This window comes from Triturus cristatus, chromosome 10 (assembly GCF_964204655.1).
Source record: "Triturus cristatus chromosome 10, aTriCri1.1, whole genome shotgun sequence".
Lineage (NCBI taxonomy): Eukaryota > Metazoa > Chordata > Amphibia > Caudata > Salamandridae > Triturus > Triturus cristatus.
In genome coordinates, this window is record NC_140593.1 from 1,045,764,306 (window position 1) to 1,045,905,370 (window position 141,065).

Here is a 141,065-nt window from a genome sequence, read left to right on the forward strand (position 1 = left end):
TTGCTTTGTGCCTGGGGGTTATTGCTTGTTCTCGGGAAGTACCTGAGCTCGTCCTGCTGCTCTGTCTCTTCACCGACTTCGTCCAGTCGAGGAAGGGAGGCTCCGGACTCCACCCAGGCTTTCAGGGCTTGTTGCATGTCTTCCTTGGTTTTCAGACCAGTGGTAGCGATCTTCCGTTGTCTGCAAAATTGTTTCAGCTCCTTGTGTGTGTATTCTCCTAACCTCTGTACAAAAAACGTAGCACTCGCGTCGGTTTCAGTGGTGCTCATGGTGGTTTCTTCTGCCGTCTTTGTTTGGTAGTGCGTCAGCTGTTCACTGTACGATCTCTAGATTGCGGGATTGGATCCCGTCGCTTGCCACCAATGTTAGAAGGGCCAGCCTCAGGGAAGGACAGAATATGGACCTGACCACCCTGCGACTCACCTTTCCCGGGAGAGGTAGCCAAGCACTGGCGGGAGACCTCCCTCAGGGCTGGGTCTCGTACCTAGGATCGTACACGCTGATTTAGCACCATGCAACACAGAGACACCACACCGTAGATTCTGAAGCACGTATTCTTTATCTAGAAATATCAGGACCTTTATGATCCGCAGAGGCGTCTGTATAAGTAGAGCAAGGGCTCACAAAGTCTCGGTTGGGGTAGGGGTAGCGGGACAGTCTTAGGATCAGGGTCAATGCAGGTGCCTATCCGGCGCACGGCTCTCAATCCTCGAGCCGGGGGATACGATACGATATTTGGGGTCCAGCCGGACCAGAATGTCTCTGGAGTTGCGACCAAGTCTGCAGGGCTCGAGTAAGGATGTTGGAGGCCGGACAATCTTCAGGGAGCTGCGAGTCGGTCAGCAGGGCTCAGAGTTCTCAAGGTTGCAAGGGGAGCCGCGACCGCGTCAGCAGGGCTCGGATGTTTTTAGGCAGAAGTCCGTCTCTGCCAGGTGGAGCCGCGACGCTGTCTGCAGGGCTCACCGAGGTTCCAAGAGTTCCGTCGGACCTTGGGAGGATGTTCTTTCAGCCGCGACCACGTCAGCAGGGCTCTCTTCGTTCCAGGATTCAACTGCCGAGGGTCCCAGAGTGCCCCTTGTTATAGGTCGACTCCTCTTTGATGTCCGGAGTCCTCACGGGCAGGGGTCTTAGCGCCTGGGGGTCGTTTGTTGGGGGTTCCTGCCACGCGGCCCTTTGATCCTTTCAAGGTGGGGTCGGGAGAGATCCCAGACACGCAGCAGGCATGGAGCCAGCCCTCACGGTGGCCGGAGGAGCGATCGATACTATCTCTTGAGAGGAGGCCAGGTGTGAGTGAAACTACTCCTCCCTCTCCTGCTCACCAGGAGCTCTCTCTCCCCCCAGCCGGCATGGCGCGACGAGGCCTGGGTTGCGCTTGGGTCGAGGGCGGCCATCTGGGGTGCGGGGCCTGGTCACTGGAGGAGGGAGGGTGCCCGGTGTCGGGAAGATGGAGGGAAGGACGGGGGTAGCCCCGGGTTCTGTGGGGGACCAGGTGTGGACTGGCTCGGGTAGGCTGCATTAATCAGGGCCGGGTGGGGTGTAGAGGTCAGTCTAGTGTCGCTACGGGTCTGGATGGGCCCCGCCACGAGGCCGGGTCCAACACTCACCCAGAAGCGAACAGAGCCAAACCCAGGGGAAGGCAGACGCAGACTCACCCAGCAGCGAGCAGAGCCCAACCCAAGGGGAGGCTGGCACAGACTCACCCAGTAGCAAGCAAAGCCAAAACTAGGGGGATGCAGGCGCAGACTCAGCCAGTAGCGAGCAGAGCCCAGCCCAGAGGGAGGCAGGCGCAGACTCACCCAGTAGCAAGCAGAGCCCAACCCAGAGGAAGTCATGCACTGTCTCACCTAGAAGCAAGCAGAGCCCAATTCAGGGGGAAGCTGGCACAGACTCACCCAGTAGCAAGCAGAGCCCAACCCATGGGGAAGCAGGCACAGACTCCCCCAGTAGCAAGCAGAACCCAACCCAGAGGGAGGCAGGCGCTGTCTCATCTAGAAGTGAGCAAAGCCCCACCCAGAGGTAGGTGGGCACAGACTCCCACAGTAGCAAGCAGAGCCCAACCCAGAGGGAGTCAGGCAATGTCTCACCTAGAAGCAAGCAGAGCCCAACTCAGGGGGAAGCTGGCACCAGACTCACCCGGTAGCAAGCAGAGCCCAACCCACGGGGAAGCTGGCACAGACTCACCCAGTAGCAAGCAGAGCTCAACCCAGAGGGAGGCAGGCGCTGACTAACCCAGAAGCGAACAGAGCACAACACAGGGGTATGCTGCACAGACTCACCGAGTAGCGAGCAGAGCCCAACCTAGGGGGAAGCTGGCACAGACTCACCCAGTAGCAAGCAGAGCTCAACCCAGAGGAAGTCAGGTGCTGACTCACCCAGCAGCGAGCAGAGCCCAATCCAAGGGGAGGCTGGCACAGACTCACCCAGTAGCAAGCAAAGCCAAAACTAGGGGGATGCAGGCGCAGATTCACCCAGTAATGAGCAGAGCCCAACCCAGAGGAGGCAGGCGCTGTCTCACCTAGAAGTGAGCAGAGCCCCACCTAGGGAGAGGTGGGCACAGACTCCCCCAGTAGCGAGCAGAGCCCAAATCACGTGGAAGCTGGCACAGACTAACCCAGTAGCAAGCAGAGCCCAACCCAGAGGGAGTCAGGCACTGTCTCACCTAGAAGCAAGCAGAGCCCAACTCAGGGGTAGGCTGCACAGACTCACCGAGTAGCAAGCAGAGCCCAACCCAGGGGGAAGCTGGCACAGACTCACCCAGTAGCAAGCAGAGCTCAACCCAGAGGGAGGCAGGCGCTTACTCACCCAGAAGCGAACAGAGCCAAACCCAGGAGAAGGCAGACGCAGACTCACGGAGCAGCAAGCAGAGCCCAACCCAAGGGGAGGATGGCACAGACTCGCCCAGTAGCAAGCAAAGCCAAAACTAGGGGGATGTAGGCGCAGACTCAGCCAGTAATGAGCAGAGCCCAGCCCAGAGGGAGGCAGGCGCTGTGTAGGACCTGGGGTCACCGGGCCCTAAAGGCGTAGCGTGACTCGAGCGGTTGGGCACCCGAAGGCTTACGTGTGAAGCAACCATACAGCACACACATCCCCTGAAGCAGAAAGCGCACACAATAATTGACCCCACACAGTAGGTTCACTTAAAAATCAATCAAGTTTATCTAGTTCAAATGCAATTCATTAGATTCTCACTGGCAGTATCATTATACATTCAAAGGCATTTCATTACCCTTCAAATTGGCAACATCTGACTACAATAAAACGGCAGATTCAAAAGCATGGCATTATACTTTAAATTGGCAACACCTGACTACAATAAAAAGGGCAGGTTCAAAAGCATGGCATTATACTTTAAACTGGCAATACCTGAACGCAGTGACCAAGACAAGGTTAAACACAGCGCCGCAACTAAACGGCGTTTAAAATCCGACATAGGGGCCTAGCGCTGCACACAGCAGGTCACTAGCGTTTAGCGTCAGGCGGCTAGAACATGGCACTGCAATTAGCAGGGTGATAGTACTTAGAGTCCGGCTGCAGGGACAGAGCACTGCAAATAGTAACTTGATAGCCCCGTGAACCAGGCAGTTCGTGTGGCGTCGTAATCCCTTGGCGCTTTACAGGGTAGGGGGCCCTTTACACGCAGCGCGGTCCCTGGAAGGCAGTCCAGGGTCTAACAGTCTCGGGCAAGGTTAGGGGGCAGTGGAGACTTCACTGGGGATCTCCCCGGGGGAGGGGCGTGCTCCGGGCCTCGTGGGGCCTCCCGCCCGCCTCCCTGGAGATTACCTGCGTCGGATGCCTTCTGCCTCACCAGCGGGGGAGTTCGCGGTGCTCTCTGGCCTCCCGGCGATATCTGGGTCGAGGGCCTTTCTCCTGCGGGCTTCCCCCGCTGAACTGATTGGCGCGGGGAGTGGGGAACCAAGCGCGGGGCTCCCGGACGGGCCAGACGTGGCCGGGGAGCTCCGCAGTGTTCGCTGATGCCTCCCGGGATCTCCTCACGGCGGTAGAGGCCCGCGCCCGCAGCCGCCAATGGCAGTGCGGTCTGCGGGGGGCGCGACCTGATCGTCCAATGGCGCTACGGCGGGGGCGGCGTTTGGCAGTCCGCCCCCGTCAGGTGACCTGAGCGCCTGGCTTCAGGCCTACGCGGCCTTCACTTCTTCTCGGCGGCCTTCCCCGCAATGTGACCACGATACCTCGGCGATGGCAGCAGCGGGGCCCCGGGCTTCTCCGCGGGCCCCGGTGGCGATGGGGGCAGACTTCGTGGCCCCGGGCTGTAGCGGTGAGTGTGCCTCGAATCCCCACGGCAGGGGGGGGGGGCTGAAATTAAGGGGCGACTTCGGCGACCAGCGCCTGGCACAGGACTGACTAGGGGGATCCCAGGCAAGGTCGGGGAGCGCAGGGGTCACAGCGCTAGTACCTGGTTCATCCCCCAGCAGTCCAGCAGTAGTTCTCAGCTTGGAAGTTTCAGCGTTCCGTTTCAGCACTTAAATGCGATATTACGTTTCGCAGTCTTGGTGGCGCAGTTGGTTCTCGCGCCCTTAAAAGTTCTGTTCCTTGGGGGGGTGAGTTGGTGACTAGTTCCCTCCTAGTCAGGCTTGGCAGGTCATTCCGGGGTCTCCCTATCGCTGGGCCAGATCAGTGGGTAGTACAGGATCCCTCACTCACTTAAAGGGCAGTGCCTAAACCCTGTCACCTTCAGAGGCATAAGTCCCTGTCTAGGCCCTACCGCCTAAAACTCCTGCGTGGGTTCCCCAGGACTGCTTTACCCCAACTAACTGGAAAAAGTTCCCTCCCTCTGTTAAGTAGCCCTAGGTCAGGTGACCACCTCCTAAGGCGGCAAAAGTAAAACCCCACCCTTCTTCTAGAAGGTTCCAGCACCTTCCAGGAGCTTCCCCACTCTAGGTATAGGACAAAAAAGGCGGGCTGGTGTCGCAACATTGTTGTGGGGTCCCAGCCAGCTCCTGGCAGCTAGGGTGCTACTAGAAAGGCCACTCCGCAGTAGCAGGGGCCTGTGGCAGCCATCTTAGGGGAAGGGAGCACCTGCACCTTAACACTGATTGGCAATGAAAAGGCGCCCGGAGACCTAAGTCCAACACAAAAATGAGGGTGGAAAAAATGAGGCACGATGAAAAATACAGGGGGAGACCACCCTAGGGCTGACAGGTCTAACACGCTGTCTCACCTAGAAGTGAGCAGAGCCCCACCCAGGGAGAGGTGGGCACAGACTCCTCCAGTAGCGAGCAGAGCCCACCCAGGGGGAGGCTGGTGCTTACTCACCCAGTAGGGAGCAGAGCCCACCCAGAGGGAGGCAGGCGCAGACTCACCCAGTAGCAAGCACAGCCCAACCCAGAGGAAGTCATGCACTGTCTCACCTAGAAGCAAGCAGAGCCCAACTCAGGGGGAAGCTGGCACAGACTCACCCAGTAGCAAGCAGAGCCCCACCCAGGGGGAAGCAGGCACAGACTCCCCCAGTAGCAAGCAGAACTCAACCCAGAGAGAGGCAGCCGCTGACTCACCCAGAAGCAAACAGAGCCCAACACAGGGGTAGGCTGGCACAGACCCACCCAGTAGCGAGCAGAGCCCAAACCAGAGGGAGGCAGGCGCAGACTCACCCAGTAGCAAGCAAAGCCAAAATTAGGGTTGATGCAGGCGCAGACTCACCCAGTAATAAGCAGAGCCCAACCCAGAGGGAGCCAGGCGCTCTCTCACCTAGAAGTGAGCGATTCCCCAACCAGGGGAGGTGGGCACAGACTCTCCCAGCAGAGCCCACCCAGGAGGAGGCAAGCGCAGACTCACCCAGCACCGAGAAAAGCCCAACCCAGTGGGAGGCAGCCGCATAATCGCCCAGCAGTGAGCAGAGCCCAAATCACGTAGAGGAAGGCACAGACTCACCCAGTAGTGAGCAGAGCCCAACCCAGAGGGTGTCAGGCACTGTCTCACCTAGAAGCAAGCAAAGCCCAACTCAGGGGGAAGCTGGCACAGACTCACCCAGTAGCAAGCAGAGCCCAACCCAGGGGGAAGCTGGCACAGACTCACCCAGTAGCAAGCAGAACTCAACCCAGAGGGAGGCAGGCGCAGACTCACCCAGAAGCAAGCAGAGCCCAACCCAGAGGAAGTTATGCACTGCCTCACCTAGAAGCAAGCAGAGCCCAACTCAGGGGGGAAGCTGGCACAGACTCATCCAGCAGCGAGGAGAACCCAACCCAGGGGGAGGCTGGCGCAGACTCACCCAGTAGCAAGCAAAGCCAAAACCAGGGGGATGCAGGCGCAGATTCACCCAGTAATAAGCAGAGCCCAACCCAGAGGGAGGCAGGCGCAGATTCACCCAGTAATAAGCAGAGCCCAACCTAGAGGGAGGCAGGCGCTGTCTCACCTAGAAGTGAGCAAAGCCCCACCCAGAGGTAGGTGGGCACAGACTCCCACAGTAGCAAGCAGAGCCCAACCCAGACGGAGGCAGACGCATAATCGCACTGCAGTGAGCAGAGCCCAAATCACGTAGAGGAAGGCACAGACTCACCCAGTAGTGAGCAGAGCCCAACCCAGGGGGAAGCTGGCACAGACTCACCCAGTATCAAGCAGAGCCCAACCCAGAGGAAGTCATGCACTGTCTCACCTAGAAGCAAGCAGAGCCCAACTCAGGGGGAATCTGGCACAGACTCACCCAGTAGCAAGCAGAACCCAACCCAGGGGGAAGCTGGCACAGACTGACCCAGTAGCAAGCAGAGCTCAACCCAGAGGGAGGCAGGCGCAGACTCACCCAGTAGCAAGCAGAGCTCTAACTAGGGGGATGCAGGCACTGTCTCACCTAGAAGCAAGCAAAGCACAACTCAGGGGGAAGCTGGCACAGACTCACCCAGTAGCAAACAGAGCCCAACCCAGGGGGAAGCTGGCACAGACTCACCCAGTAGCAAGCAGAGCTCAACCCAGAGGGAGGCAGGCGCTGACTCACCCAGAAGCGAACAGAGCCAAACCCAGGGGAAGGCAGGCGCAGACTCACCCAGCAGCGAGCAGAGCCCAACCCAGAGGGAGGCAGGCGCTTATTCACCCAGTAGCGAGCAGAGCCCACCCAGAGGGAGGCAGGCGCAGACTCACCCAGTAGCAAGCAGAGCCCAACCCAGAGGAAGTCATGCACTGTCTCACCTAGAAGCAAGCAGAGCCCAACTCAGGGAAAGCTGGCACAGACTCATCCAGTAGCAAGCAGAGCCCAACCCAGGGTGAAGCTGGCACAGACTCACCCAGTAGAAAGCAGAACTCAACCCAGAGGGAGGCAGGCGCAGACTCACCCAGTAGCAAGCAGAGCCCAACCCAGGGGGAAGCTGGCACAGACTCACCCAGTAGCAAGCAGAGCCCAACCCAGAGGGAGGCAGGCGCTTACTCACTCAGAAGCGAACAGAGCCAAACCCAGGGGAAGGCAGGCGCAGGCTCGCCCAGCAGCAAGCAGAGCCCAACCCAGAGGAAGTCATGCACTGTCTCACCTAGAAGCAAGCAGAGCCCAACTCAGGGGGAATCTGGCACAGACTCACACAGTAGCAAGCAGAGCCCAACCCAGGGGGAAGCTGGCACAGACTCACCCAGTAGCAAGCAGAACTCAACCCAGAGGGAGGCAGGCGCAGACTCACCAAGTAGCAAGTAGAGCCCAACCCAGAGGAAGTCATGCACTGTCTCACCTAGAAGCAAGCAGAGCCCAACTCAGGGGGGAAGCTGGCACAGACTCACCCAGTAGCAAGCAGAGCCCAACCCAGAGCGAGTCAGGCAATGTCTCACCTAGAAGCGAGCAGAGCCCAACTCAGGGGGAAGCTGGCACCAGACTCACCCGGTAGCAAGCAGAGCCCAACCCAGGGGAAGCTGGCACAGACTCACCCAGTAGCAAGCAGAGCTCAACCCAGAGGGAGGAAGGCGCTGACTCATCCAGAAGCGAACAGAGCCCAACACAGGTGTAGGCTGCCCAGACTCACCGAGTAGCGAGCAGAGCCCAACCTAGGGGGAAGCTGGCACAGACTCACCCAGTAGCAGGCAGAGCTCAACCCAGAGGAAGGCAGATGCTGACTCACCCAGAAGCGAACAGAGCCAAACCCAGGGGAAGGCAGACGCAGACTCACCCAGCAGCGAGCAGAGCCCAATCCAAGGGGAGGCTGGCACAGACTCACCCAGTAGCAAGCAAAGCCAAAACTAGGGGGATGCAGGCGCAGATTCACCCAGTAATGAGCAGAGCCCAACCCAGAGGAGGCAGGCGCTGTCTCACCTAGCAGAGCCCAACTCAGGGGGAAGCTGGCACAGACTCACCCAGTAGCAAGCAGAGCCCAACCCAGGGGGGAAGCTGGCACAGACTCACCCAGTAGCAAGCAGAACTCAACCCAGAGGGAGGCAGGCGCAGACTCACCCAGTAGCAAGCAAAGCCAAAACTAGGGGAATGCAGGCGCAGACTCACCCAGTAGCAAGCAGAGCCCAACCCAGAGCAAGTCATGCACTGTCTCACCTAGAAGCAAGCAGAGCCCAACTCAGGGGGAAGCTGGCACAGACTCACCCAGTAGCAAGCAGAGCTCAACCCAGAGGGAGGCAGGCGCTGACGCACCCAGAAGCGAACAGAGCCCAACACAGAGGGAGTCAGGCACTGTCTCTCCTAGAAGCAAGCAAAGCACAACTCAGGGGGAAGCTGGCACAGACTCACCCAGTAGCAAGCAGAGCCCAACCCAGGGGGAAGCTGGCACAGACTTACCCAGTAGCAAGCAGAGCTCAACCCAGAGGGAGGCAGGCGCTGACTCACCCAGAAGCGAACAGAGCCAAACCCAGGGGAAGGCAGGCGCAGACTCACCCAGCAGCGAGCAGAGCCCAACCCAGAGGGAGGCAGGCGCTTATTCACCCAGTAGCGAGCAGAGCCCACCCAGAGGGAGGCAGGCGCAGACTCACCCAGTAGCAAGCAAAGCCAAAACCAGGGGGATATAGGCGCAGATTCACCCAGTAATAAGCAGAGCCCAACCCAGAGGGAGGAGGGTGCTCTCTCACCTAGAAGTGAGCAAAGCCCCACCCAGGGGTAGGTGGGCACAGACTCCCACAGTAGCAAGCAGAGCCCAACCCAGAGGGAGTCAGGCAAAGTCTCACCTAGAAGCAAGCAGAGCCCAACTCAGGAAGAAGCTGGCACCAGACTCACCCGGTAGCAAGCAGAGCCCAACCCAGGGGGAAGCTGGCACAGACTCACCCAGTATCAAGCAGAGCTCAACCCAGAGGAAGGCAGATGCTGACTCACCCAGAAGCGAACAGAGCCAAACCCAGGGGAAGGCAGACGCAGACTCACCCAGCAGAGAGCAGAGCCCAATCCAAGGGGAGGCTGGCACAGACTCACCCAGTAGCAAGCAGAGCTCAACCCAGAGGAAGGCAGGCGCTGACTCACCCAGAAGCGAACAGAGCAAAACCCAGGGGAAGGCAGGCACAGACTCACCCAGTAGCAAGCAGAGCTCAACCCAGAGGGAGGCAGGCGCTGACTCACCCAGAAACAAACAGAGCCAAACCCAGGGGAAGGCAGGCACAGACTCACCCAGCAGCGAGCAGAGCCCAACCCAGAGGGAGGCAGGTGCTTACTCACCCAGTAGCGAGCAGAACCCACCCAGAGGGAGGCAGGCGCAGACTCACCTAGAAGCAAGCAGAGCCCAACTCAGGGGGAAGCTGGCACAGACTCACCCAGTAGCAAGCAGAGCCCAACCCAGGGGGAAGCTGGCAAAGACTCACCCAGTAGCAAGCAGAACTCAACCTAGAGGGAGGCAGGCGCAGACTCACCCAGTAGCAAGCAAAGCCAAAACTAGGGGGATGCAGGCGCAGACTCACCCAGTAGCAAGCAGAGCCCAACCCAGAGCAAGTCATGCACTGTCTCACCTAGAAGCAAGCAGAGCCCAACTCAGGGGAAAGCTGGCACAGACTCACCCAGTAGCAAGCAGAGCTCAACCCAGAGGGAGGCAGGCGCTGACTCACCCAGAATCGAACAGAGCCCAACACAGGGGTAGGCTGCACAGACTCACCGAGTAGCAAGCAGAGCCCAACCCAGGGGGAAGGTGGCACAGACTCACCCAGTAGCAAGCAGAGCTCAACCCAGAGGAAGGCAGGTGCTGACTCACCCAGAAGCGAACAGAGTCAAACCCAGGGGAAGGCAGATGCAGACTCACCCACCAGCGAGCAGAGCCCAACCCAGAGCAAGTCATGCACGTCTCACCTAGAAGCAAGCAGAGCCCAACTCTGGGGGAAGCTGGCACAGACTCACCCAGTAGCGAGCAGAGCCCAACCCAGGGGGAAGCTGGCACAGACTCACCCAGTAGCAAGCAGAGCTCAAACCAGAGGGAGGCAGGTGCTGACTCACCCAGAAGCGAACAGAGCCAAACCCAGGGGAAGGCAGGCACAGACTCATCCAGCAGCGAGGAGAACCCAACCCAGGGGGAGGCTGGCGCAGACTCACCCAGTAGCAAGCAAAGCCAAAACCAGGGGGATATAGGCGCAGATTCACCCAGTAATAAGCAGAGCCCAACCCAGAGGGAGGAGGGTGCTCTCTCACCTAGAAGTGAGCAAAGCCCCACCCAGGGGTAGGTGGGCACAGACTCCCACAGTAGCAAGCAGAGCCCAACCCAGAGGGAGTCAGGCAATGTCTCACCTAGAAGCAAGCAGAGCCCAACTCAGGAAGAAGCTGGCACGAGACTCACCCGGTAGCAAGCAGAATCCAACCCAGCGGGAAGCTGGCACAGACTCACCCAGTAGAAAGCAGAGCTCAACCCAGAGGGAGGCTGTTAGACCCGTCAGCCCTAGGGTGGTCTCCCCCTGTATTTTTCATCGTGCTTCATTTTTTCCACCCTCATTTTTGTATTGGACTTAGGTCTCCGGGCGCCTTTTCATTGCCAATCAGTGTTAAGGTGCAGGTGCTCCCTTCCCCTAAGATGGCTGCCACAGGCCCCTGCTACTGCGGAGTGGCGTTTCTAGTAGCACCCTAGCTGCCAGGAGCTGGCTGGGACCCCACAACAATGTTGCGACACCAGCCCGCCTTTTTTGTCCTATACCTAGAGTGGGGAAGCTCCTGGAATGTGCTGGAACCTTCTAGAAGAAGGGTGGGGTTTTACTTTTGCCGCCGTAGGAGGTGGTCACCTGACCTAGGGCTACTTAACAGAGGGAGGGAACTTTTTCTAGTTAGTTGGGGTAAAGCAGACCTGGGGAACCCACGCAGGAGTTTTGGGCGGTAGGGCCTAGACAGGGACTTATGCCTCTGAAGGTGACAGGGTTTAGGCACTGCCCTTTAAGTGAGTGAGGGATCCTGTACTACCCACTGATCTGGCCCAGCGATAGGGAGACCCCGGAATGACCTGCCAAGCTTGACTAGGAGGGAACTAGTCACCAACTCACCTCCCCCCCCCCCCCCTAGGAACAGAACTTTTAAGGGCGCGAGAACCAACTGCGCCACCAAGACTGCGAAACGTAAGACTGAAGTAAATTGCTGAAACTGACTGCTGCAACTCCCAAGCTGAGAACTACTGCTGGACTGCTGGGGGATCAACCAGGTACTAGCGCTGTGACCCCATGCGCTCCCCGACCTTGCCTGGGATCCCCCTAGTCAGTCCTGTGCCAGGCGCTGGTCGCCGAAGTCGCCCCTTAATTTCAGCCCCCCCTGCCGTGGGGATTCGAGGCGCACTCACCGCTGCGGCCCGGGGCCGGGAAACTGCCCCCCCCCTGTCGTCACCGGGGCCCGCGGAGAAGCCCGGGGCCCCGCCGCTGCCGTCGCAGCCGAGGTATCGTGGTCCGAAGGCAGCCGAGAAGCAGCGAAGGCCGCGTAGGCCTGAAGCCCCGCACTAGCATCACCTGACGGGGGCGGACTGCCAAGCCCCGCCCCTGCCGTAATCCCATTGGTGGACTGGGCCGCGCCCCCGCAGACCGCACTGCCATTGGCGGTTGCGGGCGTGACCCGGAAGCAAGGCCGGAATCCCTAGAAGTGCCTGTGATGCCAGCGGAGCTCCCCGGTCACGTCTGACCAGACGGGGAGCCCCACGTTGTGTCCCCCGCTCCCCGCACCGCTCCACTAGGCGGGAGAAGCCCGCGAACAAGGCCCTCGGCCCGGAGATCGCCGGGCGGCCTCGACGTCAGCTGGAGGTCCCTCGCCGGGGAGAGCGCTGCAGCGCGAGGCACAGAGGAGGAGGAGGTCCCCTCCCACCAGAGAACCCGTCGCCAGGGCCGCGTGAAGGCCGAAGCTCAAGGTAACCCCTGGGGGAGGCGGGCGGAAGGCCGTGAGGAGGCCCAGAGTTCGCCCCCCCCCCTGGGGAGAGTCCGCAATTAGGCCCAGTGAACCACGGCCCTCCCCGGATCCGGGATTTCCCTCACCGACGCCCCTCGCCCTCTGAAGGGCTTTAGGAGAAGATACTTTGGGGCCCAAGGCCCCCGCCCTAGACTGAGCGCCCCGCTTGCTGCCCGATGTACTTGCCGGTAGCGCTGTGTGTCCCTACGCCATACTAGGCCCTGGGCAGCACTACCAGAGACTGCTACATGCTGCGCAATGTTAGGTGCCATGTTTTAGGGGCAGCACTAGGTCTTAGAGCCTGGTTCACTGTGCTTTCAAAGTCCTAAATTGCAGTGCCCTGTTTATGCAACCTGATTTTTAGGCGCTATAAGTTGTTGTGCGCAGCATTGTATCCCTAGAACCTGATGTTTTCTGGTAGTCCGGTGGGGTCAGGTTAAAGTTTAATGAGTTGCCTTTGAACTGAAATGCCTCTGCATGTATAATGATACTGCCAGTGAGAATCTAATGAATTGCATTTGAACTAGATAAACCTGATTGATTTTTAAGTGAACATACTGTGTGGCATCAGTTATTGCGTGCGCTTCCTGCTTCAGGGGATGTGTGTGCTGTATGGTTGCTTCACACGTAAGCCTTTGGGTGCCCAACCGCTCGAGTCACGTTACCCCCTCAGGGCCCGGTGACCCCAGGTCCTACATTGGTGGCAGCGGTGGGATAAGGACCTGTGACCATACAGCACCCTCCAGGGAAGCGGAGGGCGCCGCAATTAGACCCCTATTGTGGTTAAGCTCTGCAACTGTTGATTACTGCATTGATTGAATTCTACTGTCCAGACTGAGGGTGTAGAATCCCAGTAGACGGAAACTGTCCCCCACATCCTAGGATTTTTTTTTTTCTTCCTTAGTATCTAGGTCCCCGCCTGTCATGATGGAGTTCCGGTTAGCCGACCTCGAGGGGTACACTGTGAGGCAACTGAGGGAATTCGGGCAGGAGATGGGGGTGCCTGGGGTGCGGAAGGTCAAAGGACCGGAACTCCGCACCGCATTAAGGGCATGGGTAGAAGCCCACCCAGAGGGAAGAGGGGATGAGGGACAGGAGGGGCAGGATGCCCCTCAGGAGGAGAGCGCGCAGGAGGTACTAGACCTGATCAATGGGGATGTGTCCGAAAATGGGCCACCAGGGAGACGTTCTGGGGCCAGCAGTAGGGCAGGGTCCAGGAGGAGCGCGTCTCCAGAGGAGTATGAGGACAGGAGGGAGGAGAAGCGGTTGAAGTGGGAGCTAGCCAAGTTAGAGCAGGAAAGAGAAAACAAGAGATGGGCAATGGAAGAAAAGAAGCTGGCGCACGAGCTTCAGCTTAAAGAGTTGGAGCTGCGCGCTCTCCAGTTGAATGCGTCCAATAGGGACAATGGTGGCAGCGTACCAAAGACTCCCCAGGAGTCAAAATTCTATTTGCCCAAAGACGTGATTGCCAGTTACACGAGGGGGGATGACATCGCCAAGTGGCTGGAGGCATACGAGGTGGCCTTGACAGCCCATGGGGTACCTGAGAGTAGCTGGGGGGGTGGCCTGTATCGCTACATACCTCCCGATGTCAGGGACACCCTTTTGTATTTAGCAAAGGCAGATCAGGTCAGGTATGCCCCCATGAAGGAAGCCCTGCTTAAGAAATTTGGCCTCAACCCCGAAAGGTATCGGCAGAAGTTCCGTGGCAGCCATAAGCTGTCCACGCAAACGTGGGTGGATTTTTTTGATTACGCCCGTAAGGCGCTAGATGGTTGGGTGCGTGGCAGCGAAGCACAGGATTACGAGGGCTTGTACAATCTTTTTTTACGGGAGCACCTCTTGGATAAGTGCTTTCCAGAGCTGTGCCAACATCTGGTGGACCGCAAGATAACGGACCCCCGTGAGCTTGCGGAGGAGGCAGATATTTGGGTGAGCACCCGGGTGTCTCACAAGGGCCCCGGGGGAGATGGCTCGAAAGGCGGACAGGGTTTCCCCCAGAAGAGAGAGGGGGGAGATAAAAAGGTGGAGTTCTCAAAAGGCCCCCAAAATAAGTTTGGGAAAGGAGTAGGAACCCCACCCCCGTCCAATTCCCCAAAACCCACTTACCCTGACAGGAGTCAGCAGCCAAGGATTGTGAGGTGCTACGAATGTGGGGAGATTGGACACTACAAGGGAGATCCCAAGTGTCGCAAGCGACCCCCAGCCCCAACGGGCGGGAAGAGCCCCGGGGTAAGTAGTGTAGCGCTTGGGGTGGAGCTGCCCTTAGATAGGGAAGGGGAGTGGACAGGCCTGGCCCTGGTTTCACTCGGGGATAGAGAGATGGTTCCCGTAGTGTCCCTACCCCCGAATACTGCTAAATACCAGCAGAAGGTGAGAATTAACGGGGAGGGGGTGGAGGCTCTGAGGGACACAGGGGCCAGCATGACCACTGTCGTGAGGCGGCTGGTGTCCCCAGAGCAAGTAATCCCAGAGGAGTTCCATCCGGCCGTATTGGCTGACGGCAGTGTGAGTCACTATCCAGTGGCTCAAGTTCCCTTTGAGTGGGGAGGAGTCAAAGGCCTACTGAGAGTTGCGGTGAGCCCTGCCTTACCTGTGGGATGTTTGCTAGGGAACGACCTGGAGCACACTGAGTGGAGAGAAGTAGAATTTCGAGCTCATACAGAGATGCTGGGGTTACCAGGGTGGACTTGCGTAAGCACGCGGTCCATGGCTGCCCGGCATGGAACTCACCCTGGGTTGGAGCCTGGAATCATGGCCCAACCCAAAGCCAAACATGGAAGGAAGAAGGTGGTGGAGGACATGCCCCGTGAGATGGATGGGGAGGCCGCAGAGGTGCCCCCGGAGTCCGCGGAGGTAGATGTCGTTCCTGTGGAGGACTTGCCGACCCTTGCCGACTGGCATGTGGAAGGAGGACCTACCCGGGAGGAGTTTTGTCAGGCACAAAGGACGTGCCCCACTCTTGAAGGCATGCGGCGGCAGGCCGAAGCCCAAGTGGCCAGTCAGGAACTGGGAGGTTATCATGTGTATTGGGAGGATGGTCTCCTATACAGTGAGCCCAGGGTGCCGGTACATGGATCTTCGAGGGCCATAGTGGTCCCCCAATGTTACCGGGCCTTCCTGCTGGAGTTAGCGCACGAGATACCCTTAGCCGGACATCTGGGCCAGGACAAAACCTTTGCACGGTTAGTCCCCCATTTTTATTGGCCCAGGATGAGGATTGCCTCGGACACCTTTTGTAAGACCTGCAAGTCTTGTCAGGCCAGTGGCAAGACTGGGACTAAGTTGAAGGTCCCGTTGGAACCGCTCCCCGTGGTCGGGACCCCTTTTGAGAGGGTCGGTATCGATATTGTTGGGCCCTTGGTCCCTCCGACCGCAGCGGGACACCGGTTCATCTTGGTTTTGGTGGACCACGCCACAAGGTACCCAGAGGCTATTCCTCTGAGGACCATCACTGCACCGGTGGTGGCGCGGGCACTGTTGGGGATTTTTACCCGAGTGGGATTCCCCAAGGTCGTGGTGTCGGACAGGGGCACGAATTTCATGTCGGCCTACATGCAGGCCATGTGGAAGGAGTGTGGAGTGACCTATCGGTTCTCCACCCCTTACCACCCCCAGACTAACGGACTTGTAGAGCGCTTCAACAAGACGTTGAAAGGAATGATCCGGAGCCTGCCTGAGGGCTTGAGGCGTAAGTGGGACGTCCTCCTCCCTTGCCTGCTGTTCTCCTACCGTGAGGTGCCGCAGAAGGGAGTCGGGTTCAGCCCTTTCGAGCTGCTCTATGGCCATCCCGTTAGGGGGCTCCTCAGCCTAGTAAAGGAGGGGTGGGAGAAGACTTCACAGAAGCTTCCCCGTGATATTGTCAGCTACATGCTGGCATTCCGCAGCCAGATGGCCAAGCTGTGGAAGGCTGCCTCAGAGAATCTAGAGGCAAGCCGGGCCGTCATGAAGGAGTGGTATGACCGCAACGCTCGGACGGTAGAGTTGGACGCTGGACAGAAGGTGTGGGTCATGGAACCTGGGGAGCTTTGTGCCCTCCAGGACCGGTGGAATGGTCCGTACAAAATTGTGGAGCGACGAGGCCAGACCACCTACGTAGTGGACCTGAAGACCCCCCGTCAGCCCCATCGGGTGCTCCACGTCAACCGCCTGAAGCCGCACCATGAGCGATCGGAGCTTGCTCTCCTCATGGTGACGGATGGGAGCGAGGAGGAAGAGAGTGAAGCTCTTCCTGACCTTCTTGCGGTCCAAGAGAAGGATGGTTCGGTAGAAGGTGTAGTCCTCTCCCCATCCTTGACCCCAGAGCAACAGAGGGACTGTCGCCATGTCCTGGGACAGTTCGCCTCGTTGTTCTCTCTCACGCCTGGAATCACTCATCTGTGTACCCATGATGTGGACACAGGGGACAGCCCCCCGGTGAAGAACAAGTCTTACCGGCTCTCTGACCGAGTGAAGGATAGCATCCAGCGTGAGGTGGCAAAGATGCTGGAGCTGGGGGTGATAGAACCTTCCAGCAGCCCGTGGGCTAGTCCAGTGGTGTTGGTGCCTAAAGCGGCCCCACCGGGTACGACGCCAGAACTTCGGTTCTGTGTGGACTACCGGGGGTTGAACTCTGTCACGAAGACGGATGCTCACCCCATCCCACGTGCAGACGAGCTGGTGGACCGGCTGGGAGCAGCCCGGTACCTCAGCACCATTGACCTGACATCCGGATATTGGCAGATTGCCATGGCCAATGGAGCAAGGGAGAAAACAGCATTCTCCACCCCCGAGGGCCACTACCAGTTCCGAGTGATGCCCTTTGGGCTCAAAAATGCTCCGGCCACATTCCAGCTGTTAGTGAATCAGGTACTATCTGGCCTGGAGTCCTTCTCAGCGGCATATCTGGATGACATAGCTGTCTTCAGTAGCACCTGGGAGGACCATCTGCAACACCTCCAGGAGGTATTGCAGGCGCTGCAACGCGCTGGCTTAACCATTAAAGCCAGCAAGTGCCAGATTGGACAGGGATCTGTCGTGTACCTGGGACACCTGGTGGGCGGAGGTAAGGTGCAACCCCTCCAGGCCAAAATAGAGACCATCATGGCCTGGGAGCCCCCCAAGACCCAAACTGCGGTCCGAGCTTTCCTCGACCTCACTGGGTATTACCGCCGGTTTGTCAAGGGATATGGCACCATCGTAGCCCCCTTGACAGAATTGACGTCCAAGAAACAACCTCGCAAGGTCATATGGACAGCTGCTTGCCAGGAGGCATTTGAAACGCTGAAACAAGCGACGTGTACCGCTCCAGTACTCGCCACCCCAGATTTCAGTAAAGAGTTCATTGTACAGACGGACGCCTCAGAGCACGGCATAGGTGCGGTGCACTCGCAACTCAACACAGAAGGCCAAGATCAACCTGTGGCCTTCATCTCCAGAAGACTCCTCCCTCGGGAACAGCGATGGAGCACCATTGAGCGGGAAGCCTTCGCGGTGGTCTGGGCTCTGAAGAAGTTGAGGCCATACCTCTTTGGATCTCACTTCCTGATTCAGACGGACCACCGCCCCCTTCGCTGGCTCATGCAGATGAGAGGCGAAAACCCCAAGTTGCTGAGGTGGTCCATTTCCCTACAGGGGATGGACTTTCGGGTGGAACATCGGCCCGGAGTTGACCACGCCAATGCTGACGGTCTCTCCCGGTTTTTCCACCTTAGCGATGAGAACTCCCTACAGGTTGGGTAGCTCTCCCCTCTTTCGGCTGGGGGGGACGCGTGTTAGACCTGTCAGCCCTAGGGTGGTCTCCCCCTGTATTTTTCATCGTGCCTCATTTTTTCCACCCTCATTTTTGTGTTGGACTTAGGTCTCCGGGCGCCTTTTCATTGCCAATCAGTGTTAAGGTGCAGGTGCTTCCTTCCCCTAAGATGGCTGCCACAGGCCCCTGCTACTGCGGAGTGGCCTTTCTAGTAGCACCCTAGCTGCCAGGAGCTGGCTGGGACCCCACAACAATGTTGCGACACCAGCCCGCCTTTTTTGTCCTATACCTAGAGTGGGGAAGCTCCTGGAATGTGCTGGAACCTTCTAGAAGAAGGGTGGGGTTTTACTTTTGCCGCCGTAGGAGGTGGTCACCTGACCTAGGGCTACTTAACAGAGGGAGGGAACTTTTTCTAGTTAGTTGGGGTAAAGCAGACCTGGGGAACCCACGCAGGAGTTTTGGGCGGTAGGGCCTAGACAGGGACTTATGCCTCTGAAGGTGACAGGGTTTAGGCACTGCCCTTTAAGTGAGTGAGGGATCCTGTACTACCCACTGATCTGGCCCAGCGATAGGGAGACCCCGGAATGACCTGCCAAGCCTGACTAGGAGGGAACTAGTCACCAACTCACCCCCCCCCCCCCCCAAGGAACAGAACTTTTAAGAGCGCGAGAACCAACTGCGCCACCAAGACTGCGAAACATAAGACTGAAGTAAATTGCTGAAACTGACTGCTGCAACTCCCAAGCTGAGAACTACTGCTGGACTGCTGGGGGATCAACCAGGTGCTAGCGCTGTGACCCCTGCGCTCCCCGACCTTGCCTGGGATCCCCCTAGTCAGTCCTGTGCCAGGCGCTGGTCGCCGAAGTCGCCCCTTAATTTCAGCCCCCCCTGCCGTGGGGATTCGAGGCGCACTCACCGCTGCGGCCCGGGGCCGGGAAACTGCCCCCCCCTGTCGTCACCGGGGCCCGCGGAGAAGCCCGGGGCCCCGCCGCTGCCGTCGCAGCCGAGGTATCGTGGTCCGAAGGCAGCCGAGAAGCAGCGAAGGCCGCGTAGGCCTGAAGCCCCACACTAGCATCACCTGACGGGGGCGGACTGCCAAGCGCCGCCCCTGCCGTAATCCCATTGGTGGACTGGGCCGCGCCCCCGCAGACCGCACTGCCATTGGCGGCTGCGGGCGCGACCCGGAAGCAAGGCCGGAATCCCTAGAAGAGCCCGTGACGCCAGCTGAGCTCCCCGGTCACGTCTGACCAGACGGGAAGCCCCGCGTTGTGTCCCCCGCTCCCCGCACCGCTCCACTAGGCGGCAGAAGCCCGCGAACAAGGCCCTCGGCCCGGAGATCGCCGGGCGGCCTCGACGTCAGCTGAAGGTCCCTCGCCGGGGAGAGCGCTGCAGCGCGAGGCACAGAGGAGGAGGAGGTCCCCTCCCACCAGAGAACCCGTCGCCCGGGCCGCGTGAAGGCCGAAGCTCAAGGTAACCCCTGGGGGAGGCGGGCGGAAGGCCGTGAGGAGGCCCAGAGTTCGCCCCTCCCCCTGGGGAGAGTCCGCAATTAGGCCCAGTGAACCACGGCCCTCCCCGGATCCGGGATTTCCCTCACCGACGCCCCTCGCCCTCTGAAGGGCTTTAGGAGAAGATACTTTGGGGCCCAAGGCCCCCGCCCTAGACTGAGCGCCCCGCTTGCTGCCCGATGTACTTGCCGGTAGCGCTGTGTGTCCCTACGCCATACTAGGCCCTGGGCAGCACTACCAGAGACTGCTACATGCTGCGCAATGTTAGGTGCCATGTTTTAGGGGCAGCACTAGGTCTTAGAGCCTGGTTCACTGTGCTTTCAAAGTGCTAAATTGCAGTGCCCTGTTTATGCAACCTGATTTTTAGGCGCTATAAGTTGTTGTGCGCAGCATTGTATCCCTAGAACCTGATGTTTTCTGGTAGTCCGGTGGGGTCAGGTTAAAGTTTAATGAGTTGCCTTTGAACTGAAATGCCTCTGCATGTATAATGATACTGCCAGTGAGAATCTAATGAATTGCATTTAAACTAGATAAACCTGATTGATTTTTAAGTGAACATACTGTGTGGCGTCAGTTATTGCGTGCGCTTCCTGCTTCAGGGGATGTGTGTGCTGTATGGTTGCTTCACACGTAAGCCTTTGGGTGCCCAACCGCTCGAGTCACGTTACCCCCTCAGGGCCCGGTGACCCCAGGTCCTACAGAGGCAGGGGCTGACTCACCCAGAAGCGAACAGAGCCCAACACAGGGGTAGGCTGCACAGACTCACCGAGTAGCGAGCAGAGCCCAACCCAGGGGGAAGCTGGCACAGACTCACCCAGTAGCAAGCAGAGCTCAAACCAGAGGGAGGCAGGTGCTGACTCACCCAGAAGCGAACAGAGCCAAACCCAGGGGAAGGCCGGAACAGACTCACCCAGTAATGAGCAGAGCCCAACCCAGAGGGAGGCAGGCGCTTACTCATCCAGTAGCGAGCAGAGCCCACCCAGAGGGAGGCAGGCGCAGACTCACCCAGTAGCAAGCAGAGCCCAACCCAGAGCAAGTCATGCACTGTCTCACCTAGAAGCAAGCAGAGCCCAACTCAGGGGGAAGCTGGCACAGACTCACCCAGTAGCAAGCAGAGCCCGACCCAGGGGGAAGCTGGCACAGACTCACCCAGTAGCAAGCAGAGCTCAACCCAGAGGGAGGCAGGCGCTGACTCACCCAGAAGCGAACAGAGCCCAACACAGGGGTAGGCTGCACAGACTCACCGAGTAGCGAGCAGAGCCCAACCCAGGGGGAAGCTGGCACAGACTCACCCAGTAGCAAGCAGAGCTCAACCCAGACGAAGGCAGGTGCTGACTCACCCAGAAGCGAACAGAGTCAAACCAAGGGGAAGGCAGACGCAGACTCACCCACCAGCGAGCAGAGCCCAACCCAAGGGGAGGCTGGCACAGACTCACCCAGTAGCAAGCAAAGCCAAAACTAGGGGGATGCAGGCGCAGATTCACCCAGTAATGAGCAGAGCCCTACCCAGAGGAGGCAGGCGCTTTCTCACCTAGAAGTGAGCAGAGCCCCACCCAGGGAGAGGTGGGCACAGACTCCCTGTTGGAAAGGCGTTCGCCGGAAGGGGGTTCGATACACGTCCTGCCCACCCCTTTGACCCACCTCTCCCAAGTAAGCCGAACCAGGCGCGCGCACACCCTGAACTGCACTGTGAACAGAGGGACACCACACGTATTCTTTGTAGGACGATAAGTTCTTTTATCGATGATTTCAGGGATCTTTATGACCCAAAGGCAAATAGTACAGCAGTGGCACAACGTACCACAAATCAGTCGTGGGGAATGGGGGTAGCGGGACAGTCTTTCAAGATAGTGTCACTGCGAAATACCCTGCGGAAGCTCACAATCCTCGAGCCGGAGGGTGTCGTGTCTCGGGGCGATCTCTTCCCGAGTCGTCCTCAAGGGGAGCGCCGCGAGTCTCTCAGCAGGCACAGGTGGTCGGAGTTCAGGAGCCGCGATTCCGTCAGCAGGGCTCAGATGGTTCAATAGCTGGGGGCCGCGAGTCACTCAGCAGGCCTAGGTGGTTCAGTGTTCGGGAGCCGCGACCTCGTCCGCAGGGCTCAGATGGTTCAATAGCAAGAGGCCGCGAGTCACTCAGCAGGCCCAGGTGACTTCAGCGTTTCAGGAGCCGCGACAGCGTCTGCAGGCTCAGATGGTTCCAGGTCTTCTCTGTCCTTGTTTCTCCGGCACCCCTTGTTATACTCCGCTGGTTCTTTGAAGTCCGGAGCGCTCGCAGAGGGGGGACTGGGGTGACGGAGGGGGTTCGGCGGGATTTCCTGCCGCTCACTTCTTTGGTCTTTTCAGGTGGGCCTGGGAGGGACCCCAGACGCTCGGTAGGGGAGGCGCCTGCTCCCCAGGGGCCTGGTGGCCGATTGAGTCCTCCCGGGGAAGGCGACCCGAGGTGTGACTGGGCTGGCGCCTCTGGGTCTGTGTTGGGGGCTCCCGCTTCCTTGGTTGGACATGCGTGGTAGGGTGGTGAGTTGGTCAGGCCTCTGGCCGGCCCGCGGATCGGGGGTGGCTGGGGCGGCCGGAGTCGGGGATGTCGTGTCTTGAGGGTGGTTGCAGGTTGGCTGGATGATGGAGAGGGCCACGCCGTGAGGCCGGTCTCACACGCGTCCTCCCCAGCTGAAAGGCGGGGAGAACTACCCATCCACTGGGGGGTTCTCCTCGCCGAAGCGGAAGAACCGGGACAGGCCGTCGGCGTTGGCATGATCCGTCCCGGGGCGATGTTCGACAGTGAAATCCATCCCTTGGAGCAGTGTTACTCATAGTACGGCCCGCGGGCCGCTGGCGGCCCGCCCGGCCTTCATTGGCGGCCCGCGGACCGTGTTCGATCTTACACTATATGCTGGTATGCCCTTCCTTGGAGTAAACAAGGAAGATGGCCGCAGGAGCAAACGTTGTGAATACGCTTGAATACGTATTCACAATGTTTCCTCCTGCGGCCATCTTCCCTGTTTACTGCTTGCCTGTGATTTGCCTGCCTGCCTGCCTCTGACGTCACACCTGGACCCGGCGCGAAGCTCAGGCCCTTTAAAAGTCAGCTGTAACTAGCGCTAGTTACAGCTGACTTTTAAAGGCCCTTTGGTGAGCTTCCTGTTGACGACGTCGTCCTTCCAGCCCGGGGAACCTTCGCAGCAGCCTGGTGTCGTCCTTCCAGCCCGCAGCCCCGGAGAACCTTCGCAGCAGCCTGGTGTCGTCCTTCCAGCGCGCAGCCCCGGAGAACCTTCGCAGCAGCCTGGTGTCCGGAAAAGCGTCTCTTCGCCTAAACAGGTATGTTTTTTTTTTTGTGACCTCCTCTGATCCTACACTCTTCTCCCTTTCCCTTCGGTTTCCCTTCACTTCCTTTTGCAAAAATCTGCGGCTTAGACACACATTTTTTTCAAAGCCTGTTCTTGATCTCGTGTCTCGCTCTGCTCTACTGTCTGCTTCTCTTTCTAGCCTTCTTTGCGTCTCCCTCCTCTTTTCTCTTCTTGATTCTACAGCTTTTTTCGCCCGTTTTCACTATGTCTCCTATATTTTCTTTCCGACCTCTCTCTCTTTTTCCGTTCCATTTCTATCCACCACACGTGCTGTGAGTTAGAGCCCCCCTGTTGTAGCATTATATAGCGATGTTAGGCACAGCCCTGTCGGTCCTCTCTGAATGTAAAGATGTGTGCATAAATGTGATAAATACGCTGCCAACGCGACCTCCATTTAGCCCCCATGTTAATAAATCAAACATTATAATGATTGGACATGAGAAGCGCTTTGTATCTCTGTTAAGAAAAAAACTTCAATCATCCACTTTAATTGATTATCATTGTATAATCCATCAGGAAGCATTATGCGCCAAAATAAAACAAGGGCAACTAAATGAGGTTATGAAGCAAGTCGTTAAAATTGTTAATTATATTCGAGCAAAAGCACTCAACCACAGACTTTTTAAATCATTGCTGAGGGATGCGGAAAGTGAATATGCAGATCTGTTGTTGCATACTGAGGTTAGGTGGTTGAGCAAAGGTAGAGTGCTAGAAAGATTTATTAGTTTGCTTCCTGAAATTGAACAATTTGTAATCAGCCGAGGGCAGTCCTTCCCAGAATTATATGACTTGCAATGGCTCACACCATGCTCCATTTTCTGTGTGACATCTTCTCACATTTCAACACACTCAATCTGGCACTCCAAGGTAGACAGAAACTTGTGTCCTCAATGATGAGTGCCATATACTCCTTCGAAAGTAAACTCGAGCTGTTCCGAGAGCAGATGAACGATGGTGATCTCACACACTTTCCTAAGTTGCAGGCTTTAACACAGAGGGTTGAAAAAGCTCAGGATATGTTGTTCAGTCTCAATCTGTGTACTTATCTGGAGGAAGTGTCTGGGGACATTAAGAGGAGATTTTCTCAGTTCAGAGTTCTCACCCCACTTTTCAGACTTGTAGAAAATCCATGGATGGTTAGTGCAAGGAATCTTGAAGCTGTTGAACTTCTTGGTTTGAAAAGGGCACAAGCTGAGATGGAACTAATTGACATGCAATTCAGCTCTGTGCTCGAGTCCTCTTTCTTGGGGAAGGAACCAGAAGATTTCTGGCAAAGTGTGCCACCTGAGAAATTCCCTCTTCTTTTTACCTTGGCACAGAGAATACTTTGCATGTTTGGCTCCACATTTGTATGCGAGTATTCCTTTTCTACAATGGGTGCTATAAAAAACAAACTAAGAAACAAACTGACTGATGCACATCTGGATCACCTCATGAGACTTGCACTCTCTGAAAAGGTTCCAGAATACAAGAAGTTAATTGCGGACATGAAATGTAAAATTAGTGGATAAACTCTGTGCCTTGGGAAAGACTTTTCCCCATTATGTTTGCCTTTGTACTTGCTGTTCTACTTTCACTAAATGCCTTCAAATAAAAATGTATTATCAAAATGTGCTCTTTGTAGTTGCATCTGATTGTGAAATACAGCATTGCCTAATGTTTTGAAAGGTTTTTTTTTTTTACTCTAGCTCCGCCCCCCACTGATCCCGCCCCCACTGACTCCACCCCTACCAGTGCGGGCCTCGGCCACTAACCACACTGTAATTTTGGCCCCCGACAGAAAGTTTGTGAGTACCCCTGCCTTGGAGGGAGATGGACCATCGTAGTAGCTTGGGGTTCTCCCCCCTCATCCGCATTAGCCATTGCAAGGGCCGGTGGTCCGTCTGTACTCGAAAATGGGTTCCGAACAAGTAGGGCCGCAGTTTCTTGAGGGCCCAGACTATGGCAAAGGCCTCTCGCTCTATAGTACTCCAACGCTGCTCTCTCGGCAGCAGCCTTCGGCTGATGAAAGCTATGGGCTGATCAATGCCCTTGTCGTCGAACTGCGAGAGCACGGCCCCGATGCCATGTTCGGATGCGTCGGTCTGGACCACGAACTCTTGGGAGTAGTCGGGGGCCTTGAGTACGGGGGCGGTGCACATGGCGGTTCTCAAGGCGTCGAACGCCTGCTGGCACTGGGGGGTCCACTGCACCTTCTGCGGAAGCTTTTTGGAGGTCAATTCTGTGAGGGGCCCTGCGATACTACCATAATTTTTAATGAACCTCCGGTAGTACCCCGTAAGGCCCAGGAAGGCCCGAACCTCTGTCTGCGTGGTGGGGGGCTCCCAGGACTTGATGGCATCGCTCTTCGGCTGGAGAGGGGGGACCTGGCCGCTGCCCACCTGATGCCCCAGGTAGACCACGGAGCCTTGTCCGAGCTGGCATTTGCTGGCTTTCACTGTCAGGCCTGCTCGGCGCAGGGCCATTAGTACTTGTCAGAGGTGCTGGAGATGCTCGTGCCATTGAGAGCTGAATACGGCGATGTCGTCAAGGTACGCTGCGCTGAACTCCTCGAGTCCGGCCAGGACCTTGTTCACCAACCGCTGGAACGTGGCTGGGGCGTTTTTCATTCCGAACGGCATGACCCTGAAGCGGTAGTGGCCATCTGGCGTGGAGAAGGCAGAGCGCTCTTTCGCCCCTTCCGTCAGAGCGATCTGCCAGTACCCGCAGGTCAGGTCGAAAGTGCTGAGGAACTGGGCGGCCCCCAGGCGGTCGATGAGCTCGTCGGCTCGGGGAATAGGGTGAGCGTCTGCCCGGGTGACCGCGTTGAGCCCCCGATAGTCTACACAGAATCTTAGTTCGGGGGCGACCCCTGGGGAGGCCGCCTTCGGGACCAGAACCACCGGGCTGGCCCAGGGGCTGTCGGAGGGCTCGATGACCCCTAGGTTGAGCATTTTCTGTACCTCGGTCTTGATGCAGGTGCGGACCCGGTCAGGCACCCGGTAGGCTCGGTGTCTCACAGGCGGGCAGTCGCCGGTGTCCACGTCGTGGACACACCAGTCGGTCACCCTTGGAATGAGGGAGAAAAGGTCTGCGAATTGTCCGAGCAGCTGGCGGCAGTCGTCGGCCTGCTGGGGAGTGAGGGTGGCCGACAGTTTCACACCCTCCACGGAACCGTCCAGTTCTTTCGTGCACAGGAGGTCGGGCAGGGGTTCAGTGTCTTCTTCTGCCCCCTCATCGGTGGCCAGTAGCAAACTCAATTCTGTCCTTACGAAGTGGGGCTTGAGACGGTTTACGTGGAGGACCCGGAGGGGGTTCCGTGGGGACTGTACGTCGACCAGATACGTGACCTGGCTCTTCCGTTCGACCACCTTGAATGGGCCAGTCCATTTGTCTTGTAGGGCGCAGGGTTTCACCGGAACCATGACCCAAACCTGCTGGCCCGGCTGGAACTCGACCAGGGTTGCGTTCTGGTCATACCAGCGCTTCGTTTCTTCTTGGCTGGCCTCGAGGTTAGCCTCTGCAAGTTCTCTAAACTTCCTCGTCTGGTTGCGGAGCGCCAGGATGTAGCGGAACACATCCGGGGGTGTCCCCCGGGGGCTTGTCTCCCAGCCCTCCTTGACCAGGCTCAGGGGCCCTCGAACGGGATGTCCGTACAGCAGTTCGAAGGGGCTGAACCCCAGAGACTTTTGGGGAACCTCCCGGTACGCGAATAGGAGGCAAGGGAGGAGGACGTCCCATTTCCGGCGCAGGGGCTCTTCGAGGCCCAGGATCATTCCCTTCAGAGTTCGGTTGAAGCGTTCCACCAGGCCGTTGCCCTGGGGGTGGTAGGGGGTCGTGAACTTATACGTGACTCCGCACTGCTGCCACAGGGACTTCATGTAGCGGGATATAAAGTTTGTGCCGCGATCACTCACAACCTCGCGGGGAAATCCGACACGGGAGAAGATCCCCATGAGAGCCCGGCCCACCACGGGAGCCGTCACGGTGCGGAGGGGGATGGCCTCGGGGTAGCGGGTGGCATGGTCCACCAGGACAAGGATGAATCTGTGGCCCTGGGCGGTCTTCGGATCCAGGGGTCCCACGATGTCGATGCCGACCCGCTCGAACGGGGTACTCACAACGGGGAACGGTTGTAAGGGAGCCTTGCGTTTTCCGCCACTCTTCCCACTGCCCTGGCACGTGAGGCATGATTTGCAGTGTGCTTCTACATTCGCTCGCATCTTGGGCCAATAGAAGTGGGTAACCAATCGCTGATATGTCTTGTCTTGGCCTAAGTGGCCTGCCAAGGGTACATCGTGGGCCAGGCCCAGGAGGAGGCTCCGGAACCGCAGGGGTACCACCAGTACTCGTGCTGCGCCTAGCTCGGCGGACTTTTGCTCGCTGTAGAGGAGGCCATTGTCCCAATAGACCCAATGGGTTCCGGTTTGGTCACCGGCGACCTGGGCTTCGGCTTGTTGTCTAAGTCCCTCGAGGGAGGGGCAAGTGGTCTGTTCCTGGCAGAACTCTTCGCGGGAGGGCCCCCCTTCGCAGTGCCACTGGGCCAACTCGGGCAGTTCTTCGAGTTCCATCGGGGCCCCTGGGGCGGAAGGTTCCGGTCCTTCCCCTGGGTTAGTGTCTCCTTCTTCCTCGGAAGGAGGGTTGTCTGCTTCTGGTAGGGGGTCCCTGCTCTCGGGGAAAGTGTTCGGTAAGAGGGCTTCACCGCCCTTGGAGGGGGCCACTCGTGCGGTCATGGAGCGCGTGGTAGCGCAGACCCATTCTGGTAGGCCCATCATCTCCAGGTGGGCTCTTCGTTCTACCTGCCCCCACGGGGAACTCTCCAGGTCGTTGCCCAGGAGGCAGTCTACGGGCTGCGAGGTACGGACCGCTACCTTCAGTTCTCCGGAGACCCCTCCCCACTCGAAGGGCACCAGAGCCATCTGGCAGAGGCTCTCAGAATTGTCGGAGGATACGACCGGACAGAGGGCTCCGGCTAGGATCTGGTCTTCGGAAATTAGGCTGCGGTGGACCGCGGTGACACTCGCCCCGGTGTCGCGAAGGCCCTCGACTCGGTGGCCGTTGATGGTCACCCGCTGTCGGTACTTTTCTGTGTTGGCGGGCAAGGGTGTCCCGGGGACCATTTCTCGATCACCAAGGGAGACCAGGGCCATGGCCGCCGGTTCCCATTCCTCGGAGTCTTCCATTTCTTCCCCCAGAGCCACGGAGGCCATCTGCCGGGTCGGGGGGTTGGTCGTGGTGGTTCGCTGATACTGGGGGCACTGGGGGTCATTGGCGTAGTGTCCGGGCTGCTGGCAGCGGAAGCAGGTGATCCTAGCTCGTGGACCTGGTCGTCCTGGGGCTCCGGTGCTGGCTGGAGACTGGGCCGAACCCGCCGCTGGTGGGCTGCTGGGGGGGCTGGCGGAGGACCCCCCGGCAAAGTCTCTTGGTCGGCCGTGGTTCCCTCCGCCCCTCTGGCGGGGGGGACCCTGACTGTGGCGGCCGTAGTCCCCCACGGGGCCCCGGGTGGCCCGGGTGTTCACCCAATGATCAGCCTCAGCGGCCAGCTTCCGAGGGTCGGTGAGTTTACTGTCTAGGAGATGCTGGCGCAGTTCTATAAAGCAATTGGCCGCTAAATGTTCCCAGGCGATCAGATCGAACAGTTCTTCGAAGGTGGAGACCTTGCTGCCCTTGATCCACCCGTCCAAGGCTCGGCTGTAAAAGTTCACGTATTCGACCCACGTGGTGCCCGGTATCTTTTTGCAATCTCGGAACCGTTGTCGGTACATTTCGGGGGTGAGTCCGTACCGGCCCACGAGGGTTTCCTTCATGTGGCTGTAGGAGTTCATGACCGCGGAGGGCAGATCGAGTAGAGTGTCCCTTCCTTCGCTTAAGAACCGGCCCCATAGGCCAGCCCCCCAATCCTTCTGCGGGACTCGGTGAGAGGTCATGGCGACTTCGTAGGCCTTAAACCACTGCTGGATATCATCGTTCTTATAATACTCCTTGACCACATCCTTGGGGATGTGAACTTTGGTTTCCCCGGCGGGAGCGGGCTGTGGATTCCCGGGCGGCTGTGACTTTTCGTGTCTAGCCCGCCACTCAATCTCCTTCAGGCCGCGTTCATGTTCTAGCTGGAGTTTCTTTTCGTCGTGCTCCCTTTGGAGTCTCTTCTCTTCGAGTTCCCCTTGTAGCCGTAACTGCTCGACGGCTAACTTCTTCTCTGCCAGTTTTATCTCTCCCTCGATTTTTAGTTTTGCCAGTTCCAGTTCGTGGTTGCGGCTTCTCTCTCGGTCCGCTAGTTCCTCGGAGGACAGGTTCCCCTCTGGCCCGTTGTTTCTCCCCGGGGTGCTTGTTTGTTCCTGGGTAGAGTCTTCTTCCGTTTGGGTCGGGGGCGCCCCCGTCTCGACCCAGGCTTTCAGTACTTTCTGGAAGTCTTCCTTTGTGCTTAGTCCGGTGGTAGCGATGCCAAGGTCTTTGCAAAACTGTTTGAGTTCTCTATGCGTGTAATAGTCCAATTGTTCCTCTCGGAACGGTGAGCTTATTTCGGTACCTGCGGCACCCAGGGGGGTTTCTCCTTCCATCTCTGTTTGGTAGTGCGTCAGTCGTTCACTGCACGCTCTCTTTCGGTGTCGGCTCGGATCCCGTCGTCTGCCACCAAATGTTGGAAAGGCGTTCGCCGGAAGGGGGTTCGATACACGTCCTGCCCACCCCTTTGACCCACCTCTCCCAAGTAAGCCGAACCAGGCGCGCACACCCTGAACTGCACTGTGAACAGAGGGACACCACACGTATTCTTTGTAGGACGATAAGTTCTTTTATCGATGATTTCAAGGGATCTTTATGACCCAAAAGGCAAATAGTACAGCAGAGGCACAACGTACCACAAGTCAGTCGTGGGGAATGGGGGTAGCGGGACAGTCTTTCAAGATAGTGTCTCTGCGAAATACCCTGCGGAAGCTCACAATCCTCAAGCCGGAGGGTGTCGTGTCTCGGGGCGATCTCTTCCCGAGTCGTCCTCAAGGTGAGCGCCGCGAGTATCTCAGCAGGCACAGGTGGTCGGAGTTCAGGAGCCGCGATTCCGTCAGCAGGGCTCAGATGGTTCAATAGCTGGGGGCCGCGAGTCACTCAGCAGGCCTAGGTGGTTCAGTGTTCGGGAGCCGCGACCTCGTCCGCAGGGCTCAGATGGTTCAATAGCAAGAGGCCGCGAGTCACTCAGCAGGCCCAGGTGACTTCAGCGTTTCAGGAGCCGCGACAGCGTCTGCAGGCTCAGATGGTTCCAGGTCTTCTCTGACCTTGTTTCTCCGGCACCCCTTGTTATACTCCGCTGGTTATTTGAAGTCCGGAGTGCTCGCAGAGGGGGGACTGGGGTGACGGAGGGGGTTCGGCGGGATTTCCTGCCGCTCACTTCTTTGGTCTTTTCAGGTGGGCCTGGGAGGGACACCAGACGCTCGGTAGGGGAGGCGCCTGCTCCCCAGGGGCCTGGTGGCCGATTGAGTCCTCCCGGGGAAGGCGACCCGAGGTGTGACTGGGCTGGTGCCTCTGGGTCTGTGTTGGGGGCTCCCGCTTCCTTGGTTGGACATGCGTGGTAGGGTGGTGAGTTTGTCAGGCCTCTGGCCGGCCCGCGGATCGGGGGTGGCTGGGGCGGCCGGAGTCGGGGATGTCGTGTCTTGAGGGTGGTTGCAGGTTGGCTGGATGATGGAGAGGGCCACGCCGTGAGGCTGGTCTCACACTCCCCCAGTAGCGAGCAGAGCCCAAATCATGTGGAAGCTGGCACACTCACCCAGTAGCGAGCAGAGCCCAACCCAGAGGGAGTCAGGCACTGTCTCACCTAGAAGCAAGCAGAGCCCAACTCAGGGGGAAGCTGGCACCAGACTCACCCAGTAGCAAGCAGAGCCCAACCCAGAGGGAGGCAGGCGCTTACTCACCCAGAAGTGAACAGAGCCAAACCCAGGGGAAGGCAGACACAGACTCACCCAGCAGCGAAAAGAGCCCAACCCAAGGGGAGGCTGGCACAGACTCAGCCTGTAGCAAGCAAAGCCAAAACTAGGGGATGCAGGCGCAGATTCACCCAGTAATGAGCAGAGCCCAACCCAGAGGGAGGCGGGCGCTGTCTCACCTAGAAGTGAGCAGAGCCCCACCCAGGGAGAGGTGGGCACAGACTCCTCCAGTAGCGAGCAGAACCCACCCAGGGGGAGGCTGGCGATGTCTCGCCTAGAAGCAAGCAGAGCCCAACTCAGGGGGAAGCTGGCACCAGACTCACCCAGTAGCAAGAAGAGCCCAACCCAGGGGGAAGCTGGCACAGACTCACCCAGTAGCAAGTAGAGCTCAACCCAGAGGGAGGCAGGCGCTGACTCACCCAGAAGCGAAAAGAGCCCAACACAGGGGCAGGCTGCACAGACTCACCGAGTATCGAGCAGAGCTCAACCCAGAGGGAGGCAGGCGCTGACTGACCAAGAAGCGAACAGAGCCAAACCCAGGGGAAGGCAGGCGCAGACTCACCCAGCAGCGAGCAGAGCCCAACCCAGAGGGAGGCAGGCACTTACTCACCCAGTAGCAAGCAGAGCCCACCCAGAGGGAGGCAGGCGCAGACTCACCCAATAGCAAGCAGAGCCCAACCCAGAGGAAGTCATGCACTGTCTCACCTAGAAGCAAGCAGAGCCCAACTCAGGGGGAAGCTGGCACAGACTCACCCAGTAGCGAGCAGAGCCCAACCGAGAGGGAGTCAGGCACTGTCTCACCTAGAAGCAAGCAGAGTCCAACTCAGGGGGAAGCTGGCACCAGACTCACCCAGTAGCAAGCAGAGCCCAACCCAGAGGGAGGCAGGCGCTTACTCACCCAGAAGTGAACAGAGCCAAACCCAGGGGAAGGCAGACGCAGACTCACCCAGCAGCGAACAGAGCCCAACCCAAGGGGAGGCTGGCACAGACTCACCCAGTAGCAAGCAAAGCCAAAACTAGGGGGATGCAGGCGCAGATTCACCCAGTAATGAGCAGAGCCCAACCCAGAGGGAGGCGGGCGCTGTCTCACCTAGAAGTGAGCAGAGCCCCACCCAGGGAGAGGTGGGCACACACTCCCCCAGTAGCGAGCAGAGCCCACCCAGGGGGAGGCTGGCGCTGTCTCGCCTAGAAGCAAGCAGAGCCCAACTCAGGGGGAAGCTGGCACCAGACTCACCCAGTAGCAAGCAGAGCCCAACCCAGGGGGAAGCTGGCACAGACTCACCCAGTAGCAAGCAGAGCTCAACCCAGAGGGAGGCAGGCGCTGCCTCACCCAGAAGCAAACAGAGCCCAACACAGGGGTAGGCTGCACAGACTCACCGAGTATCGAGCAGAGCTCAACCCAGAGGGAGGCAGGCGCTGACTCACCCAGAAGCGAACAGAGCCAAACCCAGGGGAAGGCAGGCGCAGACTCACCCAGCAGCGAGCAGAGCCCAACCCAGAGGGAGGCAGGCGCTTACTCACCCAGTAGCGAGCAGAGCCCACCCAGAGGGAGGCAGGCGCAGACTCACCCAATAGCAAGCAGAGCCCAACGCAGAGGAAGTCATGCACTGTCTCACCTAGAAGCAAGCAGAGCACAACTCGGGGGGAAGCTGGCACAGACTCACCCAGTAGCAAGCAGAGCCCAACCCAGAGGGAGGCGGGCGCTGTCTCACCTAGAAGTGAGCAGAGCCCCACCCAGGGAGAGGTGGGCACAGACTCCCCCAGTAGCGAGCAGAGCCCACCCAGGGGCAGGCTGGCGCTTACTCACCCAGTAGCGAGCAGAGCCCAAATCACATGGAAGCTGGCACAGACTCACCCAGTAGCAAGCAGAGCCCAACCCAGAGGGAGTCAGGCACTGTCTCACCTAGAAGCAAGCAGAGCCCAACTCAGGGGGAAGCTGGCACCAGACTCACCCAGTAGCAAGCAGAGCCCAACCCAGGGGGAAGCTGGCACAGACTCACCCAGTAGCAAGCAGAGCTCAACCCAGAGGGAGGCAGTCGCAGACTCACCCAGTAGCAAGGAAAGCCAAAACTAGGGGGATGCAGGCGCAGACTCACCCAGTAATAAGCAGAGCCCAACCCAGAGGGAGGCAGGCGCTCTCTCACCTAGAAGTGAGCGATTCCCCAACCAGGGGGAGGTGGGCACAGACTCCCCCAGTAGCGAGCAGAGCCCACCCAGGGGGAGGCTGGTGCAGACTCACCCAGTAGCGAGCAGAGCCCAACCCAGGAGGAGGCAATCTCAGACTCACCCAGCACCGAGAAAAGCCCAACCCAGTGGGAGGCAGCCGCATAATCGCCCTGTAGTGAGCAGAGCCCAAATCACGTAGAGGAAGGCACAGACTCACCCAGTAGTGAGCAGAGCCCAACCCAGAGGGTGTCAGGCACTCTCTCACCTAGAAGCAAGCAAAGCCCAACTCAGGGGGAAGCTGGCACAGACTCACCCAGTAGCAAGCAGAGCCCAACCCAGGGGGGAGCTGGCACAGACTCACCCAGTAGCAAGCACAGTTCAACCAAGAGGGAGGCAGGCACTTACTCACCCAGAAACGAACAGAGCCAAACCCAGGGGAAGGCAGGCGCAGACTCACCCAGCAGCAAGCAGAGCCCAACCCAGAGTAAGTCATGCACTGTCTCACCTAGAAGCAAGCAGAGCCCAAATCAGGGGGAATCTGGCACAGACTCACCCAGTAGCAAGCAGAGCCCAACCCAGGTGGAAGCTGGCACAGACTCACCCAGTAGCAAGCAGAACTCAACCCAGAGGGAGGCAGGCGCAGACTCACCCAGTAGCAAGCAGAGCCCCACCCAGAGGAAGTCATGCACTGTCTCATCTAGAAGCAAGCAGAGCCCAACTCAGGGGGGAAGCTGGCACAGACTCACCCAGTAGCGAGCAGAGCCCAACCCAGGGGGAAGCTGGCGCAGACTCACCCAATAGCAAGCTGAGCCCAACGCAGAGGAAGTCATGCACTGTCTCACCTAGAAGCAAGCAGAGCACAACTCAGGGGGAAGCTGGCACAGACTCACCCAGTAGCAAGCAGAGCCCAACCCAGAGGGAGGCGGGCGCTGTCTCACCTAGAAGTGAGCAGAGCCCCACCCAGGGAGAGGTGGGCACAGACTCCCCCAGTAGCGAGCAGAGCCCACCCAGGGGCAGGCTGGCGCTTACTCACCCAGTAGCGAGCAGAGCCCAAATCACATGGAAGCTGGCACAGTCTCACCCAGTAGCAAGCAGAGCCCAACCCAGAGGGAGTCAGGCACTGTCTCACCTAGAAGCAAGCAGAGCCCAACTCAGGGGGAAGCTGGCACCAGACTCACCCAGTAGCAAGCAGAGCCCAACCCAGGGGGAAGCTGGCACAGACTCACCCAGTAGCACGCAGAGCTCAACCCAGAGGGAGGCAGTCGCAGACTCACCCAGTAGCAAGGAAAGCCAAAACTAGGGGGATGCAGGCGCAGACTCACCCAGTAATAATCAGAGCCCAACCCAGAGGGAGGCAGGCGCTCTCTCACCTAGAAGTGAGCGATTCCCCAACCAGGGGGAGGTGGGCACAGACTCCCCCAGTAGCGAGCAGAGCCCACCCAGGGGGAGGCTGGTGCAGACTCACCCAGTAGCGAGCAGAGCCCAACCCAGGAGGAGGCAATCGCAGACTCACCCAGCACCGAGAAAAGCCCAACCCAGTGGGAGGCAGCCGCATAATCGCCCAGTAGTGAGCAGAGCCCAAATCACGTAGAGGAAGGCACAGACTCACCCAGTAGTGAGCAGAGCCCAACCCAGAGGGTGTCAGGCACTCTCTCACCTAGAAGCAAGCAAAGCACAACTCAGGGGGAAGCTGGCACAGACTCACCCAGTAGCAAGCAGAGCCCAACCCAGGGGGAAGCTGGCACAGACTCACCCAGTAGCAAGCACAGTTCAACCCAGAGGGAGGCAGGCACTTACTCACCCAGAAACGAACAGAGCCAAACCCAGGGGAAGGCAGGCGCAGACTCACCCAGCAGCAAGCAGAGCCCAACCCAGAGTAAGTCATGCACTGTCTCACCTAGAAGCAAGCAGAGCCCAAATCAGGGGGAATCTGGCACAGACTCACCCAGTAGCAAGCAGAGCCCAACCCAGGGGGAAGCTGGCACAGACTCACCCAGTAGCAAGCAGAACTCAACCCAGAGGGAGGCAGGCGCAGACTCACCCAGTAGCAAGCAGAGCCCAACCCAGAGGAAGTCATGCACTGTCTCACCTAGAAGCAAGCAGAGCCCAACTCAGGGGGGAAGCTGGCACAGACTCACCCAGTAGCGAGCAGAGCCCAACCCAGGGGGAAGCTGGCACAGACTCACCCAGTAGCAAGCAGAGCTCGAACCAGAGGGAGGCAGGTGCTGACTCACCCAGAAGCGAACAGAGCCAAACCCAGGAGAAGGCAGGCACAGACTCATCCAGCAGCGAGGAGAACCCAACCCAAGGGGAGGCTGGCACAGACTCACCCAGTAGCAAGCAAAGCCAAAACTAGGGGGATGCAGGCGCAGATTCACCCAGTAATGAGCAGAGCCCAATCCAGAGGAGGCAGGCACTGTCTCACCTAGAAGTGAGCAGAGCCCCACCCAGGGAGAGGTGGGCACAGACTCCCCCAGTAGCGAGCAGAGCCCAAATCACGTAGAAGCTGGCACAGACTCACCCAGTAGCAAGCAGAGCCCAACCCAGAGGGAGACAGGGACTGTCTCACCTGGAAGCAAGCAGAGCCCAACTCAGGGGGAAGCTGGCACCAGACTCACCCAGTAACCAGCAGAGCCCAACCCAGGGGAAGGCAGGCACAGACTCATCCAGCAGCGAGGAGAACCCAACACAGGGGTAGGCTGCACAGACTCACCGAGTAGAGAGCAGAGCCCAACCCAGGGGGAAGCTGGCAAAGACTCACCCAGTAGCAAGCAGAGCTCAACCCAGAGGGAGACAGGCGCTTACTCACCCAGAAGCGAACAGAGCCAAACCCAGGGGAAGGCAGACGCAGACTCACCCAGCAGCGAGCGGAGCCCAACCCAAGGGGAGGCTGGCACAGACTCACCCAGTAGCAAGCAAAGCCAAAACTAGGGGGATGCAGGCGCAGACTCAGCCAGTAATGAGCAGAGCCCAGCCCAGAGGGAGGCAGGCACTGTCTCACCTAGAAGTGAGCAGAGCCCCACCCAGGGAGAGGTGGGCACAGACTCCTCAAGTAGCGAGCAGAGCCCACCCAGGGGGAGGCTGGCGCTTACTCACCCAGTAGCGAGCAGAGCCCACCCAGAGGGAGGCAGGCGCAGACTCACCCAGTAGCAAGCAGAGCCCAACCTAGAGGCAGTCATGCACTGTCTCACCTAGAAGCAAGCAGAGCCCAACTCAGGGGGAAGCTGGCACAGACTCACCCAGTAGCAAGCAGAGCCAAACCCAGGGGAAGGCAGGCGCAGACTCGCCAAGCAGCGAGCAGAGCCCAACCCAAGGGGAGGATGGCGCAGACTCACCCAGTAGCAAGCAAAGCCAAAACTAGGGGGATGCAGGTGCAGACTCACCCAGTAATGAGTAGAGCCCAACCCAGAGGGAGGCAGGCGCTTACTCACCCAGTAGAGAGCAGAGCCCACCCAGTGGGAGGCAGGCGCAGACTCACCCAGTAGCAAGCAGAGCCTAACCCAGAGGAAGTCATGCACTGTCTCACCTAGAAGCAAGCAGAGCCCAGCTCAGGGGGAAGCTGGCACAGACTCACCCAGTAGCAAGCAGAGCCCAAACCAGGGGGAAGCTGGCACAGACTCACCCAGTAGCAAGTAGAACTCAACCCAGAGGGGGCAGGCGCTGACTCACCCAGAAGCAAACAGAGCCCTACACAGGGGTAGGCTGGCACAGACTCACCCAGTAGCAAGTAGAGCTCAAACCAGAGGGAGACAGGTGCTGACTCACCCAGAAGCTAACAGAGCCAAACCCAGGGGTAGGCTGGGGCAGACTCACCCAGTAATAAGCAGAGCCCAACCCAGAGGGAGGCAGGCGCTCTCTCACCTAGAAGTGAGCGATTCCCCAACCAGGGGGAGGTGGGCACAGACTCCCCCAGTAGCGAGCAGAGCCCACCCATGGGGAGGCTGGTGCAGACTCACCCAGTAGCGAGCAGAGCCCGACCCAGGGGGAGGCAAGCGCAGACTCACCCAGCACCAAGAAAAGCCCAAGCCAGTGGGAGGCAGGCGCATAATCGCCCAGCAGTGAGCAGAACCCAAATCACGTGGAGACTGGCACAGACTCACCCAGTAGCAAGCAGAGCCCAACACAAGGGGAAGCTCGCACAGACTCACCCAGTATCAAGTAGAACTCAACCCAGAGGGAGGCAGGCGCTGACTCACCCAAAAGCAAGCAGAGCCCAACTCAGGGGAAAGCTGGCACCAGACTCACACGGTAGCAAGCAGAGCCCAACCCAGGGGGAAGCTGGCACAGACTCACCCAGTAGCAGGTAGAGCTCAAACCAGAGGGAGGCAGGTGCTGACTCACCCAGAAGCTAACAGAGCCAAACCCAGGGGTAGACTGGGGCAGACTCACCCAGTAATAAGCAGAGCCCAACCCAGAGGGAGGCAGGCGCTCTCTCACCTAGAAGTGAGCGATTCCCCAACCAGGGGGAGGTGGGCACAGACTCCCCCAGTAGCGAGCAGAGCCCACCCATGGGGAGGCTGGCACAGACTCACCCAGTAGCAAGCAAAGCCAAAACTAGGGGGATGCAGGCGCAGACTCACCCAGTAATCGGCAGAGCACAACCCAGAGGGAGGCAGGCGCTTACTCACCCAGTAGCGAGCAGAGCCCATTTAGAGGGAGGCAGGCGCTGTCTCACCTAGAAGTAAGCGATTCCTCAAACAGGGGGAGGTGGGCACAGACTCACGCAGTAGCGAGCAGAGCCCACCCAGGGGGAGGCTGGTGCAGAATCACCCAGTAGCGAGCAGAGACCAACCCAGGAGGAGGCAAGTGCAGACTCACCCAGCACCAAGAAAAGCCCAACCCAGTGGGAGGCAGGCGCATAATCGCCCAGCAGTGAGCAGAGCCCAAACCACGTAGAGGAAGGCACAGACTCACCCAGTAGTGAGCAGAGCCCAACCCAGAGGGTGTCAGGCACTGTCTCACCTAGAAGCAAGCAAAGCACAACTCAGGGGGAAGCTGGCACAGACTCACCCAGTAGCAAGCAGAGCCCAACCCAGGGGGAAGCTGGCACAGACTCACCCAGTAGCAAGCAGAGCTCAACCCAGAGGGAGGCAGGCGCTGACTCACCCAGAAACGAGCAGAGCCAAACCCAGGGGAAGGCAGGCGCAGACTCACCCAGCAGCGAGCAGAGCCCAATCCAGAGGGTGGCAGGTGCTTACTCACCCAGTAGCGAGCAGAACCCACCCAGAGGGAGGCAGGCGCAGACTCACCCAGTAGCAAGCAGAGCCCAACTCAGAGGAAGTCATGCACTGTCTCACCTAGAAGCAAGCAGAGCCCAACTCAGGGGGAAGCTGGCACAGACTCACCCAGTAGCAAGCAGAGCCCAACCCAGGGGGAAGCTGGCACAGACTCACCCAGTAGCAAGCAGAGCTCAACCCAGAGGGAGGCAGGCGCTGACTCACCCAGAAACGAACAGAGCCAAACCCAGGGGAAGGCAGGTGCTGACTCACCCAGAAGCGAACAGAGCCAAACCCAGGGGAAGGCAGGCACAGACTCACCCAGTAATGAGCAGAGCCCAACCCAGAGGGAGGCAGGCGCAGACTCACCCAGTAGCAAGCAGAGCCCAATTCAGAGCAAGTCATGCACTGTCTCACCTAGAAGCAAGCAGAGCCCAACTCAGGGGGAAGCTGGCACAGACTCACCCAGTAGCGAGCAGAGCCCAACCCAGGGGGAAGCTGGCACAGACTCACCCAGTAGCAAGCAGAGCTCAAACCAGAGGGAGGCAGGTTAGACTCACCCAGAAGCGAACAGAGCCAAACCCAGGGGAAGGCAGGCACAGACTCATCCAGCAGCGAGGAGAACCCAACCCAGGGGGAGGCTGGCGCAGACTCCCCCAGTAGCAAGCAAAGCCAAAACCAGGGGGATGCAGGCGCAGATTCACCCAGTAATAAGCAGAGCCCAACCCAGAGGGAGGCAGGTGCTCTCTCACGTAGAAGTGAGCAAAGCCCCACCCAGGGGTAGGTGGGCACAGACTCCCACAGTAGCAAGCAGAGCCCAACCCAGAGGGAGTCAGGCAATGTCTCACCTAGAAGCAAGCAGAGCCCAACTCAGGAAGAAGCTGGCACCAGACTCACCCGGTAGCAAGCAGAGCCCAACCTAGGGGAAAGCTGGCACAGACTCACCCAGTAGCAAGCAGAGCTCACCTTGGTTCTGGTTTTTCTGCCTCACCCTGGTTCTGACCCATTTGTCTGCCTTCTTTCCCAATTCTTGGGGAGAGGTCAGATCAGAGTCTACCAGGTACTGATGTAACAACTGGTTCTGGCAATTATTAAAGATCTGTTCTCTCATTATAAGATTATACAATCCCTTAAAATCAGTTACTCTACTACCCACCAGCCAACCTTCTAGAGCCTTGGTTGCACAATCAACAAAGTCAGTCCAATCCTGAGTATGTGCTTTTTGGGTGTCTCTGAACTTCAACCTGTACTGTTCAGTGGTTAAGCCAAACCCATCTATCAAAGCACTCTTCAGGGCTTCATAATCATTAGCATCCTCTTCTTTAACAGTGAGGAGCTTGTCTCTCCCTTTGTCTGAATAGGAGAGCCACAAGATTGCTGCCCACTGTTTCTGGGGGACCTGTTGAACTTTACAGGCCCTCTCCATAGCAGTTATCCATTTGTGGATATCATCCCCACTATGGTAGGGAGGAACAACCTTGGACAGGTTCCTATGATCTGGCATGTAATCTCTGCCTCTAGGGACACTGTTTCTGCCACCAGGGGCATCTAACCCCTCCTTCTTTGAAGCTCTTTGGAGCTCGAAGGCTTCTCTATCTAAGGCCAATTGCTTGGTTCTGAGGGCAAGCCTAGCTTCCTCATACTGGAGCATCTTGAACCTTCTGTCAGAGGAGGTCTCCCTGGGAAAGTTGGAGTTCCTCCGTGGAATAGATTCTCTTCCAGAGTGATATGACCTGTCAGAGTCCCTTGAGAGGGACCTAGGCCTGTCTCCCACTTTGTCAGCTCTCTTAGGGAGATTTCCTCTATTCTCTTCAGACCCATCTGGGTCTGGCCCTTCACCCACAGAGTCCAGGTCATCTTGATTTTCATCATCAGACCCAGAGACTATGTGTGACCCACCCCCTGATCCAGACCCACTAGCTCCTAGAGCTTGTCTCAGGTCATCTGCTACTAGCAGATCTATCAGGTGTTGTGATGAGGGACTCCTGCCCACCCTCAGATTTCTTGCAAAGCATAAGGCCTTCAGCTCAGTGTAAGCTATATCTTTGTACTGAAATGGGATGGACCCACTGGCTCCATCCTGGTGAGGCATACTAGTGTTGTGCAGTGTTGTACTACCTACACTAGTTGTGGCCTACTAAACCTAGCTTGAGCTGTAGCAAGGGTGTGCTTGTCCCTTCACAAACAGCTCTAAGTTCAGTAGAACTTATTGATACTAGCTTGACTTTATATGTACCTTGAGTACCTTAAGTGGTTTTCAGTTAGTAATTCAAATAGAGATTTTCTGGTAAAACAATGGCAAGCTGGAATCCCACACGCTGCCCACCAATGTGAGAAGTTGGCCTGGCATATGCTGGTCACTAGTTATAGTGGCCACCTTGCACCAGTCCAATTCGACTCTTGGTAGATAGGTTTAAAGACAACCTTTTAAAGAAAGCTATCCTAGTGGTAGCTGTGGAGAGCAGCCTTCAGGCTAAGTCTCTGAGGAATGTAAAGCAGCTTGTTTTACCTTATAATCTCTTGAATTACCAAATGAAAAGACACCACACAGGTATATATATCAAATATATATGTATTTATTTCTAAATATACTCTACTAATCTCTTTATGAGATTAGAGCCAGGTAAACATTCAAAAGATCAACAGTTCTCAATAAATTAAGCACAAATATGGCTGTAGCCCTAGGGGCGTACCAGACCATATACTAAAATAGTGGTATAACAAACTCGACTTGCAAAAGTAAGAGGCCTAGGGCCTTGGGAATCGCTGGGGCTTCACTGCTGCAGTGTTTACAGGTAAGTAATCAGCCCACAGGAGACGCGTGCAGTGTCTAAACACGCACGCGGGTTTCAATGCGTTTCAATGGCAAATGTCGCGGTTTCTATTTTACAGTTCTAGGGCACTTCGGAATGGACAACAAGCAAACAACTTACAGGGTAAGTACTTCGATAGCCAATGCGCACTTGGGCACCGTAATGCCAGAGTTACCTCACCCAGGGAAGCCGGGTGCATACGTGTCCTTTGGTGTCGGGTCGCGATGCTGCTTTCAATGGGAATCGTTGAAGTCTTGCTGCTTGTGTCGTCGGGTGAAGTGTCCGTGGAAATCCAACGATGGATTGGAGTTGCAGGTGACCTAGAAATTGAGGGGACAGAGTTCAGAGTAACTTGCCAGTGACCGGTGGCCTTCAGGATAGATGACCACAACTGTCGAGTCTCTTCACGTCGCTGATGATGTTTTGTCTCTTCGCCCACGTGGTCCAGGAGAGATCGAGGAAGACCAGCAGCTGGATTTGGAGGGTCCCACGACGTCTGCAGCTGATGGCGGTGTCAGCACTCGGATCGGAGCCAACAAATCTTGGCGACTGCAAGTCTCGTGTGGAATGAAGATCTTGGATGGTTCAGACCAGCAAGGTCCAATGGACTTACCCAGCAAGGGTAAGTGAGGGCAGGCCCAGAGCAACCAGGCGAGCCCTTGGAGCAGTTCAGAAAGCCTTCGGGAGGGCTACTAGCCAACGGGCAAGCAACCGCGAAGACGCCTTTGCAGGGAAACTTCAGGAGCAGCCCACGGTCACTCGGGACAAGGTAGGCCGCTGATCTTGGGTTCCAGACCTGCTAGGGACTTGGACATTAAGTGGTCCAAAGCACAAGTTTGTAGTTCGTCGTTCAGGGCTTGCACTCGAAATCAGTGCACGGTTCCCTGGTATTGCTGTACCTCGTCACTCGTGGGGTCCAGATGCCACAGCTCCGCTGGGGACTCAAAATGGCTGACGAGAGGTCAGGAAATCAGCTTCAGGAGACGCAGGGACTTCGGGCTCCGGCGGGAGCGGTAAAGTTTGCAACCGTTGTTCAGTCCTTAAGGTGCCTGCCAAGCAGGGGAGTCACTCCTTGACTCCAAGGGAGATCCTTCGGTCTTCTAAAGGTAGTAGAAAGTTGAAGGCCAGGATTCTTCTTCGTGGAGCGTCGTCCAGGTGTAATCTAAATTGCATTGGCAATGTGTGGTATCTTATACTGATGAGATGGGAGGGACTAGCTCTATGGCCACTCCTCTAGGAGGGCCAGGGTAGTGGGTGGTTACACCCACTTCCCTTTGTCCAGTTTCACGCCTGGACAGGGGCAGGCAGCCCCTGAACCGGTTTGAGCTGGCATATGCACAGAGGAGCCTACTGCTCCCCCAGTGCAGGACTTCAAAGCACTCTAAGAGTGCACCCACCCAGCTCCAATACACTAAATCCTGTCTGGGAGGTGGTGACACCTCCCTGTGACAGGAAACCCTTTGTTGAGCGCCCTCCACTGCGAGTTTCGGTCAGCAGCAGGAGAGCAGCCCGGTGTCTGTGCTGGTGGCATCCATTTTGTGATGCCAGGGCTCTAGATGATTTCTACCGTGTAGTACAGGGTGTACATGTCGTCCCCTCTAGAAGGGTGGGATCCTACTCCCACACCAGTTACTGGTGTGGGTGTAGGATTCCAAGTTGTTTGACACCAAACACGACATGTTTTGATGCAGTCATTCCAAAGTTAGCATTTACCGCGAGGTTATAATGCACTTAAGAGTATATGGTTTAACCGCATCCACAAACAGCAGCAGAGAATAGACTCTGCCAGCTGCAGAGGGGCCCTGCTCAGGCAGAAGCACCCCCTCACATAGTAAACCAAGCACCCTGCCCTTGGGATTGATAGGGCCTACCATAGGGGTGACTGATAGGTTTATATGTGTGTGTATGGTGAGATATAGGAACCTATACCTCAGTGAGGAGTGCTAACACTACCTCACACAGGCTGCAGTAGCAGGCCTGTGGTGTCAGATTGTGAGTGCTTCCCAGGGGTGGCATAATACATGCTGCAGCCCCTGGTAGGCCTGTGAAGTACCAATGCCCTCGGTACCTAAGGTACCATATACTAGGGGCTGATAAGGTACCACAGTATCCAATCACTAGTGCATCTAATATGCACACCAAGTTGTTTAGAGAGATCAGGTAGACTGGGGCCCTGATTAGCAGGGACCCAGCCAGACTATAGCCAGAAACCAGTGTATACATCAGAAAAAAAGTGGAGGCAACACAAGTGCAGATCCTACTCTCCTACAGTGAGTCAGCGCCTGCCTCCCTCTTGGTTGAGCTCTGCTTGCTACTGGGTGAGTCTGTGCCAGCTTCCCCCTGGGTTGGGCTCTGCTTGCTACTGGGTGAGTCTGTGCCAGCTTCCCCCTGAGTTGGGCTCTGCTTGCTACTGGGTGAGTCTGTGCCAGCTTCCCCCTGAGTTCGGCTTTGCTTGCTTCTAGGTGAGACAGTGCCTGACACCCTCTGGGTTGGGCTCTGCTCACTACTGGGTGGGTCTGTGCCTTCCTCTACGTGATTTGGGCTCTGCTCACTGCTGGGCGATTATGCGCCTGCCTCCCACTGGGTTGGGCTTTTCTCGGTGCTGGGTGAGTCTGCACTTGCCTCCTCCTGGGTTGGTCTCTGCTCGCTACTGGGTGATTCTGCACCAGCCTCCCCCTGGGTGGGGTCTGCTCGCTACTAGGGGAGTCTGTGCCCACCTCCCCCTGTTTGGGGAATCTCTCACTTCTAGGTGAGTAAGCGCCTGCCTCCCTCTGGGTTGTGCTCTGCTCATTACTGGGTGAGTCTGCGCCTGCATCCCCCTAGTTTTGGCTTTGCTTGCTACTGGGTGAGTCTGTGCCAGCCTCCCCTTAGGTTGGGCTCTGTTCGCTGCTGGGTGAGTCAGCGACTGCCTCCCTCTGGGTTGAGCTCTGCTTGCTACTGGGTGAGTCTGTGCCAGCTTCCCCCTGGGATGGGCTCTGCTTGCTTCTAGGTGAGACAGTGCCTGACTCCCTCTGGGTTGGGCTCTGCTTGCTACTGTGGGAGTCTGTGCCCACCTACCCCTGGGTGGGGCTTTGCTCACTTCCAGGTGAGGCAGCGCCTGCCTCCCCCTGGCTTGGGCTCTGCTTGCTACTGGGTGAGTCTGTACCAGCTTCCCTCTGGGTTGGGCTCTGCTCACTACTGGGTGAGTCTGTGCCAGCCTCCACGTGATTTGGGTTCTACTCACTGCTGGGCGATTATGCGGCTGCCTCCCACTGGGTTGGGCTTTTCTCGGTGCTGGGTGAGTCTGCGCTTGCCTCCTCCTGGGTTGGGCTCTGCTCGCTACTGGGTGAGTCTGCACCAGCCTCCCCCTGGGTGGGCTCTGCTCGCTACTGGGGGAGTCTGTGCCCACCTCCCCCTGGTTGGGGAATCGCTCACTTCTAGGTGAGAGAGCGCCTGCCTCCCTCTGGGTTGGGCTCTGCTTATTACTGGTTGAGTCTGCGCCTGCATCCCCCTAGTTTTGGCTTTGCTTGCTACTGGGTGAGTCTGCGCCTGCCTCCCTCTGGGTTGGGCTCTGTGCGCTACTGGGTGAGTAAGCGCCTGCCTCTCTCTGGTTTGGGCTCTGCTCATTACTGGGTGAGTCTGCGCCTGCATCCCCCTAGTTTTGGCTTTGCTTGCTACTGGGTGAGTCTGCGCCTGCCTCCCTCTGGGTGGGCTCTGCTTGCTACTGGGTGAGTAAGCGCCAGCCTCCCCCTGGGTGGGCTCTGCTCGCTACTGGGGGAGTCTGTGCCCACCTCTCCCTGGGTGGGGCTCTGCTCACTTCTATGTGAGACAGCGCCTGCCTCCCTCTGGGCTGGGCTCTGCTCATTACTGGCTGAGTCTGCGCCTGCATCCCCCTAGTTTTGGCTTTGCTTGCTACTGGGTGAGTCTGTGCCAGCCACCCCCATTGTGTTGGGCTCTGTTCGCTTCTGGGTGAATCAGCGCCTGCCTCCCTCTGGGTTGAGCTCTGCTTGCTACTGGGTGAGTCTCTGCCAGCTTCCCCCTGGGTTGGGCTCTGCTTGCTACTGGGTGAGTCTGGTGCCAGCTTCCCCCTGAGTTGGGCTCTGCTTGCTTCTAGGTGAGACAGTGCCTGACTCCCTCTGGGTTGGGCTCTGCTTGCTACTGTGGGAGTCTGTGCCCACCTACCCCTGGGTGGGGCTTTGCTCACTTCTAGGTGAGGCAGCGCCTGCCTCCCCCTGGCTTGGGCTCTGCTTGCTACTGGGTGAGTCTGTGCCAGCTTCCCTCTGGGTTGGGCTCTGCTCACTACTGGGTGAGTCTGTGCCAGCCTCCACGTGATTTGGGTTCTGCTCACTGCTGGGCGATTATGCGCCTGCCTCCCACTGGCTTGGGCTTTTCTTGGTGCTGGGTGAGTCTGCGCTTGCCTCCTCCTGGGTTGGGCTCTGCTCGCTACTGGGTGAGTCTGCCCCAGCCTCCCCATGGGTGGGCTCTGCTCGCTTCTGGGTGAGTCAGCACCTGCCTCCCTCTGGTTTGAGCTCTGCTTGCTACTGGGTGAGTCTGTGCCAGCCTACCCCTGTGTTGGGCTCTGTTTGCTTCTGGGTGAGTTTGCGCCTGCCTCCCTCTGGGTTAAGTTCTACTTGCTACTGGGTGAGTCTGTGCCAGCTTCCCCCTGGGATGGGCTCTGCTTGCTTCTAGGTGAGACAGTGCCTGACTCCCTCTGGGTTGGGCTCTGCTTGCTACTGTGGGAGTCTGTGCCCACCTACCCCTGGGTGGGGCTTTGCTCACTTCTAGGTGAGGCAGCGCCTGCCTCCCCCTGGCTTGGGCTCTGCTTGCTACTGGGTGAGTCTGTACCAGCTTCCCTCTGGGTTGGGCTCTGCTCACTACTGGGTGAGTCTGTGCCAGCCTCCACGTGATTTGGGTTCTGCTCACTGCTGGGCGATTATGCGGCTGCCTCCCACTGGGTTGGGCTTTTCTCGGTGCTGGGTGAGTCTGCGCTTGCCTCCTCCTGGGTTGGGCTCTGCTCGCTACTGGGTGAGTCTGCACCAGCCTCCCCCTGGGTGGGCTCTGCTCGCTACTGGGGGAGTCTGTGCCCACCTCCCCCTGGTTGGGGAATCGCTCACTTCTAGGTGAGAGAGCGCCTGCCTCCCTCTGGGTTGGGCTCTGCTTATTACTGGTTGAGTCTGCGCCTGCATCCCCCTAGTTTTGGCTTTGCTTGCTACTGGGTGAGTCTGCGCCTGCCTCCCTCTGGGTTGGGCTCTGTGCGCTACTGGGTGAGTAAGCGCCTGCCTCTCTCTGGTTTGGGCTCTGCTCATTACTGGGTGAGTCTGCGCCTGCATCCCCCTAGTTTTGGCTTTGCTTGCTACTGGGTGAGTCTGCGCCTGCCTCCCTCTGGGTGGGCTCTGCTTGCTACTGGGTGAGTAAGCGCCAGCCTCCCCCTGGGTGGGCTCTGCTCGCTACTGGGGGAGTCTGTGGCCACCTCTCCCTGGGTGGGGCTCTGCTCACTTCTATGTGAGACAGCGCCTGCCTCCCTCTGGGCTGGGCTCTGCTCATTACTAGCTGAGTCTGCGCCTGCATCCCCCTAGTTTTGGCTTTGCCTGCTACTGGGTGAGTCTGTGCCAGCCTCCCCCTGTGTTGGGCTCTGTTCGCTTCTGGGTGAGTCAGCGCCTGCCTCCCTCTGGGTTGAGCTCTGCTTGCTACTGGGTGAGTCTCTGCCAGCTTCCCCCTGGGTTGGGCTCTGCTTGCTACTGGGTGAGTCTGGTGCCAGCTTCCCCCTGAGTTGGGCTCTGCTTGCTTCTAGGTGAGACAGTGCCTGACTCCCTCTGGGTTGGGCTCTGTTTGCTACTGTGGGAGTCTGTGCCCACCTACCCCTGGGTGGGGCTTTGCTCACTTCTAGGTGAGGCAGCGCCTGCCTCCCCCTGGCTTGGGCTCTGCTTGCTACTGGGTGAGTCTGTGCCAGCTTCCCTCTGGGTTGGGCTCTGCTCACTACTGGGTGAGTCTGTGCCAGCCTCCACGTGATTTGGGTTCTGCTCACTGCTGGGCGATTATGCGCCTGCCTCCCACTGGCTTGGGCTTTTCTTGGTGCTGGGTGAGTCTGCGCTTGCCTCCTCCTGGGTTGGGCTCTGCTCGCTACTGGGTGAGTCTGCCCCAGCCTCCCCATGGGTGGGCTCTGCTCGCTTCTGGGTGAGTCAGCACCTGCCTCCCTCTGGTTTGAGCTCTGCTTGCTACTGGGTGAGTCTGTGCCAGCCTACCCCTGTGTTGGGCTCTGTTTGCTTCTGGGTGAGTTAGCGCCTGCCTCCCTCTGGGTTAAGTTCTACTTGCTACTGGGTGAGTCTGTGCCAGCTTCCCCCTGAGCTGGGCTCTGCTTGCTTCTAAGTGAGACAGTGCATGCTCACTACTGGGTGAGTCTGTGCCAGCTTCCACGTGATTTGGGTTCTGCTCACTGCTGGGCGATTATGCGCCTGCCTCCCACTGGGTTGCGCTCTGCTTGCTACTGGGTGAGTCTGCGTCTGCCTCCCTCTGGGTGGGCTCGGCTCGCTACTGGGTGAGTAAGCGCCTGCCTCCCTCTGGGTTGGGCTCTGCTCAGTACTGGGTGAGTCTGCGCCTGTGTTGGAGCCGGCCTCGTGGCGTGGTCTTGTTCCCTCTCGCCAAGCCGCACGAGGTCTCCTGCACCTCGGGGCTCCTCCATTTTGGATTGTACGTGACTCTGCGCGCCAGCCTACGTGACCCCGCTCAACCCGGCCTCGGCCCCAGCAAGCCCCGACATCCAGGTACCACCAACTGGCCAGGGGGTACCACGTGGACACTTCCCCACTCCCGGTGGAGGGCAGTATCGATGGGACCCCCAACCGTCCTCCCACACCTAGGTGCGATCGCCCCACAGCTCTCCTGGGCCTGGCACCTCTCCCGCTGGACGTCTGGCCTCTCCCAGCCCGGCCTCTCCGCCCCCCCGGGCGCATGGGTCCGGACATCAAAGGGCTCCAGACCTATATCTGGAGCGACCCTGCAACAGGACAGCAGTTGTATCCCGGAGTCGAGAGCCCTGCTGATTGAATCGCGGCCGACCCAACGGAGAAGAACTCTTGCTTGAAACTCTACCACGAGCCCTGCTGACTGCGTCGCGGCTCCACCTTATTGAGGTCACGAAGCCTCACGGAACATCGGAGCCTTGCTGACGCTGTCGCGGCCCAACCTCGCTGAAACCTCCCTCGGAGCCCTGCTGACGTCGTCGCGGCTCGAGCTGAACCAAGACACCGTAAGAGCCCTGCTGACCTGGTCGCGGCTCGAACTCCACGGACTGAACACCAGAGCCCTGCTGACGCCATCGCGGCTCGACCCCTCCGAGATCCGGAGGCCCTCCAGCGTGGGGATAAGAACTGGGCCCCAGGTACCCTCGTACCAAGCTGCTGCTAAAGACTGTCCCGCTACCCCGTCCCTACCAAAGACTTTGAGACTCTTGTGGATCCCTCGATCCCCCCCTTTGTAAATATTGATAATCGTAACTTCATAAGTACTGATAAAGAACTGCTCGTCTTGCTCAATCCCCTTGAGTCCTGTGTGGTGGTGTTACTGTGCTAGTACGTTATAGGAGACGGACCTCTCCCCGGAGGCTTCTCAGCAGCGCTCGGCTACTTCGTGCAGTGTGGGGGCCCCTCTGGGTGGTCTCTCCTACCCCCCGAGGCCCGCCTTCCAACAGCCTGCATCCCCCTAGTTTTGGCTTTGCTTGTTACTGGGTGAGTCTGCGCCAGCCTCCCCTTGGGTTGGGCTCTGCTCGCTGCTTGGTGAGTCTGCGCCTGCCTTCCCCTGGGTTTGGCTCTGTTCGCTTCTGGGTGAGTCAGCGCCTGCCTCCCTCTGGGTTGAGCTCTGCTTGCTACTGGGTGAGTCTGTGCGAGCTTCCCCCTGAGTTGGGCTCTGCTTGCTACTGGGTGAGTCTGTGCCAGCTTCCCCCTGAGTTGGGCTTTGCTTGCTTCTAGGTGAGACAGTGCCTGACACCCTCTGGGTTGGGCTCTGCTCACTACTGGGTGAGTCTGTGCCTTCCTCTACGTGATTTGGGCTCTGCTCACTGCTGGGCGATTATGCAGCTGCCTCCCACTGGGTTGGGCTTTTCTCGGTGCTGGGTGAGTCTGCACTTGCCTCCTCCTGGGTTGGGCTCTGCTTGCTACTAGGCGAGTCTGCACCAGCCTCCCCCTGGGTGGGCTCTGCTCGCTACTGGGGGAGTCTGTGCCCACCTCCCCCTGTTTGGGGAATCGCTCCCTTCTAGGTGAGACAGCGCCTGCCTCCATCTGGATTGGGCTCTGCTTATTACTGGGTCAGTCTGCGCTTGCATCCCCCTCGTTTTGGCTTTGCTTGCTAGTGGGTGAGTCTGCGCCTGCCTCCCTCTGGGTTGGGCTCTGCTCACTGCTGGGCGATTATGCGGCTGCCTCCCACTGGGTTGGGCTTTTCTCGGTGCTGGGTGAGTCTGCGCTTGCCTCCTCCTGGGTTGGGCTCTGCTCGCTACTGGGTGAGTCTGCACCAGCCTCTCCCTGGGTGGGCTCTGCTCGCTACTGGGGGAGTCTGTGCCCACCTCCCCCTTGTTGGGGAATCGCTCACTTCTAGGTGAGAGAGCGCCTGCCTCCCTCTGGGTTGGACTCTGCTTATTACTGGGTGAGTCTGCGCCTGCATCCCCCTAGTTTTGGCTTTGCTTGCTACTGGGTGAGTCTGCGCCTGCCTCCCTCTGGGTGGGCTCTGCTTGCTACTGGGTGAGTAAGCGCCAGCCTCCCCCTGGGTGGGCTCTGCTCGCTACTGGGGGAGTCTGTGCCCACCTCTCCCTGGGTGGGGCTCTGCTCACTTCTAGGTGAGACAGCTCCTGCCTCCCTCTGGGCTGGGCTCTGCTCATTACTGGCTGAGTCTGCGCCTGCATCCCCCTAGTTTTGGCTTTGCTTGGTACTGGGTGAGTCTGTGCCAGCCTCCCCCTGGGTTGGGCTCTGCTCGGTACTGGGTGGGTCTGTGCTGCCTACCCCAGTGTTGGGCTCTGTTCGCTTCTGGGTGAGTCAGCGCCTGCCTCCCTCTGGGTTGAGCTCTGCTTGCTACTGGGTGAGTCTGTGCCAGCTTCCCCCTGGGTTGGGCTCTGCTTGCTACTGGGCGAGTCTGGTGCCAGCTTCCCCCTGAGTTGGGCTCTGCTTGCTTCCAGGTGAGACAGTGCCTGACTCCCTCTGGGTTGGGCTCTGCTTGCTACTGGGTGAGTCTGTGCCAGCTTCCACGTGATTTGGGCTCTGCTCGCTACTGGGAGAGTCTGTGCCCACCTACTTCTGGGTGGGGCTTTGCTCACTTCTAGGTGAGACAGCGCCTGCCTCCCTCTGGGTTGGGCTCTGCTTATTACTGGGTGAATCTGCGCCTGCATCCCCCTGGTTTGGGCTTTGCTTGCTACTGGGTGAGTCTGCGCCAGCCTCCCCCTGGGTTGTGTTCTCCTCTCTGCTGGATGAGTCTGTGCCTGCCTTCCCATGGGTTTGGCTCTGCTCGCTTCTGGGTGAGTCAGCACCTGCCTCCCTCTGGTTCGAGCTCTGCTTGCTACTGGGTGAGTCTGTGCCAGCTTAACCCCTGAGTTGGGCTCTGCTTGCTTCTAGGTGAGACAGTGCATGACTTCCTCTGGGTTGGGCTCTGCTTGCTGTTGGGTGAGTCTGCGCCTGCCTCCTGAAGTACTGGGAATTTAAAGCCCAGCGGTGCAGGGGAACACACCCTAAGACTTCGGGTTCTTCCTGTTTCAGACCTACAGAAACACAGAGTCTTCCTGGTGAAGTCAAAGATCGATTTATTGGCTGCAGACCAATTACAGGGGTCCGAGAAGTACAACACAATGTATGTTCTCAGGAGACTGCTTAAAGTTACAGAAACGGCTTCTCCTTAAATACAAAATATCATGCTTCAGGCACACATTCCTCGTTTTACGATATGGTCATCTTACATGTATTCATTACAAACGAAAAGGCAGAGTCATGATGACCATCCCACATTCCAGTTAAACCAGCCCACAATTATTTACCCAGCGAGGCTCAGATCCCGCATCAGATATCAACAGGCCCCAATAAACGCGGGCATCTCCTGTTTGGGAAACAAGCCATAAAGCAGCAAGAGTCAGGTGTGAAAGAGATTAGCCGGAGGCTCGTGTTCATGAAGAGGCTTTATGGTGTGTCAAACCCTGATGCTAATCACAGGTGGCCGTAGGACGGGGAGCTCGTGGGACCGGACTGACCTGGGGCAGCGGAGCCAAGCTGCCCAGGTCACAGAGAAGTCAAATAGAAAGCATATGTGTTCTAAAAGGCCCGTATTTGTTCGTAATGTGTAGCCTATGTGAGGGCAACCATAAGATGGCCACCGCTCCAAGATGGAACCCACGAAGTTAATGTAAAATCGTATATAAAGTGCATTTATCGCTAAAACGTTATACAAAGCACTTGTACATACTGCATTGGCCATTCGCGGTTCGCTAATACCGGGATAGACAGGGGTAGGGCCCTGCCTCCCATGCGGTCCCAAATTCTAAAGTACCACAGACCCTCCTTTTGCCCTTACATAGGCAATAACTACACTCACATCAATCCGAGTCTAGGTCAATATTCACGAAGTCATGGAGATGTTGCTGTAGCATCATCCTATTACTTAGTTCGTCCCTCGATACAGGTTTCCCTGTACATAAGGTAGCACAGAGGCCACATATCGCAGGAGCACACTGTATGCACAGACAGAACAGGAAAAGGATGGCTAAGATCATTCCAATGACCATTAGAATCTCCCAACCCCAGGCAGATATCAGTTCCCAGAACCACCCCATCAGTGACCAATCTCCTTTATCCACGTGTATGGATTCGGATATTTTATGCAATTTGGAGATGGCCTGATAAACTGTTGGAGCGTTATCTGGTATGAAAATGCAACAGCTAGATTGGATAACCTTGCATACCCCACCGCGGTCTGGAAGTATGACGTCTAGAACCATACGGTTCTGCAAAGTCATGAGGCGATCCGCTTGGAGCTCAGCTGTCAAATTACCAAGGGCACCAGCCGTAACATTAACGGTGGATTCAACCACGCGAGTCAGTTGGCTCAGGTTCCTACTATTGACCATAGGTCCCCAAAACGGCAGGAAACCCAAAAAGAAGTCTCCTGCTTCCTGACCGGCAGTATCATCCTTACTAATCACATCTCTCACAACTCTGGTCTTGTGATAATCAGAGGCAGCAGTAAATGTCGGCGGTAGCAAATTTGCAATATAACATGTGCCCGAGAAATCAGGAGGCAACCATGTATATGCTCGGTCATTGCAGACAAAATATGTACCCTTGGCAGCCAAAAACGCAGGGGAAAACTGCGATGGAAAAGTGTACGTTTCAGTACAGTCACTTCTCCCCAGTTGAGCTCTTGGATTCTGACCATTACCTTGTAAACAGAACCGACCTATGTGGGGTACAACCCAGATTGAGGATGAGATTTTCCGCTGCCTTTCACCCAGACTAATGCTATACCCCGTCGCGTTCCAACCTACATAAGCTCTCAATTCATCCTTGGGAATAGATGAGTATGCGTCGATATCTCTGCTCATATCGGCAACTCCTTTCATTAAGGCTTTATTATTTGTGCTAGGTCTGATGGAACGCGGTTGTCGCGGGGAGTAGGCATCTAATGCAAAAAGAAACATGGTCTGGAATGCCCACGACGATCCATTGTAACTAAACTGCAGCACTAGATAAGGAATACCCTTGTTAATGGTATGTGGCATTAACCCACACACCCAGCAATTGGTTGTATTCATGACTAGTTGGTGCTGGTGCAGGAGCTGAATAAACGAGTTGTTTACAAACTCTGATCGTCTAGCTTGTTCGTGTTCAGGCAGAGGGTGGAAAGAGTGCAAGGAGGCAGTAGGAGGAGGTATAGGCTGTACAGTGGGTGCAATGGGCTCTTGAGAGGAGAAGAATACAAATCCTACAGTAAACACCATCGTACTACATAATATAAATAAACACAATAATATAAAACGTTTGCTCTTCATTATTTTACATATTTTCGTTTTAAAGTTCATTTCCTCAGCGAGTCTCTCCATCTTGAAAAACTCCATCCTCTAATCGTGCCGCTCGCGGCGGGTGAGTATCTTCTGCTAAGGAGTACGCCTGTCAGTCCAGGGAACGCCCTAGACCAACCAGAACCGTTGACCTAACGTCTTCGGCCTGTACTCCAAAGTCTTGGCACCGCGACCCTGCGGCTGAACCCGGATGGTGGTTCGAAAAATAAAAATCAACAAGTTCTTCAGATGGGAGAGCTATGATATCAAAAATAATAAGGGAAGGGAATTTTTATTTGTCCATAGGCCTTGGTCTCAGGTTGTAGCGATTTCTGCCAGACACCGTCTGGTCTAGAAACAAGAGTTCAGGCTCTGTGGTGTCCAATCGAATTGACGGTGGCACAGCTTCTTGCAAAATATCGTCACTCTCTTGTACTGAAGTTGTGCCTCTTACGCGTGCATGATACAAAACGGGGTACAGTGTCGGTTTCAGAATCAGCGATACCCTCCTGGACCCACTGGTCATATGGTAGAGGCAAAGGGATCCTCTTGCAGTGGGCGCCGTGAATCCAATTCTTCTTCCCTTTTACTCGAACCGCTGACCTTGTCGACAGAAGTACGAGGTGAGGGCCAATCCAACGGGGCTCATCGTTGCTCTTTCACTGGAAGTTCTTTACAAGGACCCACGTGCCAGGGTCGATAGGGTGTCCTGGAGCTTCAGAGGCCTGGGGGAGAGTATCATGCACCTGTTGGTGTAAAACACGCAATTTAGCCGTCAATTCATACAGATAATCAAGCAGTACTGGATGTTCGATTTCGCTGAATTTCGTCGGTCTTGGCACACCCCATACATTGGCCGGGCGGCCAAAAACCACCTCATATGGACTAAGTCCCACTCGTGAATGCACAGTCATTCTGGTGGATAGGAGTGCTAAAGGCAGAGTGTCAGGCCATTTAAGACCGGTGCTCGCCTGGATCTTGGCTACTTTGAGCTTTAGAGTGCCATTGTAGCACTCTACTAATCCAGCTGATTGGGGGTGATTTGCAGCGTGAAACTTTTGCTTTATCCCTAATCCCTCACACACATTCTTCATCACTCGCCCCACAAATTCACTCCCATTATCACTCCACACCATTCTTGGCATTCCAAACCTAGGGAAAAAATTATTTCACAAGGGCTTTGGCTGTGGATAAAGCAGTGTTGTCCTTTAGGGGATATGCCTCTATCCATTTTGAAAATGCGCAAACAACAACTAGTACATATTTCAAGTTGTTGCACCTCTCCATGTGGATAAAATCTAGCTGCAAAACCTCAAAAGAATATGATGGAGGCGCAAAATGACCAGCTGGAGTTGGGGTTTTCCTACCAGGGTTGTATTTCAAACATACCATACAATTCTTGGCCACATTCTCCGCACACTTGGGAATTCCAGCATTCTGCCATACTGGAGCCAACAACTTACAGATTCCTTTCATACTGATATGTGCCATTCCATGTGCCATAGTAACCACTGGAAGCACATATGCATCAGGTAACAACCATCGCCGATGTTCTGACAAATCAACCCAACAACCATTCTCATCCAATTTACCCGTACTTTCTCTCCACTTGCTCAACTCTTTTTCTGTGGCTTCAGCTTGAAGGGACTTCACACTCTCTATCGTGTCTTCACACATTCCAACATCACTAACCCATCTTGCAGGGCCTGCAACATACATTCGAGTCTTCACATCTTTTGCTGTTTCTTTTGCGATTTCGTCAGTAAATGCATTACCACGACCAACATCATCAGTGACTTTCTTGTGCGCACTGCATTTCATAATCGCAACTTGTAACGGTAGGGTCAGTGACTCAAGGAGATCATTCACCAACTTGCCATTCTGAATTTTAGCTCCATGCGAAGTCAGGAACCCACGTTCTTTCCACAATCACCCAAAACTATGAGCCACGCCAAAGGCGTACTGGCTGTCAGTATATATGTTTACTTTCATTCCTTCAGACAACACGCATGCTCTTGTAAGGGCAATTAATTCTGCCGCTTGAGCCGAATTATGCGGCACACGTGCAGTTTCGACAATCGTGTGCAAAGTCGTGATGGCATATGCAGCAGTCGTATCACCATTCGGAAGCTTGAAGCACGAACCATCCACCCATAAAGTACCATCACACTCAGTCAGGGGAGTGTCTTTAAGATCCACTCTCCCTTTCGTCTCTTCTTCTGTTCTGAACAGACAATCATGTTGCTCAATCTCATCTATGTCTGCTGGAATCGGCAATAATGTAGCTGGATTCAATGTGTTGCATCTTTTTATGTGTATATGATTTGCTAACAGTGTCAATTCATATCCTGACAATCGAGCACTAGTTAAGTGCTGGGTCTTGGTCCTGTTTAACAATGTGTCCACAGCATGTGGAACCATTACAATCAATGTATTATCCATCACCAGTCCAGCAGACTGTCGGATAGACATAGCTTCTGCAGCTGTAGCTCTCAGACAACTTGGCAATGCCCTAGCTACCGGGTCCAAGGTTGACGAAAAATATGCGCATGGACACGGTCTGTCACCAAAAGGCTGTGTTAATACTGATAATGCGCAACCATCTTTCTCATGAACATACAATGTAAAAGGCTTACTGTAGTCAGGGGTACCCAACACAGGAGCTGAACATAATGCATTACGCAATTCCCAAAAACTTTTCTGACACTCCTCAGACCATGGGATAGGATTCGGTGTGTCTTTACATGTTAGTGCTAACAAAGGTTTTGCCAGCAAGGAAAAATTCGGTATTCAGTGCCTACAGTATGAAGGGATGCCCAAGAAAGCACGCACTTCTCTCTGTGTTCTTGGCACACTCAATTGTGCAATGGCTTGAATTCTTTTTGGGGTCAGTTTCCTTCCCTCCTTCGATAAGAGATGACCTAAGTAGGTCACTTCTTGTCGACAATATTGCAGCTTTGAGTGAGACACTTTGTGATGGAAGGCAGACAAATGACGCAACAATGACAATGTAGCTTCTTTGCAAATCTTTTCAGTATCCGCGGCGATTAGCAAATCGTCAACGTACTGAATGAGGATAGCGCCACTAGGTAAAACAAGTGCATCAAGCTGCGCTTTTAAAGCTTGACTGTATATTGATGGACTTTCACAATAGCCCTGTGGAGCGCGTTTAAAGCGGAAGCTTCGACCTCCTAAACTGAAGCCAAAAATGTCCCTGCTCTCTTCTGCAATTGGGATGCTAAAGAAAGCATTCTTTAAATCGATCACTGAAAACCATGCAGCGGAGGCTGGAATCATAGTTAACAAGGCAGTTATATCAGGCACAACTGGAAACTGTGGCACAACAATCTTATTTACCTCTCTAAAATCAATTACAAATCTGTAAACAGGTGGCTGTGAAGGGTCCGTTCGTTTTAAGACAGGTAAAACAGGACTATTGCAAACGCTGCCTCTTGTCTCTTCAATTACACCCTTTTTAATCAAATCACTGACAATTGCTAACAACGCTTTCTGACCTTCATTGGAGATCTTATACTGGGGAATACGTGGCAATCTGACATTGGCTTTTAAAGTGACCACGTATGGCGGTATTTCCAAGAGACCCACATCATTGGGACCAGTAGCCCAAAGGACATCCGGAAGGGATGACAATTCGGGCGGCATTGCATTCTTAGACAAATACATCGGGGAAATCACTTCCTTACCTAATGTAAGTTGTGCTCCTGAGGGAGAACAATATAGTGTTGCATGCAATCTTTTTAACAAATCTAATCCTAACAGATTTTCACCACAACCTGTCGTTAGGATGAGGGGTGCTTTTAGCTCGCAAGGTCCAACAGAAAGTGGCATAGGACTAGAAATCGGGTTTCTAACTGGGGCGCCAGAAAAACCTACTGAAACATTCATTTCGCCAGACAAAGGCGCGCCAGGGAGTTTTGAATGCATGATTGAACTCTTTGCAGCACCAGTGTCCAGCAGAAAGGGCTCTGTTACATCCGCTGTAGTCACTTTAACATACGGTCCACTCTGATCCACTGGTACTGAACCAACTCCCTCTCTCTGTCTATGGCTGTCCTAGTAGTCATTACCTTCCACATTGTCGTCCTCTGCATAATATTCATTATTATAGTACTGAGCTGTATTACCAGTCACGTTGGCTTGCTGATCAAAGCTATTTATCGTATTTTGAGGCGGAAGAGGACGCGCGTTCTGGGGAACATTTCCACGCCCTCTACCTCTAGGAGCTTGCTGACCACCTCTACCTCTTGCGCCATACGCATTACTAGTACGCTGCATTAATTTAGGACAGCTATACTTGAAATGACCTTCCTCTCTGCAATATGAACATTGATTGGGACCTAGAGGGATACGTGGTTGATAATACCCATTCATTTGTTGGTTATTCTGAAACTGTTGGGGTTGCTGATAAATACCTTGGGTTTGCCTATAATTATTCTGTCCTCCACGTGGCGGGTAAGCCTGCTGTAAAAGGACCTTCGTTTTCAGTTCTTTCATTTTCTTGTCTGTTCTATCTTTTTCATCTGTATCTCTATTTTCGTAATACTGTGCAGTAGCCAGTATTTGCGCTGAAGAGGAAACGGCCCAAGAACTTTCTGAATGTTTTAATTTCTTACACAACTCGGGGAGTAGATTCTGCACAAATGTATCCACAAATAACCGTTGGCCACCTTCAGTACTCATGTCTTGACCACTGTGGTCGATAAACGTTTCTTCAAACCTTGTAAAGAAATCGGACACTGTCTCATCTTTCTTCTGCTTACATGCGGATAGTTTATCCCAATTCACGCGCATCGCGGGCATTAAAGTTTTCATGTATGTAATAATTCTACCAGGGAGGTCTGCTACTAATGGGTCAGGCTTCGCACCACCAACTTGGCCAGCGTCTGCAGCAATAATATTAGCCCATGTGCCCCCTAGTTCTGCAGCATGATCCGTATTACGGATGGATCCCCATAAAGGCTGTGGAACAACATTCCCGAACAACATATCTATGTCAGCTAGATTCATGACACACGATTCTGCAGTTTGTGATAACTCCTTATAATATCCTGCAGGGTTTTTACGGGGGTCAGGCAATGTCTGTTTAAGCGCTAACACCTCTGAACGTTTCCATGGGACATGTACCCAAACACGCTGAAAATGTGCTGGAGCAGCAGCAATATTTCGAGCGGCATCAGCCGCAACCGCTTCCTTCCATACCGGAGGCACTTCTCTCATAGGGTATTGTCGCGCTTTTCTCTTTTTCCCCACAGGGAATTTCTGTTCGAACAATGATTGCTGACAATCACCATTCCTGAAGGACAGTAAAGTCGCAACCGCTCTATCTACATCGGGACCCACAATTGTACCTGTTTCAAAATCAAACAGCACTCGACACAACTCCTGCGGGTTTGGGTTTGAACCATGATCCTCCAATTTCTCACAGAGGAATTCACACATTTTGTCAAACACATACCTCTGTTTTGGGGCATCCCATTGGTGAAAAACGTTAAGAACTGATTCCACATTATAGAGTGAAGGGAAACCAATCCACCTACGCGCCAGATGATCTAACAACTCTTTCTCGTCAGGACCAGGCAGCTGACTACGCAATTGCCTACGTTGTAAACCAGGGGTCATACTAGATGACCCAAAGAGAGGCGACATTAAACTAGTAACTACATTAGCTAGACGTTGTCGTGCTGAAGGAGAAGTTGAGGCGAAAACGGGGGGATAGACAGAGGGAAGAAAAGCGGAGTCAGATACAGGTACCTGGGTAGTGTAAGAAAGAGCGCCAGGGGAGGCAGCTGATGTGCTAGGCAAAGTCGCAGGAAGCGCGGGGGCAACAGGTAACAAAACTGGCGGCCCTTGAGAGGGCTGCACTGCAGGGATAGGAGCCAGCTGAGGAGGAGCTGGCGGCTGTGGTTGCGGCATATGTACTGGAGGCTGTACATTTACGAGCTGTGGGGGCGCTGTGGCATTTTGCGCATACGGGGGTGGCGAACTTAGCAAATGGGACATCAGGGAATCCTTTTCTATCTCTTTTGTTTCATCTTGCACAAGGGGTGACAAAACAGGGTAACATTTATCGATCCCTAGTTTGCGCTGTCTATGTAACTGCTCATTCATTTGTAGGGGTGGGCGGAATTTGCGGAATTAACCTCCGCAAATTATCGCGAGAATGCAGAAAATCTCCGCAAACACGCCGGAAATATCGCGAGGATGCGGAAGTTTTTTGCCGCCTGTTCGCGGTATTTTTTGCGGGTCGCCAACTTACCCATGCGGTCGCTCACGGGCGCGGCCATCTTGTTTTCACTTGTCCCGCCCTCTGGCGTTGTTTACTTCCTGTTCCGGGTCGCGCAATGCATGTTCGCGGTCGATATTTCCTGTTCGCGATCGCTTTTACTTGATCGCGTTGCTTTTTGCTTGCTCAGGGAGAAAATATCGCGCGAACTTGCGCACGTGGTCGCAACTGGCGCGGCTATCTTGTTTTCCACTCTATTGCATGGTTCTGGGGCCTGATTTTCAATCCTCCCTAAATCTTTTCAATCCTTTGTTTATAGCCACTTTTTTTGGATCTTTATTACTTATTATTTCTCTAACTATTTTCCTGCCTCTATATTTTTGGTTTTTGTGTACTTTTTTTTTGTTTTTTAGCTACTTTTTCTCTTTGTATTGCCTGCTATTTATTTCCTTTACTCCTTTATTTATTTTACCTTTTCTTTCCCGCCCCGTCCCCAGAACCATGTCCAAGGGCAGGGCTGTTCGCCGGCGCAGCCAGAGCCGCGACCGCCTTCCTTGCGGAAGGCGGCGCCCACAAGGGGTGCATGCACGGGCCTTATTTGGGGAGGCGGAGTTGGCTGCACTAATTTTCTTTGTGCAGCGCCACCTCCCCTCAACCCTGGCAGCAGGTGGCAGGCCTGGGTCCGGGTACGGCCTCCGGGAGCGTCGGCAGCGGTGGGGGAAGGTGCGCCGGGCAGTGTCGCGCATCTCTGGGGTCCGGCGCACCCAGGCACAGCTGACGCACCGGTGGTCCGACATCCTGGACCGTGAGCAGGACCTGCTGGACCTGCTAGGAGTGGAGGTCCCGGGGCTTGGTGAGTACCTATTTAATTATTACAACTTTGTGTCTGTTCTTCTGCTCTATGTTATATATTGCGAATATCTTTTTTTCCTTCCAACCAGATAGAATGTTGCTGCTTGCAATACATTCCAGGTTAATAACGTTTAAAAGTCTTCTGTGATTATGACACAGGTGCTCTTCTGCGCTACTACTAATCTTACTTGTTTGTAGCTTTGCGTTTGCGCTTGCTTAGCGTGATTCTTTACGAGTTTATTTTAGAGAAATTAAGTTACGTAATGCTACAGTGACTCACGTCCACTCCTTACTTTGTCCTGTCACTAATAGATAGGGGCGGATTGATACATAGGTTTAGGTACTTTGTATGAGCTTCTAATTGGTTAGTGGTATGCGTGATGCCCCCCTCACTCAGTTACGTGACGTGCTGCTAGTACGCCAGTCTTTAGAACCTTTCTAGTTTGTTCAATGAGTGGAGGTAGGCTTTGCAGTTACTTAGCAGTAGCAGATCAGCATCAATCAAACCAAAATTGTGTATATACAAAAAATGTAGTCATGTTCATGTGTCCTCCATGATTGGATCATACACATTGTTGAGGAATACAGTCGAAATGCATACTTAATGTACAATTGGCATGCCTGGAATAGGTGGGCTAGGTTGGGTGGTACGTTGTACTAATACTTAGGCTTACTTGTAACTTAGTTTTCTGGAATCAGAATGGAAGAATGGATTACTGTTGATAAATAGTAACTTAAGTAGTCGAACTGCGAATCCCCCGATATTACATGTTGACCAGATGAGATCGGTCAATGTAGTTATTGCAATTGTTTACATAAGTGTTTTTTGACCGTTGTTGAAAAATATTGTATTTGCTTAAGTTGACACCATCCATCAATGTTTGTCTCTTTCTTATATCTTTCCTGTTCATCAGCACCCAGGGGCAGACGGGCAGGGACTGGGCAGTCGGCGGGACAGGAACACCACGAGGAGGACACCGCTGAGGGCTCCTCTGCTGGCCCCAGTAAGTCTTCTTGTTTTTAATAATATTTCTTATTCCATAACTTTTACTGCCCCATTTCTCCCGAACTATAGTGTGTTTCCAAATGCTATTTTTTTACCACCAATTATCCTTCGATCTGTACGGTTTCAAAAAGCTTATCCCTGCCTCCGCTATGATGACTGAGTACTACTACATACTATCAGTCTGTCTGTCTGTACTGTAGTAGCTAGTCTTGCCCAGTGCCACTCTTTGTGAAAGGTTGTAATATAAAACTCATATTCACCAGTAGCTCGTACAATCCGTTGGGTCGTTGTCTTGTACTACTTTTTACTCTTGTTGATGTTTAGGCTTTGAAAATTCACAGCAACAGCCCTACCAGATTTCTTAATATTTTGATATGATACCCTATAGGACATACAACTGTTGTAGGGATCTTGCACATACATTTGCACCAGAAAATAGGATGTTGGTGATGGTAGGTTGGACCTTCCTTGCACACCTCAATCAGAAATTCCGCACCCACCACAATTCCACTGCTTGACTATAGTACTGTCTTGTCATACCTATTAGGTCTCGGAACCCTCCCCCCAAGATAACCAACAAGTAGACAACCCAGAACATTAACACACCCAACCTCTGTCGTGGAAGCAATTCACATGCACACCCTTACTTTAATTTGCTCAATCGTGTAAGTTAGTCCACTCCACACCAAATACCACAAAGTCTATGTAAGTTTAAAATTGTTATTTCAATTTGAGAAGGTCTGTACCCTGTTTTCTTAGCAGCACCAACCGGCAAATCAATAACATTAAAACAATATACATTGTTACACTTATACAGTTGGGAATTAAATCATGATAACTGAAGTGGTGGAAGGCAGCACCACCATCCCATAGCAATTTAGTTTATATACATTTATAAATGAAGATGTGAGTGAAGGGACCCCTCACCTCAGAAGAACCTAGTACTGGTAGTTGGTGCATCGTTCAGAAGCTCTGGTTCGTAGAAGCGAATCTTGCATCTGTAATGCGAAAAAAGGAAATGGTGTGCGTTAGTATATTGCAACTTGCAAGCATTTCTCAGCCGTGCCAAAAAGTGTAGCATCTATGGATAAGCAATATGGACTAACAGTAACAGTAGTACACCAGTTCTTCCTAAAAAAGTGGCTTGTTAATGTTTGTTGACCGCCTGTACGCAGCGCGTAGACTAGACAGTAGCAGTGTGAGGCAGGTCATGTGGGCTCAAAGGTGTCTTAAGAAGCTGCAAGGTAAAGGTAACGTCACATGTGCATGGCTAGGGCTAATCAAGCAAATGCTACAATGATCATATAACTTAGTGTCTACTCTACTACTACCTGATTTGTACTAGTGATTTATGTTAGTATTAACTCATTTTTCAACCTTGCTACTGATCAATAGGGGGGAGGTGTATATGTTGCCTAATAAATGTGTAATGTTTTCTAGGCGCACTACCGACCACCATTGCTGGGGCCAGCGAAGGCGACGCAGAGGGCGAGGATGCGGCAGTTGCAGATAGCAACGGAGGGGGAGTGGCAGCACCAGTGGCAGGCGGTGGTAAGTTAGATTCATAATCTTTAACTATTGTTGAACTTGACAGCACACTCACTGCAAAGGTGTACTGTATGTATATGTATACTGTAAAGTTGTGAATTAGGGCCCCATTAGGATGGTGGGCGTATTGCCCCCGCCGGGCTGGCTGGAATTCACTGCCGTCACAGCAGGGGCAAACCTCCCGCCATCCCTGTAGAAAATATTCAGACATGTCTAGGCGGAATAGGGTTCAATATGGCGGTGGTGTCTCTCTCACCACACCGGCAGCCATATAATCTGCATTTTGGAATGCCTTTGCGTGGCGGCATTACCGTCCGCCACGGAAAGGCATGCACACATTGCAGAGTATGCTTGGGGGCCCCCATGGAGGGTACATACCGATGCTATGGTACCCCCCCGACTTTCAAAGCAAAACGTGACAGTCTCCGTGCGAGGCCCGTCATGTTGTGCTTGGAAAAGCAGCACAACATTTTAGCATTGCTTTCAGCAAAGCCAACCAGAATTTAAATTTAAAATAACAGGGTGCGCCCGCCACTGTGCCGGGCGCATCATCCTAATTAATTGTCCCCACGGGACCCCCACCCTTTTTAGCAGTCGGATGGCGGGCGGACAAAGTCCGCCCGCTATCCGATGTCGTAAGTAAGTATGAGTTCTTGGGGACGTTTGAAGAGTGAACTAGAAGACTAGAATTCCCTTTAATTGGTATAGGACTAGGAGCCAGAGTATTGAGTAACCAATGGCCTCATCTATCTGATTTCAACTCCGCTTTGAAAGTTTTATGGAGAAGAGCACCTGGTGCACTGTTCAACTAAAAAGTGTAAGACAGGTGGAAGGAAGAAGGACGGGCGACATTTAAAATGTTATGTACTACTGTGCTTTATTTTATAGTGCTACTCTACCATGCCACTATGTGTATAAATAATTACCTTGTCCTACTGTTTTATTAAGACTATATTTTACAATTGTCTTGTTTTTTTCTTTTTGATACACAGCTACTCCGAAAATCAACCGGAAGGAGTTGGCCGCCAAGGCACGGCGCCGGAAGCTGGAGGCAATCCAGCAGGAATACCGGCGGCTGGTGGTCCTAGCCGAGGAGGAGGAGGAGAGTGCAGCAGCAATTCAAGCCTCCTCCAGTGCCCCGGGCCCCAGCCACCGCCCTCCAGCGGTACGGCGCCACCGTCTGGCGGCTGCCCGCCGCCACCGTGCCATCTCCGGTGCCCCCCCCCCACTGTGGCTGCAACTGCCGCGGCCTTAGACGCCGCGTCGCCCATTTAGAGGACCAGATTCGTGTCCTCCTCCAGTCCCGCCCTACCAGTTAGTCCCTGTCACTGCCCCTTTTTTAATTCCTGTTCGTTCTTCACTCGTTTGGGCGTTCTCTATTTCTATGGACAGTCGTTGGGGTTAGGGAGGTGGGTGGGTTAGCTTTTGTGGGTTTAGTTTATTTGTTAGGGTCAATTAAATATATTTTTCTATGTTACATGCAATGTTGTTAATGTTTTGTAGGTGGGGTAACTGTTTTACATCACACTGTTTCTTTGCTGGTGCATGGCCGCCCATAGCGTGTGTTTGATTTCAATAATTTGCTGACTGTATAAGACACAAACAGATAGATGCGACACACCTCACTCATTGACTGGTCCTACTATGCATTCTTTGGAGTGGTGTTTGAAACTGACATCATTGACAACATGTCCATTATTGATTCTGCCTCCCCCAAACTTCTCTCTTACCGGTGCTTGATGTTTATGTCCAACTGTGGCACAGCACTGGCTGCATGGTGAAGATGGTTTCCTTTTTCATACATGCCATGATTGGGGTGGTGGTGGTAGTATAGTAGTAGTAGTATACACTGGCAGGGTGGCAGCATTTCCAAAAAAAGAAAAGGAGATAGTCAATCGCCTTTGAGAGACTGTTAGAGGAGTAGTTGAATGAAGTACATCACAGAATTTACCGAGCAACAATTATATGCTCAAATATTTGACAAAAAAACTGAATGCTGGTTATTATGAGGATAGCCTACTAGACAGAGTTACAAACTATAGTTTTGTCGACTTGGCTATGCCTACAGTCTAACAGTTAGTGCTGTATATGAGGAATGACAACAAACAAATCCAATCAATGCCGGCAATTCATGCTGAGGTATATGTTCCTTTGTTAAATAAAATAACCTGTGAAATATCCTACTCATGGGTGGGCAAGCAGAAGAAGATCATCGCTCTGCATTGAAATTGAAGTAGTGTTGCTTTCACCACATCCGCCCCAGCAAGTGTGTGATTAAGTATTGGTGTACATTTAATTTAGTTACACCTCGACAATAAGTCACACAGCCCGGGGGAAGAGGGTTAGGGTCCGTTGATTGGATGGGAAGGGGGATTTTGGGAAAGGTTTGACATAGAAAAACAGTATGCATACATAGACAAACAAACGACAATCATTGAAGACTACCATACCATATCCATTCCATATGTTAAGGTATAAAAAAGGAAATGCATGCATGATGAGACCCGGATTACATACACTTCTATTTCTTGTTCTGTTCCGGCCTTAATACTTTAACAGATAGCAAATAGAAATTTTAAATATTGGTAGTGAAGAATCGTAAACACAGAGCAAACGTAATGATGATTGATAATAACAACTCCAAGAACACACTGTTGTAAAGAATGTATACAAGATATTAATCAAATTATTTAAAAGAAGTGAAAAGTGGATACTGTTACTGTCTTATCCTGGTCAAAAATGTGGACTGGTTTTTTGCATCTCGGCATTCCTCTTGCTCCTCTCGTCCATCAATCTTGGGTGTGTCGCCTCACCACTCGCCACTGCCCGGCTGGAATAAAAAGGTGATTGATTGGTAAGGTAATTAATATGCATTGTAATGTTTTACAAAGTTTTGGACAAGGCCCGGCCGGTAATTTTAGATTGAAAACCAAAGGGGATATTCAGAAAGAAAGTGAAAACAAATGCACAAGTGATGGTGTAGTGCAACAAGAACACTTTCCGAGGTGGCATGTATGCATATGCATCATCTCTACTGTAGTCTGTTTCCAGCATAGACCTTCAACAGTAACAGGAGAGATCAGGCCCACAGTGCTTACCATTAGCACATCCTACGTTAACACTTTAGAGTCCTTTTTTTTTTTCTCTCAAAGAGTTGGACAAACGCAAAGCACATTATCCATTCCAGACATAGCATTTTACAGTTAAAGTTAGTAAAATCAATGCACTGCAGTCATCCCACCGCTACACTCTATTCAACTTCTACACAGACATTTGGGTGTGCTGTGGTTGTGGTTCACTTGTTTACCTTTAGGCTTTTCCGTTTTATGCCACTCATGAAACATCCTCCTGACTTCATCATCAGCTCTGATACTTCTACTGACTGAAGATCGGCCTGCAGTACAAGTGTAATTTTTATAACACAACAAGAGTAGAAATATAAATATTACTGACTTGAGTCATTCTTTATTGTGTACAGAAAGATAGATTAACACTAGTACACTTTGACATCACTTTGTGCACAACAAACAACGCAAACACAAAGACCAATAGCTCAGAGTCAGGTGTCCAATGCATGCCATTAATTATCATCATTTATTACCTGTTACTTCTCATCTTAAGTTAACGGGCCGTCTCTTTCGCCATCATCATGACGGACGGTGCTGTTAAGTCACAGTCATTTGCATTGCGCAGATTGAGTGAGTCCCCTTCCTGTATTGAATTAAAAGCAATGTATCACCAAGATGCAGGAGAAGTACACATTTCTTGTTTGCCAGAAGAGGAAAATTAGTAATTACTAGTGTGTTCTGTAGAAAGTTGATTAGTGGCAGTGCACAATTACATCAATTCATGCGCAACACACCACAAAATCTACATCATTCAGTCTGCTATTCTGCGGCCAATGCATGGCATCAATCATTACCTGTTGCATCTCATCTCGTTAACGCTGCAGGCCGTCTCTTTCGCCATCATCATGATGGACGGTGCTGTTAAGTCACAGTCATTTGCATTGCGCAGATTGAGTGAGTCCCCTTCCTGTATTGAATTAAAAGCAATGTATCACCAAGATGCAGGAGAAGTACACATTTCTTGTTTGCCAGAAGAGGCAAATTAGTAATTACTAGTGTGTTCTGTAGAAAGTTGATTAGTGGCAGTGCACAATTACATCAATTCATGCGCAACACACCACAAAATCTACATCATTCAGTCTGCTATTCTGCGGCCAATGCATGGCATCAATCATTACCTGTTGCATCTCATCTCGTTAACGCTGCAGGCCGTCTCTTTCGCCATCATCATGATGGACGGTGCTGTTAAGTCACAGTCATTTGCATTGCGCAGATTGAGTGAGTCCCCTTCCTGTATTGAATTAAAAGCAATGTATCACCAAGATGCAGGAGAAGTACACATTTCTTGTTTGCCAGAAGAGGAAAATGAGTGTGTTCTGTAGAATGTTGATTAGTGGCAGTGCACAATTACATCAATTCATTCATGCGCAACACACACAACAAAATCTACATCACTCAGTCTGCTTTTCTGCGGACAATGCATGGCATCAATCATTACCTGTTGCATCTTATTTTCAGTTAATGGCCAGTCTCTCTCGGCTCTGAAGGAGGATAGCTATAGAAGTCATCAGATTCATGGTCCACTTGTTTTGGAAGGACGAGGAAAGTTTGAATTTGTTGTTACCATCATCCAATCATCATTCATGAGGGAAATGGAATTGACCAGGAGATGCAGTATGATTGAGCGGAGGAGCTGGATTCTGAGGACTGTAGTGTCAAATGGCAGACACCTGAAACTTGTATCTTAAATTAGAAGATTAGAAGACGGTGATAATGCATTGGTTGCGATTCACAAGTTTATAACCGGAACAACAGACACAAACAAAGGGGGAAAAAAGGGAGGAAGACAGTAAGTGCGAGCCTAATTGTCAGGGAAGTATAGCTCGTCCTCAAACTCTGGGGGATCTTCCAGTAGTAGGTAATCATCTGACACAATACTTCCGTCACCTGAGCCGCTGTCCTCATCTTCCTCTGTTGATTCATGCATTGTGTAATTCGGTGGTATGAAGTGCTGATTCATTTTGATCATTGTTAACCTCTCCACGTTTTTGGGAGATAGACTGGTCCTTCTCAAGGTTACAATGGAACCTGCAGCACTGAAAACACGTTCGGAAGAGACACTTGCGACAGGGCAAGCCAGATAGCTTATCGCCAGCCTGCTGAGCTGTGGCCATTCAGACCTTTTCCTATGCCAATACTGCACTGGGTTTTGATCAACGTACACCTCTGTTGGGTCGTCCAGATAGGCCTGGACCATCCGCTCAATGTTCAGGGTTGCTGCTGGTAAGCTTTTGTGCTGTTTTTTCTGTGCATCAGCACTGTGCTTAAGGCCCATCTTTACATACCAATCTGATAATGATTGTACTCGGCCGAATGATCCAGTTATTGTTTTTGTAGTCGATGGTGATGGTGAGTGTTGCGATTGTGAGCCAACCGCACTGCCCTCAGCCGACGAAGTTGCACTTGATTCTGCATGGCCTGCTTCAGTATCAGTACTTGTTGTGGGTTGATGTGGCGGGCTTTTAATTAGCAGCCCTTCGTTTTCAAACTTGATGGCTGCTTCAGCTATACAACTTTTGTAGCGGGCAACATCAGTGTCGGAAAAAGAACGGAATAGTCCTAATTTTGCACGTGGATCCAGAATTGTGGCACAAATGTAATGTTCTTGTGACAAAATTTTATTTTGTATCCTTACATTTTCTGATAAGCGCCTGGATAAGCTCTCCACCAAGTCATGGGCTTGCCTTCTGTCCTCTACACCTTTGTAGGATTCAGACACATTATTCAGCTCATGCTCTAGCATTTGCAACAATGGGATAGCTTGGCCCATTGTACAGTCCTCCTTGCTGACTTCACGTGTGAAGACCTCAAAAGGAGACAGCATCTCAGTGAGGCATTGAATTAGGGTCCATTGCTCCCTCCGAAGGGTCATGCCTTTAACACTAGCATCACTGCTTCTGTACCAGACATAATCATTGAGTGACCTGTGCTGTTCGTACAGACGATCAAGCATGTAATACGTTGAGTTCCAACGTGTTGCCACCTCCTGGATGAGTGCCTTGACTGGCATCCTACGGTCACGTTGGATGATCCTCAGCTGCTTCCGAGCTTTAAAAGAATGGCTGAAATGAGTGCATATTCTTCGGCAGATGGACAGTAAATTGCTTACTATGGGTTCTTTTTTCAGAAAGTCTTGCACTATAATGTTTATGCAGTGTGCCAAATACGGAACCCTGAAATAGGAACCAAGTTCCATGGCCTTAAGTACATTACTGCCATTGTCTGTGGCAACAAAACCAATACCAAGCCCTCTGGGCTGCAGCCATTCCAAAACCTTGGTGCGAAACTCTTCTAAAATGTTTTCAGCCGTATGAGATTTCTCCATGGCGAACATGGCTACAGTTGCATGTTTCCGAGTACCTTCAAAAATCGCAGCTGTGTCAACAACACCTCGTGCAGATAGTTGATCTTTAACCCCCACAAAAGAGATCCAGTGTGCAGTGATACACATGTAATCTGTGGCTTGGCAACTGGTCCACATGTCTGTTGTCAGGTGGATATTGTGCACAGCACTTTTCTGCAAAGCTTGTCCAACCAATTCCAGCACATCATGATGTAGTGCCGGAACAGCAATTCTTGCGAAATAGGACCGGCTTGGAACTTTCCATTTCGGGCAGATGGCAGACACAAATTCAAGGAAACCCACCCCTTCCACAAATGAAAAAGGAAGAAGGTCCAGCGCTAACATTTTAGCCAGCTTCGCATTGTACAATCGTGCCGTTGGGTGGTTGCGTTGGAACTGCCCCTCCAACCTAAACATGCTGTCAATGGTAGGCTGGCTTACTTTCCTTAGTGGTGCCATCATTAACCCACTAAGGCTCAACGACACAGATTGTCTAATTGAGGTACTCGCCGGTCACCTTGGTGTCTCACCCACACTCTGAGTATGGCTCTTACTGCGGTGCCACTCTGATGTTACTGAGGAGGATGTGGGCGTTACCACTGCAGTGACTGCACTACTGGAGACAAGGCTAGAAATGCCTCCCTGTTCTTCACCTGCCACCACAATAATATCGCTCCCTGATTCCTGACCAACTTCAAAGGGTTTAGTTTTCCTACTTTCTTTTAACTTAAGTAGGTGATCCTCCCACACAATAGTGTGGTGTATTCTGAGATGACTTGCTTGTCCTCCGGTACCATAGTTTGTACCAAGCTTACCACGCCGAACACCTTGCCGACAAATTGCGCATATAGCAACGTTCTCCTCCTTGGCGCTAACAGAAAAGAAGTCCCAAACTGGGGAGGAGAACTTTCTGGCACTGCTGGATGTGCCACTTTCAACACCAGATGAACTTGAGGGGGTGCTTGAAAATATGTGACCCTGTCCACCTACACTGTGACTTTTACTACCACTTCCTACTGGGGTGGTTGAGCTGGATGTAGGCCCCTGGCGGGCCTTGGAAAATATGGCAGCTGGAGGTAGTGGTGGTGTAACCTGTGTTGGTGAGATCCGTGCTACATCCCGCTCAGTAGCAGCCTTTCTGGATAGGGTTAGAATGTCGGTCTCCAATCCCTTTGGGGCGGGAGTAATGTGCGTGATGACTGGCTCGTCTTCATCAACATCATCACCCCCCTCTTCTACATCTACCTCCATAACTCTAAGTTTTTCTGGGACCTTCCTTTTCAGAAGCAATGTCTTATGGCGTACTTCACTCTCAGACCGAGCTGGTGGGACCCAAGTGTCATCACGATCATCAGAAGCGGGGCTTGAAGAAGAAGATGATGGACTAAGCCTCCTTTTCCTTGCTGCTGGTCTGGAAGACAATAGATGTTCTGAAACAGTGGTTTGACTTCGCTCCGCTTTGTCTGCAGGAAGCTCGATTTCCTGAAATGCCCCTACGTCAGGAGCAACAACTACTATGGTGGGCTGTTGTGGCGGCTGCTGCTGCTGTTCTGGTTGCGGCAGCTGCTGCTGCTGTTCTGGTTGCGGCGGCTGCTGCTGCTGTTCTGGTTGCGCCGGCTGCTGCTGCTGTTCTTGTTGCGGCGGCTGCTGCTGCTGTTCTTGTTGCGGCGGCTGCTGCTGTTCTTGTTGCGGCGGCTGCTGCTGCTGTTCTTGTTGCGGCGGCTGCTGCTGCTGTTCTTGTTGCGGCGGCTGCACACTGATCTGCTGAGTTTGCGCCTGCGTTGAACTTGATTGTGTACTACTTTGCGGTAATGACATTTCTTCAACATCGCTGCCCGTTAGAGTAGACTGGCTACCTCTGCAACAGTAAAGCCCTTGGGCCTAGGTTGGTGGGGTTGCTGGACCGCTGTGCTGCTCCCAGCTTGGTTCCCGGACAACGCTTTGGTGCCAAAAAAAACCTTGGCCGGCACACCACCAGTCGTGGTTAATGGCACTTCCTTTTTCTGTTCCTTCTTCTCACCAGCAACTTTCTTGGTACTGGACCTGGTACCTTTCTTTGGGGCCATCTTATTCCGACGTCAGGCAGGAGGCAGATGCACAACAAGTTCTGGTCACACGTGGGCGTGATGCGCAGCAGGACTTCTGTCTGGCTGGCAGTACAACGGGTAGCCAGGTGATGCCGATGACACCTCCTACTCTGTCTTTTGTGCACCTAAAAGCAAAGAAGACAGGAGAAGAACATCAGTGAAATGTTGCATTTGTTTTTGTGGTTCAGTTACTTAGTACTGTACTAGTGCAAACAAAAGATAGTCTAGCCATTTAGGAATTTTTTTTCACTAGAGCTATGTTATACTACTAGTACTGTGTACAGCCACACTACACTCTCAGGAAGGTGATGTCTAAAAATTCAACAGATCACATAGAAAACACTTGATCAATAAAGCTGTGGCTACCTGCTCTGGTAGCAGTGGATAAAAGCAGGCCTGCTGGCAGACAAGGCCAGGCAAGCTTGCAGGCCTAGGCCTCAAAATGGCCACCAGCCACATGGCGAGCCCCAAAAACATCAGCAAGGCCACCCCAAAAAACACACTTCCCCAACTCAATCCAATGCCATCCATGCCCTAAATGATGTCTAAATTCAAGAGAGCACACAGAAAACAGTAGATTACTAAAGCTGTGGCTACCTGCTCTGGTAGCAGTGGATGAAAGCAGGCCTGCTGGTAGACAAGGCCAGGCAAGCTTGCAGGCCTAGGCCTCAAAATGGCCACCAGCCACATGGCGAGCCCCAACAACATCAGCAAGGCCACCCCAAAAAACACACTTCCCCAACTCAATCCAATGCCATCCATGCCCTAAATGATGTCTAAATTCAACAGAGCACACAGAAAACAGTAGATTACTAAAGCTGTGGCTACCTGCTCTGGTAGCAGTGGATGAAAGCAGGCCTGCTGGCAGACAAGGCCAGGCAAGCTTGCAGGCCTAGGCCTCAAAATGGCCACCAGCCACATGGCGAGCCCCAACAACATCAGCAAGGCCACCCCAAAAAACACACTTCCCCAACTCAATCCAATGCCATCCATGCCCTAAATGATGTCTAAATTCAACAGAGCACACAGAAAACAGTAGATTACTAAAGCTGTGGCTACCTGCTCTGGTAGCAGTGGATGAAAGCAGGCCTGCTGGCAGACAAGGCCAGGCAAGCTTGCAGGCCTAGGCCTCAAAATGGCCACCAGCCCCATGGCGAGCCCCAACAACATCAGCAAGGCCACCCCAAAAAACACACTTCCCCAACTCAATCCAATGCCATCCATGCCCAAAATGATGTCTAAATTCAACAGAGCACACAGAAAACAGTAGATTACTAAAGCTGTGGCTACCTGCTCTGGTAGCAGTGGATGAAAGCAGGCCTGTTGGCAGACAAGGCCAGGCAAGCTTGCAGGCCTAGGCCTCAAAATGGCCACCAGCCACATGGCGAGCCCCAACAACATCAGCAAGGCCACCCCAAAAAACACACTTCCCCAACTCAATCCAATGCCATCCATGCCCTAAATGATGTCTAAATTCAACAGAGCACACAGAAAACAGTAGATTACTAAAGCTGTGGCTACCTGCTCTGGTAGCAGTGGATGAAAGCAGGCCTGCTGGCAGACAAGGCCAGGCAAGCTTGCAGGCCTAGGCCTCAAAATGGCCACCAGCCACATGGCGAGCCCCAACAACATCAGCAAGGCCACCCCAAAATACACACTTCCCCAACTCAATCCAATGCCATCCATGCCCTAAATGATGTCTAAATTCAACAGAGCACACAGAAAACAGTAGATTACTAAAGCTGTGGCTACCTGCTCTGGTAGCAGTGGATGAAAGCAGGCCTGTTGGCAGACAAGGCCAGGCAAGCTTGCAGGCCTAGGCCTCAAAATGGCCACCAGCCACATGGCGAGCCCCAACAACATCAGCAAGGCCACCCCAAAAAACACACTTCCCCAACTCAATCCAATGCCATCCATGCCCAAAATGATGTCTAAATTCAACAGAGCACACAGAAAACAGTAGATTACTAAAGCTGTGGCTACCTGCTCTGGTAGCAGTGGATGAAAGCAGGCCTGCTGGCAGACAAGGCCAGTCAAGCTTGCAGGCCTAGGCCTCAAAATGGCCACCAGCCACATGTCCAGGCCCAACAACATCAGCAAGGCCACCCCAAAAAACACACTTCCCCAACTCAATCCAATGCCATCCATGCCCTAAATGTGATTGAAAATGAAATATATTCAAAAAACAAAAGGAACAGTTGCTTCATCATGCACACACACACCCATGAGGCCATGCCCATGGCTAGCTCGGGCCTACTACTACAACCCACAAAATTAAAATAAATTTAAAAAAAAAAAAGGAATGATGATAATTAATTATCAAAAATAAATTGTAGTTACACAACAACTGCAATGCCCACAATCAAACACAACAACCACTTACTTGTAAAATATCCTATTCCAAAAATCCTGAAATCCAATTGCAATGATGCAGCAGACAAAAAGAGTGATCTTTCCAGCTCCAAATCCAAAGGCAGAATGAGCAGGAGATGGACAAAGCACTGGGAGGAGCCTGCTGGACAGGAACAGGAAGTTGGAGAATCTGTGTCACTTCCTCCCTCTCTCCACCTTGTAAAAAAAAAATGACTCCTTGCACAAAAAAGGAAAGCCAAATGTGAATGTAAGGAGTTCTTTTCATCCAAAATCAGTATTTGCAGATGGTTTCATGCTGCTAGAGCCGATATTCCTCTCCAAATTGTAAATTTTCCGTTGTTGAGTTCTCCAGCTTCACATTACTTCCGCCGGCGTGTCGAAAACGATATGATCGCGTTCTCTTCTTTGTCCCTGTCGCGTTGGATATGACGTGTTCGCGGTCTCTTTCTCCTGTTCGCGTTCGATTTCATGTGCCCGCGTCCTCATTCTCTGGCTCGCGATGTAGAATGACATGTTCGAGATCTCAATCTTCTCATACTCGCGCGGTGCATGATCACGAGAAGAAAGACGTGATCGCGCGACAAATGACGTGATCGCGTGTAAAAATGACTTGAATGCGGCCGCGAACTCTCGCGAGACAGCGCAAAATGGCTACCAAAATCCAACATCTCGTGGAGAACGCGACCGGGTCAAGAAAACTTGTCGGAGAACGCAGGGATTCAGGTAAGGCGATCGCGCGCGCGAGAATGTATTGTTTTACAGCGCGAGCAAGAAAAAAATTATCGCTAAGCTGCGGAATGCGGAAATTTTGACATTTTCGCGCTTTCCGCGGAACGCGAGAATGCCAAAATATCGCAATTTCCGCAAACGGAACGGAATTTTGGCCCAGGCCTATTCATTTGTTCCTCCTCATTATCTTTAAATTGCACAGCTGCTTGCATCACAGACATACCTCTTTCTCTCTTATTCCTTTTCGCTAGCTTAATTTCCTTCTGTTTGGCTTCCTTTCGCCATAGGCGGAATGAATCAAACATCGCCGGCCGGGCTTTCTTTTTAAACAATTTGACTTCCAAATTATCTAAGATATCTGTATCGAAACTACCATTTTGGGGCCATTTTAAAACACCGTCCTTTCTCGTGTATCGGATCCATACTTCATTATATGCAATGGGGCCCACGCCATGCTTTACATAAAGCTCATAAGTTGGAGTTCCAATTGGAGGAACCGGACACGAATCCTCTAATTGGGAATCCTTTCTACAACCCAAACAAAACAAATTTCCAAATATACTAGAACCAGGCATCTTCGCTCACTAGTCTAGTTTCAAACTTCAAAGGATTATCGATTACGATATTCTCGTGAATACACGAGTCCTCTGGCTTTGGCACTTGCAAGCTCCAAATCGAAACGATCCCGAAGGATACCAAATTCCCGAAGGATACCAAATTCCCGAAGGATACCAAACAAACTGGGAGACGCTCCACTTATACTTAACTGAATATCGATGACCGATGGCGTCACCAGAAGACTCTCTCGATTGTTTCGCTCTACCAAAATCGTCAAGGGTCCAAAACAGGGCGATTAATCAGGGCAGCAGTCCTTCGTAGCCGTTGGGACGCGGAGAACCTCGCAGAAAAGACTTTCGGACCACGTCGACATGCAGGGGTCGATGAAGTGGCGGCCTTCCTCCGGAATTTCCACACGAAGCTCCTCACGAACCTCTGGCTTGGACTGGTACCGCTGAAATCGTCCCGAGTTGGGTGCCAACTGAAGTACTGGGAATTTAAAGCCCAGCGGTGCAGGGGAACACACCCTAAGACTTCGGGTTCTTCCTGTTTCAGACCTACAGAAACACAGAGTCTTCCTGGTGAAGTCAAAGATCGATTTATTGGCTGCAGACCAATTACAGGGGTCCGAGAAGTACAACACAATGTATGTTCTCAGGAGACTGCTTAAAGTTACAGAAATGGGCTTCTCCTTAAATACAAAATATCATGCTTCAGGCACACATTCCTCGTTTTACGATATGGTCATCTTACATGTATTCATTACAAACGAAAAGGCAGAGTCATGATGACCATCCCACATTCCAGTTAAACCAGCCCACAATTATTTACCCAGCGAGGCTCAGATCCCGCATCAGATATCAACAGGCCCCAATAAACGCGGGCATCTCCTGTTTGGGAAACAAGCCATAAAGCAGGAAGAGTCAGGTGTGAAAGAGATTAGCCGGAGGCTCGTGTTCATGTCAAACCCTGATGCTAATCACAGGTGGCCGTAGGACGGGGAGCTCGTGGGACCGGACTGACCTGGGGCAGCGGAGCCAAACTGCCCAGGTCACAGAGAAGTCAAATAGAAAGCATATGTGTTCTAAAAGGCCCGTATTTGTTCGTAATGTGTAGCCTATGTGAGGGCAACCATAAGATGGCCACCGCTCCAAGATGGAACCACGAAGTTAATGTAAAATCGTATATAAAGTGCATTTATCGCTAAAACGTTATACAAAGCACTTGTACATACTGCATTGGCCATTCGCGGTTCGCTAATACCGGGATAGACAGGGGTAGGGCCCTGCCTCCCACGCGGTCCCAAATTCTAAAGTACCACACTCCCTCTGGGTTGAGTTCTGCTTGCTACTGGGTGAGTCTGTGCCAGCTTCCCCCTGGGTTGGGCTCTGCTTGCTACTGGGTGAGTCTGTGCCAGATTCCCCCTGAGTTGGGCTCTGCTTGCTTCTAGGTGAGACAGTGCATGACTTACTCTGGGTTGAGCTCTGCTTGCTACTGGGTGAGTCTGTGCCAGCTTCCCCCTGGGTTGGGCTCTGCTTGCTACTAGGTGAGTCTGTGCCAGCTTCACCCTGAGTTGGGCTTTGCTTGCTTCTAGGTGAGACAGTGCCTGACACCCTCTGGGTTGGGCTCTGCTCACTACTGGGTGAGTCTGTGCCTTCCTCTACGTGATTTGGGCTCTGCTCACTGCTGGGCGATTATGCGCTGCCTCCCCCTGGGTTGGGCTTTTCTCGGTGCTGGGTGAGTCTGCGCTTGCCTCCTCCTGGGTTGGGCTCTGCTCGCTACTGGGTGAGTCTGCACCAGCCTCCCCCTGGGTGGGCTCTGCTCGCCACTGGGGGAGTCTGTGCCCACCTACCTCTGGGTGGGGCTTTGCTCACTTCTAGGTGAGACAGCGCCTGCCTCCCTCTGGGTTGGGCTCTGCTTATTACTGGGTGAATCTGCGCCTGCATCCCCCTGGTTTTGGCTTTGCTTGCTACTGGGTGAGTCTGCACCAGCCTCCCCCTGGGTTGTGTTCTCCTCTCTGCTGGATGAGTCTGTGCCTGCCTTCCCCTGGGTTTGGCTCTGTTCGCTTCTGGGTGAGTCAGCACCTGCCTCCCTCTGGTTCGAGCTCTGCTTGCTACTGGGTAAGTCTGTGCCAGCTTCCCCCTGGGTTGGGCACTGCTCGCTACTGGGTGAGTCTGTGCCAGCTTCCCCCCTGAGTTGGGCTCTGCTTGCTTCTAGGTGAGATAGTGCATGACTTCCTCTGGGTTGGGCTCTGCTTGCCACTGGGTGAGTCTGCGCCTGCCTCCCTGTTAGAGTCGGGGATCTCTGGTTGGCGCAAGGTTGCCCTTGTGTCAAGCAGGAACCCTCTCCTCCACGTCAGGGCGCAGGATAACCCCTCGCGAATGACCCTTGCTCACCCTCTAGGTGCGTGGCGTGAGCAGCCATGGCGATTCCTCAGGCGTTGTTGGTCAAGCACTGACAATCGTACACACAGTAACTACATTAATCCCCCCAGAAACGGACACCAGACTTGGATATATATAAAAATACGCTTCTTTATGTAAAAATAAGGTATATATATCTCAACAGACTTATCACAAGACCAATAACGTTTTCGCTATGCCACCAGGTTATAAAGCAGGCAAAGGTTCGTTGTTCGTAGTTTCAAATGGATACTTTGTAGTCTCTCGCAAATGTTACTTGTAGTTTCCAGTACTCACAGAGGTCGGCTCCTGCGAACGGGGAAATAAGGCGTTGCGGGCCCCGAGCCCGATACTGGAACTTCTTTCGTGATGTGGAGAGTCGGCACAGGTCAGTGCGACTCTCAGCTTGGGAAGTGTTCTTGGGTCCTCAATCAGCAGGTGTGGGCACGTAGGCAGGCGCGGCCAGCGACCCTTTAGCACGGCGGTGCAGGAGGGTCTCCACAGCGGGGGCGGCGCGGCCTGAGATGTCCGGGGATAGTGAAGCGGGGTCACAGGGCACAGTCAGTGCAGCTGGGTGACCCGGCGTAGATCACAGTCGTCGGACGGCTTCCGGCGGGAGGGGTGATAGCGCGGTCAGCGCGCTCCAGTAGCAGGCGGTGACAGGGATGCAGGCGGCCTGGCCCGGGGACAGAGAGCGGCTCTGGACGGAGCGGGGCTCTCACGGGTTTGAGGCAGGCAAGCTTCTGGGTGTCACGGCCCTAGGAGGGGCGATGAGGGGCGCAGTCTCTTTTCCAGCGGGATGCACACACGGCTCGAATTGCAGGACGAGCAAAAGCACAGAGAACCCACTGGTCCTGGGGTTCAGTTCAGGGGGCAAGCTCAGATCAAGCCCTTGGAGAATGTTCAAGCACAAAGTAGCAAAGTCTTTTCAGTAAGTCTCTTCCTCTCCTCTCTCAGCAAGGCAAGCAGCAGGCCAGCTCCTCCAGCGTCTTCTTCTCCTTCTAGTCGGGCAGAGGTTCTTTGTGGTAAACAGGATTCTGATTTCTTAGGAGCCAGGCTCCTACTTTTATACCATGATTCTTTTGTTCTTTAGCGCCAGGGGGCCTAGGCCTGGCTCAGTCCAGTTCTGGAGCACTTTGTTATGGTGACTCTGCTCTTTCCTTTCAGCAGCAGGGCAGAGACATCAGCCGCCCCACAGGGGGTGGCGCCGGCTTTGTGGTGGTAGAGCACAGGTCTATTCAAGAGTCAAGGTGTACTCCTCCCACCCATCCAGGGGTAATCTCTCTACCCACCACCTGGCAGCCAACCTGTCTCTGGGGATCCCCCCACCCTGCTCCTACTGTTGCTAGGCAGAACACACACACACACCAGAGGCGGACTGAGATGGTCAGGTCAGTAAATACTAACTTTCTAAAAGCAGTATTTACAAACCCAGGATATTAAAATAAACTTGACTACAAGAAGTATTTTATTATTCTGAGTTCAGGCATACTAAACTTGACACTTCTACCATGCTCTCTGAGTCCACTGGGGTCACAGCGTTGGCGTGATCCCGGCAGCCCATTCTGGCCTATGGAGAGCAGGTAGCCTTCAATAGTGAAAAACGACAAGGGCTGTAATTCACTACTAAGACATGCCACACACATCAGGGCATGTCCTACCTTATGCCTACAATGCACCCTGCCCTTGGGCCTACCAGAGGGGTGGCTAATATGTAGGTAAGGGAAGGTTTAGGGACTGGCAAGTGGGGACACTTGCGCAGTCAGTGCGACGGTCCCGGACCGCGCACAGGGTCTGCGGTGGCAGACCCTAGACACACTTTACAAGGCCGCTTCCTGTGGGTGGCGCAACCCGCGCTGCAAGCCCACCAGCAGCATTGGCATTCACAAGCCCTGGCACCCCTGGTGCCCTTTACTGGGGACTGACAGTGAATCCAATAAACCAATCGTGAACATCAATTACAGGTACACTTTACTTAGGGAGCACTTGCACTGCGGCCCGGATTAGCCGTGGCGCAGTGCCCTGAGCGGACAACACCAGCAAAACAATCGAGGCACACCATCAAAAAGTGGGAGGGAAACTCACGCCAAGGTGCCAGGTCTAACACTCCCTCTGGGTTGGGCTCTGCTTGCTACTGGGTGAGTCTGTGCCGGCTTCCCCCTGGGTTGGGCTCTGCTTGCTACTGGGTTAGTCTGTGCCAGCTTCACCCTGAGTTGGGCTTTGCTTGCTTCTAGGTGAGACAGTGCCTGACACCCTCTGGGTTGGGCTCTGCTCGCTACTGGGTGAGTCTGTGCCTTCCTCTACGTGATTTGGGCTCTACTCACTGCTGGGCGATTATGCGGCTGCCTCCCACTGGGTTGGGCTTTTCTCGGTGCTGGGTGAGTCTGCACTTGCCTCCTCCTGGGTTGGGCTCTGCTCGTTACTGGGTGAGTCTGCACCAGCCTCCCCCTGGGTGGGCTCTGCTCGCTACTGGGGGAGTCTGTGCCCACCTCCCCCTGGTTGGGGAATCGCTCACTTCTAGGTGAGAGAGCGCCTGCCTCCCTCTGGGTTGGGCTCTGCTTATTACTGGGTGAGTCTGCACCTGCATCCCCTAGTTTTGGCTTTGCTTGCTACTGGGTGAGTCTGCGCCTGCCTCCCCCTGTGTTGGGCTCTGCTCGCTACTGGGTGAGTAAGTGCCTGCCTCCCTCTGGTTTGGGCTCTGCTCATTACTGGGTGAGTCTGCGCCTGCATCCCCCTAGTTTTGGCTTTGCTTGCTACTGGGTGAGTCTGTGCCAGCTTCCCCCTGGGTTGGGCTCTGCTCGCTAATCGGTGAGTCTGTGCAGCCTACCCCTGTGTTGAGCTCTGTTCGCTTCTGGGTGAGTCAGCGTCTGCCTCCCTCTGGGCTGAGCTCTGCTTGCTACTGGGTGAGTCTGTGCCAGCTTCCCCCTGGGTTGGGCTCTGCTTGCTACCGGGTGAGTCTGGTGCCAGCTTCCCCCTGAGTTGGGCTCTGTTCGCTACTGGGTGGGTCTGTGCCAGCCTACCCCTGTGTTGGGCTCTGTTTGCTTCTGGGTGAGACAGTGCATGACTTCCTCTGGGTTGGGCTCTGCTTGCTACTGGGTGAGTCTGCACCTGCCTCCCTCTGGGTGGGCTCTGCTCGCTACTGGGTGAGTAAGCGCCAGCCTCCCCCTGGGTGGGCTCTGCTCACTACTGGAGGAGTCTGTGCCCACCTCTCCCTGGGTGGGGCTCTGCTCACTTCAAGGTGAGACAGCGCTGTTGGAAGGCGGACCTCGGGGGAGTCGGAGAGACCACCCAGGGGGGCCCCCACACTGTACGAAGTAGCCGAGCGCTGCTGAGAAGCCTCCTAGGAGAGGTCCTTCTCCTACACTGTACTAGCACAGTAACCCCACCACACAGGACTCGAGAATGTTTATCAAGACGAGCAATTCTTTATCAGCATTTAGGAAGTTTCGGTTATCGATATATACAAGGGGGGATCGAGGGATCCGGAAGAGTCTCAAAGTCTTTGGTAGGGACGGGGTAGCGGGACAGTCTTTAGTAGCAGCTGGGTACGAGGGTACCTTAGGCCCAGTTCTTGATCCTCAAGCTGGGGGGACTCTGGGTCCCGGAGGGGTCGAGCCGCGCCGGCGTCAGCAGGGCTCTGGCGATCAGTTCGTGGAGCTGGAGCCGCGACTAGGTCAGCAGGGCTCTTAAGGTGTTTCAGTTCAGCTCGAGCCACGACGACGTCAGCAGGGCTCTGGGGGAGGTTTCAGCGAGGTTGGGCCGCGACAGCGCCAGCAGGGCCCCGATGTTCCGTGAGGTTCCTTGTCTCAATAAGGGGGAGCCGCGACGCAGTCAGCAGGGCTCGTGGTATAGTGTCAAGCAAGAGTTCTTCTCCGTAGGGTCAGCCGCGATTCCATCAGCAGGGCTCTTGACTCCGGGATACGACTACTGTCCCATTGCGGGGTTGCCCCAGATATAGGTCTGGAGCCCTTTGATGTCCGGACCCTTGCGCCTGGGGGGGGCGGAGAGGCCGGGCTGGGAGAGGCCAGACGCCCAGCGGGAGAGGCGCCAGGCCCGTGGAGGCCGGAGGACGATCGCACCTAGGTGTTGAGGGACGGTGGGGGTCCCATCAAAACTCTCCTCCTCCGGGAGTGGTGAAGTGGCCATGCGGTGCCCCCTGGCCAGATCTTGGTGCCTCGATGTCGGGGCTTCGCTGGGGCCGAGGCCGGAGGGAGCCGGGCTGCGTGGGCTGGTGCGTGGAGCAAGCATGGGGAGGACCCCGAAGGGATGAGGGGTCCCTGTGCGGCCTGGAAAAGGGGGCCGCTGAGGCGGGTGTAGGAAAACGGGTACAATCCAAAGGGGGCCTCGAAGGGAGGAGGGGTCCCTGGCGGCCTGAAAGGGCGGTCCGTGTAGGCCGGTGCGGGGGGACGAGCACAATCCAAGAGGGTTAAGACCACGCCACGAGGCCGGGTCCAACAGGCGTCACCCCCAGCCGAAGGCAGGGAGAGTCACCCATTTCCTTGGGGGTTCTCCTCGTCGAGGCGGAAGAAGCGGGACAGGCCGTCGGCGTTGGCGTGGTCATTGCCGGGCCGGTGTTCAACAGAGAAGTCCATCCCTTGCAGCGAGATGGACCATCGCAGCAGCTTGGGGTTCTCGCCCCTCATTTGCATTAACCACCGCAAGGGCCGGTGGTCGGTCTGGACCCGGAAGTGGGTGCCGAAGAGATAGGGCCGGAGCTTTTTGAGGGCCCACACTACAGCGAAGGCCTCCCGCTCGATGGTGCTCCACCGCTGCTCCCGGGGCAGCAGCCGTCGGCTGATGAAGGCCACGGGTCTGTTGAGTCCCTCCGAATCTACCTGGGACAGGACGGCCCCAATTCCATATTCGGAGGCGTCCGTCTGCACCACGAACTCCTTGCTGTAGTCAGGGGCTTGTAGCACGGGGGCAGTGCACATCGCCGTTTTGAGAGTTTCGAAGGCCGTCTGGCAGCGGGGGGTCCAGTGTACCTTCTTGGGCTGCTTTTTTGACGTGAGCTCTGTGAGGGGGCCGACAATGCTCCCATAGTCTCTGATGAATCGCCGGTAGTACCCGGTGAGGCCCAGGAAGTCCCAGACAGCTGTCTGGGTGGTGGGGGGTTCCCACGCCTGGATGGCATCAACTTTCGGTTGGAGGGGAGCCACCTGACCGCTCCCTACTTGATGGCCCAGATAGGTCACCAATCCTTGGCCTATCTGGCATTTGCTGGCCTTGATCGTGAGCCCGGCCCTTTGGAGGGCGGCCAGGACTGCTTTGAGGTGCCCCAGGTGCTCAGCCCAGTGGCTGCTGTATACGGCAATGTCATCTAAATAAGCCGTGCTGAAGGCCTCTAGCCCGGCCAGGACCTTGTTCACTAGTCTCTGGAAGGTGGCCCGGGGCGTTCTTCATGCCGAAGGGCATCACCCGAAAGTGGTAGTGCCCATCAGGGGTGGAGAAAGCGGATCTCTCTTGGGCACCGGGGGTGAGCTGGATCTGCCAGTACCCAGCGGTGAGGTCAAAAGTGCTCAGGTAGCGGGCTGCCCCTAAGCGGTCGATGAGCTCGTCGGCCCGGGGAAGAGGATGGGCATCGGTCTTGGTAACAGCGTTCAGGGCCCGGTAGTCCACACAAAATCGTAGCTCCGGGGGGGTGCCTGGTGCGGCGGCCTTTGGCACCAGGACGACGGGACTGGTCCACGGGCTGTCGGAGGGCTCGATGACCCCGAGGGCCAGCATCTTCGCCACCTCAGCCTGGATGCAGGCCCGCACCCGGTCGGGTACTCTGTAGGCTCTGTGTCGCACGGGGGGACTGTTCCCAGTGTCGACGTCGTGGACACACCAGGGAGTCACCCCCGGAGTGAGGGAGAAGAGGGCCGCAAAGGGCTGCAACAGTTGCTGACAGTCGTGGTGCTGTTCCGGGGTCAGGGAGGAGGCGAGTTGGACGCCTTCGATGGTCCCGTCGTGGTCGCTGGTCCGCAGGAGGTCGGGTAGGGGCTCGGAGTCGCCTTCGCCCCCGTCGTCGGTCGCTAGCAGTAGGCTTAGTTCGGTCCGGGCGAAGTGGGGTTTGAGCCGGTTAGCGTGTAGAACCCGGAGGGGGTTCCGGGGAGACCCCATGTCGATCAGGTAGGTGACAGGGCTCTTCTTTTCCACCACCTTGAAGGGCCCGGTCCATTTGTCCTGGAGGGTGCAGGGTTCAACCGGTGACATGACCCAGACTTGCTGGCCCGGCTCAAACTCGATGGTCGAGGCGTTTTGATCGTACCATCTTTTCATGTCCTCTTGGCTGGCCTCGAGGTTGGCTTCGGCCAGGGCTCGGAACCTTCGTGTCTGGTTTCGTAGGGTCAGGAGGTATCTGTAGACGTCGGGAGGGGCATCTCGGGGCTTCGTCTCCCAGCCCTCCTTGACCAGGCTGAGGGGTCCTCGGACTGGATGCCCGTACAACAATTCGAAAGGGCTGAATCCCAGGGACTTCTGCGGGACCTCCCGATAGGCAAACAGGAGGCACGGCAGCAGGACATCCCATCTCCGCCGTAGGGGTTCTTCCAGGCCCTTGATCCTGCCTTTTAAGGTTCTGTTGAACCGCTCGACCAGTCCGTTCCCCTGAGGGTGGTATGGGGTGGTGAACTTGTACGTGACCCCGCACTGCTGCCACAGGGACCGCATGTATTTAGAGATGAAGTTCGTACCTCGGTCGCTCACTTCTTCTCGGGGGAACCCCACTCTCGAGAAGATCCCCATTAAGGCCCGGCCCACTACGGGGGCGGTCACAGTTCGAAGCGGGATAGCCTCAGGGTACCTGGTTGCGTGGTCTATGAGGACCAGGATGAAGCGGTGACCCAGGGCGGTCCGGGGGTCCAGGGGCCCTACGATGTCTATTCCGACCCTTTCGAACGGGGTGTTGACTGCTGGGAAGGGCTGGAGAGGGGCTTTGACCCGTCCCCCCGTCTTGCCGCTGGCTTGGCAGGTCTGGCAGGACCGGCAGTGGTTGTCCACGTCCTTCCGCATCCGGGGCCAGTAGAAGTGGGTCACCAGGCGGCTGTAGGTTTTGTCCTGCCCCAGGTGCCCGGCGAGGGGCACATCATGTGCCAGGTTAAGGAGGATCTCCCGGAATCGGAGGGGGACCACCAGCACTCGACTGGCCCCCAGTTCTGCAATCTTCTGCTCGCTGTACAGTAGTCCTTCAGCCCAATAGACCCAGTGGGTTCCGGTCTGGTCACCGTTGGCCTGCGAGGCCGCTTGCTGCCGGACTCCTTCAAGGGAGGGGCAGGTCTTCTGTTCCTGCAAGAACTGTTCTCTGGTGGGGCCCCCGTCGTGGCGCCATTGGGCAAGCTCCGGGAGTGTGCCGAGAGAGGCGATCTCGTCCGGGGGGGCACCGTGGATCTGGCATCGGTGTCCGCTTCTTCCTCGCTGGAGGCAGGTGGTGGCACGGGCCCCTCGGGCTCGACGGTGTCGGCGGCCATGGACGAACGGGGGGCCTGGGCGGCCATGGACCGGGTGGTGGCGCAGGCCCATTCGGGTAGTCCTAGCATTCGGAGATGCTCTCGCCGCTCCACTTGAGCCCAGGGGGAACTCTCGAGGTCGTTCCCCAGGAGGCAGTCCACCGGAGCGTCGTCGCGGACAGTCACCTTCAGCATGCCCGTCACCCCTCCCCATTCGAAGGGAATCTGTGCCATCTGGCACATGCTCTCGCTGTTGTCGGCCGTCCGGACGGGGCATAGCACATTCGGCAGGATCTGTTCGGGGGCCACCAGGTGGCAGCGGACAGCGGTGACACTGGCTCCGGTGTCACGGAGGGCTTTGGCCCATCGTCCATTGATAGTGACCCACTGTTGGTACTTCTGGGTGTTGCTCGGGATGGGTGTTCGGGGCACCATTTCTCGGCTGCCCAGGCAGACCAGGGACATGGCCGCCGGCTCCCACTCAGTGGACCCCCCGTCAAGGGGTTCTTCCTCTTCCTCCCCTTCTCCCAGGGCGGCAGCCGCTAGTTGTCGGGGCGGGGGCCCGCTGGTCCCACTTCGTCGGTTCCGGGGGCAGGCAGGGTCGCTGGCATAGTGTCCTGTTTGTTGGCAGCCGTAGCAGGTTATCGTGGGCCGGGGTCCGGTTTTGGCTGGCGTCGTCCCTCTTCGGGCTAGGTTCGGGGAGGTGTGTTGCTGAGGCGGCCCCCGAGGCGGACTCCGGGGCGGCCCGGCTGGGATGTCTCGATTCCTGTTCGACCCTCCTCCCCCACCGCGCTGGCGGGGGGGTCCGGTGGGGTTTCGCTGGTACTCCCCCATCGAGCTCTGGGGGACTCGGGTGTTGACCCATCGATCGGCCTCGGCGGCGAGCTTCCGCGCTCGGTCAGCTTGCTGTCGAGGAGGTGTTGTCTTAGCTCCACGAAGCAGTTGTTGGAGTGGTGTTCCCAAATAATGAGGTCGACCAGCTGTCCGTAGGTGGTGACCTTGCTCCCCTTGATCCACCCTTCCAGGGCCCTGCTGAAAAAGTCAACGTACTCTACCCACGTGGTACCGGGGATTTTCTTGCAGTCTCTGAAACGCTGGCGGTACATTTCCGCAGTTAGTCCATAGCGGGTGAGCAGGACCTCCTTCATATGGTCGTACGAGGTCATCACCTCTTCCGGGAGCTGGAGTAGGGTGTCTCGGCCCTCGCTAAGGAACCGACCCCATAGGCCGGCACCCCAATCCTTCCGGGGTACCCGATGGGAGGTCATGGCCACCTCGTACGCCTTAAACCACTGCTGGATGTCGTCGTTTTTATAGTACTCCTTGACGACATCTTTGGGAATATGGACCTTGGCTTCGGTGGGCGGCAGAGCGTCTCTATTGCTGGGGGTGCCGGTCTCCCCCTTCTGGACCTTGAGCTCAAGTTCTTTGAGGCCCCGCTCGTGTTCGAGGGTCAGCCTTTTCTCCTCCAGCTCTCGATGCCGCTTCTTCTCCTCTATCTCCTTTTGTAGCCGTAGCTGTTCCATGGCCAATTTCTTTTCGGCCAGCAGGAGTTTGCCGTCCAGCCGAAGTCGTGCGAGCTCTAGCTCATAGGTCCGGACCTTCTCCCGCTCTCGTATTTCTTCCGCGGAGAGGCCGGTTTCCAGGCTGTTTCTCCCTCCGTTCGCTGGGGTCGGTGCTGGTGGCGTGGCTGCATTCAGGGGCAGGGGTCCTTCACTCTGGGAGGGACCCGCCTCGGACTCTATCCAGGTTCTCAGGGCTTTCTGCATCTCTTCCTTGGTACCTAGGCCGGTGGTCGCAATGCCCTTGTCCTTGCAGAACTGTTTTAACTCTTTGTGAGTGTACTCTTCCAATCGTTCTGGTTGGAACTCCATGGTCGCGGTGGTTTCCTGGTTGCTCACGGTCTCTGTTCGTCTGGATGGATAGCGAGTGGGTTACTTGCTTGTACGATCTGCGTTCGGCTCGGATCCCGTCGCCGGCCACCAAATGTTGGAAGGCGGACCTCGGGGGAGTCGGAGAGACCACCCAGGGGGGCCCCCACACTGTACGAAGTAGCCGAGCGCTGCTGAGAAGCCTCCTAGGAGAGGTCCTTCTCCTACACTGTACTAGCACAGTAACCCCACCACACAGGACTCGAGGATGTTTATCAAGACGAGCAATTCTTTATCAGCATTTAGGAAGTTACGGTTATCGATATATACAAGGGGGGATCGAGGGATCCGCAAGAGTCTCAAAGTCTTTGGTAGGGACGGGGCAGCGGGACAGTCTTTAGTAGCAGCTGGGTACGAGGGTACCTTAGGCCCAGTTCTTGATCCTCAAGCTGGGGGGACTCTGGGTCCCGGAGGGGTCGAGCCGCGACGGCGTCAGCAGGGCTCTGGCGATCAGTTCGTGGAGCTGGAGCCGCGACTAGGTCAGCAGGGCTCTTAAGGTGTTTCAGTTCAGCTCGAGCTGCGACGACGTCAGCAGGGCTGTGGGGGAGGTTTCAGCGAGGTTGGGCTGCGCCAGCGCCAGCAGGGCCCCGATGTTCCGTGAGGTTCCTTGTCTCCATAAGGGGGAGCCGCGACGCAGTCAGCAGGGCTCGTGGTATAGTGTCAAGCAAGAGTTCTTCTCCGTAGGGTCAGCCGCGGTTCCATCAGCAGGGCTCTTGACTCCGGGATACAACTACTGTCCCATTGCGGGGTTGCCCCAGATACAGGTCTGGAGCCCTTTGATGTCCGGACCCTTGCGCCTGGGGGGGGGCGGAGAGGCCGGGCTGGGAGAGGCCAGACGCCCAGCGGGAGAGGCGCCAGGCCCGGGGAGGCCGGAGGACGATCGCACCTAGGTGTTGAGGGACGGTGGGGGTCCCATCGAAACTCTCCTCCTCCGGGAGTGGTGAAGTGGCCATGCGGTGCCCCCTGGCCAGATCTTGGTGCCTCGATGTCGGGGCTTCGCTGGGGCCGAGGCCGGAGGGAGCCGGGCTGCGTGGGCTGGTGCGTGGAGCAAGCATGGGGGGACCCCGAAGGGATGAGGGGTCCCTGTGCGGCCTGGAAAAGGGGGCCGCCGAGGCGGGTGTAGGAAAACGGGTACAATCCAAAGGGGGCCTCGAAGGGAGGAGGGGTCCCTGGCGGCCTGAAAGGGCGGTCCGTGTAGGGCGGTGCGGGGGGACGAGCACAATCCAAGAGGGTTAAGACCACTCCACGAGGCCGGGTCCAACAAGCGCCTTCCTCCCTCTGGGCTGGGCTCTGCTCATTACTGGCTGAGTCTGCGCCTGCATCCCCCTAGTTTTTGCTTTGCTTGCTACTGGGTGAGTCTGTGCCAGCCTCCCCTTGGGTTGGGCTCTGCTCGCTGCTGGGTGAGTCTACGCCTACCTTCCCCTGAGTTTGGCTCTGTTCGCTTCTGGGTGAGTCAGCGACTGCCTCCCTCTGGGTTGAGCTCTGCTTGCTACTGGGTGAGTCTGTGCCAGCTTCCCCCTGGGTTGGGCTCTGCTTGCTACTGGATGAGTCTGTGCCAGCTTCACCCTGAGTTGGGCTTTGCTTGCTTCTAGGTGAGACAGTGCCTGACACCCTCTGGGTTGGGCTCTGCTCACTACTGGGTGAGTCTGTGCCGTCCTCTACGTGATTTGGGCTCTGCTCACTGCTGGGCGATTATGCGGCTGCCTCCCACTGGGTTGGGCTTTTCTCGGTGCTGGGTGAGTCTGCGCTTGCCTCCTCCTGGGTTGGGCTCTGCTCGCTACTGGGTGAGTCTGCACCAGCCTCCCCCTGGGTGGGCTCTGCTCGCTACTGAGGGAGTCTGTGCCCACCTCTCCCTGGGTGGGGCTCTGCTCACTTCTAGGTGAGACAGCGCCTGCCTCCCTCTGGGCTGGGCTCTGCTCATTACTGGCTGAGTCTGCGCCTGCATCCCCCTAGTTTGGGCTTTGCTTGCTACTGGGTGAGTCTGTGCCAGCCTCCCCTTGGATTGGGCTCTGCTCGCTGCTGGGTGAGTCTGCGTCTGCCTTCCCCTGGGTTTGGCTCTGTTTGCTTCTGGGTGAGTCAGCACCTGCCTTCCTCTGGTTTGAGCTCTGCTTGCTACTGGGTGAGTCTGTGCCAGCTTTCCCCTAGGTTGGGCTCTGCTCGCTACTCGGTGAGTATGTGCAGCCTACCCCTGTGTTGGGCTCTGTTCGCTTCTGGGTGATTCAGCGCCTGCCTCCCTCTGGGTTGGGCTCTGCTTGCTACTGTGGGAGTCTATGCCCACCTACCTCTGGGTGGGGCTTTGCTCACTTCTAGGTGAGACAGCGCCTGCCTCCCTCTGGGTTGGGCTCTGCTTATTACTGGGTGAATCTGCGCCTGCATCCCCCTGGTTTGGGCTTTGCTTGCTACTGGGTGAGTCTGCGCCAGCCTCCCCCTGGGTTGTGTTCTCCTCTCTGCTGAATGAGTCTGTGCCTGCCTTCCACTGGGTTTGGCTCTGTTCGCTTCTGGGTGAGTCAGCACCTGCCTCCCTCTGGTTCGAGCTCTGCTTGCTACTGGGCGAGTCTGTGCCAGTTTCCCCCTGGGTTGGGCTCTGCTCGCTACTGGGTGAGTCTGTGCCAGCTTCCCCCCTGAGTTGGGCTCTGCTTGCTTCTAGGTGAGACAGTGCATGACTTCCTCTGGGTTGGGCTCTGCTTGCTACTGGGTGACTCTGCGCCTGCCTCCCTCTGGGTTGAGTTCTGCTTGCTACTGGGTGAGTCTGTGCCATCTTCCCCCTGGGTTGGGCTCTGCTTGCTACTGGGTGAGTCTGTGCCAGATTCCCCCTGAGTTGGGCTCTGCTTGCTTCTAGGTGAGACAGTGCATCACATACTCTGGGTTGAGCTCTGCTTGCTACTGGGTGAGTCTGTGCCAGCTTCACACTGAGTTGGGCTTTGCTTGCTTCTAGGTGAGACAGTGCCTGACACCCTCTGGGTTGGGCTCTGCTCACTACTGGGTGAGTCTGTGCCTTCCTCTACGTGATTTGGACTCTGCTCACTGCTGGGCGATTATGCGGTTGCCTCCCACTGGGTTGGGCTTTTCTCGGTGCTGGGTGAGTCTGCGCTTGCCTCCTCCTGGGTTGGGCTCTGCTCGCTACTGGGTGAGTCTGCACCAGCCTCCCCCTGGGTGGGCTCTGCTCGCTACTGAGGGAGTCTGTGCCCACCTCTCCCTGGGTGGGGCTCTGCTCACTTCTAGGTGAGACAGCGCCTGCCTCCCTCTGGGCTGGGCTCTGCTCATTACTGGCTGAGTCTGCGCCTGCATCCCCCTAGTTTGGGCTTTGCTTGCTACTGGGTGAGTCTGTGCCAGCCTCCCCTTGGATTGGGCTCTGCTCGCTGCTGGGTGAGTCTGCGTCTGCCTTCCCCTGGGTTTGGCTCTGTTTGCTTCTGGGTGAGTCAGCACCTGCCTTCCTCTGGTTTGAGCTCTGCTTGCTACTGGGTGAGTCTGTGCCAGCTTTCCCCTAGGTTGGGCTCTGCTCGCTACTCGGTGAGTATGTGCAGCCTACCCCTGTGTTGGGCTCTGTTCGCTTCTGGGTGATTCAGCGCCTGCCTCCCTCTGGGTTGGGCTCTGCTTGCTACTGTGGGAGTCTATGCCCACCTACCTCTGGGTGGGGCTTTGCTCACTTCTAGGTGAGACAGCGCCTGCCTCCCTCTGGGTTGGGCTCTGCTTATTACTGGGTGAATCTGCGCCTGCATCCCCCTGGTTTGGGCTTTGCTTGCTACTGGGTGAGTCTGCGCCAGCCTCCCACTGGGTTGTGTTCTCCTCTCTGCTGAATGAGTCTGTGCCTGCCTTCCACTGGGTTTGGCTCTGTTCGCTTCTGGGTGAGTCAGCACCTGCCTCCCTCTGGTTCGAGCTCTGCTTGCTACTGGGTGAGTCTGTGCCAGTTTCCCCCTGGGTTGGGCTCTGCTCGCTACTGGGTGAGTCTGTGCCAGCTTCCCCCCTGAGTTGGGCTCTGCTTGCTTCTAGGTGAGACAGTGCATGACTTCCTCTGGGTTGGGCTCTGCTTGCTACTGGGTGACTCTGCGCCTGCCTCCCTCTGGGTTGAGTTCTGCTTGCTACTGGGTGAGTCTGTGCCATCTTCCCCCTGGGTTGGGCTCTGCTTGCTACTGGGTGAGTCTGTGCCAGATTCCCCCTGAGTTGGGCTCTGCTTGCTTCTAGGTGAGACAGTGCATCACATACTCTGGGTTGAGCTCTGCTTGCTACTGGGTGAGTCTGTGCCAGCTTCACCCTGAGTTGGGCTTTGCTTGCTTCTAGGTGAGTCAGCGTCTGCCTCCCTCTGGGATGAGCTCTGCTTGCTACTGGGTGAGTCTTTGCCAGCTTCCCCCTGGGTTGGGCTCTGCTTGCTACCGGGTGAGTCTGGTGCCAGCTACCCCCTGAGTTGGGATCTGCTCGCTACTGGGTGGGTCTGTGCCAGCCTACCCCTGTGTTGGGCTCTGTTTGCTTCTGGGTGAGACAGTGCATGACTTCCTCTGGGTTGGGCTCTGCTTGCTACTGGGTGAGTCTGCACCTGCCTCCCTCTGGGTGGGCTCTGCTCGCTACTGGGTGAGTAAGCGCCAGCCTCCCCCTGGGTGGGCTCTGCTCGCTACTGGAGGAGTCTGTGCCCACCTCTCCCTGGGTGGGGCTCTGCTCACTTCTAGGTGAGACAGCGCCTGCCTCCCTCTGGGCTGGGCTCTGCTCATTACTGGCTGAGTCTGCGCCTGCATCCCCCTAGTTTGGGCTTTGCTTGCTACTGGGTGAGTCTGTGCCAGCCTCCCCTTGGATTGGGCTCTGCTCGCTGCTGGGTGAGTCTGCGTCTGCCTTCCCCTGGGTTTGGCTCTGTTTGCTTCTGGGTGAGTCAGCACCTGCCTTCCTCTGGGTTGAGCTCTGCTTGCTACTGGGTGAGTCTGTGCCAGCTTTCCCCTAGGTTGGGCTCTGCTCGCTACTCGGTGAGTATGTGCAGCCTACCCCTGTGTTGGGCTCTGTTCGCTTCTGGGTGATTCAGCGCCTGCCTCCCTCTGGGTTGAGCTCTGCTTGCTACTGGGTGAGTCTGTGCCAGCTTCCACCTGGGTTGGGCTCTGCTTGCTACCGGGTGAGTCTGGTGCCAGCTTCCCCCTGAATTGGGCTCTGCTTGCTTCTAGGTGAGACATTGCCTGACTCCCTCTGGGTTGGGCTCTGCTTGCTACTGTGGGAGTCTATGCCCACCTACCTCTGGGTGGGGCTTTGCTCACTTCTAGGTGAGACAGCGCCTGCCTCCCTCTGGGTTGGGCTCTGCTTATTACTGGGTGAATCTGCGCCTGCATCCCCCTGGTTTGGGCTTTGCTTGCTACTGGGTGAGTCTGCGCCAGCCTCCCCCTGGGTTGTGTTCTCCTCTCTGCTGGATGAGTCTGTGCCTGCCTTCCACTGGGTTTGGCTCTGTTCGCTTCTGGGTGAGTCAGCACCTGCCTCCCTCTGGTTCGAGCTCTGCTTGCTACTGGGCGAGTCTGTGCCAGTTTCCCCCTGGGTTGGGCTCTGCTCGCTACTGGGTGAGTCTGTGCCAGCTTCCCCCCTGAGTTGGGCTCTGCTTGCTTCTAAGTGAGACAGTGCATGACTTCCTCTGGGTTGGGCTCTGCTTGCTACTGGGTGACTCTGCGCCTGCCTCCCTCTGGGTTGAGTTCTGCTTGCTACTGGGTGAGTCTGTGCCATCTTCCCCCTGGGTTGGGCTCTGCTTGCTACTGGGTGAGTCTGTGCCAGATTCCCCCTGAGTTGGGCTCTGCTTGCTTCTAGGTGAGACAGTGCATCACATACTCTGGGTTGAGCTCTGCTCGCTGCTGGGTGAGTCTACGCCTACCTTCCCCTGGGTTTGGCTCTGTTCGATTCTGGGTGAGTCAGCGACTGCCTCCCTCTGGGTTGAGCTCTGCTTGCTACTGGGTGAGTCTGTGCCAGCTTCCCCCTGGGTTGGGCTCTGCTTGCTACTGGGTGAGTCTGTGCCAGCTTCACCCTGAGTTGGGCTTTGCTTGCTTCTAGGTGAGACAGGGCCTGACACCCTCTGGGATGGGCTCTGCTCACTACTGGGTGAGTCTGTGCCGTCCTCTCCTTGATTTGGGCTCTGCTCACTGCTGGGCGATTATGCGGCTGCCTCCCACTGGGTTGGGCTTTTCTTGGTGCTGGGTGAGTCTGTGCCAGCTTCACCCTGAGTTGGGCTTTGCTTGCTTCTAGGTGAGACAGGGCCTGACTCCCTCTGGGTTGGGCTCTGCTTGCTACTGGGTGAGTCTGTGCCAGCTTCCACGTGATTTGGGCTCTGCTCGCTACTGGGAGAGTCTGTGCCCACCTCTCCCTGGGTGGGGCTCTGCTCACTTCTAGGTGAGACAGCGCCTGCCTCCTCTTGGTTGGGCTCTGCTCATTACTGGGTGAATCTGCGCCTGCATCCCCCTAGTTTTGGCTTTGCCTGCTACTGGGTGAGTCTGTGCCAGCTTCCCCACTGTGTTGGGCTCTGCTTGCTTCTAGGTGAGACAGTGCATGGCTTCCTCTGGGTTGGGCTCTGCTTGCTACTGGGTGAGTCTGCGCCTGCCTCCCTCTGGGTTGAGTTCTGCTTGCTACTGGGTGAGTCTGTGCCAGCCTCCCCCTGGGTTGGGCTCTGCTCGTTACTAGGTGGGTCTGTGCAGCTTACCCCTGTGTTGGGCTCTGTTCGCTTCTGGGTGAGTCAGCGCCTGCCTCCCTCTGGGTTGAGCTCTGCTTGCTACTGGGTGAGTCTGTGCCAGCTTCCCCCTGGGTTGGGCTCTGCTTGCTACTGGGTGAGTCTGGTGCCAGCTTCCCCCTGAGTTGGGCTCTGCTTGCTTCTAGGTGAGACAGTGCATGACTTCCTCTGGGTTGGGCTCTGCTTGCTACTGGGAGAGTCTGTGCCCACCTCTCCCTGGGTGGGGCTCTGCTCACTTCTAGGTGAGACAGCGCCTGCCTCCTCTTGGTTGGGCTCTGCTCATTACTGGGTGAATCTGCGCCTGCATCCCCCTAGTTTTGGCTTTGCCTGCTACTGGGTGAGTCTGTGCCAGCTTCCCCCCTGAGTTGGGCTCTGCTTGCTTCTAGGTGAGACAGTGCATGACTTCCTCTGGGTTGGTGTGAGACCGGCCTCACGGCGTTGCCCTCTCCATCGTCCCGCCAACCGGCAACCACCCTCAAGACACGACATCCCCGACTCCGGCCGCCCCAGCCACCCCCGATCCACGGGCCGGCCAGAGACCTGACAGACTCAACACCCTACCACGCATGCCCAACTGAGGGAGCGGGAACCCTCGAGCCAGACCCAGAGGCGCCAGCCCAGTCACACCTCGGGTCGCCTTCCCCGGGAGGACTCAATCGGCCACCCGGCCCCTGGGGAGCAGGCGCCTCCCCTACCGAGCGTCTGGGGTCCCTCCCAGACCCGCCTGAAAAGACCAAAGAAGTGAGCGGCAGGAAATCCCGCCGAACCCCCTCCGTCACCCCAGTCCCCCCTCTGCGAGCACTCCGGACTTCAAAGAACCAGCGGAGTATAACAAGGGGTGCTGGAGGAACAAGGACAGAGAAGACCTGGAACCATCTGAGCCGGCTGACGCTGTCGCGGCTCCTGAGCGCTGAAGTCACCTGGGCCTGCTGAGTGACTCGCGGCCTCTTGCTATTGAACCATCTGAGCCCTGCGGACGAGGTCGCGGCTCCCGAACACTGATCCACCTAGGCCTGCTGAGTGACTCGCGGCCCCCCAGCTATTGAACCATCTGAGCCCTGCGGACGGAATCGCGGCTCCTGAACTCCGACCACCTGTGCCTGCTGAGAGACTCGCGGCGCTCCCCTTGAGGACGACTCGATAAGAGATCGCCCAGAGACACGACACCCTCCAGCTCGAGGATTGTGAGCTTCCGCAGGGTATTTCGCAGAGACACTATCTTGAAAGACTGTCCCGCTACCCCCATTCCCCACGACTGATTTGTGGTACGTTGTGCCACTGCTGTACTATTTGCCTTTGGGTCATAAAGATCCCTGAAATCATCGATAAAAGAACTTATCGTTCTACAAAGAATACGTGTGGTGTCCCTCTGTTTACAGTGCAGATCAGGGTGTGCGCGCCTGGTTCGGCTTACTTGGGAGAGGTGGGTCAAAGGGGTGGGCAAGATGTGTATCGAACCCCCTTCCGGCAGACGCCTTTCCAACATTTGGTGGCAGACGACGGGATCCGAGCCGACACCGAAGGAGAGCGTGCAGTAAACGACTGACGCACTACCAAACAGAAATGGAAGGAGAAACCTCCCTGGGTGCCACAGGTACCGAAATAAGCTCACCGTTCCGAGAAGATCAATTGGACTATTACACGCATAGAGAACTAAAACAGTTTTGCAAAGACCTTGGCATCGCTACCACCGGACTGAGCACAAAGGAAGACTACCAGAAGGTACTGAAAGCCTGGGTCGAGACGGGGGCACCCCCGACCCAAACGGAAAGAGACTCTACCCATGAACAAACAAGCACCCCGGTGAGAAACAACGGGCCAGAGGGGAACCTGTCCTCCGAGGAACTAGCGGACCGAGAGAGAAGCCGCAACCACGAACTGGAACTGGCAAAACTAAAAATCGAGGGAGAGATAAAACTGGCAGAGAAGAAGTTAGCCGTCGAGCAGTTACGGCAACAAGGGGAACTCGAAGAGAAGAGACTCCAAAGGGAGCACGACGAAAAGAAACTCCAGCTAGAACATGAACGTGGCCTGAAGGAAATTGAGTGGCGGGCTAGACACGAAAAATCACAGCCGCCCGGGAATCCCCAGCCCGCTCCCGCCGGGGAAACCAAAGTTCACATCCCCAAGGATGTGGTCAAGGAGTATTATAAGAACGATGATATCCAGCAGTGGTTTAAAGCCTACAAAGTCGCCATGACCTCTCACCGAGTCCCGCAGAAGGATTGGGGGGCTGGCCTATGGGGCCGGTTCTTAAGCGAAGGAAGGGACACTCTGCTCGATCTGCCCTCCGCGGTCATGAACTCCTACAGCCACATGAAGGAAGCCCTCGTGGGCCGGTACGGACTCACCCCCGAAATGTACCGACAACGGTTCCGAGATTGCAAAAAGATACCGGGCACCACGTGGGTCGAATACGTGAACTTTTACAGCCGAGCTCTGGACGGTTGGATCAAGGGCAGCAAGGTCTCCACCTTCGAAGAACTGTTCGATCTGATCGCCTGGGAACATTTAGCGGCCAATTGCTTTATAGAACTGCGCCAGCATCTCCTAGACAGTAAACTCACCGACCCTAGGAAGCTGGCTGCTGAGGCTGATCGTTGGGTGAACACCCGGGCCACCCGGGGCCCCGTGGGGGACTACGGCCGCCACAGTCAGGGTCCCCCCCGCCAGAGGGGCGGAGGGAACCACGGCCGACCAAGAGACTTTGCCGGGGGGTCCTCCACCAGCCCCCCCAGCAGCCCACCAGCGGCGGGTTCGGCCCAGTCTCCAGCCAGCACCGGAGCCCCAGGACGGCCAGGTCCACGAGCTAGGATCACCTGCTTCCGCTGCCAGCAGCCCGGACACTACGCCAATGACCCCCAGTGTCCCCAGTATCAGCGACCAACCCCACGACCCGGCAGATGGCCTCCGTGGCTCTGGGGGAAGAAATGGAAGACTCCGAGGAATGGGAACCGGCGGCCATGGCCCTGGTCTCCCTTGGGGATCGAGAGATGGTCCCCGGGACACCCTTGCCCGCCAACACAGAGAAATACCGACAGCAGGTGACTATTAACGGCCACCGAGTCGAGGGCCTTCGCGACACCGGGGCGAGTGTCACCGCGGTCCACCGCAGCCTAATTTCCGAAGACCAGATCCTAGCCGGGGCCCTCTGTCCGGTCGTATCCTCCGACAATTCTGAGAGCCTCTGCCAGATGGCCCTGGTGCCCTTCGAGTGGGGAGGGGTCTCCGGAGAACGGAAGGTAGCGGTCCGGAACTCGCAGCCCGTAGACTGCCTCCTGGGCAACGACCTGGAAAATTCCCCGTGGGGGCAGGTAGAACGAAGGGCCCACCTAGAGATGATGGGCCTACCGGAATGGGTCTGCGCCACCACGCGCTCCATGACCGCACGAGTGGCCCCCTCCAAGGGCAGTGAAGCCCTCTTACCGAACGCTTTCCCCGAGAACAGGGACCCCCTACCAGAAGCAGACAACCCTCCTTCCGAGGAAGAAGGAGACAATAACCGAGGGGAAGGACCGGAACCTTCCGCCCCAGAGGCCCCGATGGAACCCGAAGAACTGCCCGAGTTGGCCCAGTGGCACTGCGAAGGGGGGCCCTCCCGCGAAGAGTTCTGCCAGGAACAGGCCACTTGCCCCTCCCTCGAGGGACTTAGACAACAAGCCGAAGCCCAGGTCGCCGGTGATCAGACCGGAACCCATTGGGTTTATTGGGACAATGGCCTCCTCTACAGCGAGCAAAAGTCAGCCGAGCTAGGCGCAGCACGAGTACTAGTGGTACCCCTGCGGTTCCGGAGCCTCCTCCTGGGCCTGGCCCACGATGTACCCTTGGCAGGACACTTAGGCCAAGACAAGACATACCAGCGATTGGTGACCCACTTCTATTGGCCCAAGATGCGAGCGAATGTAGAAACACACTGCAAGTCCTGCCTCACGTGCCAGGGCAGTGGGAAGAGTGGCGGAAAACGCAAAGCTCCCTTACAACCGTTCCCCGTTGTGAGTACCCCGTTCGAGCCTGTCGGCATCGACATCGTGGGACCCCTGGATCCGAAGACCGCCCAGGGCCACAGATTCATCCTCGTCCTGGTGGACCATGCCACCCGCTACCCCGAGGCCATCCCCCTCCGCACCGTGACGGCTCCCGTGGTGGGCCGGGCTCTCATGGGGATCTTCTCCCGGGTCGGATTTCCCCGCGAGGTTGTGAGTGATCGCGGCACAAACTTTATATCCCGCTACATGAAGTCCCTGTGGCAGCAGTGCGGAGTTACGTATAAATTCACGACCCCCTACCACCCCCAGGGCAACGGCCTGGTGGAGCGCTTCAACCGAACTCTGAAGGGAATGATCCTGGGCCTCGAAGAGCCCCTGCGCCGGAAGTGGGACGTCCTCCTCCCTTGCCTCCTGTTCGCGTACCGGGAGGTTCCCCAAAAGTCTCTGGGGTTCAGCCCCTTCGAACTGCTGTACGGACATCCCGTTCGAGGGCCCCTAAGCCTGGTCAAAGAGGGCTGGGAGACAAGCCCCCGGGGGACACCCCCAGATGTGTTCCGCTACATCCTGGCGCTCCGCAACCAGACGAGGAAGTTTAGGGAACTTGCAGAGGCTAACCTCGAGGCCAGCCAAGAAGAAATGAAGCGCTGGTATGACCAGAACGCAACCTTGGTCGAGTTCCAGCCGGGCCAGCAGGTTTGGGTCATGGCTCCGGTGAGACCCTGCGCCCTACAAGACAAATGGACTGGTCCATTCAAGGTGGTCGAACGGAAGAGCCAGGTCACGTATCTGGTCGACATACAATCCCCACGGAACCCCCTCCGGGTCCTCCACGTAAACCGTCTCAAGCCCCACTTCGTAAGGACAGAACTGAGTTTGCTACTGGCCACCGATGAGGGGGCAGAAGAGGACACTGAACCCCTGCCCGATCTCCTGTGCACAAAAGAACTGGACGGTTCCGTGGAGGGTGTGAAACTGTCGGACACCCTCACTCCCCAGCAGGCCGACGACTGCCGCCAGCTGCTCGGACAATTCGCAGACCTTTTCTCCCTCATTCCAAGGGTGACCGACTGGTGTGTCCACGACGTGGACACCGGCGACTGCCCACCTGTGAGACACCGAGCCTACCGGGTGCCTGACCGGGTCCGCACCTGCATCAAGACCGAGGTACAGAAAATGCTCAACCTAGGGGTCATCGAGCCCTCCGACAGCCCCTGGGCCAGCCCGGTGGTTCTGGTCCCGAAGGCTGCCTCCCCAGGGGTCGCCCCCGAACTAAGATTCTGTGTAGACTATCGGGGGCTCAATGCGGTCACCCGCGCAGACGCTCACCCTATTCCCCGAGCCGACGAGCTCATCGACCGCCTGGGGGCCGCCCAGTTCCTCAGCACTTTCGACCTGACCTGCGGGTACTGGCAGATCGCTCTCACGGAAGGGGCGAAAGAGCGCTCTGCCTTCTCCACGCCAGATGGCCACTACCGCTTCAGGGTCATGCCGTTCGGGATGAAAAACGCCCCAGTCACGTTCCAGCGGTTGGTGAACAAGGTCCTGGCCGGACTCGAGGAGTTCAGCGCAGCGTACCTTGACGACATCGCCGTATTCAGCTCTCAATGGCACGAGCATCTCCAGCACCTCCGACAAGTACTAATGGCCCTGCGCCAAGCGGGCCTGACAGTGAAAGCCAGCAAATGCCAGCTCGGACAAGGCTCCGTGGTCTACCTGGGGCATCAGGTGGGCAGCGGCCAGGTCGCCCCTCTCCAGCCGAAGATCGATGCCATCAAGTCCTGGGAGCCCCCACCACGCAGACAGAGGTTCGGGCCTTCCTGGGCCTTAAGGGGTACTACCGGAGGTTCCTTAAAAATTATGGTAGTATCGCAGGGCCCCTCACAGAGTTGACCTCCAAAAAGCTTCCGCAGAAGGTGCAGTGGACCCCCCAGTGCCAGCAGGCGTTCGACGCCTTGAAAACCGCCATGTGCACCGCTCCCGTACTCAAGGCCCCCGACTACTCCCGAGAGTTCGTGGTCCAGACCGACGCATCCGAACATGGCATCGGGGCCGTGCTCTCGCAGTTTGACGACAAGGGCATTGATCAGCCCATAGCCTTCATCAGCCGAAGGCTGCTGCCGAGAGAGCAGCGTTGGAGCACTATAGAGCGAGAGGCCTTTGCCGTAGTCTGGGCCCTCAAGAAACTGCGGCCCTACTTGTTCGGAACCCATTTTCGAGTACAGACGGACCACCGGCCCTTGCAGTGGCTAATGCGGATGAGGGGGGAGAACCCCAAGCTACTACGATGGTCCATCTCTCTCCAAGGGATGGATTTCACTGTCGAACATCGCCCCGGGACGGATCATGCCAACGCCGACGGCCTGTCCCGGTTCTTCCGCTTCGGCGAGGAGAACCCCCCAGTGGATGGGTAGTTCTCCACGCCTTTCAGCTGGGGGGGACGCGTGTGAGACCGGCCTCACGACGTTGCCCTCTCCATCGTCCCGCCAACCGGCAACCACCCTCAAGACACGACATCCCCGACTCCGGCCGCCCCAGCCACCCCCGATCCACGGGCCGGCCAGAGACCTGACAGACTCAACACCCTACCACGCATGCCCAACCGAGGGAGCGGGAACCCTCGAGCCAGACCCAGAGGCGCCAGCCCAGTCACACCTCGGGTCGCCTTCCCCGGGAGGACTCAATCGGCCACCCGGCCCCTGGGGAGCAGGCGCCTCCCCTACCGAGCGTCTGGGGTCCCTCCCAGACCCACCTGAAAAGACCAAAGAAGTGAGCGGCAGGAAATCCCGCCGAACCCCCTCCGTCACCCCAGTCCCCCCTCTGCGAGCACTCCGGACTTCAAAGAACCAGCGGAGTATAACAAGGGGTGCCGGAGGAACAAGGACAGAGAAGACCTGGAACCATCTGAGCCGGCTGACGCTGTCGCGGCTCCTGAGCGCTGAAGTCACCTGGGCCTGCTGAGTGACTCGCGGCCTCTTGCTATTGAACCATCTGAGCCCTGCGGACGAGGTCGCGGCTCCCGAACACTGATCCACCTAGGCCTGCTGAGTGACTCGCGGCCCCCCAGCTATTGAACCATCTGAGCCCTGCGGACGGAATCGCGGCTCCTGAACTCCGACCACCTGTGCCTGCTGAGAGACTCGCGGCGCTCCCCTTGAGGACGACTCGATAAGAGATCGCCCAGAGACACGACACCCTCCAGCTCGAGGATTGTGAGCTTCCGCAGGGTATTTCGCAGAGACACTATCTTGAAAGACTGTCCCGCTACCCCCATTCCCCACGACTGATTTGTGGTACGTTGTGCCACTGCTGTACTATTTGCCTTTGGGTCATAAAGATCCCTGAAATCATCGATAAAAGAACTTATCGTCCTACAAAGAATACGTGTGGTGTCCCTCTGTTTACAGTGCAGATCAGGGTGTGCGCGCCTGGTTCGGCTTACTTGGGAGAGGTGGGTCAAAGGGGTGGGCAAGACGTGTATCGAACCCCCTTCCGGCAGACGCCTTTCCAACAGTTGGGCTCTGCTTGCTACTGGGTGAGTCTGTGCCAGCCTCCCCCTGGGTTGGGCTCTGCTCGTTACTGGGTGGGTCTGTGCAGCTTACCCCTGTGTTGGGCTCTGTTCGCTTCTGGGTGAGTCAGCGCCTGCCTCCCTCTGGGTTGAGCTCTGCTTGCTACTGGGTGAGTCTGTGCCAGCTTCCCCCTGGGTTGGGCTCTGCTTGCTACTGGGTGAGTCTGGTGCCAGCTTCCCCCTGAGTTGGGCTCTGCTTGCTTCCAGGTGAGACAGTGCCTGACTCCCTCTGGGTTGGGCTCTGCTTGCTACTGGGTGAGTCTGTGCCAGCTTCCACGTGATTTGGGCTCTGCTCGCTACTGGGAGAGTCTGTGCCCACCTCTCCCTGGGTGGGGCTCTGCTCACTTCTAGGTGAGACAGCGCCTGCCTCCTCTTGGTTGGGCTCTGCTCATTACTGGGTGAATCTGCGCCTGCATCCCCCTAGTTTTGGCTTTGCTCGCTACTGGGTGAGTCTGTGCCAGCTTCCCCTCTGAGTTGGGCTCTGCTTGCTTCTAGGTGAGACAGTGCATGACTTCCTCTGGGTTGGGCTCTGCTTGCTACTGGGTGAGTCTGCGCCTTCCTCCCTCTGGGTTGAGTTCTGCTTGCTACTGGGTGAGTCTGCGCCAGCCTCCCCCTGGGTTGTGTTCTCCTCTCTGCTGGATGAGTCTGTGCCTGCCTTCCCCTGGGTTTTCCTCTGTTTGCTTCTTGGGGGGGGGGGTTAGCACCTGCCTCCCTCTGGTTCGAGCTCTGCTTGCTACTGGGTGAGTCTGTGCCAGTTTCCCCTTGGGTTGGGCTCTGCTCGCTACTGGGTGAGTCTGTGCCAGCTTCCCCCCTGAGTTGGGCTCTGCTTGCTTCTAGGTGAGACAGTGCATGACTTCCTCTGGGTTGGGCTCTGCTTGCTACTGGGTGAGTCTGTGCCTGCCTCCCTCTGGGTTGAGTTCTGCTTGCTACTGGGTGAGTCTGTGCCAGCTTCCCCCTGGGTTGGGCTCTGCTTGCTACTGGGTGAGTCTGTGCCAGATTCCCCCTGAGTTGGGCTCTGCTTGCTTCTAGGTGAGACAGTGCATGACTTACTCTGGGTTGAGCTCTGCTTGCTACTGGATGAGTCTGTGCCAGCTTCCCCCTGGGTTGGGCTCTGCTTGCTACTGGGTGAGTGTTGGAGCCGGCCTCGTGGCGTGGTCCTGTTCCCCCTCGCCAAGCCGCACGAGGTCCCCTGCACCTCGGGGCTCCTCCATTTTGGATTGTACGTGACTCTGCGCACCAGCCTACGTGACCCCGCTCAACCCGGCCTTGGCCCCAGCAAGCCCCGACATCAAGGCACCAACAACTGGCCAGGGGGTACCACGTGAACACTTCCCCACTCCCGGCGGAGGCCAGTATCGATGGGACCCCCAACCGTCCTCCCACACCTAGGTGCGATCGCCCCACAGCTCTCCGGGGCCTGGCGCCTCTCCTGCTGAGCATATGGCCGCTCCCGACCCGGCCTCTCCGCCCCCCCGGGCGCAAGGGTCCGGACATCAAAGGGCTCCAGACCTATATCTGGGGCGACCCTGCAACAGGACAGCAGTTGTATCCCGGAGTCAAGAGCCCTGCTGATCGGATCGCGGCTGACCCTACGGAGAAAGACTCATCCTGGAACCACGCTCTGAGCCCTGCTGACTACGTCGCGGCTCCACCGTGCTTAAAGACCTTCACGAACCCTTGGGGCCCTGCTGACGCTGTCGCGGCCCGACCTTGTTGAACTTGCCATCAGAGCCCGGCTGACCTCGTCGCGGCTCGACCGAAGCGGACCTACCACCGGAGCCCTGCTGACTGTGTCGCGGCTCGACCCAAGCGGAACTACCACCCGAGCCCTGCAGACCCCGTCGCGGCTCTCCACGTCCGAGCTGCTTTGAGACCAGCACCTGCCGCTCCGGTCCCCGGAGCCACCTTCGGCCTAACGCAAGGTCTGGCGCAGAGCTTCCCCGTACCAGGCTGGTACTAAGACTGTCCCGCTACCCTGTCCCTACAAAGACATTGAGACTCTCTCTGGATCTCTCGATCCCCCTGTAAATATTTCGAATGTGCTACTATTGATAAAGTACCTAGATAAGCAACTGATACGGAGTCCTGTGTGATGGTGTTACTGGGCCTAGTACGATCATAGGAGAAAGACCTCTCCTAGGAGGCTTCTCAGCGGCGCTCGGCTATAACTTTGCGGTAGGAAGGTTCCCCGGAGTGGGCCCCCTGACTCCCCGGTGGTCCTCCCTCCAACATGTGGTGGCCAGCGACGGGATCTGAGCCAGACGCAATCGTACAGGCAAGTAACGCACCCGCTGCCTAACCAGACGGAAAAAGAAAGAGAACCATGAGCAGCAAAGAAACAACCGTGGCCGCAACCTTCCAGCAAGAAAGGTTGGAAGAATACACCCACAAAGAATTGAAACAATTCTGCAAGGACAAAGGGATCCCAACCACAGGATTGGGCACCAAGGAAGAAATGCAGAAAGCCCTGAAAGCCTGGGCAGAATCCGAGGCCACTCCACCCCAAGGCGAAGGGACCTCGGCCCGGGACGAAAACCTGCCGCCGACCATGACCCCGGCAGATGGGGGACGAAGCATCCCGGAAGCCGGCCTACCCCACGAAGAAATGCGAGAACGGGAGAGGGTCCGGACACACGAATTGAAACTCGCACGACTCCGGCTGGACGGTGAACTCCTGCTGGCGGAGAAAAAGTTGGCCTTGGAGCAACTACGGCTGCAGGAGGAAATCGAAGAAAAGAAACGGCATCGAGAACTAGAAGAGAAACGGCTAACCCTCGAGCACGAGAGGGGCCTCAAGGAACTCGAACTGAAATCCAAAACGGGGGAGACCAGCACCCCCGGATCCCGGGACGCTCTGCCACTGACCGAGCCAAAGGTTCATATCCCCAAGGATGTCGTCAAGGAGTACTATAAAAACGACGACATCCAGCAATGGTTCCGAGCATACGAGGTAGCCATGACCTCCCATCGGGTACCCCGGAAGGATTGGGGTGCCGGCCTATGGGGAAGGTTCCTCAGCGAGGGCCGAAATACCCTGCTGCAACTCCCCGACGCGGTGATGACCTCGTACGACCACATGAAAGAGGCCCTACTCACCCGCTACGGACTATCAGCCGAGATGTACCGGCAGCGCTTCCGGGACTGCAAGAAGCTCCCCGGTACCACATGGGTCGAATACGTGGACTTCTTCAGCAGAGCCTTTGAAGGGTGGATAAGAGGGAGCAAGGTCACCTCGTACAACGAACTGTTCGACCTCATTGTCTGGGAGCACCTCGCCAACAACTGCTTTGTCGAACTAAGGCAACACCTCCTTGACAGCAAACTGACCGAGCCCCGGAAGCTCGCCGCCGAAGCCGACCGATGGGTCAACACCCGGGTCCCCCGGAACCCCGTGGGGGACTACCAACGGAGTACCACGGGACCTCCTCGCCAGCGGGTCGGAGGAGGAGGGTCCCACCGCAGTCGAGAATTCTCGGCCGGGCCGCCCCGAAGCCTGCCACGAGGCCAAGCCGCCAACCACACGTCCCCGACCCTGGTCCGTAGGGGGACCCCCATCGCCAGGCCTGGACCCCGACCAACAGTGACCTGCTTAGGCTGCCAACAGACAGGCCACTATGCGAGCGACCCGGCCTGCCCCGCGAACCGACGAAACGGGACCGCTGGGCCCCCTCCCCGACAAATAGCCGCCGCAGCCCTGGGGGAAGGAGAAGAAGAGGAGGAAAACCGCGACGTCGGGTCCCCCGAGTGGGAACCGGCTGCCATGTCACTCGTATGCCTGGGCACCCGAGAAATGGTGCCCCGAGCCCCCATCCCGAGCAACACCCAGAAGTACCAGCAGTGGGTCACCATCAATGGGCAACGGGCCGAAGCCCTCCGTGACACTGGGGCCAGTGTGACCGCTGTCTGCTGCCACCTGGTGACCCCCGAACAGATCCTGCCACATGTCCTATGCCCTGTCCGGACAGCGGACAACACCGAAAGCATGTGCCGGATGGCCCGGATCCCCTTCGAGTGGGGAGGAGTGTCAGGCACCCTGAAAGTAACTGTCCGCGACGACGCTCCAGTGGACTGCCTCCTGGGGAATGACCTGGAGAGCTCCCCCTGGGCCCAGGTGGAGCGCCGAGAGCATCTGGGGATGCTAGGGCTGCCCGAATGGGCCTGCGCCACCACCCGGTCCATGACCGCCCAACCAGCCGCTGCAGCGGCCCCCGTCGAGCCTGCGGGTCCAGAACTGCCACCCTCCTCCGGCACGGAGGAGCCTGACGATGAGGCCGGGCCATCCGAACTTTTCCCTGACGAGGCCGCCTCCGTCAGCGAGATCCCCGAGCCTTCCCAGTGGCGCCACGACGGGGGCCCCACCCGCGAACAGTTCCAACAAGAACAGAAGGCCTGCCCGTCCCTCGAGGGGGCCCGACAGCAAGCGGCCGCCCAGGCCACGGGGGACCCCACGGGAACCCACTGGATCTATTGGGACAATGACTTGTTATATAGCGAACAAAGTCGCCGAACTAGGAGCCGGCCATGTATTGGTGGTTCCCCTCCGATTCCGAGAGTTCCTCCTGAACCTGGCGCATGACGTGCCCCTCGCCGGACACCTCGGGCGAGACAAGACCTACAGCCGCTTGGTAACCCATTTTTATTGGCCCCGAATGCGGAGAGACGTGGACCACCACTGCCGGTCCTGCCAGACCTGCCAAGCCAGCGGGAAGACTGGGGGTCGAGTCAAGGCCCCCCCTCCAACCATTTCCAGCCGTCCACACCCCGTTCGCACGGGTAGGGATCGACATCGTGGGGCCCCTCGACCCCCGAACCGCCCTGGGCCACCGCTTCATCCTGGTACTTGTCGACCACGCCACCCGATACCCAGAGGCCATCCCCCTCCGAACTGTGACAGCTCCAGTGGTGGGCCGGGCCCTGATGGGCATCTTCTCCAGGGTGGGGTTCCCCCGAGAAGTGGTGAGCGACAGGGGTACGAACTTCATCTCGAAATACATGAGATCCCTCTGGCAACAATGTGGGGTTACCTACAAGTTCACCACCCCTTACCACACCCAGGGGAACGGACTGGTCGAGCGGTTCAACAGAACCTTGAAAGGAATGATCAAGGGCCTGGAAGAGCCCCTGAGGAGGAGATGGGACGTCCTGCTGCCATGCCTCCTGTTCGCCTATCGAGAGGTTCCTCAGAAATCCCTGGGCTTCAGCCCCTTCGAACTGTTGTATGGGCACCCAGTCCGAGGGCCCCTCAGCCTGGTCAAAGAGGGCTGGGAGGCGAGCGTCAAAGATGCCCCCCCCCCCCCCCCGACGTCTACAGGTACCTCTTGACCCTGCGGAACCAGACTCGGAAGTTCCGGGCCCTGGCAAAAGCCAACCTCGAAGCCAGCCAAGAAGTCATGAAACGCTGGTATGAGGAAAATGCCTCGACCATCGAGTTCGAGCCGGGCCAGCAAATCTGGGTCAGACCCCTGCGCCCTTCAGGACAGATGGACCGGGCCCTTCAAGGTGGTTGAGAAGAAGAGCCCCGTCACCTACTTGGTCGACATGGAGTCCCCAAGGAACCCCCTCCGGGTCCTACACGCCAACCGGCTCAAGCCCCACTTTGCCCGAACCGAACTAAGCCTGCTGCTGGCTACCGACGATGGGGGCGAAAGCGACTCCGAGCCCCTACCCGACCCCCTGGGGTCCTCGGATCAAGACGGCTCCCTGGAGGGCGTCAAACTCTCCACCACCCTGACCCCAGAACAGCGCCATGACTGCCGGCAGCTGCTGCAACCCTTCGCTGCCCTCTTCTCTCTCACGCCCGGGGTGACCCCCTGGTGCGTCCACGACGTGGATACCGGGGACAGCCCCCCTGTGCGACACCGCGCCTACAGAGTGCCCGACCGGGTCTGAGCCTGCATACAAACGGAGGTCTCCAAGATGCTCGCCCTCGGAGTCATCGAGCCATCCGACAGCCCGTGGGCCAGCCCTGTGGTCTTGGTGCCGAAGGCCGCCGCCGCCCCCGGCAGCCCCCCGGAACTCACATTTTGTGTGGACTACAGGGGCCTCAACGCAGTCACCAAGAACGATGCCCACCCCCTGCCACGGGCAGACGAGCTGATCGACCGCTTAGAGGCCGCCCGCTACCTAAGCACTTTTGATCTCACCGCTGGGTACTGGCAGATCAGGCTCACCCCCGGCGCCCAGGAACGATCCGCCTTCTCCACCCCCGATGGGCACTAACACTTTCGGGTGATGCCCTTCGGTATGAAGAACACCCCAGCGACCTTCCAGAGACTGGTGAACAAGGTCCTGGCCGGACTAGAAGCCTTCAGCGCGGCCTACTTAGACGACATTGCAGTCTTCAGCAACCACTGGGCCGCGCACCTAGGGCACCTCAGAGAAGTCCTGGCCGCTCTCCAAAGGGCCGGGCTCACGAATAAGGCCAGCAAGTGCCAGATCGGTCAAGGATCAGTGACCTATCTGGGCCATCAGGTGGGGAGTGGCCAGGTGGCGCCCCTCCAGTTGAAGGTCGATGCCATCCAGGCGTGGGAGCCCCCCGCCACCCAAACCGCTGTCCGGGCCTTCTTAGGCCTCACAGGCTACTACCGGCGATTTATCAAAGACTATGGCAGTATTGTGGGCCCCCTCACGGAGCTCACTTCCAAAAAGCAGCCCAAGACGGTGCACTGGACACCCCGCCGTCAGACCGCTTTTGAAACCCTCAAGGCGGCAATGTGCGCTGCCCCTGTACTACAGGCCCCTGACTACGGCAAGGAATTCGTGGTTCAGACAGATGCCTCGGAGTACGGGGTTGGGGCGGTCCTCTCCCAGATGGACACCAAGGGCCTCGACAGACCTGTGGCCTTCATCAGCCGCCGACTGCTGCCCCGAGAACAGAGGTGGAGCACCATCGAGCGGGAGGCCTTCGCCGTGGTATGGGCTCTCAAGAAGCTCCGGCCCTACCTTTTCGGCACCCACTTCCGAGTCCAGACTGACCACCGGCCCCTGCGGTGGCTAATGCAGATGCGGGGCGAGAACCCCAAATTGTTGCGATGGTCCATCTCGCTGCAAGGGATGGACTTCACCGTAGAACACCGGCCCGGCAACGACCACGCCAATGCCGACGGCCTATCCAGATTCTTCCGCCTCGGCGAGGAGAACCCCCAAGGAGATGGGTGACTCTCCCTGCCTTCAGCTGGGGGGGACGCTTGTTGGAGCCGGCCTCGTGGCGTGGTCCTGTTCCCCCTCGCCAAGCCGCACGAGGTCCCCTGCACCTCGGGGCTCCTCCATTTTGGATTGTACGTGACTCTGCGCACCAGCCTACGTGACGCCGCTCAACCCGGCCTCGGCCCCAGCAAGCCCCGACATCAAGGCACCAACAACTGGCCAGGGGGTACCACGTGAACACTTCCCCACTCCCGGCAGAGGCCAGTATCGATGGGACCCCCAACCATCCTCCCACACCTAGGTGCGATCGCCCCACAGCTCTCCGGGGCCTAGCGCCTCTCCTGCTGAGCATATGGCCGCTCCCGACCCGGCCTCTCCGCCCCCCCGGGCGCAAGGGTCCGGACATCAAAGGGCTCCAGACCTATATCTGGGGCGACCCTGCAACAGGACAGCAGTTGTATCCCGGAGTCAAGAGCCCTGCTGATCGGATCGCGGCTGACCCTACGGAGAAAGACTCAACCTGGAACCACGCTCTGAGCCCTGCTGACTACGTCGCGGCTCCACCGTGCTTAAAGACCTTCACGAACCCTTGGGGCCCTGCTGACGCTGTCGCGGCCCGACCTTGTTGAACTTGCCATCAGAGCCCAGCTGACCTCGTCGCGGCTCGACCGAAGCGGACCTACCACCGGAGCCCTGCTGACTGTGTCGCGGCTCGACCCAAGCGGAACTACCACCCGAGCCCTGCAGACCCCGTCGCGGCTCTCCACGTCCGAGCTGCTTTGAGACCAGCACCTGCCGCTCCGGTCCCCGGAGCCACCTTCGGCCTAACGCAAGGTCTGGCGCAGAGCTTCCCCGTACCAGGCTGGTACTAAGACTGTCCCGCTACCCTGTCCCTACAAAGACATTGAGACTCTTTCTGGATCTCTCGATCCCCCTGTAAATATTTCAAATGTGCTACTATTGATAAAGTACCTAGATAAGCAACTGATACGGAGTCCTGTGTGGTGGTGTTACTGGGCCTAGTACGATCATAGGAGAAAGACCTCTCCTAGGAGGCTTCTCAGCGGCGCTCGGCTATAACTTTGCGGTAGGAAGGTTCCCCGGAGTGGGCCCCCTGACTCCCCGGTGGTCCTCCCTCCAACAGTGAGTCTGTGCCAGCTTCACCCTGAGTTGGGCTTTGCTTGCTTCTAGGTGAGACAGTGCCTGACACCCTCTGGGTTGGGCTCTGCTCACTACTGGGTGAGTCTGTGCCTTCCTCTACGTGATTTGGGCTCTGCTCACTGCTGGGCGATTATGCGGCTGCCTCCCACTGGGTTGGGCTTTTCTCGGTGCTGGGTGAGTCTGCGCTTGCCTCCTCCTTGGTTGGGCTCTGCTCGCTACTGGGTGAGTCTGCACCAGCCTTCCCCTGGGTGGGCTCTGCTCGCTACTGGGGGAGTCTGTGCCCACCTCCCCCTGGTTGGGGAATCGCTCACTTCTAGGTGAGAGAGCGCCTGCCTCCCTCTGGGTTGGGCTCTGCTTATTACTGGGTGAGTCTGCACCTGCATCCCCCTAGTTTTGGCTTTGCTTGCTACTGGGTGAGTCTGTGCCAGCTTCCCCCTGGGTTGGGCTCTGCTCGCTAATCGGTGAGTCTGTGCAGCCTACCTCTGTGTTGGGCTCTGTTCGCTTCTGGGTGGGTCAGCGTCTGCCTCCCTCTGGGATGAGCTCTGTTTGGTACTGGGTGAGTCTGTGCCAGCTTCCCCCTGGGTTGGGCTCTGCTTGCTACCGGGTGAGTCTGGTGCCAGCTTCCCCCTGAGTTGGGCTCTGCTCGCTACTGGGTGGGTCTGTGCCAGCCTACCCCTGTGTTGGGCTCTGTTTGCTTCTGGGTGAGACAGTGCATGACTTCCTCTGGGTTGGGCTCTGCTTGCTACTGGGTGAGTCTGCACCTGCCTCCCTCTGGGTGGGCTCTGCTCGCTACTGGGTGAGTAAGCGCCAGCCTCCCCCTGGGTGGGCTCTGCTCGCTACTGGAGGAGTCTGTGCCCACCTCTCCCTGGGTGGGGCTCTGCTCACTTCTAGGTGAGACAGCGCCTGCCTCCCTCTGGGCTGGGCTCTGCTCATTACTGGCTGAGTCTGCCCCTGCATCCCCCTAGTTTGGGCTTTGCTTGCTACTGGGTGAGTCTGTGCCAGCCTCCCCTTGGATTGGGCTCTGCTCGCTGCTGGGTGAGTCTGCGTCTGCCTTCCCCTGGGTTTGGCTCTGTTTTCTTCTGGGTGAGTCAGCACATGCCTTCCTCTGGGTTGAGCTCTGCTTGCTACTGGGTGAGTCTGTGCCAGCTTTCCCCTAGGTTGGGCTCTGCTCGCTACTCGGTGAGTATGTGCAGCCTACCCCTGTGTTGGGCTCTGTTCGCTTCTGGGTGATTCAGCGCCTGCCTCCCTCTGGGATGAGCTCTGCTTGCTACTGGGTGAGTCTGTGCCAGCTTCCCCCTGGGTTGGGCTCTGCTTGCTACCGGGTGAGTCTGGTGCCAGCTTCCCCCTGAATTGGGCTCTGCTTGCTTCTAGGTGAGACATTGCCTGACTCCCTCTGGGTTGGGCTCTGCTTGCTACTGTGGGAGTCTATGCCCACCTACCTCTGGGTGGGGCTTTGCTCACTTCTAGGTGAGACAGCGCCTGCCTCCCTCTGGGTTGGGCTCTGCTTATTACTGGGTGAATCTGCGCCTGCATCCCCCTGGTTTGGGCTTTGCTTGCTACTGGGTGAGTCTGCGCCAGCCTCCCCCTGGGTTGTGTTCTCCTCTCTGCTGGATGAGTCTGTGCCTGCCTTCCACTGGGTTTGGCTCTGTTCGCTTCTGGGTGAGTCAGCACCTGCCTCCCTCTGGTTCGAGCTCTGCTTGCTACTGGGCGAGTCTGTGCCAGTTTCCCCCTGGGTTGGGCTCTGCTCGCTACTGGGTGAGTCTGTGCCAGCTTCCCCCCTGAGTTGGGCTCTGCTTGCTTCTAAGTGAGACAGTGCATGACTTCCTCTGGGTTGGGCTCTGCTTGCTACTGGGTGACTCTGCGCCTGCCTCCCTCTGGGTTGAGTTCTGCTTGCTACTGGGTGAGTCTGTGCCATCTTCCCCCTGGGTTGGGCTCTGCTTGCTACTGGGTGAGTCTGTGCCAGATTCCCCCTGAGTTGGGCTCTGCTTGCTTCTAGGTGAGACAGTGCATCACATACTCTGGGTTGAGCTCTGCTTGCTACTGGGTGAGTCTGTGCCAGCTTCACCCTGAGTTGGGCTTTGCTTGCTTCTAGGTGAGACAGTGCCTGACACCCTCTGGGTTGGGCTCTGCTCACTACTGGGTGAGTCTGTGCCTTCCTCTACGTGATTTGGACTCTGCTCACTGCTGGGCGATTATGCGGTTGCCTCCCACTGGGTTGGGCTTTTCTCTGTGCTGGTTGAGTCTGCGCTCGCCTCCTCCTGGGTTGGGCTCTGCTCGCTACTGGGTGAGTCTGCACCAGCCTCCCCCTGGGTGGGCTCTGCTCGCTACTGGGGGAGTCTGTGCCCAACTTCCCCTGGTTGGGGAATCGCTCACTTCTAGGTGAGAGAGCGCCTGCCTCCCTCTGTGTTGGGCTCTGCTTATTACTGGGTGAGTCTGCGCCTGCATCCCCCTAGTTTTGGCTTTGCTTGCTTCTGGGTGAGTCTGCGCCTGCCTCCCCCTGGGTTGGGCTCTGCTCGCTACTGGTTGAGTAAGCGCCTGCCTCCCTCTGGTTTGGGCTCTGCTCATTACTGGGTGAGTCTGCGCCTGCATCCCCCTAGTTTTGGCTTTGCTTGCTACTGGGTGAGTCTGTGCCAGCTTCCCCCTGGGTTGGGCTCTGCTCGCTAATCGGTGAGTCTGTGCAGCCTACCCCTGTGTTGGGCTCTGTTCGCTTCTGGGTGAGTCAGCGTCTGCCTCCCTCTGGGATGAGCTCTGCTTGCTACTGGGTGAGTCTGTGCCAGCTTCCCCCTGTGTTGGGCTCTGCTTGCTACCGGGTGAGTCTGGTGCCAGCTTCCCCCTGAGTTGGGCTCTGCTCGCTACTGGGTGGGTCTGTGCCAGCCTACCCCTGTGTTGGGCTCTGTTTGCTTCTGGGTGAGACAGTGCATGACTTCCCCTGGGTTGGGCTCTGCTTGCTACTGGGTGAGTCGGCGCCTGCCTCCCTCTGGGTGGGCTCTGCTCGCTACTGGGTGAGTAAGCGCCAGCCTCCCCCTGGGTGGGCTCTGCTTGCTACTGGAGGAGTCTGTGCCCAACTCTCCCTGGGTGGGGCTCTGCTCACTTATAGGTGAGACAGCGCCTTCCTCCCTCTGGGCTGGGCTCTGCTCATTACTGGCTGAGTCTGCACCTGCATCCCCCTAGTTTTGGCTTTGCTTGCTACTGGGTGAGTCTGTGCCAGCCTCCCCTTGGGTTGGGCTCTGCTCGCTGCTGGGTGAGTCTACGCCTACCTTCCCCTGGGTTTGGCTCTGTTCGATTCTGGGTGAGTCAGCGACTGCCTCCCTCTGGGTTGAGCTCTGCTTGCTACTGGGTGAGTCTGTGCCAGCTTCCCCCTGGGTTGGGCTCTGCTTGCTACTGGGTGAGTCTGTGCCAGCTTCACCCTGAGTTGGGCTTTGCTTGCTTCTAGGTGAGACAGGGCCTGACACCCTCTGGGATGGGCTCTGCTCACTACTGGGTGAGTCTGTGCCGTCCTCTACGTGATTTGGGCTCTGCTCACTGCTGGGCGATTATGCGGCTGCCTCCCACTGGGTTGGGCTTTTCTTGGTGCTGGGTGAGTCTGTGCCAGCTTCACCCTGAGTTGGGCTTTGCTTGCTTCTAGGTGAGACAGTGCCTGACTCCCTCTGGGTTGGGCTCTGCTTGCTACTGGGTGAGTCTGTGCCAGCTTCCACGTGATTTGGGCTCTGCTCGCTACTGGGAGAGTCTGTGCCCACCTCTCCCTGGGTGGGGCTCTGCTCACTTCTAGGTGAGACAGCGCCTGCCTCCTCTTGGTTGGGCTCTGCTCATTACTGGGTGAATCTGCGCCTGCATCCCCCTAGTTTTGGCTTTGCCTGCTACTGGGTGAGTCTGTGCCAGCTTCCCCACTGTGTTGGGCTCTGCTTGCTTCTAGGTGAGACAGTGCATGGCTTCCTCTGGGTTGGGCTCTGCTTGCTACTGGGTGAGTCTGCGCCTGCCTCCCTCTGGGTTGAGTTCTGCTTGCTACTGGGTGAGTCTGTGCCAGCCTCCCCCTGGGTTGGGCTCTGCTCGTTACTAGGTGGGTCTGTGCAGCTTACCCCTGTGTTGGGCTCTGCTTGCTTCTAGGTGAGACAGTGCATGACTTCCTCTGGGTTGGGCTCTGCTTGCTACTGGGTGAGTCTGTGCCTGCCTCCCTCTGGGTTGAGTTCTGCTTGCTACTGGGAGTGTCTGTGCCCACCTCTCCCTGGGTGGGGCTCTGCTCACTTCTAGGTGAGACAGCGCCTGCCTCCTCTTGGTTGGGCTCTGCTCATTACTGGGTGAATCTGCGCCTGCATCCCCCTAGTTTTGGCTTTGCCTGCTACTGGGTGAGTCTGTGCCAGCTTCCCCCCTGAGTTGGGCTCTGCTTGCTTCTAGGTGAGACAGTGCATGACTTCCTCTGGGTTGGTGTGAGACCGGCCTCACGGCGTTGCCCTCTCCATCGTCCCGCCAACCGGCAACCACCCTCAAGACACGACATCCCCGACTCCGGCCGCCCCAGCCACCCCCGATCCACGGGCCGGCCAGAGACCTGACAGACTCAACACCCTACCACGCATGCCCAACCGAGGGAGCGGGAACCCTCGAGCCAGACCCAGAGGCGCCAGCCCAGTCACACCTCGGGTCGCCTTCCCCGGGAGGACTCAATCGGCCACCCGGCCCCTGGGGAGCAGGCGCCTCCCCTACCGAGCGTCTGGGGTCCCTCCCAGACCCACCTGAAAAGACCAAAGAAGTGAGCGGCAGGAAATCCCGCCGAACCCCCTCCGTCACCCCAGTCCCCCCTCTGCGAGCACTCCGGACTTCAAAGAACCAGCGGAGTATAACAAGGGGTGCCGGAGGAACAAGGACAGAGAAGACCTGGAACCATCTGAGCCGGCTGACGCTGTCGCGGCTCCTGAGCGCTGAAGTCACCTGGGCCTGCTGAGTGACTCGCGGCCTCTTGCTATTGAACCATCTGAGCCCTGCGGACGAGGTCGCGGCTCCCGAACACTGATCCACCTAGGCCTGCTGAGTGACTCGCGGCCCCCCAGCTATTGAACCATCTGAGCCCTGCGGACGGAATCGCGGCTCCTGAACTCCGACCACCTGTGCCTGCTGAGAGACTCGCGGCGCTCCCCTTGAGGACGACTCGATAAGAGATCGCCCAGAGACACGACACCCTCCAGCTCGAGGATTGTGAGCTTCCGCAGGGTATTTCGCAGAGACACTATCTTGAAAGACTGTCCCGCTACCCCCATTCCCCACGACTGATTTGTGGTACGTTGTGCCACTGCTGTACTATTTGCCTTTGGGTCATAAAGATCCCTGAAATCATCGATAAAAGAACTTATCGTCCTACAAAGAATACGTGTGGTGTCCCTCTGTTTACAGTGCAGATCAGGGTGTGCGCGCCTGGTTCGGCTTACTTGGGAGAGGTGGGTCAAAGGGGTGGGCAAGACGTGTATCGAACCCCCTTCCGGCAGACGCCTTTCCAACAGATGGGCTCTGCTTGCTACTGGGTGAGTCTGTGCCAGCCTCCCCCTGGGTTGGGCTCTGCTCGTTACTGGGTGGGTCTGTGCAGCTTACCCCTGTGTTGGGCTCTGTTCGCTTCTGGGTGAGACAGTGCATGACTTCCTCTGTGTTGGGCTCTGCTTGCTACTGGGTGAGTCTGCGCCTGCCTCCCTCTGGGTTGAGTTCTGCTTGCTACTGGGTGAGTCTGTGCCAGCCTCCCCCTGGGTTGGGCTCTGCTCGTTACTGGGTGGGTCTGTGCAGCTTACCCCTGTGTTGGGCTCTGTTCGCTTCTGGGTGAGTCAGCGCCTGCCTCCCTCTGGGTTGAGCTCTGCTTGCTACTGGGTGAGTCTGTGCCAGCTTCCCCCTGGGTTGGGCTCTGCTTGCTACTGGGTGAGTCTGGTGCCAGCTTCCCCCTGAGTTGGGCTCTGCTTGCTTCCAGGTGAGACAGTGCCTGACTCCCTCTGGGTTGGGCTCTGCTTGCTACTGGGTGAGTCTGTGCCAGCTTCCACGTGATTTGGGCTCTGCTCGCTACTGGGAGAGTCTGTGCCCACCTCTCCCTGGGTGGGGCTCTGCTCACTTCTAGGTGAGACAGCGCCTGCCTCCTCTTGGTTGGGCTCTGCTCATTACTGGGTGAATCTGCGCCTGCATCCCCCTAGTTTTGGCTTTGCTCGCTACTGGGTGAGTCTGTGCCAGCTTCCCCTCTGAGTTGGGCTCTGCTTGCTTCTAGGTGAGACAGTGCATGACTTCCTCTGGGTTGGGCTCTGCTTGCTACTGGGTGAGTCTGCGCCTGCCTCCCTCTGGGTTGAGTTCTGCTTGCTACTGGGTGAGTCTGCGCCAGCCTCCCCCTGGGTTGTGTTCTCCTCTCTGCTGGATGAGTCTGTGCCTGCCTTCCCCTGGGTTTTCCTCTGTTTGCTTCTTGGGGGGGGGGGGTTAGCACCTGCCTCCCTCTGGTTCGAGCTCTGCTTGCTACTGGGTGAGTCTGTGCCAGTTTCCCCCTGGGTTGGGCTCTGCTCGCTACTGGGTGAGTCTGTGCCAGCTTCCCCCCTGAGTTGGGCTCTGCTTGCTTCTAGGTGAGACAGTGCATGACTTCCTCTGGGTTGGGCTCTGCTTGCTACTGGGTGAGTCTGTGCCTGCCTCCCTCTGGGTTGAGTTCTGCTTGCTACTGGGTGAGTCTGTGCCAGCTTCCCCCTGGGTTGGGCTCTGCTTGCTACTGGGTGAGTCTGTGCCAGATTCCCCCTGAGTTGGGCTCTGCTTGCTTCTAGGTGAGACAGTGCATGACTTACTCTGGGTTGAGCTCTGCTTGCTACTGGATGAGTCTGTGCCAGCTTCCCCCTGGGTTGGGCTCTGCTTGCTACTGGGTGAGTGTTGGAGCCGGCCTCGTGGCGTGGTCCTGTTCCCCCTCGCCAAGCCGCACGAGGTCCCCTGCACCTCGGGGCTCCTCCATTTTGGATTGTACGTGACTCTGCGCACCAGCCTACGTGACCCCGCTCAACCCGGCCTTGGCCCCAGCAAGCCCCGACATCAAGGCACCAACAACTGGCCAGGGGGTACCACGTGAACACTTCCCCACTCCCGGCGGAGGCCAGTATCGATGGGACCCCCAACCGTCCTCCCACACCTAGGTGTGATCGCCCCACAGCTCTCCGGGGCCTGGCGCCTCTCCTGCTGAGCATATGGCCGCTCCCGACCCGGCCTCTCCGCCCCCCCGGGCGCAAGGGTCCGGACATCAAAGGGCTCCAGACCTATATCTGGGGCGACCCTGCAACAGGACAGCAGTTGTATCCCGGAGTCAAGAACCCTGCTGATCGGATCGCGGCTGACCCTACGGAGAAAGACTCATCCTGGAACCACGCTCTGAGCCCTGCTGACTACGTCGCGGCTCCACCGTGCTTAAAGACCTTCACGAACCCTTGGGGCCCTGCTGACGCTGTCGCGGCCCGACCTTGTTGAACTTGCCATCAGAGCCCGGCTGACCTCGTCGCGGCTCGACCGAAGCGGACCTACCACCGGAGCCCTGCTGACTGTGTCGCGGCTCGACCCAAGCGGAACTACCACCCGAGCCCTGCAGACCCCGTCGCGGCTCTCCACGTCCGAGCTGCTTTGAGACCAGCACCTGCCGCTCCGGTCCCCGGAGCCACCTTCGGCCTAACGCAAGGTCTGGCGCAGAGCTTCCCCGTACCAGGCTGGTACTAAGACTGTCCCGCTACCCTGTCCCTACAAAGACATTGAGACTCTCTCTGGATGTCTCGATCCCCCTGTAAATATTTCGAATGTGCTACTATTGATAAAGTACCTAGATAAGCAACTGATACGGAGTCCTGTGTGATGGTGTTACTGGGCCTAGTACGATCATAGGAGAAAGACCTCTCCTAGGAGGCTTCTCAGCGGCGCTCGGCTATAACTTTGCGGTAGGAAGGTTCCCCGGAGTGGGCCCCCTGACTCCCCGGTGGTCCTCCCTCCAACATTTGGTGGCCAGCGACGGGATCTGAGCCAGACGCAATCGTACAGGCAAGTAACGCACCCGCTGCCTAACCAGACGGAAAAAGAAAGAGAACCATGAGCAGCAAAGAAACAACCGTGGCCGCAACCTTCCAGCAAGAAAGGTTGGAAGAATACACCCACAAAGAATTGAAACAATTCTGCAAGGACAAAGGGATCCCAACCACAGGATTGGGCACCAAGGAAGAAATGCAGAAAGCCCTGAAAGCCTGGGCAGAATCCGAGGCCACTCCACCCCAAGGCGAAGGGACCTCGGCCCGGGACGAAAACCTGCCGCCGACCATGACCCCGGCAGATGGGGGACGAAGCATCCCGGAAGCCGGCCTACCCCACGAAGAAATGCGAGAACGGGAGAGGGTCCGGACACACGAATTGAAACTCGCACGACTCCGGCTGGACGGTGAACTCCTGCTGGCGGAGAAAAAGTTGGCCTTGGAGCAACTACGGCTGCAGGAGGAAATCGAAGAAAAGAAACGGCATCGAGAACTAGAAGAGAAACGGCTAACCCTCGAGCACGAGAGGGGCCTCAAGGAACTCGAACTGAAATCCAAAACGGGGGAGACCAGCACCCCCGGATCCCGGGACGCTCTGCCACTGACCGAGCCAAAGGTTCATATCCCCAAGGATGTCGTCAAGGAGTACTATAAAAACGACGACATCCAGCAATGGTTCCGAGCATACGAGGTAGCCATGACCTCCCATCGGGTACCCCGGAAGGATTGGTGTGCCGGCCTATGGGGAAGGTTCCTCAGCGAGGGCCGAAATACCCTGCTGCAACTCCCCGACGCGGTGATGACCTCGTACGACCACATGAAAGAGGCCCTACTCACCCGCTACGGACTATCAGCCGAGATGTACCGGCAGCGCTTCCGGGACTGCAAGAAGCTCCCCGGTACCACATGGGTCGAATACGTGGACTTCTTCAGCAGAGCCTTTGAAGGGTGGATAAGAGGGAGCAAGGTCACCTCGTACAACGAACTGTTCGACCTCATTGTCTGGGAGCACCTCGCCAACAACTGCTTTGTCGAACTAAGGCAACACCTCCTTGACAGCAAACTGACCGAGCCCCGGAAGCTCGCCGCCGAAGCCGACCGATGGGTCAACACCCGGGTCCCCCGGAACCCCGTGGGGGGCTACCAACGGAGTACCACGGGACCTCCTCGCCAGCGGGGCAGAGGAGGAGGGTCCCACCGCAGTCGAGAATTCCCGGCCGGGCCGCCCCGAAGCCTGCCACGAGGCCAAGCCGCCAACCACACGTCCCCGACCCTGGTCCGTAGGGGGACCCCCATCGCCAGGCCTGGACCCCGACCAACAGTGACCTGCTTAGGCTGCCAACAGACAGGCCACTATGCGAGCGACCCGGCCTGCCCCGCGAACCGACGAAACGGGACCGCTGGGCCCCCTCCCCGACAAATAGCCGCCGCAGCCCTGGGGGAAGGAGAAGAAGAGGAGGAAAACCGCGACGTCGGGTCCCCCGAGTGGGAACCGGCTGCCATGTCTCTCGTATGCCTGGGCACCCGAGAAATGGTGCCCCGAGCCCCCATCCCGAGCAACACCCAGAAGTACCAGCAGTGGGTCACCATCAATGGGCAACGGGCCGAAGCCCTCCGTGACACTGGAGCCAGTGTGACCGCTGTCTGCTGCCACCTGGTGACCCCCGAACAGATCCTGCCACATGTCCTATGCCCTGTCCGGACCGCGGACAACACCGAAAGCATGTGCCGGATGGCCCGGATCCCCTTCGAGTGGGGAGGAGTGTCAGGCACCCTGAAAGTAACTGTCCGCGACGACGCTCCAGTGGACTGCCTCCAGGGGAATGACCTGGAGAGCTCCCCCTGGGCCCAGGTGGAGCGCCGAGAGCATCTGGGGATGCTAGGGCTGCCCGAATGGGCCTGCGCCACCACCCGGTCCATGACCGCCCAACCAGCCGCTGCAGCGGCCCCCGTCGAGCCTGCGGGTCCAGAACTGCCACCCTCCTCCGGCACGGAGGAGCCTGACGATGAGGCCGGGCCATCCGAACTTTCCCCTGACGAGGCCGCCTCCGTCAGCGAGATCCCCGAGCTGGCCCAGTGGCGCCACGACGGGGGCCCCACCCGCGAACAGTTCCAACAAGAACAGAAGGCCTGCCCGTCCCTCGAGGGGGCCCGACAGCAAGCGGCCGCCCAGGCCACGGGGGACCCCACGGGAACCCACTGGATCTATTGGGACAATGACTTGTTATATAGCGAACAAAGTCGCCGAACTAGGAGCCGGCCATGTATTGGTGGTTCCCCTCCGATTCCGAGAGTTCCTCCTGAACCTGGCGTATGACGTGCCCCTCGCCGGACACCTCGGGCGAGACAAGACCTACAGCCGCTTGGTAACCCATTTTTATTGGCCCCGAATGCGGAGAGACGTGGACCACCACTGCCGGTCCTGCCAGACCTGCCAAGCCAGCGGGAAGACTGGGGGTCGAGTCAATGCCCCCCTCCAACCATTTCCAGCCGTCCACACCCCGTTCGCACGGGTAGGGATCGACATCGTGGGGCCCCTCGACCTCCGAACCGCCCTCGGCCACCGCTTCATCCTGGTACTTGTCGACCACGCCACCCGATACCCAGAGGCCATCCCCCTCCGAACTGTGACAGCTCCAGTGGTGGGCCGGGCCCTGATGGGCATCTTCTCCAGGGTGGGGTTCCCCCGAGAAGTGGTAAGCGACAGGGGTACGAACTTCATCTCGAAATACATGAGATCCCTCTGGCAACAATGTGGGGTTACCTACAAGTTCACCACCCCTTACCACACCCAGGGGAACGGACTGGTCGAGCGGTTCAACAGAACCTTGAAAGGAATGATCAAGGGCCTGGAAGAGCCCCTGAGGAGGAGATGGGACGTCCTGCTGCCATGCCTCCTGTTCGCCTATCGAGAGGTTCCTCAGAAATCCCTGGGCTTCAGCCCCTTCGAACTGTTGTATGGGCACCCAGTCCGAGGGCCCCTCAGCCTGGTCAAAGAGGGCTGGGAGGCGAGCGTCAAAGATGCCCCCCCCCCGACGTCTACAGGTACCTCTTGACCCTGCGGAACCAGACTCGGAAGTTCCGGGCCCTGGCAAAAGCCAACCTCGAAGCCAGCCAAGAAGACATGAAACGCTGGTATGACGAAAATGCCTCGACCATCGAGTTCGAGCCGGGCCAGCAAATCTGGGTCAGACCCCTGCGCCCTTCAGGACAGATGGACCGGGCCCTTCAAGGTGGTTGAGAAGAAGAGCCCCGTCACCTACTTGGTCGACATGGAGTCCCCAAGGAACCCCCTCCGGGTCCTACACGCCAACCGGCTCAAGCCCCACTTTGCCCGAACCGAACTAAGCCTGCTGCTGGCTACCGACGATGGGGGCGAAAGCGACTCCGAGCCCCTACCCGACCCCCTGGGGTCCTCGGATCAAGACGGCTCCCTGGAGGGCGTCAAACTCTCCACCACCCTGACCCCAGAACAGCGCCATGACTGCCGGCAGCTGCTGCAACCCTTCGCTGCCCTCTTCTCTCTCACGCCCGGGGTGACCCCCTGGTGCGTCCACGACGTGGATACCGGGGACAGCCCCCCTGTGCGACACCGCGCCTACAGAGTGCCCGACCGGGTCCGAGCCTGCATACAAACGGAGGTCTCCAAGATGCTCGCCCTCGGAGTCATCGAGCCATCCGACAGCCCGTGGGCCAGCCCTGTGGTCTTGGTGCCGAAGGCCGCCGCCGCCCCCGGCAGCCCCCCGGAACTCACATTTTGTGTGGACTACAGGGGCCTCAACGCAGTCACCAAGACCGATGCCCACCCCCTGCCACGGGCAGACGAGCTGATCGACCGCTTAGAGGCCGCCCGCTACCTAAGCACTTTTGATCTCACCGCTGGGTACTGGCAGATCAGGCTCACCCCCGGCGCCCAGGAACGATCCGCCTTCTCCACCCCCGATGGGCACTAACACTTTCGGGTGATGCCCTTCGGTATGAAGAACGCCCCAGCGACCTTCCAGAGACTGGTGAACAAGGTCCTGGCCGGACTAGAAGCCTTCAGCGTGGCCTACTTAGATGACATTGCAGTCTTCAGCAACCACTGGGCCGCGCACCTAGGGCACCTCAGAGAAGTCCTGGCCGCTTTCCAAAGGGCCGGGCTCACGAATAAGGCCAGCAAGTGCCAGATCGGTCAAGGATCATTGACCTATCTGGGCCATCAGGTGGGGAGTGGCCAGGTGGCGCCCCTCCAGTTGAAGGTCGATGCCATCCAGGCGTGGGAGCCCCCCGCCACCCAAACCGCTGTCCGGGCCTTCTTAGGCCTCACAGGCTACTACCGGCGATTTATCAAAGACTATGGCAGTATTGTGGGCCCCCTCACGGAGCTCACTTCCAAAAAGCAGCCCAAGACGGTGCACTGGACACCCCGCCGTCAGACCGCTTTTGAAACCCTCAAGGCGGCAATGTGCGCTGCCCTTGTACTACAGGCCCCTGACTACGGCAAGGAATTCGTGGTTCAGACAGATGCCTCGGAGTACGGGGTTGGGGCGGTCCTCTCCCAGATGGACACCAAGGGCCTCGACAGACCTGTGGCCGTCATCAGCCGCCGACTGCTGCCCCGAGAACAGAGGTGGAGCACCATCGAGCGGGAGGCCTTCGCCGTGGTATGGGCTCTCAAGAAGCTCCGGCCCTACCTTTTCGGCACCCACTTCCGAGTCCAGACTGACCACCGGCCCCTGCGGTGGCTAATGCAGATGCGGGGCGAGAACCCCAAATTGTTGCGATGGTCCATCTCGCTGCAAGGGATGGACTTCACCGTAGAACACCGGCCCGGCAACGACCACGCCAATGCCGACGGCCTATCCAGATTCTTCCGCCTCGGCGAGGAGAACCCCCAAGGAGATGGGTGACTCTCCCTGCCTTCAGCTGGGGGGGGACGCTTGTTGGAGCCGGCCTCGTGGCGTGGTCCTGTTCCCCCTCGCCAAGCCGCACGAGGTCCCCTGCACCTCGGGGCTCCTCCATTTTGGATTGTACGTGACTCTGCGCACCAGCCTACGTGACGCCGCTCAACCCGGCCTCGGCCCCAGCAAGCCCCGACATCAAGGCACCAACAACTGGCCAGGGGGTACCACGTGAACACTTCCCCACTCCCGGCGGAGGCCAGTATCGATGGGACCCCCAACCATCCTCCCACACCTAGGTGCGATCGCCCCACAGCTCTCCGGGCCTGGCGCCTCTCCTGCTGAGCATATGGCCGCTCCCGACCCGGCCTCTCCGCCCCCCCGGGCGCAAGGGTCCGGACATCAAAGGGCTCCAGACCTATATCTGGGGCGACCCTGCAACAGGACAGCAGTTGTATCCCGGAGTCAAGAGCCCTGCTGATCGGATCGCGGCTGACCCTACGGAGAAAGACTCATCCTGGAACCACGCTCTGAGCCCTGCTGACTACGTCGCGGCTCCACCGTGCTTAAAGACCTTCACGAACCCTTGGGGCCCTGCTGACGCTGTCGCGGCCCGACCTTGTTGAACTTGCCATCAGAGCCCAGCTGACCTCGTCGCGGCTCGACCGAAGCGGACCTACCACCGGAGCCCTGCTGACTGTGTCGCGGCTCGACCCAAGCGGAACTACCACCCGAGCCCTGCAGACCCCGTCACGGCTCTCCACGTCCGAGCTGCTTTGAGACCAGCACCTGCCGCTCCGGTCCCCGGAGCCACCTTCGGCCTAACGCAAGGTCTGGCGCAGAGCTTCCCCGTACCAGGCTGGTACTAAGACTGTCCCGCTACCCTGTCCCTACAAAGACATTGAGACTCTTTCTGGATCTCTCGATCCCCCTGTAAATATTTCAAATGTGCTACTATTGATAAAGTACCTAGATAAGCAACTGATACGGAGTCCTGTGTGGTGGTGTTACTGGGCCTAGTACGATCATAGGAGAAAGACCTCTCCTAGGAGGCTTCTTAGCGGCGCTCGGCTATAACTTTGCGGTAGGAAGGTTCCCCGGAGTGGGCCCCCTGACTCCCCGGTGGTCCTCCCTCCAACAGTGAGTCTGTGCCAGCTTCACCCTGAGTTGGGCTTTGCTTGCTTCTAGGTGAGACAGTGCCTGACACCCTCTGGGTTGGGCTCTGCTCACTACTGGGTGAGTCTGTGCCTTCCTCTACGTGATTTGGGCTCTGCTCACTGCTGGCGATTATGCGGCTGCCTCCCACTGGGTTGGGCTTTTCTCGGTGCTGGGTGAGTCTGCGCTTGCCTCCTCCTTGGTTGGGCTCTGCTCGCTACTGGGTGAGTCTGCACCAGCCTTCCCCTGGGTGGGCTCTACTCGCTACTGGGGGAGTCTGTGCCCACCTCCCCCTGGTTGGGGAATCGCTCACTTCTAGGTGAGAGAGCGCCTGCCTCCCTCTGGGTTGGGCTCTGCTTATTACTGGGTGAGTCTGCACCTGCATCCCCCTAGTTTTGGCTTTGCTTGCTACTGGGTGAGTCTGTGCCAGCTTCCCCCTGGGTTGGGCTCTGCTTGCTACCGGGTGAGTCTGGTGCCAGCTTCCCCCTGAGTTGGGCTCTGCTCGCTACTGGGTGGGTCTGTGCCAGCCTACCCCTGTGTTGGGCTCTGTTTGCTTCTGGGTGAGACAGTGCATGACTTCCCCTGGTTTGGGCTCTGCTTGCTACTGGGTGAGTATGCGCCTGCCTCCCTCTGGGTGGGCTCTGCTCGCTACTGGGTGAGTAAGCGCCAGCCTCCCCCTGGGTGGGCTCTGCTTGCTACTGGAGGAGTCTGTGCCCAACTCTCCCTGGGTGGGGCTCTGCTCACTTCTAGGTGAGACAGCGCCTTCCTCCCTCTGGGCTGGGCTCTGCTCATTACTGGCTGAGTCTGCACCTGCATCCCCCTAGTTTTGGCTTTGCTTGCTACTGGGTGAGTCTGTGCCAGCCTCCCCTTGGGTTGGGCTCTGCTCGCTGCTGGGTGAGTCTACGCCTACCTTCCCCTGGGTTTGGCTCTGTTCGCTTCTGGGTGAGTCAGCGACTGCCTCCCTCTGGGTTGAGCTCTGCTTGCTACTGGGTGAGTCAGCGACTGCTTCCCCCTGGGTTGGGCTCTGCTTGCTACTGGGTGAGTCTGTGCCAGCTTCCCCCTGGGTTGGGCTCTGCTTGCTACTGGGTGAGTCTGTGCCAGCTTCACCCTGAGTTGGGCTTTGCTTGCTTCTAGGTGAGACAGTGCCTGACACCCTCTGGGATTGGCTCTGCTCACTACTGGGTGAGTCTGTGCTGTCCTCTACGTGATTTGGGCTCTGCTCACTGCTGGGCTATTATGCGGCTGCCTCCCACTGGGTTGGGCTTTTCTCGGTGCTGGGTGAGTCTGCGCTTGCCTCCTCCTGGGTTGGGCTCTGCTCGCTACTGGGTGAGTCTGCACCAGCCTCCCCCTGGGTGGGCTCTGCTCGCTACTGGGGGAGTCTGTGCCCACCTCTCCCTGGGTGGGGCTCTGCTCACTTCTAGGTGAGACAGCGCCTGCCTCCCTCTGGGCTGGGCTATGCTCATTACTGGCTGAGTCTGCGCCTGCATCCCCCTAGTTTTGGCTTTGCTTGCTACTGGGTGAGTCTGTGCCAGCCTCCCCCTGGGTTGGGCGCTGCTCGTTACTGGGTGGCTCTGTGCAGCTTACCCCTGTGTTGGGCTCTGTTCGCTTCTGGGTGAGTCAGCGCCTGCCTCCCTCTGGGTTGAGCTCTGCTTGCTACTGGGTGAGTCTGTGCCAGCTTCCCCCTGGGTTGGGCTCTGCTTGCTACTGGGTGAGTCTGGTGCCAGCTTCCCCCTGAGTTGGGCTCTGCTTGCTTCCAGGTGAGACAGTGCCTGACTACCTCTGGGTTGGGCTCTGCTTGCTACTGGGTGAGTCTGTGCCAGCTTCCACGTGATTTGGGCTCTGCTCGCTACTGGGAGAGTCTGTGCCCACCTCTCCCTGGGTGGGGCTCTGCTCACATCTAGGTGAGACAGCGCCTGCCTCCTCTGGGTTGGGCTCTGCTCATTACTGGGTGAATCTGCGCCTGCATCCCCCTAGTTTTGGCTTTGCTTGCTACTGGGTGAGTCTGTGCCAGCCTCCCCTTGGATTGGGCTCTGCTCGCTGCTGGGTGAGTCTGCGTCTGCCTTCCCCTGGGTTTGGCTCTGTTCGCTTCTGGGTGAGTCAGCACCTGCCTTCCTCTGGGTTGAGCTCTGCTTGCTACTGGGTGAGTCTGTGCCAGCTTCCCCCTAGGTTGGGCTCTGCTCGCTACTCGGTGAGTCTGTGCAGCCTACCCCTGTGTTGGGCTCTGTTCGCTTCTGGGTGAGTCAGCGCCTGCCTCCCTCTGGGTTGAGCTCTGCTTGCTACTGGGTGAGTCTGTGCCAGCTTCCCCCTGGGTTGGGCTCTGCTTGCTACCGGGTGAGTCTGGTGCCAGCTTCCCCCTGAATTGGGCTCTGCTTGCTTCTAGGTGAGACATTGCCTGACTCCCTCTGGGTTGGGCTCTGCTTGCTACTGTGGGAGTCTGTGCCCACCTACCTCTGGGTGGGGCTTTGCTCACTTCTAGGTGAGACAGCGCCTGCCTCCCTCTGGGTTGGGCTCTGCTTATTACTGGGTGAATCTGCGCCTGCATCCCCCTGGTTTGGGCTTTGCTTGCTACTGGGTGAGTCTGCGCCAGCCTCCCTCTGGGTTGTGTTCTCTCTGCTGGATGAGTCTGTGCCTGCCTTCCCCTGGGTTTGGCTCTGTTTGCTTCTGGGTGAGTCAGCCCCTGCCTCCCAATGGTTCGAGCTCTGCTTGCTACTTGGTGAGTCTGTGCCAGCTACCCCCTGGGTTGGGCTCTGCTCGCTACTGGGTGAGTCTGTGCCAGCTTCCCCTCTGAGTTGGGCTCTGCTTGCTTCTAGGTGAGACAGTGCATGACTTCCTCTGGGTTGGGCTCTGCTTGCTACTGGGTGAGTCTGCGCCTGCCTCCCTCTGGGTTGAGTTCTGCTTGCTACTGGGTGAGTCTGTGCCAGCTTCACCCTGAGTTGGGCTTTGCTTGCTTCTAGGTGAGACAGTGCCTGACACCCTCTGATTTGGGCTATGCTCACTGCTGGGCGATTATGCGGCTGCCTCCCACTGGGTTTGGCTTTTCTCGGTGCTGGGTGAGTCTGCGCTTGCCTCCTCCTGGGTTGGGCTCTGCTCGCTACTGGGTGAGTCTGCACCAGCCTCCCCCTGGGTGGGCTCGGCTCGCTACTGGGGGAGTCTGTGCCCACCTCCCCCTGGTTGGGGAAACGCTCACTTCTAGGTGAGAGAGCGCCTGCCTCCCTATGGGTTGGGCTCTGCTTATTACTGGGTGAGTCTGCACCTGCATCCCCCTAGTTTTGGCTTTGCTTGCTACTGGGTGAGTCTGCGCCTGCCTCCCCCTGGGTTGGGCTCTGCTCGCTACTGGGTGAGTCTGCGCCTGCATCCCCCTAGTTTTGGCATTGCTTGCTACTGGGTGAGTCTGTGCCAGCTTCCTCCTGGGTTGGGCTCTGCTCGCTAATCGGTGAGTCTGTGCAGCCTACCCCTGTGTTGGGCTCTGTTCGCTTCTGGGTGAGTCTACGCCTACCTTCCCCTGGGTTTGGCTCTGTTCGCTTCTGGGTGAGTCAGCGACTGCCTCCCTCTGGGTTGAGCTCTGCTTGCTACTGGGTGAGTCTGTGCCAGCTTCCCCCTGGGTTGGGCTCTGCTTGCTACTGGGTGAGTCTGTGCCAGCTTCACCCTGAGTTGGGCTTTGCTTGCTTCTAGGTGAGACAGTGCCTGACACCCTCTGGGTTGGGCTCTGCTCACTACTGGGTGAGTCTGTGCCGTCCTCTACATGATTTGGGCTCTGCTCACTGCTGTGCGATTATGCGGCTCCCTCCCACTGGGTTGGGCATTTCTCCGTGCTGGGTGAGTCTGCGCTTGCCTCCTCCTGGGTTGGGCTCTGCTCGCTACTGGGTGAGTCTGCATCAGCCTCCCCCTGGGTGGGCTTTGCTCGCTACTGGGGGGAGTCTGTGCCCACCTCTCCCTGGGTGGGGCTCTGCTCACTTTTAGGTGAGACAGCGCCTGCCTCCCTTTGGGCTGGGCTCTGCTCATTACTGGCTGAGTCTGCGCCTGCATCCCCCTAGTTTTGGCTTTGCTTGCTACTGGGTGAGTCTGTGCCAGCCTACCCCTGTGTTGGGCTCTGTTCGCTTCTGGGTGAGTCAGCGCCTGCCTCCCTCTGGGTTGAGCTCTGCTTGCTACTGGGTGAGTCTGTGCCAGCTTCCCCCTGGGTTGGGCTCTGCTTGCTACTGGGTGAGTCTGGTGCCAGCTTCCCCTTGAGTTGGGCTCTGCTTGCTTCCAGGTGAGACAGTGCCTGACTCTCTCTGGGTTGGGCTCTGCTTGCTACTGGGTGAGTCTGTGCCAGCTTCCACATTATTTGGGCTCTGCTCGCTACTGGGAGAGTCTGTGCCCACCTCTCCCTGGGTGGGGCTCTGCTCACTTCTAGGTGACACAGTGCCTGCCTCCTCTGGGTTGGGCTCTGCTCATTACTGGGTGAATCTGCGCCTGCATCCCCCTAGTTTTGGCTTTGCTTGCTACTGGGTGAGTCTGTGCCAGCCTCCTCTTGGATTGGGCTCTGCTCGCTGCTGGGTGAGTCTGCGTCTGCCTTCCCCTGGGTTTGGCTCTGTTCGTTTCTGGGTGAGTCAGCACCTGCCTTCCTCTGGGTTGAGCTCTGCTTGCTGCTGGGTGAGCCTGTGCCAGCTTCCCCCTAGGTTGGGCTCTGCTCGCTACTCGGTGAGTCTGTGCAGCCGACCCCTGTGTTGGGCTCTGTTCGCTTCTAGGTGAGTCAGCGCCTGCCTCCCTCTGGGTTGAGCTCTGCTTGCTACTGGGTGAGTCTGTGCCAGCTTCCCCCTGTGTTGGGCTCTGCTTGCTACCGGGTGAGTCTGGTGCCAGCTTCCCCCTGAATTGGGCTCTGCTTGCTTCTAGGTGAAACAGCGCCTGCCTCCCTCTGGGTTGGGCTCTGCTTATTACTGGGTGAATCTGCGCCTGCATCCCCCTGGTTTGGGCTTTGCTTGCTACTGGGTGAGTCTGCGCCAGCCTCCCCCTGGGTTGTGTTCTCCTCTCTGCTGGATGAGTCTGTGCCTGCCTTCCCCTGGGTTTGGCTCTGTTCGCTTCTGGGTGAGTCAGCACCTGCCTCCCTCTGGTTCGAGCTCTGCTTGCTACTGGGTGAGTCTGTGCCAGTTTCCCCCTGGGTTGGGCTCTGCTCGCTACTGGGTGAGTCTGTGCCAGCTTCCCCCCTGAGTTGGGCTCTGCTTGCTTCTAGGTGAGACAGTGCATGACTTCCTCTGGGTTGGGCTCTGCTTGCTACTGGGTGAGTCTGTGCCAGCTTCCCCCTGGGTTGGGCTCTGCTTGCTACTGGGTGAGTCTGTGCCAGATTCCCCCTGAGTTGGGCTCTGCTTGCTTCTAGGTGAGCCAGTGCATGACTTACTCTGGGTTGAGCTCTGCTTGCTACTGGGTGAGTCTGTGCCAGCTTCCCCCTGGGTTGGGCTCTGCTTGCTACTGGGTGAGTCTGTGCCAGCTTCACCCTGAGTTGGGCTTTGCTTGCTTCTAGGTGAGACAGTGCCTGACACCCTCTGGGTTGGGCTCTGCTCACTACTGGGTTAGTCTGTGCCTTCCTCTACGTGATTTGGGCTCTGCTCACTGCTGGGCGATTATGCGGCTGCCTCCCACTGGGTTGGTTTACCTCTGACACCATTAATCACGCATTGTTATATCAGCTAGTCTGTTTAATGACTGCGATTGGAAAAACTTTTTTCATTTGCTTAATCCATTTATACAGTACAAACACTACTTCATCTCATATTGCACATTATTAAATACAGAATACAGTGACAGTTATTTACATTTATACAGTGACTTTGTGACGTATCAAAAATACCATTGCAATGAATTTGAAAATAAACAAAAAATCAATTTTTCATGTGAAACAATCAGAAAGTCAGTTTTCGTGTAACATTAGTCGTTTGTCCGATATAGATTGTCTATAGGAACTTTTGGCTGGTTAGCTCCTGTAGTGGCGAAAAAAAGCAGAGATCAAAAGCATTAGTGGGGGAGATGAATTTACAACAGTGCCCCATCGAGCATACATATTAAAATAAATAAAGTATGCTCGTATAAATTCACTGAGCCTTGAAAGTGACTCTGCCCAGGACCGCAATTATAGCAAGGACTACAGGAGCTAACCAGCCAAAAGTTCCTATAGACAATCTATATCGGACAAACGACTGTTACACAAAAAATTGACTTTCTGATTGTTTCACATGAAAAATTGATTTTTTGTTTATTTTCAAATTCATTGCAATGGTATTTTTGATACGTCACAAAGTCACTGTATAAATGTAAATAACTGTCACTGTATTCTGTATTTAATAATGTGCAATATGAGATGAAGTAGTGTTTGTACTGTATAAATGGATTAAGCAAATGAAAAAAGTTTTTCCAATCGCAGTCATTAAACAGACTAGCTGATATAACAATGCGTGATTAATGGTGTCGGAGGTAAACCAATTATTGTAAAAATTTAGCCCAGATTCCAGCCTCTGTCATTCCGGATTGAATCTCCCCCAATTTTTCATATCCCACTGGGTTGGGCTTTTCTCGGTGCTGGGTGAGTCTGCGCTTGCCTCCTCCTGGGTTGGGCTCGGCTCGCTACTGGGTGAGTCTGCACCAGCCTCCCCCTGGGTGGGCTCTGCTCGCTACTGGGGGAGTCTGTGCCCACCTCCCCCTGGTTGGGGAATCGCTCACTTCTAGGTGAGAGAGCGCCTGCCTCCCTCTGGGTTGGGCTCTGCTTATTACTGGGTGAGTCTGCACCTGCATCCCCCTAGTTTTGGCTTTGCTTGCTACTGGGTGAGTCTGCGCCTGCCTCCCCCTGGGTTGGGCTCTGCTCGCTACTGGGTGAGTAAGCGCCTGCCTCCCTCTGGTTTGGGCTCTGCTCATTACTGGGTGAGTCTGCGCCTGCATCCCCCTAGTTTTGGCTTTGCTTGCTACTGGGTGAGTCTGTGCCAGCTTCCCCCTGGGTTGGGCTCTGCTCGCTAATCGGTGAGTCTGTGCAGCCTACCCCTGTGTTGGGCTCTGTTCGCTTCTGGGTGAGTCAGCGTCTGCCTCCCTCTGGGATGAGCTCTGCTTGCTACTGGGTGAGTCTGTGCCAGCTTCCCCCTGGGTTGGGCTCTGCTTGCTACCGGGTGAGTCTGGTGCCAGCTTCCCCCTGAGTTGGGCTCTGCTCGCTACTGGGTGGGTCTGTGCCAGCCTACCCCTGTGTTGGGCTCTGTTTGCTACTGGGTGAGTCTGTGCCAGCTTCACCCTGAGTTGGGCTTTGCTTGCTACTGGGTGAGTCTGGTGCCAGCTTCCCCCTGAGTTGGGCTCTGCTCGCTACTGGGTGGGTCTGTGCCAGCCTACCCCTGTGTTGGGCTCTGTTTGCTTCTGGGTGAGACAGTGCATGACTTCCTCTGGGTGGGCTCTGCTCTCTACTGGATGAGTAAGCGCCAGCCTCCCCCTGGGTGGGCTCTGCTCGCTACTGGAGGAGTCTGTGCCCACCTCTCCCTGGGTGGGGCTCTGATCACTTCTAGGTGAGACAGCGCCTTCCTCCCTCTGGGCTGGGCTCTGCTCATTACTGGCTGAGTCTGCGCCTGCATCCCCCTAGTTTTGGCTTTGCTTGCTACTGGGTGAGTCTGTGCCAGCCTCCCCTTGGGTTGGGCTCTGCTCGCTGCTGGGTGAGTCTACGCCTACCTTCCCCTGGGTTTGGGTCTGTTCGCTTCTGGGTGAGTCAGCGACTGCCTCCCTCTGGGTTGAGCTCTGCTTGCTACTGGGTGAGTCTGTGCCAGCTTCCCCCTGAGTTGGGCTCTGCTTGCTACTGGGTGAGTCTGTGCCAGCTTCACTGTTAGAAATTAGGGGGCTCTGGTTGACGCAGGTGTGAACCCACAACAAGCAGGGACCCTTTACTTTTTGTCAGGGCGAAGGATGACTCCCCAGAATAACCCCTGCTCACCCTCTAGGTGCGTGGCGCGAGCAGTCTAGGCTAAGTCTCAGGCGTACACGGTTAAGCAAATGCAATTACACATACAGTAAACCCCTTGCATGCACCACAAACGGACACCAATCCGGAAGTATATAAAAATAAGCTTTTATGTAGATTCAGCAGATTCAAATACACGGCCCAGTAACGTTGAACTGATGGGGCCACAATTCTTAGGTATACGGTAAAGTTCTCTTTGTTACGGAAAGTTCCTTAGGCGGGCACAAGGTAACTGTGGGCCTCAGCGCACTTCGCGCTGAGGCGGCGACCGGGAAGCACACGGCAGATGACAGATAAATCAGAACGTTGCGGACCCTCGATCCGATGCGAGCTCGCGGTCGAGTTCGTAGGTACAGTACCTTGTTTCTTGACGCAAAGGCGGGTGCGGGATTTCAGCGGCTCTTCGACAGAAGGGCGAGGCGGCGTCCGGGGCTCCCACACTTCGCGATGGGGGTCTGGTCTTCAGGCTCACGACAAGAGCGGGGTGTTGCAGGTGGCGGGTGAACAAAGCGGGGCAGCCGGGCACGGAGGTTACGTCCGGGCCGTCCGAGGCTTGGAGATGCTCACAACGCCGATTCCAGCGGGAGGGTGAAGGTGCGCAGCGAGCCTCCAGCGAGCGAGGTGACAGGGGCAGCCCAGCACAGCGTAGGGGGAGCGGCTCCGATCGAGCGAGGCTCTTCCCAAGGCGGGGGCGGCTAAGCAGTCCTGGTCACGGCTCAGGGAGGGACTGGGGCACGAGGGTCACAGCTCCGGCGAACGAAAGGACACCACAGTCCAGCGGCAGGCGAGTGAAGATCAGGTAGAGCCCAATGGTCCTGGGGCTCAGTTCAGGGGGCAAGCTCAGTTCCAAGCCCTCGGAGATCGTTTTGGAAAAGCACAAGTCTTGAAAGTAAAAATAAAGCAAAGTCTTCAGCAACAGTTTCTCTTCTCCCCTTTGGCAGCAAGGTCACCACTGTAGGCCAGTCCCCCAGGATAGGGACAGTCTTCCTCCTACAGCTTTCCCGGTGCCTCCTCCTCAGGCAGAGATTCTTCTTGGTCAAAAGCGGATCTAGTTTCTCAGGAGCAGGGCTCCTACATTTATACAGCAAATCTTTTGTTCTCCCAGGCCAGGGGGGCCCTTGCCTAGTCCAGTCCGGTTTCTGAGCACTTTGTTTACGCGATGCAGGCTTCTTCTTTCAGAGTGCAGGGCAGAGTCATTAGACGCTCCACAGGGGGCGGAGCCGGCATTGAGGTGGCAGAGCACTGTCCTTTTCAGAGCCTAGGAGCACTCCTCCCACCCATCTACCTGTCGATCGTCCTTTTCACCACCAGGCTACCTAGCCCTGCCCATCTGGGTTCCCCCTGCCCCGCCACTCACACCAGCCAGACATCAGATACACATCACGCAGAGGCGGGCTGAAATGTTTAGGCAAGCAAAGGCCAGCTTTCTAAAAGCGGCATTTGCAAACCCGGAATATTAAAATAAACCTTGGGAAAAGATGTACCTTATTATTCCGAGTTCAGGCATACTAAACTCGATCTTCTACCATGTTCCCTGGGTCGGTTAGGATCATAGGGTGTAACAATCCAAGCCGCCCATACTGGCCTATGAGAACAGGGTAGCCTTGCAGTAGTGAACAACAAGATGGCGGTCATTCACTACTAGGACATGCCACGCATCCAGGCTTGTCCTACCTTAGGCTTACAACGCACCCTGCCCGTGGGCCTACCAGAGGGGTGACTAACATGCAGCTAAGGGAAGGTTTCAGGGACCGGCAAGTGTGGGCACTTGCCAGTCAGCATGTCAGTACCAGACTGCACGCAGGTTCTGCGGTGGCAGACCTTAGACATATTTTACTGGCCGCTTCTGTGGGTGGCACAACCAGTGCTGCAAGCCCACCAGCGGTGTTTGTATTTACATGCCCTGGCGCTCCTGGCGCACTTTACTGGGGTCTGACAGTAAACCAAACAATCCAATCATGGAATCCAACCAACATATACAATTTACATAGGGAGCACTCGCACCGCAACACTGGTTGGCAGTGGCACAGCGCGCTGAGCGGCCAACACCATAAAATCACATGAGGCACAGCGACAAAAAGAGGAAGGGAGACTCACGCCAAGGTGCCAGGTCTAACATTCACCCTGAGTTGGGCTTTGCTTGCTTCTAGGTGAGACAGTGCCTGACACCCTCTGGGTTGGGCTCTGCTCACTACTGGGTGAGTCTGTGCCGTCCTCTACGTGATTTGGGCTCTGCTCACTGCTGGGCGATTATGCGGCTGCCTCCCACTAGGTTGGGCTTTTCTCGGTGCTGGGTGAGTCTGCACTTGCCTCCTCCTGGGTTGGGCTCTGCTCCCTACTGGGTGAGTCTGCACCAGCCTTCCCTGGGTGGGCTCTGCTCGCTACTGGGGGAGTCTGTGCCCACCTCTCCCTGGGTGGGGCTCTGCTCACTTCTAGGTGAGTCTGCACCAGCCTCCCCCTGGGTGGGCTCTGCGCGCTACTGGGGGAGTCTGTGCCCACCTCTCCCTGGGTGGGGCTCTGCTCACTTCTAGGTGAGACAGCGCCTGCCTCCCACTGGGCTGGGCTCTGCTCATTACTGGCTGAGTCTGCGCCTGCATCCCCCTAGTTTTGGCTTTGCTTGCTACTGGGTGAGTCTGTGCCAGCCTCCCCCTGGGTTGGGCTCTGCTCTCTACTGGGTGGGTCTGTGCAGCCTACCCCTGTGTTGGGCTCTGTTCGCTTCTGGGTGAGTCAGCGCCTGCCTCCCTCTGGGTTGAGCTCTGCTTGCTACTGGGTGAGTCTGTGCCAGCTTCCCCCTGGGTTGGGCTCTGCTTGCTACTGGGTGAGTCTGTGCCAGCTTCCATGTGATTTGGGCTCTGCTCGCTACTGGGAGAGTCTGTGCCCACCTCTCCCTGGGTGGGGCTCTGCTCACTTCTAGGTGAGACAGCGCCTGCCTCCTCTGGGTTGGGCTCTGCTCATTACTGGGTGAATCTGCGCCTGCATCCCCCTAGTTTTGGCTTTGCTTGCTACTGGGTGAGTCTGTGCCAGCCTCCCCTTGGATTGGGCTCTGCTCGCTGCTGGGTGAGTCTGCGTCTGCCTTCCTCTGGGTTGAGCTCTGCTTGCTACTGGGTGAGTCAGCACCTGCCTTCCTCTGGGTTGAGCTCTGCTTGCTACTGGGTGAGTCTGTGCCAGCTTCCCCCTGGGTTGGGCTCTGCTCGCTACTGGATGGGTTTGTGCAGCCTACCCCTGTGTTGGGCTCTGTTCGCTTCTGGGTGAGTCAGCGCCTGCCTCTCTCTGGGTTGAGCTCTGCTTGCTACTGGGTGAGTCTGTGCCAGCTTCCCCCTGGGTTGGGCCCTGCTTGCTACCGGGTGAGTCTGGTGCCAGCTTCCCCCTGAATTGGGCTCTGCTTGCTTCTAGGTGAGACACTGCCTGACTCCCTCTGGGTTGGGCTCTGCTTGCTACTGTGGAAGTCTGTGCCCACCTACCTCTGGGTGGGGCTTTGCTCACTTCTAGGTGAGACAGCGCCTGCCTCCCTCTGGGTTGGGCTCTGCTTATTACTGGGTAAATCTGCGCCTGCACCCCCCTGGTTTGGGCTTTGCTTGCTACTGGGTGAGTCTGCGCTAGCCTCCCCCTGGGTTGTGTTCTCCTCTCTGCTGGATGAGTCTGTGCCTGCCTTCCCCTGGGTTTGGCTCTGTTCGCTTCTGGGTGAGTCAGCACCTGCCTCCCTCTGGTTCGAGCTCTGCTTGCTACTGGGTGAGTCTGTGCCAGTTTCCCCCTGGGTTGGGCTCTGCTCGCTACTGGGCGAGTCTGTGCCAGCTTCCCCCCTGAGTTGGGCTCTGCTTGCTTCTAGGTGAGACAGTGCCTGACTTTCTCTGGGTTGGGCGCTGCTTGCTACTGGGTAAGTCTGCGCCTGCCTCCCTCTGGGTTGAGTTCTGCTTGCTACTGGGTGAGTCTGTGCCAGCTTCCCCCTGGGTTGGGCTCTGCTTGCTACTGGGTGAGTCTGTGCCAGATTCCCCCTGAGTTGGGCTCTGCTTGCTTCTAGGTGAGACAGTGCATGACTTACTCTGGGTTGAGCTCTGCTTGCTACTGGGTGAGTCTGTGCCAGCTTACCCCTGGGTTGGGCTCTGCTTGCTACTGGGTGAGTCTGTGCCAGCTTCACCCTGAGTTAGGCTTTGCTTGCTTCTAGGTGAGACAGTGCCTGACACCCTCTGGGTTGGGCTCTGCTCACTACTGGGCGATTATGCGGCTGCCTCCCACTGGGTTGGGCTTTTCTCGGTGCTGGGTGAGTCTGCGCTTGCCTCCTCCTGGGTTGGGCTCTGCTCGCTACTGGGTGAGTCTGCACCAGCCTCCCCCTGGGTGGGCTCTGCTCGCTACTGTGGGAGTCTGTGCCCACCTCCCCCTGGTTGGGGACTCGCTCAATTCTAGGTGAGAGAGCGCCTGCCTCCCTCTGGGTTGGGCTCTGCTTATTACTGGGTGAGTCTGCACCTGCATCCCCCTAGTTTTGGCTTTGCTTGCTACTGGGTGAGTCTGCGCCTGCCTCCCCCTGGGTTGGGCTCTGCTCGCTACTGGGTGAGTAAGCGCCTGCCTCCCTCTGGTTTGGGCTCTGCTCATTACTGGGTGAGTCTGCGCCTGCATCCCCCTAGTTTTGTCTTTGCTTGCTACTGGGTGAGTCTGTGCCAGCTTCCCCCTGGGTTGGGCTCTGCTCGCTAATCGGTGAGTCTGTGCAGCCTACCCCTGTGTTGGGCTCTGTTCGCTTCTCTGTGAGTCAGCGTCTGCCTCCCTCTGGGATGAGCTCTGCTTGCTACTGGGTGAGTCTGTGCCAGCTTCCCCCTGGGTTGGGCTCTGCTTGCTACCGGGTGAGTCTGGTGCCAGCTTCCCCCTGAGTTGGGCTCTGCTCGCTACTGGGTGGGTCTTTGCCAGCCTACCCCTGTGTTGGGCTCGGTTTGCTTCTGGGAGAGACAGTGCATGACTTCCTCTGGCTTGGGCTCTGCTTGCTCCTGGGTGAGTCTGCGCCTGCCTCCCTCTGGGTGGGATCTGCTCGCTACTGGGTGAGTAAGCACCAGCCTCCCCCTGGGTGGGCTCTGCTCGCTACTGGAGGAGTCTGTGCCCACCTCTCCCTGGGTGGGGCTCTGCTCACTTCTGGGTGAGACAGCGCCTTCCTCACTCTGGGCTGGGCTTTGCTCGTTACTGGCTGAGTCTGCGCCTGCATCCCCCTAGTTTTGGCTTTGCTTGCTACTGGGTGAGTCTGTGCCAGCCTCCCCTTGGGTTGGGCTCTGCTCGCTGCTGGGTGAGTCTACGCCTACCTTACCCTGGGTTTGGCTCTGTTCGCTTCTGGGTGAGTCAGCGACTGCCTCCCTCTGGGTTGAGCTCTGCTTGCTACTGGGTGAGTCTGTGCCAGCTTCCCCCTGGGTTGGGCTCTGCTTGCTACCGGGTGAGTCTGGTGCCAGCTTCCCCCTGAGTTGGGCTTTGCTTGCTTCCAGGTGAGACAGTGCCTGACACCCTCTGGGTTGGGCTCTGCTCACTACTGGGTGAGTCTGTGCCTTCCTCTACGTGATTTGGGCTCTGCTCACTGCTGGGCGATTATGCGGCTGCCTCCCACTGGGTTGGGCTTTTCTCGCTGCTGGGTGAGACTGCGCTTGCCTCCTCCTGGGTTGGGCTCTGCTCGCTACTGGGTGAGTCTGCACCAGCCTCCCCCTGGGTGGGCTCTGCTCGCTACTGGGGGAGTCTGTGCCCACCTCTCCCTGGGTGGGGCTCTGCTCACTTCTAGGTGAGACAGCGCCTGCCTCCCTCTGGGCTGGGCTCTGCTCATTACTGGCTGAGTCTGCGCCTGCATCCCCCTAGTTTTGGCTTTGCTTGCTACTGGGTGAGTCTGTGCCAGCCTCCCCCTGTGTTGGGCTCTGTTCGTTTCTGGGTGAGTCAGCGCCTGCCTCCCTCTGGGTTGAGCTCTGCTTGCTACTGGGTGAGTCTGTGCCAGCTTCCCCCTGGGTTTGGCTCTGCTTGCTACTGGGTGAGTCTGGTGCCAGCTTCCCCCTGAGTTTGGCTCTGCTTGCTTCCAGGTGAGACAGTGCCTGACTCCGTCTGGGTTGGGCTCTGCTTGCTACTGGGTGAGACTGTGCCAGCTTCCACGTGATTTGGGCTCTGCTCGCTACTGGGAGAGTCTGTGCCCACCTCTCCCTGGGAGGGGCTCTGCTCACTTCTAGGTGAGACAGCGCCTGCCTCCTCTGCGTTGGGCTCTGCTCATTACTGGGTGAATCTGTGCCTGCATCCCCCTAGTTTTGGCTTTGCTTGCTACTGGGTGAGTCTGTGCCAGCCTCCCCTTGGATGGGGCTCTGCTCGCTGCTGGGTGAGTCTGCGTCTGGCTTCCCCTGGGTTTGGCTCTGTTCGCTTCTGGGTGAGTCAGCGCCTGCCTCACTCTGAGTTGAGCTCTGCTTGCTACTGGGTGAGTCTGTGCCAGCTTCCCCCTGGGTTGGGCTCTGCTTGCTACCGGGTGAGTCTGGTGCCAGCTTCCCCCTGAATTGGGCTCTGCTTGCTTCTAGGTGAGACATTGCCTGACTCCCTCTGGGTTGGGCTCTGCTCACTACTGGGTGAGTCTGTGCCTTCCTCTACGTGATTTGGGCTCTGCTCACTGCTGGGCGATTATGTTGCTGCCTCCCACTGGGTTGGGCTTTTCTCGGTGCTGGGTGAGTCTGCGCTTGCCTCCCTCTGGGTTGGGCTCTGCTTATTACTGGGTGAGTCTGCACCTGCATCCCCCTAGTTTTGGCTTTGCTTGCTAATGGGTGAGTCTGCGCCTGCCTCCCCCTGGGTTGGGCTCTGCTCGCTACTGGGTGAGTAAGCGCCTGCCTCCCTCTGGTTTGGGCTCTGCTCATTACTGGGTGAGTCTGCGCCTGCATCCCCCTAGTTTTGGCTTTGCTTGCTACTGGGTGAGTCTGTGCCAGCTTCCCCCTGGGTTGGGCTCTGCTCGCTAATCGGTGAGTCTGTGCAGCCTACCCCTGTGTTGGACTCTGTTCGCTTCTGGGTGAGTCAGCGTCTGCCTCTCTCTGGGATGAGCTCTGCTTGCTACTGGGTGAGTCTGTGCCAGCTTCCCCCTGGTTTGGGCTCTGCTTGCTACCGGGTGAGTCTGGTGCCAGCTTCCCCCTGAGTTGGGCTCTGCTCGCTACTGGGTGGGTCTGTGCCAGCCTACCCCTGTGTTGGGCTCTGTTTGCTTCTGGGTGAGACAGTGCATGACTTCCTCTAGGTTGGGCTCTACTTGCTACTGGGTGAGTCTGCGCCTGCCTCCCTCTGGGTGGGCTCTGCTCGCTACTGGGTGAGTAAGCGCCAGCCTCCCCCTGGGTGGGCTCTACTCGCTACTGGAGGAGTCTGTGCCCACCTCTCCCTGGGTGGGGCTCTGCTCACTTCTAGGTGAGACAGCGCCTTCCTCCCTCTGGGCTGGGCTCTGCTCATTACTGGCTGAGTCTGCGCCTGCATCCCCCTAGTTTTGGCTTTGCTTGCTACTGGGTGAGTCTGTGCCAGCCTCCCCTTGGGTTGGGCTCTGCTCGCTGCTGGGTGAGTCTACGCCTACCTTCCCCTGGGTTTGGCTCTGTTCGCTTCTGGGTGAGTCAGCGACTGCCTCCCTCTGGGTTGAGCTCTGCTTGCTACTGGGTGAGTCTGTGCCAGCTTCCCCCTGGGTTGGGCTCTGCTTGCTACTGGGTGAGTCTGTGCCAGCTTCACCCTGAGTTGGGCTTTGCTTGCTTCTAGGTGAGACAGTGCCTGACACCCTCTGGGTTGGGCTCTGCTCACTACTGGGTGAGTCTGTGTCGTCCTCTACGTGATTTGGGCTCTGCTCACTGCTGGGCGATTATGCGGCTGCCTCCCACTGGGTTGGGCTTTTCTCAGTGCTGGGTGAGTCTGCGCTTGCCTCCTCCTGGGTTGGGCTTTGCTCGCTACTGGGTGAGTCTGCACCAGCCTCCCCCTGGGTGGGCTCTGCTCGCTACTGGGGGAGTCTGTGCCCACCTCTCCCTGGGTGGGGCTCTGCTCACTTCTAGGTGAGACAGCGCCTGCCTCCCTCTGGGCTGGGCTCTGCTCATTACTGGCTGAGTCTGCACCTGCATCCCCCTAGTTTTGGCTTTGCTTGCTACTGGGTGAGTCTGTGCCAGCCTCCCCTTGGGTTGGGCTCTGCTCGCTGCAGGGTGAGTCTACGCCTACCTTACCCTGGGTTTGGCTCTGTTCGCTTCTGGGTGAGTCAGCGACTGCCTCCCTCTGGGTTGAGCTCTGCTTGCTACTGGGTGAGTCTGTGCCAGCTTCCCCCTGGGTTGGGCTCTGCTTGCTACTGGTTGAGTCTGTGCCAGCTTCACCCTGAGTTGGGCTTTGCTTGCTTCTAGGTGAGACAGTGCATGACACCCTCTGGGTTGGGCTCTGCTCACTACTGGGTGAGTCTGTGCCGTCCTCTACGTGATTTGGGCTCTGCTCACTGCTGGGCGATTATGCGGCTGCCTCCCACTGGGTTGGGCTTTTCTCGGTGCTGGGTGAGTCTGCGTTTACCTCCTCCTGGGTTGGGCTCTGCTCGCTACTGGGTGAGTCTGCACCAGCCTCCCCCTGGGTTGGCTCTGCTCGCTACTGGGGGAGTCTGTGCCCACCTCTCCCTGGGTGGGGCTCTGCTCACTTCTAGGTGAGACAGCGCCTGCCTCCCTCTGGGCTGGGCTCTGCTCATTACTGGCTGAGTCTGCGCCTGCATCCCCCTAGTTTTGGCTTTGCTTGCTACTGGGTGAGTCTGTGCCAGCCTCCCCCTGGGTTGGGCTCTGCTCGCTACTGGGTGGGTCTGTGCAGCCTACCCCTGTGTTGGGCTCTGTTCGCTTCTGGGTGAGTCAGCGCCTGCCTCCCTCTGGGTTGAGCTCTGCTTGCTACTGGGTGAGTCTGTGCCAGCTTCCCCCTGAGTTGGGCTCTGCTTGCTTCCAGGTGAGACACAGCCTGACTCCCTCTGGGTTGGGCTCTGCTTGCTACTGGGTGAGTCTGTGCCAGCTTCCACGTGATTTGGGCTCAGCTCACTACTGGGAGAGTCTGTGCCCACCTCTCCCTGGGTGGGGCTCTGCTCACTTCTAGGTGAGACAGCGCCTGCCTCCTCTGGGTTGGGCTCTGCTCATTACTGGGTGAATCTGCGCCTGCATCCCCCTAGTTTTGGCTTTGCTTGCTACTGGGTGAGTCTGTGCCAGCCTCCCCTTGGATTGGGCTCTGTTCGCTTCTGGGTGAGTCAGCACCTGCCTTCCTCTGGGTTGAGCTCTGCTTGCTACTGGGTGTGTCTGTGCCAGCTTCCCCCTAGGTTGGGCTCTGCTCGCTACTCGGTGAGTCTGTGCAGCCTACCCCTGTGTTGGGCTCTGTTCGCTTCTGGGTGAGTCAGCGCCTGCCTCCCTCTGGGTTGAGCTCTGCTTGCTACTGGGTGAGTCTGTGCCAGCTTCCCCCTGGGTTGGGCTCTGCTTGCTACCGGGTGAGTCTGGTGCCAGCTTCCCCCTGAGTTGGGCTTTGCTTGCTTCCAGGTGAGACAGTGCCTGACACCCTCTGGGTTGGGCTCTGCTCACTACTGGGTGAGTCTGTGCCTTCCTCTACGTGATTTGGGCTCTGCTCACTGCTGGGCGATTATGCGGCTGCCTCCCACTGGGTTGGGCTTTTCTCGGTGCTGGGTGAGACTGCGCTTGCCTCCTCCTGGGTTGGGCTCTGCTCGCTACTGGGTGAGTCTGCACCAGCCTCCCCCTGGGTGGGCTCTGCTCGCTACTGGGGGAGTCTGTGCCCACCTCCCCCTGGTTGGGGAATCGCTCACTTCTAGGTGAGAGAGCGCCTGCCTCCCTCTGGGTTGGGCTCTGCTTATTACTGGGTGAGTCTGCACCTGCATCCCCCTAGTTTTGGCTTTGCTTGCTACTGGGTGAGTCTGCGCCTGCCTCCCCCTGGGTTGGGCTCTGCTCGCTACTGGGTGAGTAAGCGCCTGCCTCCCTCTGGTTTGGGCACTGCTCATTACTGGGTGAGTCTGCGCCTGCATACCCCTAGTTTT